General features: G+C 52.2%; 9 protein-coding genes and 1 long non-coding RNA gene across 37 annotated transcripts in view; 2 read left to right on the top strand and 8 right to left on the bottom strand.

Annotated features, from left to right (window-relative positions):
- LAT (linker for activation of T cells) overlaps positions 1-4,271 on the bottom strand; it is a 5,054-nt gene extending 783 nt beyond the window's left edge. The window contains exons 1-12 of one of the 7 annotated variants that reach the window (XM_041747211.1): positions 3,785-4,271; positions 3,580-3,607; positions 3,432-3,466; positions 3,066-3,153; positions 2,866-2,930; positions 2,743-2,772; positions 2,598-2,661; positions 2,423-2,517; positions 968-1,030; positions 766-828; positions 512-628; positions 1-389 (exon numbers count right to left, since the gene is read on the bottom strand). The exon at positions 1-389 is cut by the window's left edge and continues 783 nt beyond it. In XM_041747211.1, coding sequence (XP_041603145.1) covers positions 519-628; positions 766-828; positions 968-1,030; positions 2,423-2,517; positions 2,598-2,661; positions 2,743-2,772; positions 2,866-2,930; positions 3,066-3,153; positions 3,432-3,466; positions 3,580-3,607; positions 3,785-3,878 — 735 coding nt within the window. In that variant the 5' untranslated portion in view covers positions 3,879-4,271 and the 3' untranslated portion in view covers positions 1-389; positions 512-518. Of the gene's footprint in view, positions 390-511; positions 629-765; positions 1,031-2,422; positions 2,518-2,597; positions 2,773-2,865; positions 2,931-3,065; positions 3,154-3,431; positions 3,467-3,579; positions 3,608-3,784 lie in introns of all 7 variants that reach the window. The other 6 variants (XR_005986611.1, XM_041747209.1, XM_041747210.1 and 3 more) reach the window with 6 other exon arrangements.
- Positions 4,272-4,767: 496 nt separating this feature from the next.
- Positions 4,768-13,159, bottom strand: SPNS1 (sphingolipid transporter 1 (putative)). The gene is made up of 13 exons (XM_041750529.1): positions 12,857-13,159; positions 12,565-12,773; positions 12,399-12,464; positions 10,075-10,211; positions 8,787-8,938; positions 8,612-8,678; positions 7,655-7,800; positions 7,203-7,358; positions 6,725-6,914; positions 6,265-6,330; positions 5,902-6,000; positions 5,397-5,568; positions 4,768-5,120 (listed from the first exon to the last, which is right to left on the bottom strand). Exons 1-13 carry the CDS (start codon positions 12,985-12,987, stop codon positions 5,026-5,028), a joined length of 1,686 nt encoding a protein of 561 aa, XP_041606463.1. The 5' UTR covers positions 12,988-13,159; the 3' UTR covers positions 4,768-5,025.
- A 6,133-nt stretch (positions 13,160-19,292) lies between these two features.
- LOC121488238 (nuclear factor of activated T cells 2 interacting protein) lies at positions 19,293-30,030 on the bottom strand. Its single transcript, XM_041750665.1, has 8 exons — positions 29,594-30,030; positions 28,957-29,029; positions 26,250-26,367; positions 25,367-25,447; positions 25,089-25,275; positions 23,583-23,727; positions 23,345-23,454; positions 19,293-21,485 (listed from the first exon to the last, which is right to left on the bottom strand). The coding sequence occupies exons 1-8, from the start codon at positions 29,978-29,980 to the stop codon at positions 21,327-21,329; spliced, it is 1,260 nt and encodes a 419-aa protein (XP_041606599.1). The 5' UTR covers positions 29,981-30,030; the 3' UTR covers positions 19,293-21,326.
- A 9,254-nt stretch (positions 30,031-39,284) lies between these two features.
- On the bottom strand, positions 39,285-45,104 carry CD19 (CD19 molecule). 2 transcript variants are annotated; one of them, XM_041749313.1, is made up of 16 exons: positions 44,982-45,104; positions 44,492-44,746; positions 43,954-44,157; positions 43,530-43,823; positions 42,404-42,511; positions 42,099-42,147; positions 41,925-41,978; positions 41,741-41,829; positions 41,185-41,298; positions 40,947-41,051; positions 40,790-40,858; positions 40,626-40,685; positions 40,473-40,529; positions 39,846-39,938; positions 39,643-39,744; positions 39,285-39,488 (listed from the first exon to the last, which is right to left on the bottom strand). In XM_041749313.1, exons 1-15 carry the CDS (start codon positions 45,067-45,069, stop codon positions 39,653-39,655), a joined length of 1,731 nt encoding a protein of 576 aa, XP_041605247.1. In that variant the 5' UTR covers positions 45,070-45,104; the 3' UTR covers positions 39,285-39,488; positions 39,643-39,652. The 2 variants fall into 2 exon arrangements, with proteins under 2 accessions (XP_041605247.1, XP_041605248.1); XM_041749314.1 differs by lacking the exon at positions 41,925-41,978.
- A 4,930-nt stretch (positions 45,105-50,034) lies between these two features.
- RABEP2 (rabaptin, RAB GTPase binding effector protein 2) lies at positions 50,035-63,844 on the top strand. The gene is made up of 13 exons (XM_041747626.1): positions 50,035-50,690; positions 51,160-51,366; positions 56,502-56,659; positions 58,865-58,975; positions 59,062-59,409; positions 59,662-59,757; positions 59,843-59,941; positions 60,863-61,018; positions 61,770-61,947; positions 62,070-62,081; positions 62,179-62,234; positions 62,484-62,600; positions 63,212-63,844. Exons 1-13 carry the CDS (start codon positions 50,630-50,632, stop codon positions 63,311-63,313), a joined length of 1,701 nt encoding a protein of 566 aa, XP_041603560.1. The 5' UTR covers positions 50,035-50,629; the 3' UTR covers positions 63,314-63,844.
- ATP2A1 (ATPase sarcoplasmic/endoplasmic reticulum Ca2+ transporting 1) lies at positions 63,798-78,799 on the bottom strand. The gene is made up of 23 exons (XM_041747621.1): positions 78,491-78,799; positions 78,150-78,167; positions 77,650-77,732; positions 76,188-76,292; positions 75,399-75,537; positions 73,390-73,470; positions 72,452-72,537; positions 71,999-72,296; positions 71,664-71,830; positions 69,863-69,951; positions 69,488-69,590; positions 69,153-69,284; positions 67,925-68,047; positions 67,578-67,796; positions 66,529-66,864; positions 66,150-66,370; positions 65,834-66,036; positions 65,561-65,646; positions 65,335-65,468; positions 65,093-65,210; positions 64,814-64,931; positions 64,520-64,564; positions 63,798-64,089 (listed from the first exon to the last, which is right to left on the bottom strand). Exons 1-22 carry the CDS (start codon positions 78,606-78,608, stop codon positions 64,560-64,562), a joined length of 2,982 nt encoding a protein of 993 aa, XP_041603555.1. The 5' UTR covers positions 78,609-78,799; the 3' UTR covers positions 63,798-64,089; positions 64,520-64,559.
- Positions 78,800-83,354: 4,555 nt separating this feature from the next.
- SH2B1 (SH2B adaptor protein 1) lies at positions 83,355-91,738 on the bottom strand. Of its 4 annotated transcripts, none has more exons than XM_041747625.1 (10): positions 91,601-91,738; positions 88,498-89,525; positions 87,921-88,022; positions 87,583-87,674; positions 87,298-87,473; positions 84,942-85,154; positions 84,556-84,767; positions 84,261-84,432; positions 83,705-83,804; positions 83,355-83,522 (listed from the first exon to the last, which is right to left on the bottom strand). In XM_041747625.1, the coding sequence occupies exons 2-10, from the start codon at positions 89,434-89,436 to the stop codon at positions 83,504-83,506; spliced, it is 2,025 nt and encodes a 674-aa protein (XP_041603559.1). In that variant the 5' UTR covers positions 89,437-89,525; positions 91,601-91,738; the 3' UTR covers positions 83,355-83,503. The 4 variants fall into 4 exon arrangements, with proteins under 4 accessions (XP_041603559.1, XP_041603556.1, XP_041603558.1 ...); XM_041747622.1 differs by having other exon boundaries at positions 83,382-83,522; positions 84,205-84,432; XM_041747624.1 differs by lacking the exon at positions 91,601-91,738 and adding an exon at positions 89,891-91,594 and having other exon boundaries at positions 83,382-83,522; positions 84,205-84,432.
- A 7,950-nt stretch (positions 91,739-99,688) lies between these two features.
- Positions 99,689-102,200, bottom strand: LOC121487317. The gene is made up of 2 exons (XR_005986823.1): positions 101,982-102,200; positions 99,689-101,133 (listed from the first exon to the last, which is right to left on the bottom strand). It is a non-coding gene; the product is annotated as an uncharacterized LOC121487317 (long non-coding RNA).
- A 172-nt stretch (positions 102,201-102,372) lies between these two features.
- On the top strand, positions 102,373-106,029 carry TUFM (Tu translation elongation factor, mitochondrial). The gene is made up of 10 exons (XM_041748901.1): positions 102,373-102,572; positions 102,676-102,870; positions 103,326-103,492; positions 103,746-103,850; positions 103,940-104,104; positions 104,254-104,386; positions 104,468-104,572; positions 104,685-104,836; positions 104,944-105,063; positions 105,667-106,029. Exons 1-10 carry the CDS (start codon positions 102,530-102,532, stop codon positions 105,838-105,840), a joined length of 1,359 nt encoding a protein of 452 aa, XP_041604835.1. The 5' UTR covers positions 102,373-102,529; the 3' UTR covers positions 105,841-106,029.
- Positions 106,030-107,854: 1,825 nt separating this feature from the next.
- ATXN2L (ataxin 2 like) lies at positions 107,855-120,668 on the bottom strand. Of its 18 annotated transcripts, none has more exons than XR_005986821.1 (23): positions 119,957-120,514; positions 118,387-118,423; positions 118,149-118,205; positions 117,990-118,061; positions 117,492-117,642; positions 116,989-117,113; positions 116,048-116,139; positions 115,434-115,634; positions 114,543-114,718; positions 114,261-114,374; positions 112,973-113,188; positions 112,812-112,883; positions 112,095-112,165; positions 111,613-111,908; positions 111,465-111,534; positions 110,829-110,975; positions 110,637-110,709; positions 110,359-110,546; positions 109,917-110,046; positions 109,710-109,831; positions 109,347-109,559; positions 108,619-109,171; positions 107,855-108,373 (listed from the first exon to the last, which is right to left on the bottom strand). XR_005986821.1 is itself a non-coding variant. In XM_041748897.1 (23 exons), the coding sequence occupies exons 1-23, from the start codon at positions 120,256-120,258 to the stop codon at positions 108,624-108,626; spliced, it is 3,324 nt and encodes a 1,107-aa protein (XP_041604831.1). In that variant the 5' UTR covers positions 120,259-120,515; the 3' UTR covers positions 107,855-108,623. The 18 variants fall into 18 exon arrangements, 16 of the variants coding, with proteins under 16 accessions (XP_041604831.1, XP_041604820.1, XP_041604821.1 ...); XR_005986822.1 differs by having other exon boundaries at positions 107,855-108,350; XM_041748897.1 differs by having other exon boundaries at positions 107,855-108,778; positions 108,928-109,171; positions 119,957-120,515.
- Between the last annotated feature and the right edge of the window lie 14,966 nt (positions 120,669-135,634).

Here is a 135,634-nt window from a genome sequence, read left to right as displayed (position 1 = left end):
CAGGAGCACAGCAGCCCCACACACAGACACACACAGGCTCGTGCACACATACACTCCCACAGAGGTGCTCAGGCACAGCCCACCCTCATGTAGACTCCCACCCACCAGGCCCCCCAAAGGCAAGAGTGCTACAGACCACAGCAGCCTTTATTCTACTGCAGAACAGGGCTGAGGCCAGGGTAGTTCATTCTCAGGCTGCGTCAGAAGGTGCAGTGCTGGGGGCACACACACTGCACCCCAAAGTGACAATAAGTTAGGGGGGAGATTCTCAGACTGTTCTCTGGCTGGAGTCAGGGTGGGGTGCCAAGTGGGGGCCCCCCAGAGCCCTGCCAGTTGCCCAGCTGGGCGCTCCCAGGACAGGCTGGTTCCAGGACAGGCATGGCCTCATGCTGAAACAACAGGGCAGGGAGAGGAAAGGGATGTGACGTCAGGAGGTCAGTGGTCTCAGAGGGGTCCCCAAAGGAGTCGAGGATGGGCTGAGGGGCAGGGCGGGGCAGGCAGGACCTCTCACCGGACCCTCAGTTAAGCCCCTGCAGATTCTCATAATCTGGAGCTCCCTCTTCTTCTTCGTCGTCGTCATCGTCATCATCATCATCATTGTCCTCCACCTCCTGGGAGCTCAGGATGGCTGGGAGGGGAGGGAGGTCTTTGGCTCTCAAACCATCCCCCCTTCCCCAGATGGGCTCCCCAGGCTTGGAACCCAGGTTGGGGGTGGTTGCCCCAACCCCCACCCCCCACCCCACCCTACCCCTGGCCAGCACACACCAGGGTCGGTCCCAGCCAAGGACGGCAGCTCCTGAGACACATTCACATACTCCCGGCTCCCATCTGCAGGGGACGGATGAGAAAGGAGGCCAGCCACGTGGAGGGTGAGAGAGCAGGACACTCAGAGAGAGGGTCACAGCAGGGTGAGGGAGGGAAGGGGGATTCCAGGGAGCCCCCCCGCCCCCCCACCCCGGCCACTCACCCAGAGATGCATTTGCACTTTCCTTGCTCTCAGGGACGTTCACATAATCCTCCCCCGACTCCACTGTAGGAGAAGCAGGGCCCCCGGCACTGTCACCCAGAGGCCCAAGCACAGGCACCCACGGCATCCCCACTGGACTCCTGACATGACCAGCCCCAAACTCCCACCCACAGACCTCAGAGGTCACCCCATAGCCAGCCCTGGGGGGTCCCACAGAGGCCTAGGTGATGGAGAGAAGTAGGGTAACTTGGCCAGAACCGATGAGAAGGGGAGGAATTGTGGGAGAGAATGGACGGCAGACCCTGCCAGCATGTGCCCCAGGCTGGGGGCGAGGATGGAGAACGGCTCAGAGCTGAGGCACTGGTGCCGCCGGCCAGGCCAGCCTTGTACCCCCAATCTCGTCCTAGTACCCTCCAGGCCCTGTCGCGCTGGGCGCCATCTTGCCCTTTCCTGCTGACTTATTCCTCCATGAGGCCGTGGACAAGGCGGGCTCTGGAGCCAGAGCGCCCAGGTTCACGCCCGGCGCCAGCACTCACAGTCGTGCAACCTCACAAGAGGTCCCTAACCTCTCTGGGCCTCGCTGTTCTCCCCAGTGTAAGAGGGTGAGCAGCAGCACCCCCTCCCAGGGGTGTCGTGAGAACTAACGCAGAGAATATGGAAACAGGGCCTGTCCTACGGCAAGTGCCGCTGAGGGCCCGTTACATAAATAACCCCTCGTGTCGTACAGTCGGGACAACCGAGGCGCAGGATGGAGAGATGTGGGCTCAACAGCACCTGGGAACCATGAGGTTTAATAAGTTAGTGCACCAGACACTCTCAGGAGGCAGGGAGTAGGCCCCCAACAACACTAGGCCTCATCTTGACGCTGCCTCTTGAGCTGTTTGATCAGAGGCGCCCAGTAAATATGGTGAAGGAGGGAAGGACAGGTGATGAACAAACGAAGGAAAAGAAGCCCTAGCACAGATGGCGAGTTGGTGATTGAGTTGGCAAATGGTGCCGGATGGGCCAAACAGGTACGGAGAAGGAAGACAGGGCTGGAAAGCTGAAGCTCGCCAGACGCGGGAGGAAGCCTCCAACAGGCAGCGTGAGACCCACACGAAGGGAGAAAAGCAGCTCAAAGGACACCGAAACGATGCCGGAAGCAGAAGAAAACTTCCCAAAACCCCTGCCGAAGAAGACAACCTTTAAGATTTACAAGGTGATGTGGCCTCCATGAGAAAGGAACGGAGGCCAAGAGAGCCTCTGGGTGGGAGAGAGACCAAAGAACAGAGGTCAGAAGAAGAGTGAATAGAGAAAGGTAACAAACAATAAAAGAGAAAGACAATGAAGAAGGAAAGAGGATGGGAAGGTAAGGAAATCAGAGGGTCGGAGTGGAAGTGCACCGAGGGACAGGCGTCCTAGAGAGAGGAGAGACTGCGGAGGGGCGGCCACACGGACAGTCGCCCGGGAACTCACTGGAGAAGGCGCTGTCTCGGAGGCTGGGGTTGCTGGGCACCGGAGCCGGTGGGACCGCAGTGCCGGTGGCTGGCGTGCTGTCAGGAAGCACCTCCCTGAGGGGGAGTCGAGGGGCGGTGAGCGAGGACCCCCCTCCGGCCAGGGTCCCCACCAGCCCGCCCACCAGGCCACTCACAAGTAGCCCTCGTTGTGATACTCCTCCTCCTCGTCCTCATCATTGTCCTCGCAGGAGAGGTGCTCTGGGGTAACGACACAGCGATCAGGGCGCAGGCCAGGCCCCAGCCTCCCTGCAACCAGGGCCCCCGGGGCCCCAGACGCACCCTCGTTCTCGTAGCTCGCCACACTGTTGGCTTCGGAGAGAGAGCAAGAGGGAGACTGAGTCAGCTCAGAGGGGGTCTCGCTTCTGCCTAGCCCCAGCCCTCTGAGCCCCACTCCACACTTACCACCATCTGAGTCCTGCCGGGAAGACGGCATACGGTGGGAGCCCCCGGGGGGCTGTGGGGACCTCCTGGGAGTCAAAGGTCACAGGTTATACTGCGGTGGGGCTCTGGGACAAGCGGGATTGTCACAGGGAAGGGGACCCCCAATCTACAGAGGTGAGGCGGGTAAAGAGGGCGTTGTGAAGGGGGAGGATGCTACTTACGGGATGGGAAGCAGGTCCGGCTGGCTCAAGGGTAGGTAGGAGGTAACAGGCCCATAGGACGGGGCCGATGGCCAGGGCACAACTGTAGCTGAGGACACAGGACCAAGGACAAGGAGTGACTCCAGACATCTTGCCCCTACTCTCATTGAGGCCTCAAAGGATAGACTAGCCCCATGAAACCTCCTGTGCCCTGGACAGGCCGGAGGACACCCATCTCCCTCCCTAGTCCCACATCAGGTCAAAGCCATGTGGGCAGCCACGGCGGAGGGAAGGCAGGAGGGGGGACCTGAACAAAGGCACTCAGTCTCTCATGCGCCAGGGACCCTCTCTCCTACACCCAAGGGAGGGGACCCTCCAGGTACTCACGAGGCCTTTTGAGCACAATGCTACTTGGGGTCAAGCTGGCAAGAGAGACAGAGCTTGGTCAGGGGCAGGAGAGGCCCCAGCTCCCATCCCAGCCCCCAGGGTCACACAGGGTAGTGAGGGAGCCACACAGGGCCCATGGGCAACTCACCTATCAGAGGCGGTGCTGTCGTAAGAGCCTGGGGAAGAGAAGTCAGTGAGGCAGGAAGAGGGGTGGCGAGGGGAGAGGGTGGGAGCACAGGACTCTCAGGTCTCACACACGCAGGACAGAGGTAGGATAGAGCAAGGGGGTCAAGGAGGGCCGAAGATCCCCGAAGGTATGTCCTGAGCGGTGTTACCCGGCGGCCCGCACTCACCTGGCAGCTCTCGGCAGCGCACGCACAGCACTACGGCCAAGAGGGGCAGCAACAGGAGACCCAGCATATAGGGGATCAGGACGACGGCCTCCATCTGCAGGAGAGCTTGGACCAGGCCTGGCTGCCTGCCGCCCAGCACACTGAGCTGCGGCAGGGTGAGAGCTGGGCCAGCACGGGTGCGGGAACCCAGTGGGCACCAGCCTGGAAGCCTGACTGCGGGCCGGCTGTGCCCTCCTTGGGCACTCCTTGGACCCCCTGCCCCTTGCCGGGCCTCGCAGGGGTCGGCACTGCCTGGGGAAGACCCGTGATCCCAGGGCAGACCAGCCAGGGTCTGGGCCGGAGTCTGGGGCGCCAGTCACCCCTGCTCGGCCCCCGCGCCCCAGCCCTACCTGCCCCTCGGCTAGGCGCCTGCCTCTCAGAGCCTGCCCGCCTGTGGCAGGAAGCTGTGGTGAGCCCCGGGTGAGGGCAGGAAATCATCGGGCTCAGCCGGCTGCCCCCGCCCCCTTCCCACCCCCACCTAGCCAGCGGGGACGGGGAGGAAGAGGCCTTTGGAGCCACCCCTGAGTCCTCAGGAGGGGTCTGCTGGCCTCCGGGACAAAGAGCTATTCCTACCAGGGAAGGAGAGCAAGATAGTTACAGGCCACCTGACAGCCATGGCGTCCACAGCCAGGACTCAAGGGGGCGGCCAGGAGGGAGGCCCTGACGCTGGGAATCAAGGGGCACGGGGCAATGCCCACCCTACCTTACCCTGGCTGGCCTACCAAGAGGGGCGGGCTCGAGGGGAACCATAGGCGTGACTCACAGTCACACTGAGCTACTTCACTCCGCACTCTTTTTCACCCGGCCCAGGAGGGCAGGGATTTGCCCAAGGTCCCACACAAGTGACCCCATAGCCCCAGGAGTCCTGGGGCCAGAGTAGGGGCATCCCCTGCAGACAACCAGAGGTCAGTAACACCCACAGAGACTCAGGCAGGCACTCAGGGTCTGGCTACAAATTTTATTCAGTTACAAATAGCACCGAGCCCCTGGGACTGCTCCAGGGGAGGGGAGTCCCCCTCCCAGACCCCCCAGAACCTCCCCACCCTGCCCTTGGCTGCTGCCTATGTAGTGTGGGGGAGCTGGAACATGGCCCACAGCCGCTCCTAGAAGCCAGGCCAGGCCGAGGGTTTGCGCCTAGGCACCCTCTGGGGTGGGCCTGGGGCCAGCTGTGGTATGTATGCAGGTTGGTGTGCGATGGTCCCTCAGATAAGCACACTGGACACAGGGACCCGGGTGGAGCGGCCTCGCTGGGGTACCACAATTCGGTCATCTGCAGGTCCAGCCTCACGCAGCAGACCTGCCGAGGGAGGGGTCAGAGCCAGGGCTGGATAGACAAAAAGACACAAAAGCAGGGAGGGGACAGAAAGGCAGTGGAAAGTGGACGGGGCCAGCAGACCCACCAGAGCCATGAGCACAGTGGGATATCAGTTCGTTGGCCAGGCAGACCCAAAGCTGAATGAGGGAAGGGCTATGGGCTCAGGGAAGCCAGGGACACGGGCTGGGACAGATGGACAGGCAGTATCCTGAAGTCGGGCAAGGAGCCATGGCCGGACAAAGGGAAGGCCCCACTGACCCTGCACGTGCAGCTGGGCCCGCCGGCGGTCGCCCTCGATGAAGATGGCAGTGCCCAAGAAGGCCGCCCCACCCAGGGCCCCCACGAAGGCGCAGAGCATCAGCGAGAACTGCAGGGCCCGGAACTCGGACAAGAAGGAGGGGGGCCAGCTCCGGCGGAGGCGGTCGGAGATCTGCAGAGGGACGAGAAAAGGAGTGCCAGGAGAATGAGCCACAGAGAGGGAGCCCCTGGACTCTAGAAGGACAGAGGTGTCAGGAGCTGGCAATGAGGGGCAGTCTGGAGGACCAGGGAAGGTCTTGTGGCCCCACTATTCAAGGTGCAAACAAAACCCTGGATGCCCGGCTGAAGGTCCAAGGTGAGGGGTACCTAGCACACAACACAGAAACACCCAACTGGGGTCAGACCTTCTTTGTTGGCCCAAGCTCAGGCCGCTGCCTGCTGGCAGGTGCTAGGAATTCAGTGTCCCCGATCCCCACCCCAGGCCCAGCTGAGGGGCAGTGCTCACCAGGCCGATGAGGTAGGGGCTCCCAGCATCACCCAGCAGGTGGGACAGCACGATCTGGAAGGCCTCAGCAGTGGAACGTCGTGTGGGGATCACCACGTACTGGGGAGAGGAGGGGCAGGGGGCAGAGGGCAAAGACAGGGCCAAGGCTCAGCCCAGGCTGACACCAGAGGTGAACCCAGCTCAGAGGTATAAATGGGGCACACGCCCAAACTACAGGCCCATCTGGGGCTGACTGTGAAGTCAGTCTGGATTTGGGTTTTGGAAAAGGGGCACAGGCCACAGGGAAGGCAAGCGAGGCCTCCTGCCCCCACTCCTTACTTCCGTCAGCCTTTGGGCCAACCCCGCAGCGGCCCACCTACTCACCAGCAGAATGTCAGCCACAATGGCCCAGTTCATGGACAGCAGTGTCTCTCCAATAAAGATGAAAATCTGGGGGGTTGGAGATGGGGAGACCGAGGTGGTGAAGACGGTTGTCTCATCACAAGAAGAGCAAACACATGGAGGGTACACCGTGTACCAGGGCCATCTACTAACTCAATCAAATCCCCAGAATACCCCTGTGAGACAAAGCCATCATTCTTTTTTTTTTTTTTTTTAAAGCCATCATTCCTATTTTACAGATGACAAACTAAGCAGAGAGATTAACTCACTTGCCTAATGCAATGTCACACAGCTGGGAAGAGCCGTACCTGAGGTTGAAAACCAGGCATTCTGGTTCAAGTTGTCTCCAAACCACCACCTGGTTGACCCCAGGCCTGCCCCAGTATACCGTTCCTCCCCGCTAGACCCAGAACACCCCCTGTGACACCTGATGGCTACTCACATAGGTGGCCACGATGCTACCACGGGCACAGGCAAGGGACAGGAAGAGGAAGGGTGCAGAGCCCAAGAGGCCAGCAGCACAGACCAGAGGGTCAGCGCGGGGGTTGGATCGGCGGAGGCGGCGGCTGATCTCCACGCCCAGGCCCACACCCAGGACCCCGGTCAGGCAGGTGATGAGCCCAAAGATGAGGCTGGGAGCAGGGGGAGGGTCATGGAGGCCAGTCCATCTGCCTGCAAAGCCCCCTCACCTCACCCCCGTGGCCTGGAGAAGATGCTCTGTCCCAGCCACCCACACAACTCAGGTCTACCCGGGTCCCCCTGGGTCACACAGCTCCGAGAGGAAGGGATCAGCCCATCACCTATTTCCCACACCGGGAAACTGACACTGGGGGAGGAAGGAGCCTGAGTCTGAATCAAGACTCTCTCCACTCCATCCCCTGCCACCTGCAGGTCGCCTAGCCTAACCCCCATCTGGGTACCTGTCAGAGGATGAGCAGGAGTCTCCAGGAAGGCAGGGTGGGGTCTCCCCCAAGACCACACGAGAACGCAGCAAGAACGCCGGAGCCCAAAGAGCCAGGGAGCCCGTGACAAAGGCCACAGCAGTGAAGCCAAGCGAAGAGAGGATGAAACTAGGACTGTAGATAGTTGAGGGGGAGGAAGTCAGACTCCATGGAGGTGTCAGGGTAGGAGACCTCCTTTCCTGGCGTATTTTGGTAAGGCCGGGACACTGGGTGTGGAAGCAGTCTTGGATGGGCCTGGATCTAGGCCTATAATTCAAGCTGCTGCCACATGGGGGCAGTGATGACTGAACACCTGGCCTTGGGGGAGGGCCAGTGGGCAAAAAAGAGGACACTTGCGTAAATCTCAAACTAGACACCAAGGGCCTTGCCAGGAGGCCTCAAATGTTGGGTTAGAATGGAACTAAACTCACTTTCTTGCCAGAGCCCTCAGATCTGCCCACCACGAGGTGGGGTTGAGGGGCGGTGAGTCTGAGTGGCGCTCCACAGCTCCCCTTGGTGGCTCCCGCACTACCAGGAACAGCAGCAGAACAGCCACCACCCCTAGACCTGGTGTCACCTGGGGAAAGAGTGGGCTTCAGGACAGGCATGGACAGGGACACACCGTACCTCTGAGGCTGGAAAAAAGTGAGGGTATATAAAGATAACTCAGACTCCGAGGCCTGAAGCCCCAGGCAAGTGCCTGCCCATAGGCGCTGAGCCCACGTTCAGGAGTGGGGGGCAAGTGCCACTAGGAGCCCCTATTTCTGCAAGCCTAACTGCTTCCTCTTTGGTAACAGCACCCTAATTTCCTTCTAGGAAAGTACTCCCCCCACTTCTCTTAATCCATGTGGTTCAAACAGAGGGGGCTTGTAACCCAGACTTGGCTGACAAGAGTAGTGGTAACATCCCTGGCCTCTGTCATTGATTCAATAGCAGGTATGTGACACACGTTCATCTAATCAGACACCATCCAGGACTACTGCTCAAGGATCTGGGGTGCCAACGTCTCTAAACGGGAAGATAAACATGTGGAGCTTTCACTTGCTTGAGAATGAAATTAACATAGAGCAAAGTAGAGCTGAGAAAAAGAATGACTGAATTCTTGTGAGGAAGTGGGAGTCCTGGATCCAGCTCTACCTGAAGCTCACTCTGGGACTTTCCATTAGGAGAGCCACCAGAGTCCCATTTGGGGGCTTACAGTTTTACAGGGCACCTGTAACCCGCAACCAAGAGTTTTGCCTAGCACATGGCTTCGTGGTGAGGGCAGCCACACTTCCTACGGGCTTGGCGGCACAAGCACTGCCTTCAAAGGGGGTGTGTCTGGAGGCAGGAACGGGAAAATCCGTGAGAACGTTGCTGAGCCTCCCCCAGATAGTGTCCACACTCACCCGCAAAGCCCAGTGCCAGTCCCCAGCCACGTCCTTGACTTTGGAGCCTGCAATGTAACCCAGACCACTGGGGAAAGGGGATGGGAGAGGGGAGGGGCAGCCGGTCAGTCAGGCCCCACGCCAGGTCCTCTGCCACCCCCGCACGCCTCCCCAGGCCCACGGCCCCCTCAGGTACCTGCCCACAGGGATGGCAAAGTAGAACACACTGAGCATCCGACTCCGCTGGTCTGCCACGAAGAGGTCAGCGATGAGGGTGGGTGCGATGGTGGAGTAACTGGCCTCCCCGACCCCCACCAGGCCCCGGGTCAGAAGAAGCAGCCAGAATCGCTGGGAAACGAAACGTGGGGGAGGTGGCACCCCGCCCTGCAGCCAGCCTCCCGGCCTCCCTGACCAGCCAGCTCCGGTGGGCAGCAGGGATGGCAGGAGAGAGACCGGAGCCTAACAGACCAGAGCCTGAGTCCTGGCTCTACTACTTACTAGCTGTGACTTTGGGAAAGCAACTTAACCTCTCTGAGCCTCAGATTCCTCATCTGCAAAAGGGGGAGAATAATAACTTGCTCACATAACTATCGCCAGGATTGGATAACAGAAGTTCTACTCAATACTTTGCACCTAGCAGGTGCCAAATTAACCAATTTCTACCACCCAAGACACCCCAACAGTGAGTGGCGATCTTAGGTGGAGGTGTATTTGTCTACGGAAGACGTCTGAGGCTAAGGACAGGGCAGGCTCAGCCGAGGGGCGTATGTGGTGCCTGGGGCTGACGACAAGTTCCAGGGCAGAGAGTGCAAATGGACAGACAGAAGAGATTTCAAAGGAGCAGAGAAGCAACAGCCAGGGAGGCAGGAGGAAAACCAGAAGAATGGCATCACAGAAGTCAGAAGAGAGTTTCCGGAAGGAAGAAGTAGGTCAATAGAGCCGGAGGCTCCCAGGAGATCTAGCAAGAGCAGGATTAGGAAGTAAGAGCTACATTTAGCAACCAAAAAGTGGCTGTTGACTTTGGCAATGGAGTGGTGGGGGCAGGTTGGCCAGCAGTGTTCCAGGGGTGAGTGGGAGGAGAGAAGTGCAAGCAAAGTGAGAGCCTCTCTCCCTGGCTGCTCTTTCACCCAGACTGGCACCGGGTCAAGGGGGCCTCGTGGGAAGTCTGACGAGAAAGGAGAAGAGGGAGAATGAACAGTCCAGGTGAGGTCTTTTCTGTGGTATGGAAATGTGAGTGCTGAGGTGTGGAGTGGGAGGAGTCAACGGTTCGGGGGAAGTGGGCAATGGACAGAAGAATGTTCTAGAACAACAGGGGAAGCGGAGGGGTGGGCAGATTAACTCAGGCAAGCAGGGGATATAGGATGGCATGGACCAAGGGAAGTGCAGAAGTTCCCCAGGTCCAATCTGCAATGACTCCAAAGAGCAGCAACAAAGACTGATGGGTAGTAGGGGGACCAGAAGCAGGAACTAGCATGGGGCCTCACCTCTCTGGGGATGAAGGACGACCCCAGTGTCACCAGAGACCAGAAGGCAATGCCCCCGCACATGAGATACTTCCGATTGTACCTGTCACCCAGGTAGCCAAACACAGGTGCCAACACCATGTAACTGGAGATGAACACTGAGAGGAAGCAGAAAGTCACAGCCCAGCCCCAGTACCCCTCGCCCACCCTGAACCCAGCTCAGGAAGGGCAAGGGGGAGCGGTATTACCTCCTAATCCTGAAACTACCAGAGTTTCCTGCCAGAGAAGTCCAGCCCCATTTTCAGCATCCTCCAAACCTTCCTTCAGCCGGGCTGACCCATCACTTCCTCCCATCCAGCCAAGAGCAAAATCCAAACTCCACACCATGGCCCATGACGTACTATCTGATCTAGCGCCCCCCCCACACACACACACACCTCTTCAACCTTGCGCTCATCCTCTCTTCTTTGCATCCCAGTGGCCCAACTCCCAACCTCAGTATCATTAGGATTTCTGGCACCTACTGTCCTCTCCATTGGGAACATATGTCCTCTCACCTGAGCTTCACAGAACCTTCAGGTTCCAGCTTAGATACCTTCCCAGCCCCCACATACTCAATCTCTATCACAATTACTCTGTTTTCTTTCACCAAAATACTCCTACCAAAAATCATCTCATTTTCAGTTTTGGTTTTTAAGGACTGGTGCTCATTCCCAGTAGAATGGCAGTTCCGTGAAGACAGAGACCTTGCCTGTAGTGGCCACAGCTGTATGTCCACCACTGAACACATGGCATCACACAAAACATAAGCTCAGTAAACACGTGTTGAATGAAAAAATGAATGTGGTTGACAAAGTCCTGCTTCTTTTCTACCTCAACAACTTTTTTTTTTTAATTTACTTATTCATGAGACATCGGGGGAGGAGGGGTGCAGAGACACAGGCAGAGGGAGAAGCAGGCTCCCTCTAGGGAGCCTGACGTGGGACTCGATCCCGGGTCTCCAGGATCATGCCCCGGCCTGAAGGCAGCGCTAAACCGCTGCGCCACCCGGGCCGCCCTAATGCAACAACTTTTTAAAGCTTTGCAACTTTGACCTATGATCTCATTCTCCTTCCTCTAGTCTTTACCTTAATCACTCTAGGTCCTTACTGGTCTTGGGTGGAACAAAAAACTCTTCATTATCTTGTTTCAAACTCCTCCCCTCTCACTTGTGTGACTCTGGGCAAGCCTGAGCTCATCTCTAAGCCTCAGTTTCTCTATAAAAATGTAGACAAAAGGGGCAGCCCTGGTGGCTCAGCAGTTTAGCGCCACCTTCAGTCCAGGGCCTGATCCTGGAGACCCGGGATCGAGTCCCATGTCAGGCTCCCTGCGTGGAGCCCGCTTCTCCCTCTGCCTGTATCTCTGCCTCTCTCTCTCTGTGTGTCTCTCATGGATAGATAAATAAAATCTTTTTTAAAAAAATGTAGACAAGACTACCTGATTTCTCTATAAATTAAAAACACCACCAACTCTTTGGCTGGTGAAAAGATTAGAAGACAATGGGCGTAAAAGGTCTTGGCCAAGTTCCATGTATGTTATCACCTCTTCCTCCAGGGCCCGGCACAGAGTAAGTGCTCAGAAATGTTCAATAAAGGAGCGAAGGAAAAGAGGATTTGGCCTTGGCTTTGCCTCTCCCACAAATCCCAAAATTCTGAACAAGTAAAACTCAACTCTCCCCATTCCAGACACCCACTTCTGCCATTATTTATTGGGTGCTGATCATGCTCCTGACACCATACCATGCACTTCACAGGCTTTGGTTTGCACATAATCCTCACATCAGCCCCAGGAGGTGCTCTGGGTTACTACTAGGTCCATCTCACCGACCAGGAAAGTGAAGCTTACAGAGACTGAGGACCTTGCCTACCATTACAGTAAGTGGAAAGCTGAGATTTAAACCCAGGTCTGTCTTAACCATTACACTAAACTGCCTTTTAAATTGCGGTGTCCTAACTGAACAGGTCAGCCCAGAGCAGAATGAGGGCCATCTTCCCACCACCACCACTACTAAGTCTGGCCTCTCTCTCTCTCTCTCTTAAGATTTTATTTACTCATGAGAGACACAGAGAGAGGCAGAAACATAGGCAGAGGGAGAAGCAGGCTCCCCATGGGGAACCCTATGTGAGACTCAATCCCAGTACTCCAGGATCATGACCTGAGCTGAACACAGACACTCAACTGCTGAGCCACCCAGGCGTCTCATGGCCACTCTATCTTACTGAGGTCCCAGGCATGCCAGCATGTAATCCCATTTGGGGCAGAAATGAAAGAAAAAGCTGCTGTGCTGCGGAGGGGCCTCCACTCACCGGTCTGGATAAGGCCAGAGCTGCTGTCACCGATGTCAAAGAACTGCTCAATGTCTGGAAGGACGCCTGGGAAGAAAACTCGGGATGGGCTCGGCGAGGCAGCCCCACCTCCGGGACCCCCTCCCTTCCCCTAGTCTGACTCCCCACCCCCACCCCAAGTCAGTACCAGCCACGGTGAAGCGGTCCATGTAGTTGAGGAGGTTGATGTAGCACAGCACCGCCACTATGAGTGCCGAATGGCCCGGAGACAAGCCGGTGATGCGCTGCAGCCCCTCCCGGTCCGGGACCTCGGGATCCTCGGACTTCGAGTTCCCCAGGGCCCCGGGTAACCCCGGGGTGCCGGGCACCGGCCCGTCGTCCGTGTCATCCGCCTGGCTGAGGAAGGGTGCGGTGTCGGACCCGGACATGGTCCCCGGGGGCCTCGCCCGCCCGCGCTCCGGTCCTACCGACGATCCCACCTGCGAGGGGAGGTTGCTGGAGAAAGGAGGATGGGGGGAACCCAGGCGAGGGAGGGGAGTCCAGGCACCCGCAGGCGCTTGCCCGGAAGCACGGAGCACGGCTGGGATGGAACGCGGGCCCGGCCTGTCATGCCTCCCCGTCCCGGCAGACACAGCAACGCGGCGAGCGACGCCGGGGACAGGAGCGGGGTGGAGAGGGCCTGACCCCCTCGCCCAAGCCGAGGCCTCCCCTCACCCCCGACGGGAGCCCACTGCAATCACTGTCGCTCAGCCCCGGCGCTGCACCACGGCCGCCGCCATGTTGGCCTGGAGCCGGTCATGTGACGCTGGAGCCCAGGAGGCCGACGCCACCTCGCGCGTGCCCTCGACACGTGACTGCCGCGGCTCCCCCGTCACGTGACCGCCGGCCGGTCGCCAGGGTAACCAGAGGCCGTCGTAGACCCGCGCCTGCACCGCCGCTGGGAGTCGGGGGGAAGCGGTGCAGTCGCCCAGCGCTCCGAATCTCGGCTTCCCCGTCTGCACCTCCCACTGGGCACACTTCTGATCCAACGAGATCAAACGAGACAATGGAGTCGTGAAAGGTTCTGGAAGTACTTTACTTCCAGAAATGCCAGCGATCCGTTCTCGCTCTTGGCAATTACCCTTCCTCGATGTCCGGTGTGGGCTTCAGACACGCTCAGGAAGCGTTGAAGGAGTGAATGGTGAACAGCAGCCCCTAGCCCTGCCGCTCCAACGGGCCGGGTCCCTAGCATTCGGATGCCCTAAGCAGCTGCCCGTCAATTCCTGAGCTTCTCCCCCGGTTGACCCCCACACGCCACCCAGGATCTGATTTCCCTCACCTCCAACCGAGACTGAAGCCCTCGCGCCCCCTGGTGGTCTCATCTGGGATGCTCCTTTTTAAAAAAAAATTTTTTTTTTAATTTTTTATTTATTTATGATAGTCACAGAGAGAGAGAGAGAGGCAGAAACACAGGCGGAGGGAGAAGCAGGCTCCATGCACTGGGAGCCCGATGTGGGATTCGATCCCGGGTCTCCAGGATCGCGCCCCGGGCCAAAGGCAGGCGCCAAACCGCTGCGCCACCCAGGGATCCCTCATCTGGGATGCTCCTAGCTGCAGGACTGAGCTCCCACACCACAGTTCCCTGCAAATAAATGTACATTCAAGACCCCTCTTCCAAACTGACTTCTAAGCCCTTCTACTGAAATTCTGGAGTCTCATGGGGAGAGCATGGGGTCCCCAAGGTCTTACCAGAAACCATTTGAGTCATGAATATCGCTTGTTGGCGCCCCCCCCCCCTTCCAAAATATTTCATGTTTCATAGCCTTAAGCCTAGTCTCCCCTGAGGTCTAAGGGGAAGAGACAGAGAGGAACTTCAGATTGTAGTTCCTGAATTTCCTCAACAAAATATTACTGAGCATTACACATTACTATGTGTCTGGCATCATTCCAGGTGTCAAGCAAAGCCGATTTAGTCCCTACCCTCAGGAGGTCTATCTGGAGGAGACAGATAGCCATACCTATCCATACGTAAAATTGCACCTGCGAAAAAGCAAGCTACAGTTTGAAAGAAAATATTTGCAAAGCACGTGTCTGACAAAGGACTTACATCCAGATGTACTAAGAATTCTTAAAACTAAGCCAATAACACAATTTTTTAAGTGGGTAGTAAATTTGTACCGATATTTCACGAGAAAGATATATGCATGGCCAACAAGTATATGAAACCTTTGGTCATTAGGGAAAACACAGATTAATACCACAATATCACTATGCTAGGGGTCAGGGGGAAGAGGACATGCAAACAGGCACCAGGAACCATTTTCAGGATTGTGTACATCTACTGAGACACCTTGACCTGTACACTTCGACCAATAAAGTTTTTTTTAAAAAAAAAACTAAGGGATCCCTGGGTGGCGCAGCGGTTTGGCGCCTGCCTTTGGCCCAGGGCGCGATCCTGGAGACCCGGGATCGAATCCCACGTCAGGCTCCCGGTGCATGGAGCCTGCTTCTCCCTCTGCCTGTGTCTCTGCCTCTCTCTCTCTCTCTCTCTCTCTCTCTCTCTGTGACTATCATAAATAAAAAAAAAATTTAAAAAAAAACTAAAAGCCTGTAATCCAAATTCAATACACTGGAGATTAATGAAAATCAAATAATTTGGGATGCCTGAGTGGCTCAGCAGTTGAGCATCTGCCTTCGGCTCAGGGCGTGATCCTGGAGTCCCAGGATCGAGTCCCACATTGGGCTCCCTGCATGGAGCCTGCTTCTCCCTCTGCCTGTGTCTCTGCCTTTCTCTGTGTCTCTCATGAATAAATAAATAAAAATCTTTTTTAAAAAATCAGGGGTGCCTGGGTGGCTTAGGGGTTGAGCGTCTGCCTTCCGCATAAGTTGTGATCCCGGGGTCCTAGGATCAAGTCCCACATCGGGCTCCCTGCATGGAGCCTGCTTCTCCCTCTGTCTGTGTCTCTGCCTCTCTCCCTGTGTCTCTCATGAATAAATAAATAAAATCTTTTTAAAATATTTTTTAAAAATCAAATATTTTGTTTATAATGGCAAATATTTTGGGGCGCAGGGGCGGCTCAGTTGGTTGAGTGTCTGCCATCAGCTTGGGTCATGATCCCAGGGTCCTGGGATAGAGTCCTGCATGGGGCTCCCTGCTCAGTGGGGAATCTGCTTCTCCCTCTGCCCTTCCCCCCACTCATGCTTGCTCTCTCTCTCTCAAATAAAATCTTAAAAAAAAAAAAAAAAAAAAAAAAACAGGAGACACCACAGACCGGGGACCAGATTAGCTCGGAGGCAGTGAATAATAGCTTTTCAAGTCTGCAAAAAAATAAAATGGCCCCCAGGGGCACCTGGGTGGCTCAGTGGTTTAACACCTGCCTTCAGCCCAGGGCGTGATCCTGGGGTCCTGGGATCGAGTCCCACATCAGGTTCCCTGCATGAAGCCTGCTTCTCCCTCTGCCTGTGTCTCTGCCTCTCTGTGTGTGTCTCTCGTGGATAAATAAATAAAATCCTTTAAAAATGGCCTCCAATAAAAACACATTGCAAGAGATGGGAAAGAAACAGAATGGAAAGAGTAAAAAAAGTAGAAGAGGTAGAGCCTAAAGAATTTGTGATGGAAAAAGTACTGCACTGACGCGTAGTGAATGGGAAGATGGAGTGTTTCCTGAAGTGGAGGTGGATTTACAGATGCTGACAATACTTGGGAACCTGAAGAAAATTTAGATTTTCCAGACTTAATTGAACCAGTTTTTAACTCTCAAAAAGCTGCTAAAGAGAAAGACAATACAAGAAGAAAATCTTTATCTGACAGAGAATCCTGGGACTCCAGGACCACGCCCTGGGCTGAAGGCAGGCGCTAAGTCGCTGAGCCACCCAGGTGTCCTCAAATAAATAAATCTTTAAGAAAATAAAAATAAAAACCTATTTGCATTTGAGAAGATCCCTCTGGCTGCACTGTACTTGGATGGAAGGGGGCCAGAAGGGCAGCAGAAGTAACCTGTCAAGCAGCTGTGTCACTACACACGGCCGTAGGTAGCAGTGGCTTGCACCACGGCGGGATGGAGAGAAGGACGTGGACCATGTTTAGAGCCACCTGGGGCAGTTGAATGGAGTCAGGATGGGTGGATATGGGGGTTAAGAGGTGTCAAGACTGAAATGGGTTTCTGGCTTATGCAATGAGATGGAGGGTAGTATCTAGAGGAAGAATTTGTTCATCCAACAAACATTTGTCAGGTAACTACTAAGTATCAGACACAGAATTAGGGATTTTTTTTAAGGTTTTATTTATTTGGGCAGGGGCTGTTGGCTCAGGGGCTTGGTGCTGCTTTCGGCCTAGGGTGTGATCCTGGAGACCCAGGATCGAGTCTGGCATCGGGCTCTCTGCACGGAGCCTGTTTCTCCCTGTGTCTGTGCTTCTCTCTCTCTGTATCTCTCATGAATAAAATCTAAAAAAAAAAAAAAAAGAATTAAAAAAGTTTTTATTTATTTATCCATGAGAGACAAAGAGAGAGACAGAGGCATAGGCAGAGGGAAAACCAGACTCCCTGCAGGGAGCCCGATGTGGGACTCGATTCCAGGACCCTAGGATCATGGCCTGAGCTGAAGGCAGACACTCAACCACTGAGCCACCCAGGCATCCCAGAGCTAGGGATCTCAGAACAAGATACAGTATTTGGGGATGCCTGGGTTGCTCGGTGGTTGGGTGCCTGCCTTCGGCTCAGGTCATGATCCCAGGATCCAGGATCAAGTTCTGCATCAGGTTCCCTGAGAGAAGCCTGCTTCTCTCTCTCAGTCTGTGTCTCTTATGAATAAATAAATAAATCTTAAAAAAAAAAAAAAAGATACAGTATTTGTTTTCAAGGAGCTTGCAGTCTAGTAGGGAAGACAAAGACCAATGGGCAGAAGAGTGTGCTGAGCCAGACCCCTATCTCAGGCTAAAGTGCAACACACACGAGGACACGGCCAGTCCCATGCAAGGGGCGGGGGGGTGGGGATGTGCCTTACTGAAGGAATGGCAAGGATCAGGAGATGGGACACTGTGAGGCTATAGGAAAAAGGCAGACCACATCTTGTTCCTCCAAGTGTAGCTGGCACAATCACAACTCCTAAGAGCTCATTAGAAATGCAGCAGCATCTTGGGCCCCACAGCATAACACAGACCCCATGTGTGCATTGTCACAAGCTCCCCAGCTCACTTGTGTTCAGGTGTGAGAAGCACTGGTCTTATCATAGGTTAGGCACCCCGTCTTCCAGCCAGGTCTGCATTCAGTGGCAGTGAGGCCTGGGGCAGGTTCACTACTCTTCCATTTCTTTTCTGGAGAATGGGAATAATACCACCACCTACCTTGTAAGAGCTCTAAGGCTGAATGAGATCATGACAAGTACCAAGTTTGGCATGTGCCACTGAGTTAAGGGTTCTAGTTTTGTAGGTTTTTAATCAGGGGAGGGTTTTTTGGTTTGCTTTGTCTTGTTTTTTTTCAGGAGTTTAAAAAGACCACCAGATGAGGCATCTAGTTGACTCAATGAGTGGATCACTCACTGAGTGGCTCTTGATCTAGGGGTTGTGAGTTCAAGCCCCACATTGGGTGTACAGATGACTTAAAAATAAAATATTTGAATGGGCTCAGTCGATTGCCTTTGGTTCAGGTCATGATCTCTGGATCCTAGGATCGAAACCCCACACTGGGCTCCCTGCTCACCAGGGATCCTGCTTCTCCCTCTCCCTCTGCATGCTGCTCCCCCTGCTTGTGCTGTCAAATAAATAAACAAAATCTTTTTTAAAAAATGAAAATCTTGGGACACCTGGGTGGCTCAGTGGTTTAGCGTCTGCCTTCAGCCCAGGGAGTGGTCCTGGAGTCCTGGGATTGAGTCCCACGTCGGACTCCCTGCATGGAGCCTGCTTCTCTCTCTCTGCCTGTGTCTCTGCCTCTCCGTGTGTGTCTCTCATAAATAAATAAAATCTTTAAAAAAAAAAAATGAAAATCTTTGGGGAAATAAATTTTTTAAATCTTTAAAAAATAAAATAGGGACATCTGGCTCAGTCAGTGGAGTGTGCAACTCTTGATCTCAGGGTCATAAGTTTGACCCCCATGTTGGGTGTTGATATTGCATAAAAATAAAATCTTAAAAAAAACAAAATAAAAAGACCACCTGATGAGTGATCCTTCGATCAAAAGGATGAATTCTCTCTCTCATCATAGAAATGTGAATTATTTTAAAATGAGTAGTCTTTCCCATCTCCTCCCCAGATTAAGTGCTGGGGAAGAAGAAACTGGAATCTTCTAGCACTTGCTAATGGATTTATCAAGAGGTCCAGTCACTTTGGTCAGCAATCTGGCACTACTGAAGAGAGAGTGGACAGGAAAATGCATGGTCAGTGCCTCCATTCCTGGATATAAACCTAGGAAAATTTCAGCTGGGGTCCCTACAATACTGCTTGCAATTGATACATTCTGGGTTACCAGGGACAGAAACGCTCAAATAGCCAGTGATTTAAACAGGAAGTTCCCCTTCCCATGAAAGCCCAGAGGTCAGTAGCACAGGATTGGCAGGACCCAGTCTCCTTCTCTCCTTGTCCTGTCCTGTCCCATGTGGCTTCCTTCCCCAAGATCATCTTGTGTCAGCAGCACTGCTCCACTTCCAGTCGGCAGCAGGAAGAAAACTCAAGAGAAGGGCTCATGCTGCCTGCTTTTGAAAAGGTCCTGCAAGGTGCACCCCTCTCCCCCTTCCACCCATGAGCCTGAATGGGCACCTAGCTACAACAGAGGCTGGCAAGTGTCCTCTGTAGTCTCTGCGCTTTGCTAAAAACCAGCAGTTCCATGACCCTGGAAGGAGGCAGAATGGATGCAAGGGGACAACGAATGGTCTCAATTACAGGGGCTGCATAAGGGGGCCTGTGAGGGCCACAAAAACAGAAATCCACAAGGAGACGCAGGCTCAGTGTACTCTCATTTATTTTGTTGAGACTGAATACACAATTTTAATATGTCCAAACTTCTTAATGGACATAACATATCTGGAAAAAAAAAAAGAGAGTTATACCGTACATAGATTACTTAAATGTTACAGAGGCTTCTTTCTATTTTTCTCACATTGTAAGGTCAAAGGAATGGCACATTCCAACAAAACAAGATTTTAGAAGGTGACATATTTTTGCCAAGACTGTACCACATATCAGTGGAAAATTAATGGCTTTATTAGTAGACAGCATTGAGAAGACTGGCTCATTCTGGGGTGAAAATAAAACTTGGATCTCATATGCAAAGCTAAATTCAAATAGTTTACAAATAATATTCAATATTTACCAGCCAGTACAGCCCAGAATCAACCAAGGACAAATGTTTCATCACACAGAACAGATGCCAGCCAATGTGCATAGCGGGCTGTACTGGCTGGACTTCAGCCCTATTTAGTGTCCTAAATGTGAAAGGACAAACTGACAAGCTAACAGCAGAAAACGTAAACCATCTAAACTACTTTTAAATAAAAAACCAAATGCAATAAGTGATATGGTAAAACAGCTCATGCATCTACATTAAAATCGAAAAATTCACGTTCGGTGAGAATACGCACCCCTAAATCATCAAACACGAGTGCCATCCTGAGAGCTGTTTGCAACCATCAGGGCAGTACACAAAAAGGAATCCTAAAAGGCTGCTAGGTGTATGAAGAAATCCCCCCAATTACTGCTGATCAGATGAATGTACATTGAAACAGGCCACCACTTTTTACCCAAACAGACTGGCAAAAATTGGAAAGCAGGGCAGCAACAAGTCCTGGTGAGGATGAAGAGAAATGGGGACCCCCAACAGGGAGGCTCCATGACCATTCAGAAGAAAAATTTGATTCAACCATAGGAAATTAACCTGTCTGACCCGTCATCCCGTCCTGTGCCAGTACCTACGCCGGAAAACCTTCCACGCAAGCTCAGAAGGGGACACACAAAAGATGGCCTCATTTATGTGCTCAGGAGTGGTGGCACCAGGGTGTCCGCCACTAAGCAAATGTGTCGGGTGCAGCTGAAGCCTGCGGGGGAATACCACAGAGTGGTCTAAGCATCTCAGCATGTGGAGAATAAGCAACACATGTTGAGTGAGAAAAGAAAAGAGCCCAAGATCTATAGCACAGTGACACATGTGGCAAAAGTATATTCACATACACAACAGTGTATCTGACAAGGATCCGTTTATATTAAAAGATGTATAACTCACACATTCCAATGGGTGCTTGGGATAGCACAAAGAAACAGGAAAGAAAAAGCCATAAATAACTAGAGAAGCCTTTTGTGGGCTATCATCCTGAGATCCAAACAAAGAAGCTCGGATGTGTTCAATTATGCCTTAAATTGTGTGTGCACATTGGGAAGGTTGGCTCTAAAGGGTCCTGGGGTGAGGAAGACATGCAAGGCTGAGAATCCACTCTTTCAAAAGCATAACCCGCTGTCTGCCTGTGCTTAAGTGAGCGTGTGCATGAGCTGGCTCGTTCAGGTTCCGCAGGCTGGGGAACCACAGCCATGTATGTGCGTCAAGCAAACTTCATCTGCTGCCCACCCCACCTCCCCCAGGGCCACTACTGGTCTCAGACTCAGCAGAAATCCTAGGCCTGGAATCCACACCCACTCTTCATTTATTTCAACTCACTCTCTAAGTATAAGCAGTCTCACACAACAGACATTACCAGGAAGAAAAGGGTAGGGGTGAGGGATACCTTCTCTTTGGCTCAGCGAGGCTGCAAAGGCAGCCAGCTTACCACGTGGATAGAGCCACAGACCATCCAGGGCGGTGAAAACTCATTCAACTAACCAAGTAACTAATGGCTTGATAACAGGGTCAATGGTGGTGGGGGGGGGGGGGTGTGTGTCAAAGGTCACTACTCAATTTTGCTTCAGTTTGAGGATAAGCCCATGTAGGGCCAAAAGGGGCAGCTGTTCTCCCCAAGTCCAGACTGGGCCTCCAAGCAGGGAGTGGGATTTCAGCCCCAGACCTCAATGAGGTCCCCGGATTCCATGCCCAGATCAGTAGGCAGCTCCTTGCCTGAAAGCTTTGTCCCATCAAAGAAGAAAGAGAGCTGGTGGCCTGAGAGTCCCATGGCCTCCTCATAGCGGGACATGAGGGTCTTGAGAGGAGAATCCTGGGCAGAGAGGGGAAAAAAATGGATGTAAGAATTTGAAAGAGGCAAGGTGCCTCGCTGGCTCCATCAGAAGAGCATGTGACTCTTGATCTCGGGGTTTTGAGTTTGAGTCCCACCTTGGGAGCTTCCTCACTACAAATGCAGAGATCACTTAAAAATAAAATCCTACGGCAGCCCAGGTGGCTCAGCAGTTTAGCACTGCCCTGGGCCCAGGGCATGATCCTGGAGACCTGGGATCGAGTCCCACGTTGGGCTCCCTTTATGGAGTCTGCTTCTCCCTCTGCTTGTGTCTCTGCCTCTCTCTCTCTCTCATGTCTCTCATAAATAAATAAATAAAATCTTTAAAAACAAAAATAAATAAATAATAAAATCCTAAGGGGCACCTGGGCACCTCAGTCTGTTAAGCATTCAGCTCTTGGGTTTTGGCTCAGGTCATGATCTTAGGGTCACAGGACCAGGCCCTGTGTTGGGATCCATGCTTGGCATGGAGTCTGCTCATCCCTCTCCTTCTGGCCCTCCTGCCCCTCTCTTTCTCAAATAAATAAATAAAATCTTTTTGAAAATTTGAAAAAAAACAAATAAAACCTTATTAAAAAAAAAAAAAAAAAGAATTTGAAAGGGCTGAGAACTTGTAGGGAAGGACAGAGGACTCAGGCCAGAGAGGACAAGGGGACTAGTCAGAGCCCACAAGGCAAGTGGACAGAGAAGTCAGCACAGCCAGGCTCCTCCCTGGGGGACTGAGCCACAGAGCCCAGGGCTCAAGACATAGGTTTAGGGTCAGGCAGGTTCTGCAAGCCCCATGTCCTGATGGAGGCACCCAACATCATGATGCAGACAGCCCAGATCAGCCGTGCCTCCCACTCACCAGAGACAGCTGAAGGCCAGGCTCTCCCACTCAACTGAGGCACAACCTCAGGCAAGTATTATGGGTCCTGGGACACCTGAGTGGCTCAGTGGTTGAGCATCCGTCTTTGGCTCAGCGTGTGATCCCGGGGTTCAGGATCGAGTCCTGCTCCCTCTAAGGAGCCTGATTCTCCCTCTGCCTATGTCTCAGCCTCTCTCTCTCTCATAAATAAATAAGAAAAATATTTTTTAAAAAAATCTGTATTATGGGTCCTTTGTGGTCCTGAGTCCTGGTAAGTGCAAGCATGACCTTATTGTGAAATAGGGCCTTTGCAGATGTGATCGGGTTAAAAGCAGGGCACGCACTCGATGAGGGTAGGCCCCAGTGACTGGCGTCCTTGCGAGAAGACACACAGGGATGACACCACCTGAGCACAGAGGCCGAGACTGGGTGATGCAGCTGCAGGCCATGGACTTGTAGCCACCCCCAAGGAGCCAGGCAGGAGTCAGGAAGGATTCTACCCAGTGTCAGGGGGAACATGGCCCTGCTGGCCTCCAGGAGGGAATGCATTTGTTTCAAGCCACCCAGTTTGTGGTATTTTGTTACAGTAGCCCTAGGAAAGGAATACTGCAAACTGTCCCACTTCTCAAGACCGCATCCCTATTTGTTAAATGAGGGTCATGACAGTGGTTTCCATATAAATTGGCTGTGAAACTCGCCAAGCCTATGACTATGAATTCTCTTCAGCAGGGGTACTAATTGCTTAGAAGTGTGGGGCTGTAACTCTGATGGGTTTCATCAGTCACCACCCAAGGGTCTTTTCCATTTTAACGAGAAAGAGGAGTCAGGAGGCTGGAGCAGAGGTTCCCAGCACAAGGGGGATGGAAGTTGAGCAGTGCGCTTCTTCTACTCTAGGATGGGCAGGAACTCCAAACCACTCAGGCCTAAAGGGAATCCTTCCCCCACCCCCCAGTTAACTGATGGGAGCGAGGGGCCTGCCATGCCTCCCACTCACCGGAGACAGCGAGACTTCCAGCATCTGGTGTTTCTCCTTCCCCTGTACCCGCAGCTGGAGCAGTTGGGACATCTCCGCAGCCTCAGGTGAATTTGCTAGCACCACACAGTCTGTGGGAGGATCCGGAACCCAAGCCTAAGCGGGGCGTGGAAGCAGGGCCAACCTCCCAGCCTTTCCCTTTACCCCTTCCCTGTGGCAACAGCCTCCTTGAGGCCCCACCTCCCTGCCTTCCTCTCACCGATGATGTCAGCCACTCCAAGCTTTAGAGTCCGGGGAGTGGCAGTAGGGGATAGCTCTGTCTCTCCGAAAAGCAAGAGGATCCTGCTTGGGGACACCCCGAGATGGGTGGCCATGTGGTTCACCACACTCTGTAGGGGCTCCGACTAGGGAGGGGACAAGAAGCAAAGAAGGCCACCTCTGGACGCGCCCCACCCCACCCACCACCTCTGACTCATTTCTGGCTGAGCTCCTCAGCTGTGAGTTCCATAGACTGCCCTGGCGAAGTATAGAATAAAGTCATGTCAATATGGGGTTCAGGGAAGTACTGAAGCAGTCGTGGATCAGGAGGAAAAAGGGTAGTGGTGGGGACTGCAGCAAAGTAGACCTCATGTGCCCCATGCAACAGGCCAGCTGTCCCTGGCTCTTGCCAGTGGGCACCATTTGGGAACACGGGCCAGTGCAACCATGTCTTCCTGTGTAAGAGAGGCCAGGCAGCTGGTCCTTTGTATGAAATCACTCACTGCAAGGGTTGGCAATGAGCTCCTATGTGTTAAAAGCGTTCTACAAGGGGGTGCCTGGGTGGATAGTCTGCCTTCAATTCAGGTCATGATCCTGGGGTCCTAGGATCAAGCCCTGCCTTGGGCTGGGGGTGGGGGGGTGTGGTCCAGGCTCAGCGGGGAGTCTGTTTCTCCCTCTGCCTCCCCTTCCTGCTCATGCTTGCATGCGTGGGCTTTCTCTCTCTAATAAATGAGTAAAATCTTTACAAATAAATAAACAGTAAATAAAATAAATAAATAAATAAATGAATAAAGCATTCTACAAGGGCACCTGGGTGGCTTAGTCAGTTAGGAATCTGCTTTCGGCTCCAGTCATGATCCTGGGGGCCTGGGATCAGGCCCTGCATGGGGGCCTGTGCTTCTCTCTATGCCCCTCCCCAGGCACATATATGTGCTCTCTCTCTCTCACAAATACATAAATAAAATCTTTTTTAAAAATCAAGAAATAAAAGCATTCTACATCTACAGGCCAAAAGAAGGAAAAAAACACTTGATTGAGCTATGGGCTGTGTGTTTTCAATGTCTGGCTCAGCTGCTTTCCTGACACACAGTTACTGCTCAACAAATGGGCATTTCTGTTATCACTCTTGCTTTAGATTCGGGCTCATCTCTACAAGAACAGCCATTGCCACTCAGGAGGAGCTCAGAATGACTGAATGGCATGTGTGTGTCCTATGTAGTAAAAGCAAGCACTGCTGGGAAGCACAGGGTCCAAGGGAAGGAAAGGGGGAGGGGTACCCAGCCAGGCTTCTCAGGGCACGTCAGTGGAGGCCTGAAGGTTGGGTGGAAAGTCTGCCGGTGAAGGTAGTGTAAGGAAAAGACCACGGGGACAAAGGGAAGAGCAAACCCAAGGCATGGGGGCCCAAGGGAGCATTGGGAAGAGAGGCAAAGCGGGGCACTGCCCCTTCTGCCCAGACACCTCACTCGCTCCATGGGGCCCAACTTCCACGGGCCCTTCAGGCACCTACCATTCTGACAGGGAATCTGACCACATCAGCCCGGCACCGGATTTTTAGCGGGAAGAGTCGGGGACTCTCTGGAAGGATGGGACCCTCCACCAGGACCACCTCATCCTCTTGGTTCTGGTGATCCTGGCCCTGGTGCTGCTTGGGGCTCAAGCAGGAACGGAGATCCTGGAGGCGCTTGTTCACCTCCCTGGGGTGCAGAGAGGACTTTGCATCAAGGCAGGCTGGGGTACCCACCCTACTGCCCCTCCGTACCCCAGCGAGCCCCTGGCCCTCAGCACCTCAGCTTCTGGAGTGCCCTGGAATGCTTTCTGCTTTTGGTCCTTGGTGGAGGTGAAGGCAAAGGAGAGGTGTCCTGAACCCTGCAAAGAGAAGAGAGGGTTGGATTGGAGGAAGAGGGGGGATGAGGAGGGGACCCCAGCCCCACAGCTGTCCTCATAAGCTACGGACCCCTGGGGGCCCAGAGGGGGGTGCCGGATAATCAAGAGGGAGCACATTCCAGTAAGATCATCTTGTGGACAGGGGGAGGTAAGGTCAGAGAAAACCTGTCACCGCTGTTACATTGACATGACCCAAATATGAACAAGGAAAATGCCTAACTTTCAAGGTAAGTCACTTTCCAGGTGAATATCTGGTAACATCTAATGGACACCAAGTGCTTACCATAGGCCAAGTGTTAACCCTTAATTTTTTTTTTTTTTGAAGATTTTATTTACTTATTCATGAGAGGCACACAGAGACAGAGACAGAGACAGAGACAGAGACACAGGGAGAAGCAGGCTCCCTATGGGGAGCATGATGCGGGACTTGATCCCAGGACCCTGGGATCACAACCTGAGCCGAAGGCAGATGCTCAACCACTGAGCCACCCAGGGGAGCCCTAACTCTTAATCTAGGTGCCATCATTATCCCCATTTTCCAGAAAAGGGAGGCAAACCCCCGAGATAAAGGGACAGCTAGCTGGATACACACAGAGATAAAACATCCCACTCCCGGGGGTGGTCCTGAAGCATTTCATTCCTCACCTGAGCCTGGAGATTCCCTCCAGGCCCTCCATCTCTTCTCCTTACCATTTCAGGAGCCACCCTAGGATCATGCCCACCTTAGCCCACCCCTCCGGCTCCCTTTTTGCTCCTGGGGCCCCAGTGACTTGGCCTCACTCACAGAAACACCTCCTTCGACTTCTTTTCTGAATTCTTACTCCTCAGCTTCTTCTTCCAGGGAGAATCTGGAAACGAGGCATCCTCAGGGTGGGGACTGCTAGAATCTGCCATATCCGCCTCTGGGGACAGAGAAGGAAGAGTGGAAGGAGTCAGCTAGGGGAGGGCAGCAAAAGGCCAAGCAGAAGCATGTAAGGGTTTCACCAGGTCCCAAGAAAGGAGGAGACTGAGGAACCCCAAGACGCACACACAACCATGCAATAACACTGGGAAAGTGCTCACAGGGCAGGAGTCATAGGGAAATACCTAGTGCAGAGAAAAGAATGAGTTAGGGTCTGACACAATTGGAGTGTCTGAGCCTCATGCTAAGGCACAAGTTGGCGTGGCCAGTGTGGACAATCAGAAAGTGGCCCAGTCCAACTGAGTTATGATTAAGTTAATCTCTTCCCACTTTTTTTTTTAAAGATTTATTTATTTATTTATTCATGAGAAACACAGAGAGAGAGAGAGAGAGAGAGAGAGAGAGGCAGAGACACAGGCAGAGGGAGAAGCAGGCTCCATGCAAGGAGCCTGATGTGGGACTCGATCCCTGATCTCCAGGATCACACCCTGGGCTGCAGGCGGCGCTAAACAGCTGCGCCACAGGGGCTGCCCTTTTCCCACCTTTTTGATCACATGCACCCCACGAATAAAAAACACACACAACCTAGGAAATATGCATTTACTTAATACAATACTGCTTATTACACATGTACGTACTATTGTGTATGTGATAAAACATACTTCAAACCAGATGTTGGCAAAGGATTTTTTTTAAAAAGTTCCTGTTATTTTCTTCCTGTACTCAATTGGATGGACAGAGAGACACTATGGGAGTCAGGGGTAGGAGGTGGCATGGAAGTAAAGAGATGAAGACAGGCCCTCTGAGCCCATGTTTCTCAAATTTCATCCATGTGAGCATCATTATCACTTTTTGCCACATCTCTATATTTCACATCTTTCTTTAAAATCCCTCCTTGTGGGATCCCTGGGTGGCGCAGCGGTTTGGCGCCTGCCTTTGGCCCAGGGCGCGATCCTGGAGACCCGGGATCGAATCCCACATCGGGCTCCCGGTGCATGGAGCCTGCTTCTCCCTCTGCCTGTGTCTCTGCCCCTCTCTCTCTCTCTCTCTCTCTGTGCGACTATCATAAATAAATAAAAATTTAAAATAAAATAAAATAAAATCCCTCCTTGTAACTAAAATTTCTTCTAACACAAAACTAGAGATTTATTCTAGAATATAGAAGCCCCTTTCTATTGTTTGCCACCAATAAAGGATTATCGTTAACCATAAAAGTAAATACTGCAAAAACAAAGCAATGATAAATTCTAGATCAGCGGTTCTCAACCAGAGGCAATTTTGCCTCCCATGGGACATGCAGCAATGTCTCAAGACAAGTTTTGTTGTCACAATGAGGGGGAGAGAAGGTTGGAGTGTGTGATACCGGCGCACAGAGGTCAGAATGCTGCTAAACATCCCACAATGCACAGGACAGCTCCACACAAAGAACTACTCAGTCCAAATGTCAGTGGTGCCCAAGCTGAGAAACCCTGTCTTCAATGTGGCAGCTGCTAGACACCCGAGATTCTGACCTTCTGACAAGCTCCTGGGAGATGCCCAGCACTACTGGGCCTACATTTGGAGCAGCAAGTGCAGAGGTACCTTTGCACTTCTATGGTCCAGGTACTGTCCTAAACCCTGTATGTAGCCCAAGAGAGAGCTCTCTATATATTCTCTTTAATTAATTCTCACCAAAATCCTTCGACATAGGTCCACTGTTATCCCTATTTTCCCGATGGCAAAATTGAAGCATTAAGAGATGAACCTGCACAAGGTCACACAACTACTAACAGGTAGAGCTGAGATTCAAACCCAGTCCAGCTGGTTCCTAAATCAGCTCTTGTTCACCCTACCATACCTGCTTATGGTATAGAAATTTCTGTCCAAGGTCTGCATTTGCCCACTGGATCTCTGCCCTTTTTTTTTTTTTTTTTTTAAGATTTTGTTTATTTATTCATGAGAGACAGAGAGGGAGAGAGAGAGAGAGTCAGAGACACAGGCAGAGGGAGAAGCAGGCTCCAAGCAGGAAGGCTGACGGGGGACTTGATCCCGGGACTCCAGGATCACGCCCTGGGCTGAAGGCGGCGCTAAACCACTGGGCCACCAGGGCTGCCCCTGGATCGTTGCCTTATTAAACTTGAATCCCACTCACTGCCTTTGGGTGGTTTGCAAAAAATCACATCACTGGGGTAGGGAACAAGGCTGGCAGCCCTGATAAGATTCAAAGAACACTTGCTGCTGCCTCCAGAATGTTCCCAAGGAAGTCCTTGCAGATGTATCAAGATGTTGCAGATTCTCAACAGCTCCTCCTCCTAGGCCCCCAGGACTACAGAATCCGAATCTCTGGGGATGATTAGAAATCTGTAGATTAGCACACTCTTGTGCCAATCAGGTAGGAGGGAGGGTGGTTTGGCAGCACTTCCAATGCCTCCTGGTTAACACTCCATCTCAATTCAGGACTGGAGCTTTTTTCTGCCTAGGATGCAGGAGTCACCTCTCCCATGCCCTTCCCATGAGCCTCAGGGAAAAATGGACTACAGGGATGTAAACTCCAAGAAGCTTCCTCAGAGAGGCCAGCACTGGGCACCTCTCCCTGGAAGCCCGCCCGTACCTTCCTCAGCCTCTGGGGGACAGAGTTTCAGGAGAGACAGGTGATCTGGGATGAGATGAAGGCTGCTTTTCACCTGTAAAGACAGAAGTTAATCAGTCCCAAGTCCTCCCTCCACTGAAAGGGAAAGCAAGATGACTCTTGTCTTCCTCCAGCTCCCAAGTCCAAGTTCTCTCTGGGGAGTTAAGAGCCCAGGTTCCCCGAGATCCCCAACCCTCACTACTACACCCTCTTTAAGGCATTCTGAGGATGCAAGTTTAATTCTTCTTTTATTCTCTTACTAAGTAGCTTGCTATCTTGGAATCCTGGGAAATCCCAGCTCCCCAGCGCACTCGAAGTTCCCAAGTCATCTCTGAACTTCCATGACCCAGCTTCCTGGCCCCAACCTCAAAACCCAACAGTCCCAGGTCCCGCTAGCCCCCTCTCTGAAGCATCAGGCATCCCGGTCCCTTCGCCCCTCTCTCCTCCCGACACTCCAGTTCCCCGGCATCCCGACTCGGAACACACTCCAAACCTCTCCAGCCTCCAGAAGCCCTGCATCTCTCTCCCAACTCCTGGTGCCATTTGGTCCCCCACGACCAACCCCAGAAGCCTAACCTCGGCGGTCCCCCAACCAGCCCTCCCGGGCGCCGGGCAGCACCTTCCCGGAGTACACGGGCACAGCCGGTGCCTCCCCCGGATCCAGCAGCAGCCGCCGCCGCCGCCTGACCGTGGCCCGCGGGGCTCCGGCCGGCCGCGCGTCCGCCCCTTCGCTGTCACTGTCGCTGTCGCCCCGGGGGGCGGCCGGCACCGGGGGCTCCGGGAGAGGGACCTCGACCGAGTCCGCGGCGCCGCGCGCCGTTGCGACCTCCAGGATATCCTCATCGCTGTCGCTGACCAGATCCACAAACAGCGAGTCCGGGGAACGCCGGGCTGGAGACCGAGGGACGCGAGGACGCCGGCCCCGGCCGCCCCGGGCTCCGCGAGCCCCTCGGCTGACACCGCCTCCCCGAGGCCGGCGGCCGCGCTTCCTCACCGGTTCCGCCATAGCAAACGCCCGCCGACCACGCTCCCCCGCCTCTAGACGCCTCGCCCGACCGCCTCCGAGCAACTGCCGCCTGTCATTGGGTGACCCGTCCGCCAGTCAACACCTCGCCCCGCCCACACCGTCTGGAGCCTCCTCCCCGCCTGTTCATTGGTCCCTGCACCCGCCCATCAAGCATCCGCCACTGAAACCGAGGCGCCAAAGATTCCAACCAGTTTCGGCGCAATGGGCCTAGCTTTCGATTCGTTCCAGCTCACCCATTGGCCGGCTGCCTCCTTCCGGACCAGCCCACCCGAGGCTTCGGCGCTCGCGGTGGGTGGGGGAGCGGGGCATCCTGGGAATTGTAGTCCATAAGCCCTCCGAGTACCTGGACGGCTTCGGAATTGCTTTCATTTTATTTATTAATTAACTTTTTTTTTTTTTTTTAGATTTTATTTATTTATGAGACACACACACAGGCCACACACAGGCAGAGGGAGAAGTAGGCTCCATGCAGGGAGCCCGACGTGGGACTCGATCCCAGGTCTCCAGGATCACGCCCTGGACTGAAGGCAGCGCTAAACCGCTGAGCCACCCGGGCTGCCCTAATTAACTTATTTTTAAGTAATCTTTACACCCAACTTGGGTGAGATCAAGAGTCATGGGCTCAGAAGCGGTTGAGCATCTGCCTTTGGCTCAGGGCGTGATCAGGATCCCGGGAATGAGTAGCCCGTCCGACTCCCTGCAAGGAGCCTGCTTCTCCCTCTGCTGAAAAGAAGGGGTGTGGTTCCCCCCCCCCACCCCACCTTCCTGCTTTTGTTTCAGAATTTCTTTCTTGGTCCTTTTCATATGTATGTTTAAATAAGCCTCTTGGAAATCTCATAACTCAGGGACTCAGAGAGCTGGAAGTCATTTTTTTGAAATGCAAACATCTGGGGAGCTAGGTCCCCCACATTCTAGGGGAGAATAACAGTCTAATGTTGGGGGTGGGGGCTTCCTGCTACATATACTAAACTACTTCTGGCCATAAATAAGTGATAATCTTGGATTAAAGCCAATGACCATGATAAAGTTAGGATGAACTTTGCGGGACAAGAGGTGTTGCTAAATCCTCTTGAAGCCTAGCTATTGTTTATCTCAGAAACGAGAAAAAAAAAAAAAGAAAAGAAAAGAAAAGAAAAGAAAACAAAACAAAACAAAAACGAGATGTGGGTTTTGGAATTTTATCTTGAAAACAGGATAGGGGGTTGTACCTGCTTGGCTACTTGTAGAATTGCTTGTGGGAAGATGAAGAAAAAGAATCTTATTCAAAATGAAGTTTGGGGATACCTGGCTGGCCCAGTGGGTAGAGCATGCGACTTTTGATTTCAGGGTCCTGAGTTCAAGCCCCACCTTGAGTGTAAGCGCAGCCACAAGTGGGTGGTCAAGGAAGAATTCTTGAGTTGTCTTCAGTGCAAAAGGTGCTTTTATTGTAGTACGGGGACAAGACCCATGGGCAGAAAGAGCCGCACTTATGCTATATGAAGCTGGTAGTTGTATGCCTAGTGCTCAAGAGAGAGGGGACATGCAGAGACTATTAGATCATGAATATCTTCGGGGCACCTGGGTAGCTCAGCGGTTGAGTGTTGGCTTTCTGCTCGGGTAGTGATCACGGGGTACTGGGATAGAGTCCCGCATCAGGTTTCCCCGCAGGGGGAAAAAAGATTTTATTTATTTATTCATGAGAGACACAGAGAGAGAAAGAGAGGCAGAGACACAGGCAGAGGGAGAAGCAGGCTCCATGCAGGGAGCTGGCATGGGACTTGATCCCTGGTCTCCAGGATCACACCCTGGGCTGAAGGTGGCGCTGAACCACTGAGCCACCCCGGCTGCCCCAAATTAATAAAATCTTTTTAAAAATCATGAATACCTTTCTTTGAATTTCTTTTATTTTTAAAAAAGATTTTATTTAGTGGGGTGCCTGAATGGCTAAGTTGGTTGAGCATCTGCTTTTGCCTCAGGTCATGATCCCAGGGTCCCAGGATCCAGTCCTGCTTCAGGCTCCCTGCTCAGTGGGGAGTCTGCTTTTCCCTCTCCCTCTGCCTATTACTTTCCCTGCTTGTGCACGCACGCTCTCTCTCGCTCGCTCGCTCGCTCTCTCAATCTGTGTCAAATAAATAAATGAAATCTTTAAAAAAATAAAGATTTTATTTAGTTATTTTAGAGAGAGGGAGGGACCATATGTGGAGGGAGAGGGAGAGAATCTCAAGCAGACTCTTCGCTGGGCATAGAGCCCCACTGGGAGCCCCACTGGGAGCCCCACTGGGAACTTGATGCAGGGATCAAGCCCAGGACCCTGAGAATATGACCCAAGGGAAAATCAAGAATCAGATATTCAATTGACTAAGACACTCAGGTGCCCCTCTTCTTTGAATTTCTACTTGTAAAACTACCTTCACAAGATTTTTCTGGTGCTTATCAGTCAGTTCAATACTATTGGTGACATATATAGTCATGAGACTCTTTAAGAATGTAGCAGCCAGCATGTATTTGATCCTTGTTGGAACTATGCAGTCTTTAGGTCAGCCTTCTGAGCTAAAAATGAACATTTTTCTGCTTCTATCCCTCATCAGAGCTTACTTAAAAATAAAAATTAAAAGTTGGGAGATCAGAAGGGGGAGCTCTCAAGTCCTATCGCTCCTTGCACCCCTTTCCAGAACCAACAAGAAACTTAGAAAAAGAAAGATTTAGCTTGTACTTGCAAGAGGAAAAGCCTACCACAGCAGAAGGAACTTTTCCCTTCATCCAGCAACAGCCCAGCCAATGTGACACTCATCACCACTCAGCCAATGAGAAGCCACTATGTTCATAACTCCCAGTTCACTCCAATGGACTTTTTATTTATAACAGCCCCTCCCAACTCTTCTCTGTTCCACAATAAGAGAGCAGTTCCTCTCCAGCCTGTCCTATGATTTTGTCAGAGCTTGCATGTCCTGGATAGCATTTCTGTGCTATTCCTGGATAAACCTGTTTTTGCTGGAAAAACACCTGACAGTATTCTTTTTTTAGAGAGAGTGCATAAATGAGCGGGGAAGTGGGGCAGAGAGAGAAGGAGAGAGAATCTTAAGCAGGCTCCACATCCAGCACAGAACTCCATTCAGGGCCCTATCTCAGGCCCTGAGATCACCCCATGAACTGAAACCAAGAGGGGATGCCTGGGTGGCTCACCAGTTTAGTGCCTGCCTTTAGCCCAGGGTGTGTTCCTAGAGTCCCGTGATCAAGTCCCACATTGGGATCCCTGCATGGAGCCTGCTTCTCCCCCTGCCTGTATCTCTACCTCTGTCTCTGTGTCTCTCATGAATAAATAGGTAAAATACTTAAAAGAAAAAAGTCAGATGCTCAACTGAGGCACCCAGGTGCCCATGACAATATTATCCTTCAGGTTAATGCCTGTAACATTTTGGTTTAATGCTTTCCATAATAAAAACTGTTTTGTGTTGGGGTGCCTGGCTGGCTCAATGGTTGAGCATCTGAGCATCAAATGGTTGAGCATCAGGTCATGATCCTGGGGTCCTGGGATTGAGTCCTGCATTGGGCTCTCCACAGGGAGCCTGTTTCTCCCTCTGCCTATGTCTCTGCCTCTCTCTTTGTATCTCTCATGAATAAATAAATAAAATCTAAAAAAAAAAAAACGTTTTGTGGAGGTTTTCCTACTACCTTGGTAGAGTTGGAAGAAGATTTTGTTTTTTCATTACATTTCCCCAACACACCCACCAACCACATTGTGCACTTCAGAAGCTACATATCCTCCGCACATCTACCTTATTTGCAGCTCCTGCATATCATGTACCCCAACACAGCACAGACCTACCCCCTCAACACTTCACAACTCCCACATTACCTCCAACTGTATGACCCCGGACACCTCACCCCACACCTCCCACACCACACTTCACACACAATCAGCACGCAGCACACAAGCAGTACCATTGGCTCTCATACACATAATGTTCACATAACTTGGACTTCATACATCCATGTAGTGCAGTTCTTGATCACCACGCATATCCTATTTCATCCTCCTCCTCCGCCACACTGATACCCCCAACACATACACCCCAACTCCATCAGCACACACCTCACCCACCTCAAATCCTCTGTGCGGGCTGAGCTCAGGCTACTGAAGACGCACAGGTCCAGCAGGTGGTGCTGTTTACCAAGTGACAAAGGACCTAGGCTCTGGTAGAGGAAACCTTCAGCCACTTTTTTTTTTTTTTTTTTTTTTTTTTAAAGATTGATTTATTGATTTGAGAAAGAGAGCTGCAGTAGAGGGCAAGGAGAAGCAAGTTCCCTGCTGAACGGAGAGCTTGATTCAGGGCTTGATGCGGGGCTTGATGTGGGGCTCAATCCCAGGACACTGGGATCATAACCTAAGCCAAAGGCAGCTACCTAATCAGCTGAGCCATCCAGGCGCCCCACTTCAGCCACTCTTTGTAGTCAGGCTGACCCTAGGGATTGCACCAAAAACCCTTCTGCCAGCCTTGAGCCCCACCCAGAGGCTACTGCAAACTATGGAGGCAGGGGATAGTCCTGAGGACCTGGAACTTCCCTCAAGCCTCTTTCTTCTCAAACCATGCTCAAGAGCTGTAAGTGGTCCAGTCCCTGCCAAAAAAATCAGGTCATGTGGATGAGGAGAAGCTTTGGAGTGTGACTTCCTCCTGGGGAAGTCTCTGCCCTGGAAGGAGCCCCAATCCAAATGATCTTGGTGCCCTCTGGTTCCTGGCACACAGAGGCCCCCCAATAAATGCCAAATCAAAATAATGGCTACTGTTTTGAGTGCTTACTATGGCAGTGTCAGGAGCTTTACATCTAAGACTCATTAAGGTAGGTATGATTATTACCCTATTTTACAGATGTTTGTCTGCAGCACACAGAGCATGAGTCACACAGCTAGAGAGGGGGTGAGCTGGGATTCAAACCCAGATAGGCTGATTCTAGAGCAGTGGGCTGGAGCTGGCACACCTCTGTTTCTCAACTTCCCCTGAGACTTCTCTGGGTGGTGTGGCCCAGGAGGGCTCCATCCTCTGCAGTCCACCTCTCAGGGCTTTTCCGAGTCATTCCTTCCCTTCTCCTTCCCCACTCATTTCTGGAGCTCCTGATCTTTGCCACCACCTGGCTGGGCACCAGGGGCATAGAAAAGACTCTGACATAGATTCACCCCCAAGAAAGCAGGAAGCTTTCACCCAGAGTCACATGCTCAGATGCTTCAAGCACAGGCAGGAAAGTGAAATGGAATAAAGCAGGTGGATGAAAGTAATAGGGAATATGGCAAAATACCTTATTTTGGCTGAAGTAGGGTTTTGAATGCTGAGCTAGATCTGGATTTCTTATTAATTTTTCTTTGCCACAGGGACTGTGTCCAAAATGGAAGCCCAAGGCAATTCTAGAAGTTCATATCCCACCTCCCAAACTCCAAACATACACTATCCAAGATACAGTATTTCTTTTTTAAATATTTTATTTATTTATTTAATTTATTGACTTGAAACAGAGAGAGAGAATGTGCACAAGCATGGGCAGCAGCAGAGGAAGAGGGAGAAGCAGGCTCTCTGCTGAGCAGGGAGCCCGATGTGGGGCTCGATCCCAGGACCGTGGGATCATGACCTGAGCCAAAAGCAGATGCTTAACCGACTCAGCCATTGAGGCACATCAAGATTTTATTTTTTTAAAGATTTTATGTATTTATTTGAAAGAGAGAGAGAGAGAGGTGCACACAAGTGAGGCAGAGGGAGAGGGAGAAGCAGACTCCCTACTGAGCAGGGAGCACAATGTGGGGCTTGATCCCAGAACTCTGAGATCGTGACCTGAGCCAAAGGCAGACCCTTAACCAACTGAACCACCCAGGAGTTCATTTTTAAGTAATCTGTACACCCAACATGGGGCTCGAACTTACTACCCCGAGATTAAGAGTCACATGTTGGACCAACTGAGCCAGTCAGACACCCCTTCTTTTTCCTCTTTTTAAAATAGATATCTGAGCTCAAAAGCAAGACCAAATCTTCCTAGTGCCAGAAATAAAGAAGGAAACTAAAGCCACAACGGCAATAGTGGCTGAAGTTAAGCAGTCCACAGGGATGCTGGGATCCTGAGGATTAGGGTTTTAATACCAACGTGGGGACAGAGGTTAAGCTGAGGCCCCAGGAGCAGCAGAGAAGTGAAACTGAGTGCTCTGTACAAAGCTAAGAGCTGAGAAGAGGCTGTTTCTTCTGTGCACAGAAGACAGAGAAAAACAAAAAATCCATCCACAGTCCCTGGGTTGCAGCAAGCAAGCCATCCAACAGGTAGCAGTTGGGAAAGTCACCATGAGAAATCAGAACCCCAAGGCTCACCAAAGTATGGGCTTGCATTTTGACTAAACTTCTGGTAACAAACACCTGAGAAACACTCTGAGAAACTCACAAATGGTCAGAAATCTGTGTTGCCTGTAAGACTGGGGTAGAAGCCAAAGCAAGCTGGCCCCTAGGGATGGGCAGGGGGCCAGGGGACTCAGGGGACTCTGGCAGGTAGGAAAAACACAAAGAGGTCAAAGAAACCTCCCCTGGTGACACCACCATGGGAAAATTCAATCCACTATGCAGATAATAGTAACCATGCCATGCCCCCTCCCTAGTGCTCTTCTTTAATTGGGAAAACCGAGGGTCATTGAGCTTAAGCAAGTTACCAACAGTCAGTTAGCAATCAAACTATTTAAGCACTCTGTGACATAGTCTTCTCTCAGCTGTAAAATGAGAATAATTTTAGGCATCTGTCCCTCATAGGATTGCTCCAGAGATAAAATGAAATGCTACTGGTAGGGCAGTCCAGGTGGCTCGGCGGTTTAGCTCTGCCTTCGGCCCAAGGCATGATCTTGGAAACCCTGGATCAGGTCCCACGTCTGGCTCCCTGCATGGGGCCTGCTTCTCCCTCTGCCTGTGTCTCTGCCTCTCTCTGTGTGTCAAAAGAAAGAAAGAAAGAAAGAAAGAAGAAAGAAGAAAGAAAGAAAGAAAGAAAGAAAGAAAGAAAGAAAGAAAGAAAGAAAGAAAGAAAGAAAAAGAAAGAAAGAAAGTAAGTCTTAAAAAAAAAAAAAAGAAATGCTACTGGTATAGCACTTATTAGAATGATGCCCGGCACATAATAATAGTATTAAAACAGAGAAACTAAGTTTTAAAGGTTCAGAAATCAAAAAGGATTAGAGTCTCTGAAGGACAAGACATTATGAAGAAAGAACTGGTGCATTAAGGAAAGGAATTCTGGAGGGGCAGTGGACTTAGTCGGTGAAACGTCCAACTCTTGATTTGGACTCAGGTCATGATCTTAGGGTCATGAGATGGAGTCCCCTGTTGGGTTCCGAGCTCAGTAGGGAGTCAGGTTAAGGATTCTCTCCCCCTTTTCCTCTGCCCCTCCTGCTCATGCACTTTCTCTCTCAAAATAAAAATAAATAAATCTTTTTAAAAAAGGAATTCTGGTGGCGCCTGGGTAGCTCAGTCAGTTAAGCGTCTGTCTTCTGCTCAGGTCATGATCTCAGAGTCCTGGGATGGGACCCCATTTTGGGCTCCGCACTCAGCAGGGAGTCTGCTTCTCCCTCTGCTCCTCCCCCCACTCATACTCTCACTTTTTTTTTTTTTTAAAGATTTATGTATTTATTCATGAAAGACACAGAGAGAGAGGCAGAGACACAGGCAGAGGGAGAAGCAGGCTTCTCGCAGGAAGGCCGACGTGGGACTCGATCTTGGATCCTAGGATCATGACCTGAGCCGAAGGTAAACACCCAACCGCTGAACCACCCAGGCATCCCGTCTCTCGCTCTCTCAAATAAATCTTTTTATTTTATTTTATTTATTTATTCATGAGAGACACAGAGAGAGAGAGGCACAGACACAGGCAGAGGGAGAAGCAGGCTCCACACAGGGAGCCCGACGTGGGACTCGATCCTGGGTCTCCAGGATCACGCCCTGGGCTGAGGGCGGCGCTAAACTGCTGAGCCACCCGGGCTGCCCCAAATAAATCTTTTCTAAAATATAGGGGCACCTAGGTGGCTCAGTGGTTGAGCATCTGCCTTCAGCTCAGGTCGTGATCCTGGGATCCTGGGATCAAGTCCCATAGCAGGCTCCCCACAGGTACCTTACTTGTCCGTGTCTGCCTATGTCCCTGTCTCTTTCTGTGCATCTCTCATGAATAAACAAATAAAATCTTTCAAGAAATAAAAATTTAAAAAAGAAGTAAGTAGTTTATTAGATAGCAGGTGCAATGGATAGAGCTGCAGCCGGATTTTTGGATTCACATCTAGTACTGTGAGGCGCCAGTTATGTAACCCTTGACATGTCACTCTCTTACATTCAGTTTCCCATCTACAAAATTGCAACCAGAAAGGGAGCGAGTCAAGACTGAGCGTAGGCTCTGGAATTTCACTGTTAGAGTGAGTGCCGACCCCTGCCAGGCGAGCCTTGGGCAAATTACTTAGCTTCTCTGCCTCAGACTCATCTCTGAAATAGGGTTGTTTATGAAGATAAAATGAGCAAACATACATAAACATATATACATATGTATATATACCATATACATAAAATATACATAAAATACTTAAGTGCTGGGATGCCTGGGTTGCTCAGTGGTTCAGCATCTGCCTTTGGCTTAGGGTGTGATCCTGGAGACTTGGAATCGAGTCCCACATCAGGCTTCCTGCATGGAGTCTGCTTCTCCCTCTACCTATGTCTCTGCCTCTCTCTCTTGGTGTGTCTCTCATGAATAAATAAATAAAATCTTAAAAAAAAAAAAAAAAAGTGCTCAACGCACTTAAGTGGATTAATACCTAAGTTCTCAATGACCTTGGGAGGTTATTGCAAAGATTTTTTTTTTAATTTATGAGAGACACACAGAGAGAGAGAGAGGCAGAGACACAGGCAGAGGGAGAAGCAGGCTCCATGCAGGGAGCCCGATGAGGGACTCAATCCTGGGACTCCAGGATCACACCCTGGGCCAAAGGCTGAGCCACCCAGGCATCCCGCTTATTGTAAAGATCAAATGAGCTGATTGATGTTAGAATATATGAGATGTTCAGTAAATGCCAGTGATGACCACCCTTCCTGGACGGCTTCCTCTTCCTTGGGCACCCACCACCACTGGATAAGCAATCACCCAACAACTGGATGGTGGCAATGGCAGGCAAATGAGGGAGACGGGAGCAGGCCAAGCCACAGGAGGAAAAAGGCCCCTCTGTACCCAGGATGCAGCTCTTCCTCCTCTGCTGGATTCGAGTGGGGGATGGGAGTACTCACCTTCCCTTCCCCTCCCATACACGGCATTTACGTCATAGGATTGGAAAAAGTCATTGAGTTTATTGTTGGAATGCAAGGGGAGCCCAAGATTCATTGGTTTACACATATGCGCGCACACACATACACACACAGATACACACATCCAAGGCAATGCTGCTCCAGACATTGACGCTGTCTGCTTAGGGTCCCAGATTTCAGGATCAGGTACAGATCTCAGGAGGAGCCTAAGGAGGCCCAGGCTAGGTAGAAGACATGGTGATGGGGAGGTTCCAGAAGCCCGCCTCCTGAACACCAGGCTTGGGAACCCCTTCCCCCTTCCCTCCCTGAAAACCACTTCCACTCCTACCATCTTCCTCTTTCTCCCCCTTCCTTAGAGGACTGTTCCCAGCTCACCTGAAGGGAATCATCTCGTGCTCCAGGTGCTCATGCGACCCCCTCCTCCCCACGCTGGTTCTGGCCCATTGGGATTATCCATGTTCTCATAGGAGTCTGCATCTGGTTAGGACAAGGAAAGATAAGATGCATCTAGAGCCAGAAGTAGGCTGGGAGGGGGTGAGCCTCAGAGGACAACAGGGGACAGCAGCAGAGGCACCCACCTTCCTCGTGACTGGGACCAGGCTGTGCCCGAACAGAGCGGAGCTGTGGGGCTGCATACAGGATCCCTCTCATATCCTCGTAGGACTGGGAGCCTGCTTGGGCAGGAGAGGTGAAGGCCTAGAGCCACGCTGGGCTCGGAGAAGGGAAGTGCAGCCTAAGATACAGAGGGAATCTAAGGAGCAGAGGGAGGCGGAAGGCCTGGCCGTACTAGGAAGGGGTGATTAGGGTCAGCATCACATTCGGGACCCTTGTTAACAGTTTGGTCAGATGTGGGTTGGATTATGATCATTGTCAAGAACAGAACTGGCACAAGTCAAAGTCAGAGCCATGAAGAGGTTGTAGAGACAGCTAGAGTCAAAGCTGTGGTTTGCATGGGGGCTGGGGTGATGGGGCAAGTCAAAATCCAGGCGGGAATCCCACTAGGATCTGAGTAGATGTTCATAAGTTAGGGTTGGGGTAAACACTGGGATCAGGATTAGGGGTGAGGTTAGTGTTAGAATCCATCCAAAGCCAGAATTACACCTGGGGTTAGAGTCAAGGTCAAGGTTGAGGCTGAGCCTGGAGTCAGAGCTGAGGCCAGGTCAACCCAATCTGTGCAAGGCAGGACCGTTCCTAGCATTTCTCACCAAGAGAGGTTGCCTCCCTGCTGGGGTCCCAGGCTGACCCACGGAGGCTCAGGAAGTCTAGAGAAGGGAGAGGGAAGTTATTCCTCCTGGTCTCCAGGTCACACATATACTCTCCCACACACCCCACATTAAGGTGACGCTCTTCACACACACCTACTGTCCTGGTGACTGGCTGGGCCAGCTCTTCATCCTCATTCTCGTAAGACTCAGCAGCTGCAGAAAGAAGAGAACTCCAGAGATCACTCCTGCCCTGTAGGGGCTCCACAGCCAACTGGGTCCTCCCAAGCCTCTGAGGCCCCACAAGGACCCCAAATTACCGCTGGAGAAGGAGTCTTCATCCTCAGGACCCAATGCCTCATCCTCAGGATTCTCATAGCCGCTGCCATCTGGTAGTGGAGAAGGAGGGGGGGGTCCAGCGTGGGCTCACAGTCCATGGCTGAGAAGGTGGGGGAGCCGTGGGGGGCGCGGTCTTACCCTGGGAGAGTTGGTCTTGCCCACGGTTGGAGTCATTCTCGTAAAACTCGGAGCCCTCCTCACTGTCTGGCTCTTCATAGGCCTCCCCTTCTTCTTCCTCTGGGCCTGGGGTTTAGGGACGCGAATAGGAACTGAGTCACAGCCCCCCCACCCCCCACCTCCAGGCGCCGCCAGTCCAGCATTCCTGCCACAGAGCCTCAGGGGAGGACCCCCCGGCCCCCCCCCGCCCCCCAAGCACCTGCCGGCGGCGGGCTCCGAGACCCCGCGGCTCCAGCCTCCGGGACGTCGCTGCGCGGGCTTCCGTAGGACTGGACGGCGGCCCCGAAGCCTGCAGCCCACCTCAAGGCGCGTCCTGGAGGAAGGAGCGTGGTGGCGAGGGAGAAGGGATGCCGCGGGTCAAGGCTAAGGGTCTGCGAGGCTGTGCAGGGGACAGGAAGTTCCCCGGGCGGCGGGGGCGGGGCGGCTAGGTGCGCCTCCTGGCCCAGAGCCGAGGGGCGGGACCCACGCCGGGGGCGTGGCCTCAGTCTCAGGGGAGGTGTGGCTCTCGGAACTAGACTTCAGGTCCCGCGCCCTGGGGGCGGGGCCAGGAGCCAGGGGCGGGGCCACGGGCGTTGGGGGCGGGCCCTGGCGTTGGGGGCGGGGCTCGAGTCTGGGCGGGACTCCGCGCCCCGGGGTGCGCTCTTTTTTTCTGAAGGCGGAGCTCTGAGCTCGGGGAGGCTGGGCGCCCCGGGATTGGAGTGACGGAAAAGGGGTGGGGTTCAGCTCGGAGTCAGAGACCTGGCGGTGCCGCCTACCCGTGCCAGAGGTGGGCGTGGGAAGGGAGAGCACGTTCCCGTACTGATTCTGGGCCCCGCTTCCCGGGGGAGGCGTCACTTTGAAGAACCTGGAGGAGGACCGGGAGTTGCACTGTGAGGCCTGGCCCTCAGCGTCCAAGATGTAGTCACGTGTATTTTGCTCCTCTGTTCTGCCGCAGCTTACAGAGGGGTCTGGGATGACTCCAAGGAGGTCTTCACAGAGGAGGTAGCTTTGGAGCTTGGGCAGTGTTTCAGGGGTAGAGGTGGGGAATAACACGGTGAGCGGAGGGCACAGTAAGTGCAAAGCATTGAGCCAAAGTGCAGGGATGCGAGACTGCAGCGGCGCTCGTGTCCTTACCGTCTGGTGGGATCGGTCATTCGCTTTCTTTTCCTCCTGAGGATCAGGGCTGGTGAGAGTGAAGGGGCGTGATCAGAAGAGGCAGGGGGAGGTCACTTGGGTCAATGGAGGGGAGGGGACTTAAAAGTCCAAGGGGCCCCGTAAGTTTGGAGGGCGGTTAGAGGAGTGGGAAGCAGGACTGGAGATCTGTGAGGGAGGTATGGGAAGAGAAAAGGTGGCTATCGGACTGGCTGGTGTGAGCTGTCCTGGGCGGTCCTGGGGAAGATGGGGTATGTTGGGCAGACAGGCTGGGGGACATGACTCACCTCTTCGAAGATGAAGAAAGCTCACCAGGGAACCCAGGCAGAAGATCAGATAAAGTAATGGCACAGCAGGGACTTTCCAGCCACCAGTCTCCAGCAGCCAGTACCTTACTGTGAGGGAGAAGCAGCTATGAGAAGGGACCCCAGGCTGGCATGTTGCTCCCCAGCCTCAAGACCTCAAAGGGGCATAAGTCTGGGGACATGGACAAGACACAACCCCCAAATCACAAGCTACCAGGGGGGGCTCGCCTTCCTCCCTCTGAGGTCAGGGACCATGCCCCAGAGCCTGACCTGAGGCCTAGGGCAGTATCTACAGAAAAAAACCATTACTATAGTTAGACTATGTTGGGATTCAGGAGAGCATGAAGATCAGCTTCCTGCTGCAGTTAAGGACAGTCATGTTCAAAGTGAAGGACAGAGTCACATTCACAAAGTTAGAGGTAGGAAGCAGCAATGTACTGGGGTGAAGTGTAGAGTGAAAGTTGAGGTTGAGTTTGAGAACTGTGGTTACGGTAGCATGGGAGGACTATATCAAGGGAGTAAGAAGGGGCAGAGCACCAGTTTGATGGGTGGGTGAGGAAAAGGAAGGATACCCAGGTTCCTGGCTTTGGCCCATGGGCAGGTGGTAGTGTCCTTCACTGACACACAGACACCCACAAGACTTGGGGAAGATATTGAGTATGACTTTGTATATTTTGAACCTTCGGGGGCATCAAATGACAGGAAATGGCTGGGGGTGAGGTGTATGGAGCCTGGAATCAAGTCACTAAGGTGTGGAGGCCTAAGGAGTCATGGGAGTAAAGGAGGTCAAACAGGAAGAGTGTGTAAACAAGAATGAGAGAGCACTGATGGGACAGGATGAGGCCTTAGAGGTCCAACAGTGAGGGGGGGGAGGAGGAGAAGGAAGACCCTACCAAAGCAGTTGGGAAGAAGCAACCAGTGATAGGAGACCCAGAAAAGTAGTGATTTGGAAACAAGGGAGGACAGAGGTGGCGTCAGTGGTCAGGATAGAAGCTGGGGTTTGGGATGAGTCTGGTACTAGCTCCCAGGTTGGGGCGCCAAGGTTGACTGGCTCCCAGTTCTTTCCAGGAGCCCCACACAGATGCCCCACCATTGGGAGAAGCTCTACCTGACTGGGCAATGACCTTCAGCTGCATCTCGACAGTCCTGTTGCCATGGTAACAACGATAGGTACCAGCATCTTGAACTGTGGCCTGGGGCAGCAACAGAACAGCCCCTCCGCTGAGGGTGCCCAGGACCCACATCTCTCTGCCTGGGGCATCCTCCCTCAGGTCTAAGCTCAGCAAGGAGATGTTATGCTTCTTGGGGCGCACGTGGGTCCAGGAGATGGGGCCTCTGGCCACGAAGGCAGGGGGCACCTCACAGGGCAGCCAGAATGTGGAGCCAGGGGCCACGATGAGGTCTGGGGCAGGGAGAGCCAAGGCTAGGAAAGTGTAATCCTTGGGGTCTCCTCCCTGCAAACCCTCCAATTCCCAATCACCATCCCCTCATCCCTGAAACCCTCCCTTCCCGGCATCTCCGCAGCACCTTACCTTGGTTGAGGCTCTGGTTCAGAGTGCCCTGGGGCAGGGCACATTCAGGGTCTGTCTCCCAGATCTCAGGGTGGTCTTTTGCCCACACGTACAGCTGGGAGCTTGTGGGGTAACGAGAAGAGGGCTTGGGGCCCTCTGAGGGTCGGTTCCCCAGGCCACAGCCTGAGTCATTTAGGGCTGAAGCATTCCATCGGAAGAGCTCCCCTGGGAAGAGACCCAGAACCAGATACAGACACATCCAGGAAAGGCAGAGAGATACAGAGACCCAGAAAACCAAAGACAGATGGAGACAAAGACCCAGAGAGAGAGATAAGAACGACAACTCAGACAGAGGAGAGAGTGAAAGATGGAACAGCTCAGTGTTGAAGTCACAAAGCCACAGGAGTTTTGAGGAGCCACCTGGAACCAGCGGCAGGCATGCTCGATCCTCAGCCCCTCCAGCCCCTCCTCCCAAATCTGTTTTAGCTGCTGAAGGCCTCCATCCGAGCTGGGCCTCCCTCTTCTCATCCGCCCCTCCCTGCCCCAGCCCAGACCTCACCACTGCCTTCCACGCTGACTGTCCAGCCGGACTGCCAGGCCTGCTCGGAAGGGGGCCCCGGCTGGCACAAGTAGAAGCCCCCCATCTGGTCAGAGACGTTGAAGACGAACAGCTGGATGCCCAGAGACCCCTTCCGGATGCCCAGGCCTTGTGACCAGAGGCCCAGCTCTGACTGAGCCCCCTGAAACCAGGCCTGCTGCTCAAGGGGACCATCTGAGGGAACTTTGAGGCATGGCAGCTCAGCTTTGCCTCCCTCTGAGGAGAAAGAAAGAGGGAGAGGAACCCTTCGCCCCCTTCATTCCTCACACTGGATTATTACCCAGCACCCCCACCAGCTGGGAGTGTGTGAGCTCTCAGAGTCCCAACTCCTCCCTGAATTTTGCAAATAACAAAATGAAGGCCCAGAGAGGGTGGGTTCCTTGGCCGAGGGCACCCAGCAGAAGCCAAGTTTCCAGCCCCAACTCTTTCCATCTGTACCCTTTGGACATACCTTTAGCCTCCACCTGCAGTGTTTCCTGGGGCCTGACTCCCTCCGGTGTAAGGAAGAGGAGGAAGAAGAGGAGGAGAGGAGGTGGCATGGCGGCCAGACTCCCCGGGGCACCCAGCTTGGCCGCGCAGGGGATGCTGGGGCAGGCGGGGGCCTGGGGGGCACTGAACCATGAGCGTCTGTGGGGGCGGGTGAGCGGGCAGTCCCCCAGGGAGGAAGGGGTGGTCACACCTCCAGTCCCCTTCTCCATGCACCCCTCTAGACCCACAAAACTTGTCTTCTCCCTGCCACGCTTTTATTTTCATCCCGATACTTACCACCGTGTGAAATGATCTTGTTTGTGTGTCTGCTTGTTCACTTTCTGTTCCTCCCACTAGAATGTAAGCCCCTTGAGGCAGAGCCTTGGTCTTGATCAACACTGTATGCTCGGTGCTCTGGGACAGTGCTTGGGGCATAGCAGGGGGCCCAATAAATATTTGTTGAATTGAGTGGCTCCACTTTTGGGGGCTCTCTCCTTCTCCCCTTCCCTTCTTTAACCCCAGGCTTTAAACCATTTCTCTTCACACACACACATACACCCCATTCATTTTTTCAACTGACATTTCTTGGGCCTCCTTCCCACTCGGTAAAACCAGCCTGTCACACATCCTTTGAGATCTGGAAGACTTGACTGAATACTCTGTGCCTGGGCAGCCCGGGTGGCTCAGCGGTTTAGCGCTACCTTCAGCCCAGAGTGTGATCCTGGAAACCCAGGGTCGAGTCCCACGTCGGGCTCCCCGCATGGAGCCTGCTTTTCCCTCTGACTACATCTCTGCCTCTTTCTCTGTGTCTCTCATGAATAAATAAATAAAATCTTAAAAAAAAAAAAAAAAGAGCTAGTGGTGCACTAGAACTCCAGGGTCCCAACTCTGAAATCTGTGCTCTGCCACCCCCCGCCCAACGTCAGTCTCTTCATCTCCCTCCTCCTCTAGCTCTCTCTGCATGTCTTCCACTCTGCAGTCACTCGGAAAGGGGCCAGGCACCCAGGAGATCTGCTCTCTCAGTTGCTGGTTCCCAGGCCTGGGGCTTGCTGGGCTGCAGCTTCCTGTTTGCTTCAGGCAAACCCCAGGGGACCCTCCAGCTGGCAGGGCCCCCACTTCCTTTTGGTCGGGTTGGGGTGGCCCAGAGGGGGAGAGTGGGGCATTGGAGAATGAGAGGATGAGGTAGCAGGACCCCGTTTGCCTCCGTCCAACAAAATCTGTCCAGTTCTCTTCATTAGCTTTCCAGCCGCCTCATGGGCAGTTTCCTGATGAGCGCACATCAACCCCCTGCTCAGAACACGAGTGGCTGTTTCTCTGCCTAAAATACACACTCCAAGCCATGGCCTCCAAAGGCCTAAGGCTCCCCCAGCTGCAGTTCCCACCTCCATCCTCTGCTGCTCAGGGCAGCCATCACTCCAAACAAAGCCTTCGCACTTCCTTGCTGCTCTTCCTCCTGGATGTCCCCTCGGCTCTTCACTCTTCAGGGTCTCCGCTTCACTGGCTCCTTTTCATCCCTCAGGCCTCCATTCAAATGTTACTTCCTCACAGAGGTCTTCCCTGACACCCCCTCCCACCTACTTTTTGATTTCACACCCCAGTTTTATTTCCTTCCCATCATTTGCCCGGTTCCCAAATATGCTTGTCTCTTTATTCATCGCTCATTTGCTTCCTGCGGCAGAATGTTTGCTCTTTCACAACAGGGATCTTTCCTGTCTCGCTCTCCAGCATCTAGTAGGTGCTCAATTAAGTATCTGTTCTGCCAGAGCATGAGAGTCCCTCAAGGGAAACTAGGCCAGAGGGGGAGCTCTCAGGAGCTCCCCACCGCAATCATAGGAAGCCCAGTAAATTACAGACCCAACAGAAAAGCCCTCCAGGGAAACAGTCACCAGTTACAGGCCCCCCCAAGGAAAGATGTAGGTTGGGTCTCCTACAAGAAATCGACCACCCCTACAACTCAGCCAATAAGAAACTATCATCGCCCTGAACTCCTGCTTTTCTCCAGTGGACTTTCTTCCAAACAACCCCTCCTGACTTCCTTTTCCTTCCCTAAAATAACATTCCTCTCCTTTGTTTGTTGGGCTAGCCTATGGTTTTTGGTGTGCTTGCCTCTTCTGAGTTGAAAGTCTCTGCTCTTCCCAAATAAACTGAGTTTTCGCTGGCAGAGTACCTTTTATTTTTAACGTCCACAAAAGGAAGGAAATTAGGAAGAGCAAAAGAAAACTTTCTCTTCACTTCCCTCTCATGCACTCGGTTGCCAAGGCTAGCACAATTTTCATCCTAAATATTTCTAGGATCAACTTCCTCCTCTTATTGGACTCTTCCCTTCCAATCAGAAACACATCAACAGCCTCTTTTGTGGGCTGTCTTCTGCCTCTTTTGCTTTTACCTATACTCCACACAGAAAGAACTTCCTTGGTATTAGTCAAGTGTGTCTCCTGCTCAACACCCTTCAGAGGCTCCCAGGGTCTCTGGATAAACTCCAAGCCTAATAGTTGACTGGAGCTGTTATCATCTTCATTTCACCTTTTCAAGAAACTCTGCCTCACACACAGGGAATCTTAGGGCAGTCAGCCACTATGGGCAGTAAGCTGCTGGGGATTTATAAACTGGAGTTAACCTAGCTAGATTTCTTTTTAAGTTTACTTATTTTAGTAATCTCTACATCCAACATGAGGCTTGAACTCACAACCTGACCAGGAGATCAAGGGTCACTTGCTCCTCACACTGAGCCAGCCTGGCACCCCTAATCTGGCCAGATTTGCATTTTCTAAAACTCTCACTGGCTGGCTGCAATGTGGAGGGGGAGAGTAGAGAGAGGCCAGGGAGATCACTAAGCAAAGTGTTCGTTCTTCATTCATTTATTTATTCATCAAATGTTTATTTTATTTTCTTTAAAGATTTTATTAATTCATGAGAGACACAGAGAGAGAGAGCGAGCCAGAGAGACACAGGCAGAAGCAGGCCTCATGCAGGGAACCCGACGTGGGACTCAATCCCGGGGCATCTAGGATCACACCCTGGGCTGAAGGCAGCTGGCCACTGAGCCACCTGGCTGCCCCCCCAAATGTTTATTTACTATGTTTTGGTTGTTTGTTTTTAAAGATTTATTTATTTATTTATTTATTTATTTATTTATTTATTTATTCATGAGAAACACAGAGAGAGGCAGAGACACAGGCAGAGGGAAAAGTGGACTCCTGCAGGGATCCTCAATCCTGGAATTCCAGGATCACACCTTGAGCCAAATGCAGATGTTCTACAGCTAAGCCATCCAGGTGTGCCCCCCCCCCCCCCGCGCCCACCTTTTTTTGTAATCAGGCCCTATGCTAGGTGTGGGGAAATAGCAGGAGACAAGATACTTCATAGAGTTTTGATTCAAGTTTTGGGGACTTTGGAAGGGCAAAGAGTGACAGGTAATAAGCAAGTTAATCAGTAAACAATTTCTTTTTTTTTAAATTTTTATTTATTTATGATAGTCACACACACAGAGAGAGAGAGAGAGAGAGAGAGAGAGAAGCAGAGGGAGAAGCAGGCTCCATGCACGGGGAGCCCGACGTGGGATTCGATCCCGGGTCTCCAGGATTGCGCCCTGGGCCAAAGGCAGGCGCTAAACCGCTGCGCCACCCAGGGATCCCTAATGAGTAAACAGTTTCAAATGGTGAGAAGTTATCTAATGATGGATCAGTGATAGAGGTAGCTCCTTGAGACAGGATGGTCAGGGAAGGCCTCATGAAGAAGGTGACTTCTGAGGTGGGGAATAGTATTCAAATAAGGTCGTGTTTAGTTTTGTTAGGAACTGTTTTTTAGAAGTTTGCTTGTTTATTTTTTTTTAATTTTTATTTATGATAGTCACACAGAGAGAGAGAGAGAGAGAGAGAGAGAGAGGCAGAGGGAGAAGCAGGCTCCATGCACCGGGAGCCTGATGTGGGACTCGATCCTGGGTCTCCAGGATCGTGCCCTGGGCCAAAGGCAGGCGCCAAACCGCTGCGCCACCCAGGGATCCCTTGCTTGTTTATTTAAGTAATCTCTGCACCCAATGTGGGGCTCAAACTCGGTACCCCAAGATCAAGAGTCACATGCTTTTGATCAGTCAGGCACCTCCAGAATGGCTATACCATTTACATTTACCACCAGGAATATAAGAGAAATCCAGTTTTTCCACATACCCACCAGCATTTGGTATTATCACTCTTTTTTTAAATTTTTCCATCCTGGTAGGTGTGTAGTGATAACTCCTTGTGGGTTTTTTTTTTAATTTAAAAAAATTTTTTTTTTATTTACTTATGATAGTCATACAGAGAGAGAGAGAGGCAGAGACACAGGCAGAGGGAGAAGCAGGCTCCATGCACCGGGAGCCTGATGTGGGATTTGATCCCGGGTCTCCAGGATCGCGCCCTGGGCCAAAGGCAGGCGCCAAACCGCTGCGCCCCCCAGGGATCCCCACTCCGTGTGGTTTTAATCTGCATTTCCCTAATGGCTGATGACTGCGAACGTCTTTTCTTGCACATATTTGCCATCTGTGACATCAGTGAAAGGTCTATTCCTGTCCTTTACCCGTGCATTGAACTAGAAGATTTTAAGCTGACATATGATGTTTTTGCAAAGATCACTCTAAACGCTTTGAGAATTAACTAAAGGAGCCAAAAGGTGACACAGGGAAACAGGAGACGTTATGGAAGTCTAGGAGAGAGATGGCGTTAGTGCTGGAGAAGAAAAAGGAACACCTTCTGGAATATTCAGTCCTTTGGAGGTAGAGGTTTACAGGACTTGCAGGCTCCTGGAATGTACTTCAAAGAGGGAGAAACGGGCTTGGGAGAATGAGAATCAAGATCCTAGACCTAAGTTTGAGCTGCCTGTCACCGTCCAAAGGAAGATGTCAGGTCGCCTGTTGGAAAGTTCACAGATAATGAGACCTTGATTTAGGGCAGGGGCCCCGGGAGGAGAGGAGGGATTTGAGAGGCCCAGGAAAGGGCGGCGGGGCGGGGAGGGGGGATTAGCAGGAAGCCCTGACTGGTTGAGTATCAAGGTGGGGGCGGGGACGTGGAAGTTTCCGACTTCGCGAACGGACTACGCGGGACTCCGGCGCCCTGAAAAGTGAAGCCGACCGCAGCCCTGCCCCGAGGGACGCTCCACCAGGGCAGAGGTGCAGGCAGGCTCGGCCACAACTCGCTGTCATGCGAGCCGGGCCCCGGCGGAAGGGGGTCAGGGGACCATCGAGGAGCTGGCTGCGGGGCTCGGAAGAGACCGCGAAGCTTCACCCCCTTTAGGCTGAGGCGGGCGGGCGTCCCGGGGAAGGTGTAACTTGAGCAGACCCTCCAAGGTCACGCGGAAATGCCAGAAGGCCTTTGATGAAAGAACTTCTTCAGGGTTTGAAGGACAAGCGTCCTTCTGGAACAGCGCTGCCCAGGAAAGAAGGCGGGGCGGGGCGGGGCGTGGGCCCGCGGCTGGGCTCGGGCTGCGACTCGGAAATCTTCGGCCCGGGCTCGGCAATCGGGCCCCGACTCCCGCCTGGGCCTCGAGCCCGGGGCCTATCCGGAAACAGCCGAGCGGATCCGGAAACAGCCGAGGAGACCCGGAAGGGGTGAGCGCCGTCACCGGGGAGTGCTGGAACCCGCCGTTTGCGCGGAGGCGATGGCGGCGGCTGCGCCGGCGGCCGCGGGCGAGGATGGCTGGCCACGGCGGCCGGGGGCCGGTACGTGAGGGCGCGTCCATGCACGCGAGGGGCGGTGGAGCCGGAGGCGGGGCCGAGCTCGGAGCGGGCGGATGGGGGGCGGTGAGGGGAGACTGGAGAAAGGGGCGGGGCCACGCCGTCTGGAGGGAGGGGGCGGGGCCTGCGGCCCTCGAGGAGGGGGCGTGGCCCGGCCGTCGAGGGGGCCCTCGGCAGGTGAGAGGCGGCACCGTGGGGGAGGGGGCGGGGCCATTGGAAGGGAGGGGTCTCGTCCGGGAAAAGAGGTGGGTGGAGGGGGAAGGCGGGGCTCCAAGCAGCACGTGGCAGAGCGAGGTGAGAAGGAGGCGGGGCCAGGTGAGCGGGGCGGGGCCAGGTGGGGGTGGGAGGACCGTGGCAGCAAGCGCTAGGTTGCAGTACTTAAAGATTTGAGAGTCTGGGGGTACAGGGGAACCTGGAAGTGATGGGGAAAAAGGTTGATCCTTGTCCTCCACAGCGCTGGACCCCCAACCCCAAGACGGGGCGGAGGTTGAAACCGAGTCAGAGCTCAGCCGGCTGCGGGCTGAGCTGGCAGGCGCCCTGGCAGAAATGGAGACCATGAAGGCTGTGGCGGAGGTGAGCGAGAGCACGAAGGCGGAGGCCGTGGCTGCAGTGCAGCGGCAGTGCCAAGAGGAGGTGGCTTCGCTGCAGGCCATCCTGAAAGGTGAGGCAGCCCCATAAGAGGGGATCTCCCATAAGGGGCACAGATGTGCTGTGGGGTAGGTTAGCGGGGCTGCCTAGCATGGGGCAGGCCTCAGGGCCCAGAGGAAGGGGTGTCCTTTTCTGATTTGCATAGAGGTGTTACCCCTGCTAGAAGCATCTCTGTTGGGTTCCAACTAAGTTTAGTTCTGAGCTCCTACCTGTTCCCTTGCCCGGTGTCATTTCTGGTCCCTCACTGATGACTGATCAACCCTGAAAGATGGGCAAGTTTTCAGTTCCTGGAACCAGCCTCATGTAAGCTTCTGGGTTTCAGACTCAGCCCTGGGCCCCATCTCTGTGAGTCTAACCCTCTGGTTTCCTTCCTTCCACAAGCACTCCTACATTTGTACTGCCCCACACATATTCAGACTTTCTGTCCTCCCTTCCATTCTGTCCTTGAGCTACACCAGCTCCCGATACCCCAGATTCCCCCCCGCCAGCCAACGCTGTTATTTCCCCCTTCTACTCTAGTCTCTGAAATTGCTTCCAGCCCTTTCCCACTCCTCTGTTTCCGTGGCCCCTGCTGAAGTGAGGTTCTGGATAACTCCCCTGGAGCGTGTCCCCAGCCTTCTCACAGGTCTGGCCTTGACATTGGCTTCCACAGTAAACTTCCTAAAATTCCCATCTCATCATGTCATTTCCTTTTCTCACAACCACTGCTGGCTCCAGACTTCTCTGGGTCTGTATTTCCCACACCGCAGGCATCCAAATACCATCTGTGCACCATGGTTATCTCCTCATACAACTTACTCTGTTATCTACTTACTATTTATTCTTTAAATTAGACCCATTTTTTGGGAGTGCTGCGTGGCTCAGTTGGTTAAGCCTCTGGCTCTTGATTTCAGCTCAGGCCATGATCTCAGGGTGGCGATATCGAGTCCCATGTCAGGCTCTGTGCTGAGTACAGAGTCTGCTTAAGATTCTCTCTCTCGGGGGACCCCTGGGTGGCCCCAGCGGTTTGGTGCCTGCCTTTGGCCCAGGGCGCGATCCTGGAGACCCGGGATCGAGTCTCACGTCGGGCTCCGGGTGCATGGAGCCTGCTTCTCCCTCTGCCTGTGTCTCTGCCTCTCTCTCTCTCTCTCTCTGTGACTATCATAAATAAATAAAAATTAAAAAAAAAAAAAAAAAGATTCTCTCTCCCCGGGATTCCCGGGTGGCTCAGCGGTTTAGCCCCTGCCTTCGGCCCAGGGCATGATCCTGGAGACCCGGGATCGAGTCTCACGTCGGGCTCCGGGTGCATGGAGCCTGCTTCTCCCTCTGCCTGTGTCTCTGCCTCTCTCTCTCTCTCTCTCTCTCTGTGACTATCATAAATAAATAAAAATTAAAAAAAAAAAAAAAAAAGATTCTCTCTCCCCGGGATTCCCGGGTGGCTCAGCGGTTTAGCCCCTGCCTTCGGCCCAGGGCATGATCCTGGAGACCTGGGATCGAGTCCCACGCTGGGCTCCCTGCATGGAGCCTGCTCCTCCCCCTGCCTCTGTGTCTCTGCCTCTCTCTGTGTATCTCTCATGAATAGATAAATGAAATCTTAAAAAAAAAAAAAAAAAAAGATTCTCTCTCCCCTCTCCACCCCTCACATTTATTTAATTTTAATTTTTTTAAATTTTTATTTATTTATGATAGTCACAGAGAGAGAGAGAGAGAGAGAGAGGCAGAGACATAGGCAGAGGGAGAAGCAGGCTCCATGCACCAGGAGCCCAATGTGGGATCGATCCTGGGTCTCCAGGATCGCGCCCTGGGCCAAAGGAAGGTGCCAAACTACTGCGCCACCCAGGGATCCTTTTATTTTAATTTTTAAAAAGATTTTTAATTTATTTATTTATTCATAATAAATGAATTTCTCTCTTTCTCAAATAAATAAATAAAATCTAGAAAGAAAGAAAGAAGAAACAAAGAAAGAAGAAAGAAAGAAGAAAGAAAGAAAGAAAGAAAGAAAGAAAGAAAGAAAGAAAGAAAGAAAAGAGAAAAAGAAAAAGAAAAAGAAAAAGTTTGGGGCACCTAGCTGGCTCATTTGGTAGGAATATGCAGCTTTTGATCTCAGTGTTATGAGTTGAAGCCCCATGTTGGGTATAGAGATTACTTAAGGGATCCCTGGGTGGCGCAGCGGTTTGGCGCCTGCCTTTGGCCCAGGGCGCGATCCTGGAGACCCGGGATCGAATCCCACGTCGGGCTCCCGGTGCATGGAGCCTGCTTCTCCCTCTGCCTGTGTCTCTGCCTCTCTCTCTCTCTCTCTGTGTGTGACTATTATAAAAATAAATAAATAGGATTTATAAAAAATAAAAAAAAAAAGAGATTACTTAAATAAATAAACTTAAAAAAATAATGATGAAGAAAAGAAACTTCCTGTCCGTATGAGAGAAGCTGTGTCCTAAATGATAATAATGCAGGTTTCCCCCACTATCCAAAATTCAAGCATTCCTTTTTTTTTTTTTTTTAAATTCAAGCATTCCTATGAAAATTTTCTAAACCAGAATAGCGTGTAAAATGAAGGTGAAGGCACAATTACCACTAATTTATGTGGAAAATTTTTTGAGTATTCCCAGATCTAAAAAATAACCCCTGATACTTTACAATTTTTCTGATACTTTACCACCCTTTTCTGATACTTTAGGACCCATTTTGCTCATGAATGCATAAAATAAATCAAGATGCTCACACAGTTCAAGGCCATGATGCTGAGAGGCTGAGTGTAGTGCCCTGGCAAGGGGTGTGGCAGTGCCACTGTGGCTGCTCGGGGTACGCACTGCCTCTGAGGGCTCTCTGCAAAACAAGCACTAACCACCATTTTCACCTTTGCCATTTTTTTTTTTGCAAAAGTGAAAATCCTCTTTGGTTTCTTTTAGTTAGTAAAAAACAGGTACTAATATAGGATTTTTGTAAAAGTGAAGTGGTGTAATGTGAACTTTCGAAAAATGCAGCATACCTGTAGTCATAATAATAATAAAAGTCAACGTTTATTTGTTTTATTTTAAGATTTTATTTATTTATTTGAGAGAAAGTGAGACAAGAGAGAGCACAGAGGGAGAGGAAGATGCAGACGCCCCACTGAGCAGGAAGCCCCACTTGGGGCTTGATCTCACAACCCAGAGATCACGACCTCAGCTGATACCAAGAGTTGGATGCTCAACTGCCTGTGCTACCCAGGTACCCCAATAGTTAACATTTGTTGAGCACTTACTATGTGCCAGGCTCTGAGTTAAATACTCTATGACTCTCTATTTAAATTTTATTTATTTGGGGGTGTCTGAGTGGCAATCGGTTAAGCATCTACCTTCAGCTCAGGTTATGATCTCAGGGTCCTGGGATCAAGCCCCACATCAGGCTCCCTGCTCAGCGGGGAGCCTGCTTCTCCCTCTTCTCCCTGGTCATGTTCTCTCTCTCTATCTCTGTTGCTCTCAAATGAATAAATAAAATCTTTAAATAAATAAGTAAATAAATAAATAAATTTTATTTATTTGGGACGACTGGGTGGCTTAACGGTTGAGCATTTGCCTTTGGCTCAGGGTGTGATCCCAGGTCCAGGGATAGAGTTCCACATTGGGCTCCCAGTGAGGAGCCTGCTTCTCCCCCTGTCTATGTCTTGCCTCTCTCTCTCTGTGTCTCTCATGAATAAATAAGTAAAATCTTTAAAAATAAATAAATAAATTTTATTTACTTAAGTAATCTCTATATCCAACCTAGGACTCAAACTCACAACCCTGAGATCAAGAGTTGCATGATCTTCTGACTAAGGCAGCCAGGGACACCACTTTATGAGTATTTAATCTGCATAACAATCTCCATGAGGTAGGAATTAGTATCTGTTTCCATTTTGCAGGGGATGCTTTGAGGCCCAGAGAGGTTAAATAACTTGCACCAGGTCATACAACTAGAAAGCAGAAGATTGAACCCAGGTAGTCTGGAAAGAGAATCTTCACTTCAAATGTTAGTACATGTTAAAATAAATAACTATGCAGATAAAAAGTGGTGGGGCGCCTGGCTGGCTCAGTCGGTAGAGCATGGGACTCTTGATCTTGGGATTGTAAATTTGAGCCCCACATTGGTTGGAACGATGACTTAAAAAAAGAAACTTTAGGGGGCGCCTAGGTGGCTTAGTCAGTTAAGTGTCTGACCCTTGATTTCGTCTCAGGTCATGCTCTCACGGGCGTGAAGTCAAGTCTCGAGTTGAGCCCTATATCGGGCTCTGCACTAGGCTCTATGCTGGGAGTGGAGCTTGCTTAAGATTCTCTCTCTCCTTCTGCCCCTGCCACTCACACGTGCGTACTCTCTCTCAAAAAAATATCTTTAAAAAAAGTGGCCCCGTGCCACCCAGCATCACCTCCACCTCCCACTAACCTGTAGGACAAATTCCAAACTCCTTGGTGTGGCATTCAGGGCCTCGGGAGCCATCTACTACCACCCTGTCCTCCCTTTCTGGCATCTCTCTTCAGGCACCTTCACTCTAACTCTTGCAACATGCCCAGCCTGCCCCAGATACACCATCCACTTTCCCACTGAGCCTTTTCTCAGGCTGGTCCTGTGACTTAGTCTGTCTCTTGTCTCCTCCACTGCCTGCCGGTGTCCTTTCCTGGCCAGGCAAGCAGACTGGAGAGCTCCTCCTCTGAGACCCACAAGCCCGAAAATGGTCCTCTTGGAGCTGTATATCACGCTCCTCTGTAGCTGTTCCCACAGCTGCCTTCTCCATCAGAATGTGGGTTTCTGGTGTCAGCCGTTGTGTTTGATTCATTTCTCTGTTTCCGGAACCCAGCTCAGAGTCTGGCCCAGAGTAAAAATTCACTACTGTTATTGGAGGTTGCTCGTTACTGGTGCATAGCAATGAGAATAGAGATCATATCTTCCTCATTTATTGTGTACCAGGAGGAGGGCTGAACACCTTCCAGATGTCATCTCATTTGCCAACAAGCTGGTGGGGTACTCGTTAGTGTCCTCGTTTCGCAGCTGAGGATGCCGATGGCCCAGGGCCATCCCTTCACAAAGCCCATGGCCTCCGTCGCTCTGATAAACGGCCTCGCAGAGCGATGGGGGTAAAGAGCCCCCCCATCGTCACCCACAGGTAGAGCCAGGGCGCTGACCCTTTCTCCTCTGCCCTCCCCACCTCTCTAGACTCCATCAGCAGCTATGAAGCTCAGATCACTTCCCTGAAGCAGGAGCGGCAGCAACAGCAGCAGGACTGTGAGGAGAAGGATCGGGAGCTGGGGCGCCTGAAGCAGCTGCTGTCCCGGGCTCACCCCCTGGACTCCTTGGAGAAGCAGATGGAAAAGGTTAGGGTGACTCCCCGCCCCTACACACACACACTCCCCAGGATTTGGAAAGATGTTGAGGCAGCCAAGGTGACCACGGGGCAGAGGGATTGTTGGAGTCCCATTCCCAGATGGTGGGGAGCAGGGCACCCAGTAATAATTCCACGTGTGTCATGTACTGACTCTGTACTGGGCAAGGTCCTGGCTTTACTGCTTCCTGGCAGGATGGCTCGAGTTGTTTGCCTCCAAAATGAAGGAGATCACATAAGGGGGAGGGAGCTGACACTTAAGGACGGCACTTGTGCATCAGGCCCTGAGAACAGTGCTTGACAGATCTGTCTCCAAGCTTTCCTCATTGGCCCATTTCACAGATGAGTAAGGCAAGGTTCAGAGAAGGTCAGTAAATCTCCCGGGTTATACATATAAAATGCAGAGGAGGGATTTATTTTATTTTGTTTTATTATTTTTTTTTAAAGATTTTGTTTATTCATGAGAGACACAGAGAGAGGCAGAGACATAGCCAGAGGGAGAAGCAGGTTCCCTATGGGGAACCCATTGCAGAACTCGATCCCAGGACCCTGGAATCACTACCTGAGCCAAAGGCAAATGCTCAACCACTGAGCCACCCAGGTGGCCTGCAGAGTAGGAATTTAAAAATCTAGGCAGTCTGGTTCTAAAAATCTTGTTCTTAATCTCTGTGGCTTATCACTGCCTTTATCATCGGTGTCCCCTTGACGTGGTAGGGAACTGATTTCCCAGACTTCAGTCTTTCAAAACGAGTTCACATCATTACCTCATTTGATCCTCAAAGCAGCCCTGTGAGGTAGTATAGGTGCTTACCTCATTTCATGCAGGAGGAAGCAGAGGCTCGGGAAGATGGCCTGGATAGAAACACAAAGATCCAAATAGGAGCCTGAGAAAGGAGGCTTGCAACCCACAGCTTCCCAGCAGAGGCTGCTGCTTGCATTGCCAGTGATGCTAGGGAGCACTTCCACGGTGGGTGAGGGAGAGGGCCCTGCCGAGCAGTAGCCTAGTGCAGTGAGCAGAAGGACAGCAGGCGTAGGTTCGGGCAGTCAGTCCCCACCCACCTCCTGCATCGGCCATGTCCGCCCAGTGCACGGGCATCCGCAGAGCGTGTATTCCAGGACTTCGGACGGGACCAGAAGTGTTTTATTTGGGCCATTCAGGCCTACCCCGCTGTTGCAACTTTTCACAGAAGGGATTTGGAGGGTTAAACTGAGCTTCCTTGAGACAGGTGTTTGAGTGATTCAAGAGGTAGAAATGGCATGGATCAGAAGAGGTTGGGTGACTGGCAGATTTCAGCCTTGGACAGCTGGGCAGGTGACCTGATCCATAGGGGGACAAACAGCGTTGTAAGTGCTTGGCTGTACTTGAATAGAGGAGCCTGTGTGACATCCAGGTAGAGATGGCCAGAGGCCATTGGCTTTGCAAGTTCACCAGGATCCCAAACCTGAAAACAGACCAAAAAGAAATGGCCAGCAATGCGGGGGTGATGGGAGTAAAGGACATATCAGTTAGGATGAGATTTGAAAACCCAAATCAATGGTAGCTTAAATAAGATAGAAGTTTATTTTTCTTAAAATCCACAGATAGACATTCCAGGAATGCTGTTAGCTCAACAAGTCATCAGGAATACAGGTTCCTGTTATGTTACTGTATTGCCATGGGTAGCTTATTGCCTCACAGTCCAAGATGACCGCTGGAGTGCCAGCCATCATATCCACAGTCTAAGCATCAAAGAGGAGGAGGAGTAAAGAAAAGCACACCCTGTCCCTTGAAGGAGTTGTCCTGGAATTTTGCATTAACATTTCATTAGCTGGAAATGAGTCACGTGACCATGCTTAGTTACAGGGAAGCTGAAAAATTGTAGATGGTGGTGTAGAATTTAGGGCATGTGTTCAACTACAAATGTAAGTGCCTATGATAAAAAATACAAGTGAAAAAGGATGGTGGGGAAGGAAAGGATGATGAGTGAGTGGGCACCAGGCAGATGGTCATGACTTCAGCCCCTTTGCCTCCTGTGGGACCTGGGCAAGTCGTGTAAGTTCTCAGAGCCTCTGTGTTCTTATCTTTAAAATGGGGATGGACAGCACCTCCTTGGGAGGATTAGAAGGGTTGACATGCTTAGAAGGCCCAGCACAGACCTGAGGGGTCCAGTTGTCTAGAGATGGGGGGGCCTGCTACCACCTAACCCCCTTCTTCCAGGCCCATGAGGACTCGGAGAAGCTTCGGGAGATCGTGCTGCCTATGGAGCAAGAGATTGAGGAGCTGAAGGCAAAACTGCTCAGGGCAGAGGAACTGATTCAAGAGATCCAGGTGAGGGGGCGGCCAGGGGGTACAGCGGGAAGAGGGGGCACTGCAGGACCCTGGCCCCCCAGCCTCCTCCCTGATCCTTCCCCTAGAGACGTCCCCGGCACCCCCCTTCCTTGCACGGCTCCACGGAGTTGCTGACTCTGTCCCGGGACCCATCGCCCCCGCTGGAGCCTCTCGAGGAGCTGAGTGGAGACGGTGGTGCAGCGGCCGAAGCCTTCGCCCACAACTGTGATGACAGTGCCTCCATCTCTTCCTTTTCCCTCGGCGGTGGGGCCGGCAGCACCTCCCTGCCCCGCAGCCGCCAGGGCCTGAGCCCCGAGCAGGAGGAGACAGCCTCTCTGGTGTCCACGGGCACCCTGGTCCCCGAGGGCATCTACCTGCCCCCTCCTGGTTACCAGCTCGTGCCCGACACCCAGTGGGAGCAGCTGCAAACAGAGGTGAGTGGAGGGGGCGGGGCAGCTCACCCAGGGGCACACATCCTCCTCTTCCTCCCCCGGATGCTCACTGAGCACCTGCTGCGTCCACACCCAGAGCTAGAACCAGGGCTCAGGCCACAGAAGCAGGGGGGCCAGTTGGAAGCTGTGCCCCCACCCCCACCTAGCCCCTGTGATGCAGAAGCAGCCCCAAGGGGCGCAGTGAGGAGTGCAGGCCTCCGCTTGGAGGCTGAGACAGGCTGGCACCCGTGGCAGGGGCGGCAGCTGCAGAAGGACCTGGAGAGCATGAGCCAGGAGCGGGACGAACTGCAGGAGGGCCTGAGACGGAGCAACGAAGACTGCGCCAAGCAGGTGGGGCCCACTCTGCCGCCGTCCCAGCAGGGTCCCTGGCTGCTTGCCTCCTGGCCCCGACCTCACCCTTGCTTCCTACCCGCAGATGCAAGTACTCCTGGCCCAGGTCCAGAACTCAGAGCAGCTGCTGCGGACCCTGCAGGGGACTGTGAGCCAGGCTCAGGAGCGGGTTCAGCTACAGATGGTGAGGGGCCGGGGCATGAGGGACAGGAGTGTGTGACGGGAATTGGCTGAGAGGGGCCTGCAGGAAGGTCAAGGCACCTGTCCTGCCCCGCCCGCCTCCAGCCACTCCAGCTGCACCCTGGAGTTTGGTGCCCGGTGCATAAAATGTTTCCAAGCACCAGGCACTGTGGTTGGAGCAGGAGTTCTAGGGGGCCCACCACATACCAGCTCTGTGATCTTGAGCTGATCCCACGAGTTCAGAGCCTCTGCCTTGCCTCCTTGAAATAGAGATGGCGGGACCTTGCTTGCGCTTGCAGAGTCGTGAGTGAGGCTTGCAAAATCAAATGTGCCCCAAGCCCGGAGTCAGGCCAGGTGTAGACTGGAAGGAGCAGTGTGGAAGCTGGGAGGCCCGCAAAGGGCTCTGCTGTCCCTCGGCTCTGTGATGGGAGCCACGTGGGAATGTGAGCCCGATGCCAACACACTTTCTGATTTGTCAACAAAAGCCAGAAACCTGGGTACTTCTGTATTATCTCCCAGTTTTTAAAGTTGATAACTAATTTCATCTTAAAAAAAAAAAAACAACAAAAAACACATGGAACAAATAAAACACTCGAAGTGGCCTGCCACTTGTGACCTCCAGGCCACCGGGGAGCATGCATAAAGAACTTGTGGGTCAGGGGCGCCTGGCTGGCTAGTCGGTGGGGTATGCAACTCTTGATCTCAGTGTCATGAGTTCGAGCCACACATTGGCATGGAGTTTACTTAAAAAAAAGCTTGGTGGTCAAAGGTACTTAATAGAGTATGATCCTTCCTTTCTCAGCAGAGGAGGGCAAGGGCTTTCTGGCCCTCAGTGGTGTCGGGAGGAGGGTTCAGGGTTTGGCCTCACGGGGCACTGGTGATAGCTGGTCCCCATCATCCCATCCTACTGACTGTCCATCCCCAGGCAGAGCTGGCCACCTCACACAAGTGCCTGAGCCACAAGGTGAAGAAGCTGACTGAGGAAAACCAAGGGCTCCGGGCTGAGCAGCCGCCATCCTCAGCCCCCTGGGGTCTGGAGCAGGATGAGGGCCATGAGGACTCACTGCCCAGCTCAGTGCCGGTAAGCGAAGTGTGGGTGCTGAGGACCCAAGGGCCACTCCTCTGGCCCCTTCCCTCCACACACAGAAAGGCATTGGCCTGGGACCGTGGGACTCAGGGACTCACCCCGGGCTGCTGTGTATTAGCTGTGTCACCTTGACCAACTCACTCGACTTGTCTGAAAAATGGGACTGTACCCCCTTCCCAGCCTTGGTGTGAAGAGAAAATGAGTTAGCAGAATGTGTGACACGGAGAAGCAGTGATTTGGTTGGTTAGTTATTTTTAAGTGAGATCCACAAAATGGAGTTGATCGTTGTCTTGGTTTATAAGAAACTGTCATCCTTGACTGAGTTCATTAGAACCCTTGCCCACCCTGAGAACGACCACGTCTGCCTCCCGACATGCACCCCTGTGGTCCTTGGTTCTGTGTCTGCTGTCCTGACCTCTGCCATTGCCTTGCTCTTTCTTGGTGTTGTTTTCACACCTGCACAGCTGCCCAAACACAAACTGACCTTTGTGTTCTTTTTTTTTTTTTTTTTTGACCTTTGTGTCCTGAGCATGACAAAAGGGGCATCCTGCTCTAGGGAACTGGGCGGGACTGTCACTGGGCACCGGCACCCCGGCCTGGGCTCGTCCTCTAGGTGGCCATCTCTGGACGTCCCCACTTCCGTCCCCACTCCTTGTGCTGGGCACTTTGGTGGTTTCCCTTTTAAGTTTCCTCCCTCCCTCCCCTCCTCCTCCCCCCCACCCTTGGGATGGTGGCTCCCCTCCAGGACCTGCAGCAGCTGGTGCGCCACACGAGGCAGGAGGCACGGGCCCAGCAGCAGGCCCGGGAGCACGAGGCCGAGCGGCTCCGGATTGAGATCGTGACACTCCGGGAGGCGCTAGAGGAGGAGACGGCAGCCAGGGCCAGCCTGGAGGGGCAGCTGAGGGTGCAGCGGGAGGAGACAGGTAAGGGAGGAGGAACAGAGGCTGACCTCCCCCACAGGGGAGCACCTGGGCTTGCCAGGAGGGGAGAGGGAGGAGCCTGTGTGAGGAGGAGCTTTGACCTCTCTCTCTTTCTCTCCACACAGAGGTGTTAGAGGGTGAGTACTGCCAGAGCCCTGCTGGGTAGGGCAGGATGGGAGGGAGGGAGGGACAGAGGGCGTGAGCCTGACAGCTGGCTCCTGCCTGACTTCCCAGCCTCCCTGTGCAGCCTGAGGACAGAGATGGAGCGGGTCCAGCAGGAACAGAGCAAGGTGAGGCTGGGCTCTGGAGCCAGACTCCGTGACGGCGGGAGGGACTGCAGTGTGGGGACCCTCAGTGGGCCCTTCTGTCCTTTCTGTCTCCCGAAGGACAGGAGGAGGCTGGGTGGAGCTCTGGCCTCACAGAAGAGGTCAGAGCCAGGGATAGCGTGGAAGGGGCTCCCCCATCCAGACCTCCTGTGTCTCCGGCTGCAGCCCCTCCCATGTGGCACAAGGCCCCACCCCTGTGTCCTGTCCCCCCAGGCCCAGCTCACAGACCTGCTCTCAGAACAGAGGGCAAAGGTGCTGCGGCTGCAGGCGGAGCTGGAGACCAGTGAACAGGTGCAGAGGGATTTCGTCCGACTGTCTCAGGCCCTGCAGGTACGGTGTGTCCCCTTTCCATTGGGCTGGCATGGTCCAGGTGGCTGATCCTAGGTCCTACAACAGTCCCCCAATCAGGGGAATCCTCTTCCTCCTCCTGAGGCTGGCATCCTTTTATCCTCTGAGCTTTGTTCAAAACAAACTGTTGTGTGCAGGTCTCTGTTGGATGTGTAAAGCCCTGGGCCCACCCAAGGATGACACCTGGGTGGGAGTCCCAGCCCCTTCCGGGCACCAGAGGTGCAGGCTTCACCCTGTGGCTTTTGGCTGCCATGCTGCCTCCTGGGTCCCAGCCTTCTTGCTGCTGCCCCCCTCCCAGCTGGACTAACAGCCTGTTATGGTGCCGTGCCTTCCTGAGGCACAGCCAAGCTGGGACTGGTGGCTGGGAGCCTCTGGCTTGTGGCAGCAGTCCTTCCACACTCCCTATGTCAGCCCCACCTGCCCTGCCCACCCTTGGTCAGGCCACTTTCTTAGGACCCATTTCTTCCCTTGAATCCCAGTTTCACCGTGGCTTGGGGAAGGTGGGGACCCTTGCCCCATTAGAGGCCTGGCAGATGGGAGGGGGCTGCATTTACCCACCAAGGGCCCTCTTCCTCCCTCACTGAATCCTGTAGGTGCGCCTGGAACGGATCCGCCAGGCAGAAAGTTTGGAGCAAGTGCGCAGTATCATGGATGAGGCGCCCCTGAGGGACGTCAGGGACATCCAGGACACCTGAGGGAGACTGCCTTTCCCCACATCTGAACTGAGAGGCCTGGGCTTTGCAGGTCTCAGGATAGAGGCTTGATCCCCTCCAAGCCCGGGCTTGAGGTGATGGGGCCTCCACTGCCCTGTCTCTGCAGCACCTCCTCCCAGGGGTGGCTGGCTTTCTGCTCTCGAGGATGACACCTGGGTGGGAGTCCCAGCCCCTTCCGGGCACCAGAGGTGCAGGCTTCACCCTGTGGCTTTTGGCTGCCATGCTGCCTCCTGGGTCCCAACCTTGCCACTGGCCCCCTCCCAGCCGGACTAACAGCCTGTTATGGCACCATCCCTTCCGGAGGTACAGCCAAGCTGTAAGCGGTGGCTGGGCACCTCTGGCCTGTGGTAGCAGTCCCTCCATACGTGCACCTGGGACAGGCAGCTGCTTTCTGGACTGCATGACACTAAGATGCTTGTCCCCCCAGGGCCCCACCCAGGCCCCAAGATGCGCACGGAGGCAAGACCAGACTTTTCTGTCATTTATTTTCAATAAATAAGCAGCTCAGCTCAATCCGTCGCCTTGTCCCTGCAAGCCCCACGGGGTTGGGGAGGGGAGGTTTTACAAGAGCAGAAGGGAAGATGGGGTGTTGAGGGTGCAAAAGTGGAAGGGACCATCATGTTTATAAACAGAAAAATGTCAGGGAGTGGAGGGGAACATGGGAGTTTGTGCCACAGCTCTGGCTGAAGATGCATCACTATCAGGGTGGGGAAGAAGGGGCAAAAGGACTGGTTACTTCCTTCTTTCATCTTCTGGATCTGGAAGGAGAAAGGGGAGGATGAAGTGGAGTGAGGGGGGGGGCAGGAGGGGAGAGGTAACGTCCCTCTCAGGCTCTCTGTCCCCTCTCCCCTGGCACACTCACCTGGAGGGTTGCTGCAGCTCCGCCCCCACTCACCTGTGTCCCAGACCCCACTCCTCCCCAGCACTGCAGCCCAGGCAGCGGACAGCTCAGCGCCCAGCCAGCGCAGCGCAGCGCAGCCCAGCAGGCACCCTGCCGTCCGAGGCGGGGCGGCACTGACCGCACAGGGTGAGGGCAGCAGCCCACCCACTGGGAAGCGTGGCAGTGGCGGCAGCGGCTCCGGGTGGAGCAGCGAGCGCAAGTGACCTCGGATGCCACCGAGGGGGGGAGAGGAGGACGCGCGGGGGGGGGCACAGCAGCTGGGGGCGAGGGCGAGAAGGGGGCGATACCTGTGACACGGTTCAAAGAGATGGAGGAAGGGGAAACGGGTTATCCTATGGCCAGAGAGGACAGAGAGACAGAGTTACGGAGGGCAGAGGCGGGCGTGGAGGGCCAGAAAGGCTAAGGAGGCTGTGGGCACCTGCAAAAGTGCAGGGGCGTGGGGGCCCAGGGCAGGGACGCTGGTCCTCTCAGGGCCAGAGCACCCTGCTGAAAAGGAAGGGGGGCGGGCACCTTCGCAGCGCAGAGGGAGGGCCTGTGGGGGGCCAGGGGCGAACATGGCTCAGAGGAGGGCTGAGGCTTACCCTCCAGGTAGTTCCGAGCAATGAACTTGAGGAGCTCATCGAGCCCAATGACTGGAAATGAGATCTTGAGGACCATAAGCCACTGGGTGAAGTCCAGGGCCCGGAGCTTGAAGATCATCTGCAAGGGCAGGTGGAGGTGGTGAGGACTGGTGTTCCTCTCTGGGAGGGGGCCAGGGTTCCGGCACCGCCCCCCTCAACCCTTCCTCCCTCCGTCTGCGTCCCCACCCACAGAGGCTCCCTGTGGGGTGAACAGTGGTCCCTGGCCCAGAGAAGGCTCACCGGCAGAGGGTCAACGTAGAGGATGAGGAAGTGGAGGGACATGGAGAGGCAGATGGAGCCCAGCAGCCAGATGTTTACCCAGGGGGGCATCCGCAGGAGGGACTGGTTCTCAGACAGGCTGCAAAGGGCCGGGCAGAGGCCAGGGTGGGGGACAGCACAAGAAAGTGGTGGTGAGCAGAGCAAGGAAGGTGGAGGACACAGAGGCCCCTGGAAGGCGGCTGGGGTGGGTGGGCAGGCCTAACCTGTTGAGAGCGTTGCACATTTCGATGGTGACCAGCACGGACAAGGCCATGGTCATGGGCTCAGGGGCCTCAAAGATCTCACAGTCCACGCCCTCAAAATTAGGGTTTTCCTCATTGCACTGCATGAAGTGAGTCTGCAGGGGGAGGAGTGAGAAAGTGGCATCCCACAGAAGCCTCCATGCCTCTCTCCTGCTCCCCACCCTCCTCCTTCCTCTGTCCTCCCTACCAGCTGGCTGTAGGTGACATGAGGCCCGTCATCTGCATACATGAACCACCAGGCAGCAGCTCCCACAGTGGCTGCACCCACATAGCCTGTGGTAGAGAGAAGATGGAATTTGGGGTCCCAGCTGGGAAGACAGGAATTGTCAAGAGGGCTCATGGCCATCAACAGCTTGTTGAGGAAGAGGGCCCATGGGGTGTCTGTGCTAGGGGAACAGGTATCCCAGAAAGGGGGGTTAGTCCCAAGGGTTGGGAAGGGTGGGGCTCCCATCCTGCTCACCCCCAATTGCCATGTAGCGGAAGAAGAGCCAGCCACTGATGAGGGGCTCCTTGGGGCTCCGGGGGGGGCGGTCCATGATGTCTAGGTCTGGTGGGTTGAAGCCCAGGGCCGTGGCCGGGAGCCCGTCAGTCACCAAGTTCACCCACAGCAGCTGCACAGGGATCAGGGCCTCAGGCAGCCCCAGGGCGGCGGTCAGGAAGATGCTGCCAGAAGGAGGTGGTCACATGTCTGGCCTGGCCCTGGCCCTGTGGTCACCGGCCCCCCACCCCCACCCACCGGCCCTGGGTTCCTGCAGGGGCCTGCCCTGGCTGCTCACCAGACCACCTCGCCCACATTGGAGGAGATGAGGTAGCGGATGAACTGTTTCATGTTGTTGTAGATGGCACGGCCCTCCTCCACCGCAGCCACGATGGTGGAGAAGTTGTCATCGGCCAGCACCATCTCAGAAGCAGTCTTGGCCACGGCGGTGCCAGATCCCATGGCAATGCCGATCTCGGCCTTCTTCAGGGCAGGGGCGTCATTGACTCCATCACCTGTCTGAGGGCAGAATGAGAAGGTGGAGCATGGACTCTTGCACTTACCCCTCCTTGGGAGCTGATCCCCCTGCCCCCCTGCTCCTGAGACCCTCCCATCAAGGGGCTCTGGGCAGAAACTGCCCCTCACCCCACAGCCGCGCAGCCCCTCTGTCTGCTCACCATGGCTGTGATCTCATCGTAGGACTGCAGGTACTCCACAATCTTTGACTTGTGGGATGGCTCCACGCGGGCGAAGCAGCAGGCACGACGGCAGGCCTCCCGCTGCTCTGCCAGGGGCAGGTCGTCGAACTCCCGGCCTGTGTAGGCTCGGTCCGCCACCTCCTCATTCTCCCCGAAGATGCCGATCCGCCGGCAGATGGCAATGGCTGTGCCCTTGTTGTCGCCAGTGATCATGATGACGCGGATTCCGGCATCCCGGCAGAGCTGAATAGAGCCGGTGACTTCCTTTCGTGGTGGATCCAGCATGCCTACCACACCAACGAATGTCAGGTCCGTCTGAGGAGACAGCAGAGAGTGACGGGGTCAGGGAAGGACTTGGAAGTAAGCCAGGGAGGAAGCTCAGGGGGCTGGAGGTGGAGATGGGGAGAAAGCTGCCCCTGGCCTGGTGTGCACATCTCAGCTGGGTCCCATAGGACCAGGGGCAGGAGACACTCCGTGTTCACATGCGTGCCTGCAGATCTGGCGCTGCCAGGCCCAGAGTAGATAGCGACCGCCTGTATTTCAAGGAAAGAACTGGAGCTTGGAGTTAGAGCAGTGATTTCTGCCTTCAGTGGGGCCACTTCCTTGGCCTACAATCCTGAGCAAATCCAGGCTACCTGCCGGGCCACTGGGTCCCATCTAGAAAAGGAAGTGGTGGACTTTGGTGCTATTTGGAAAGCCTGTCCACCATAAGATAAGGTGCTGGCACCAGAACGCAGGTCTATGCCCCGCTTCTCGTCTCAAGGGTGTCTCACTACGGAAACTTGTAGCAGAACCAAGAATGGCCAGCTACCACCTGGGTCTCTGTTCTGGCTGCAAGTGCCTCACCTCATCCGGGACAAGTCCACGACCATAGGCAGAGCAGCCTTGGACTAGATGATTCCTGACACTCTTCCAGATTCTAAGTCCTTTCCTGGGACTCCAGGGCCCGTGACGCAATAGGAATGACATGGGTGGAGCAGGGGGGCGGCAGATGATTCTGAGGCAATGGGAGGCCCCTCGCTGCTCACCTCATATTCCATGAACCTGGCAGAGTCATCCAGAATCATCTCCTCTCGCTTCGGGGGGGTGTCCCGGGTGGCCAGGGCCAGGCAGCGCAGTGTGTCCCGGCCAGTGCCCCACTCCTTGATCACCGACAGGATCTTGTCCTTCACCGGCCCCGTCATCGGCACTCGAGTGGTGCCAACTCGCACATAGTTACAGCGGTCAATGACCCCCTCAGGGGCGCCCTAGGAGACCAAGAGAGCTTTCAGAGACTATGGTCTTTTTTCTGGGCCACAGTGACAGGGAGCAGGGATAGGAGAGGGCTCTGAGATTAGGAAGAAGAGGGGGACTGAGGCCCATTCTGATTTCTGACCTTAACAAACATCTTGTTGCCTACAGCAGCCCGGGATTTGGCTGGGGAGCAATAGACAGACATGGACTTTCTGTCCCGGGAGAACTCCAGGGTAAATTCCTTCTTCATTAGCTGGCGGATCACCTGGAAAAGAGGAGACAGAGAGGGAGAGGCCAGATGTGAAATTGGTAGGCTGAGAATGATGATGCTGTGCTAGAAGGGCAGAGTCCCAGACCCTGTAAAACACAGCCAAAGATGATCTAGGGGTCAGAGCAGACCCCAAGCCGAGTCTCAGACTGAAGCTTAGTCTGGTGCCGGTAGCACAAATAGAACTTTAAGACTGATGCTGCCACTTTCTTAGTGTCCAGCTTAAAGCGCAACAGAAACAGGATGGCACAATATGGCACCGTCTAGTGGAACTTTCAGGGTTGGCAGGAATGTTCTGTACTCTGAACTGCCCGGTAGGATGTAATTAAGCACGGTCATTCAAGATGGAAAATATGGCTAGTGCAGTTGAAGAAGTGAGTTTTTACTTTTATTTATTAATTTAAATTGGAAGAACTATATGAGAGCTCCTAGAGACGCATTATCAGACAATGCAGCCCAAGTGCCTGGCATGCAGTAATAAGCACTCCCCAAAAATGAATGAGATCCTTTTTTCATCAAATGTATCAGAGGTGTTTCAAAATAAAACACGAACAAAAATAACAATAAATAGAAGTTGACATTTATATTCTCATTTGTAAATTTCTTACACATATTCTCTACTGATATTTAGATCGTTTTCATTAATCTTGTCATATTAGGCAGCAATGAGCATCTTACATATGTAAAAAAAGAAAACAAAAGAATGAGCTATATGAAGAACATAATATACAAGAGGAGCTCAATATACACATTCAGTAAATATTAACAGTAGCATCCTAGAGAGGAGCAGAATGGGTTTGTTCATCTGGACAAGGGGAAGCACTGTGATGGGTGGCTTGTGATTTCTGTGCCCAGTGCCACCGCTTCCAGCTAGGGACACAACGGGAGAAGTGTCATCCAGGGAGGCTACAGCTAGGCGGCAGACGGCACATCCGTCCACGGGCAAGAGGTCCTGCCCCTGCCAGTGGCATCCCAGCTTGGGGCCTGAGGCCTTTCCTGGCTGGACTGGGGGCCTCTGTTCCCCTGAGGTTCTCTGGTCCTTGCCTGTGCAATGCGACACAGGGCAAAGAGGGACCCTGTGGAAAGGAGCGCCCACACTCACCGAGTTGCAGGCATTGGCCCTCTCCACCTTTGAGAGGCTTCTCACGTCAGTGTTGAATACATTCATCTTCTCCACCAGGGTGGTGAGTGCGGTCTCGGTGGCCTCACCCACCTTCTCATAAACACCTTTGGTCTGGGAGGACAGAGGGGGAAGGGGAAGTAAGTGCCCTGTGCTCCCGGCCCCTTGCTTCCACCTTCCCCCTAGAACAGGAAGGGGGCCAGCCACTCCTTCCCCCTTCCACCCAGAAGAGGACTCAGTACAAGGTGTCTCCCTCCCATGTGGCCTTGGCCAGCTGGAAGAGGACAGAGAGGCTGCATCAGGAGTGAAGAAGTTACCTCATTGAAGTCCAAGGAGGAGTCATTGCAGAGGGCACAAATGGTGGCCAGCTCCACCAGCCCATCATACTGCCCTGACCGGACTGGCTTATCATTCTTCAAGCTGGTAGCAGGGTAGGGAGGAAGGAAGGAAAAGAGACAGGTAGAGAATAGAGACCAAGATGCAGAGAGGACTTGGGGAAAGCGTGAGGGACAGTCAGGGACGTGGCAACTGGCATGGAGAATAATCAGGGTGGGGGGGAGAGAGAACAAGGTCGGTGAAGGAAGAGGAGAGAGGAAGGAAGATAAAACGAGAGGGAGGCCCTTGGGAAAGCGGGGTGTGCATGTGTCTAGTGGAGGCACAAGGAGCTGAGGGAAGGGCTTCAGGGCACTTACACCTCTCCTTCTGGAGCGTAAGTGGAACCAGTGATAGAGAACTCGTTCAGGACACAGAGGTTTCCGTCCACCTTGTCAATGATAAACATCTGCAGGGAGAAGGACACGAGCACACATGTCTGGTTGTCACCATCCCTGACAGTTGGTACAGAGGAGAGGCTGGCATCCCGTCCCTCTCCCAACCACCCTTGTAGACTAACCAAGGCTCCCCACCACCTGCCTCCCTTCTCCTGCCACCCCCTGGCTATCATTCTCCTTGTTCAGTGTGTTTTTTTTTTTTTAAGATTTTATTTATTTATTCATGAGAGACACAGAGAGAGAGGCAGAGACACAGGCAGAGGGAGAAGCAGTCTCCATGCAGGGAGCCCAACATGGGACTCGATCCTGGGTCTCCAGGATCACACCCCAGGCGCTGAAGGCGGCACTAAACCGCTGGCCACCAGAGCTGCCCTTCTTGTTCGGTATTAATGGCTTCAAAACAGAAGTCATTAGTTTCTGAAGGCCACACTGGAGGCTCCTTTAGATGAGTTGGTAAAAGCAGGTGTGAGCAATAAGGTACACAAGAGCATGTGGCCCAGCTATAGCTCTAGCCACTCATGGCCAGGATCTTCCAGTTTTGCAGGAAGAGCCAGAAATTCAGGTTATTTTCCTGTGAAATCTCTTGACTTTCAAATGAGGGCAATCAATTCATTTTTAGGAACTGGTTGCAGAAGCCTGAGGTCTGGCTTTGAAGCCTGTGCTTTGGAAGGTCCCAGAGAGAAGCAGCCCATCCCAAACTGTAGCCAGTGGGGGGGGGGGGGGGGGGGGGGGGGGGGCGGGTAGGGCTTAAGACAGGTTCCAAGAAGGACACCTGGGTGGCTCAGTGGTTGAGCATCTGCCTTTGGCTCAGGTTGTGATCCTGGGGTCCTGGGATCAAGGTCCTGGGATCAAGTCTCACATCGGGCTCCCTGCAGAGAGCCTGCTTCTCCCTCTGCCTATGTCTCTGCCTCTCTCTCTCTCTCTATCATAAATTATTAAAAATTAAAAAAAAAGAAAGAAAAGGAAGGAAGAAAGGAAGATGAAAGAAAGAAAGAAAGAAAGAAGAAAGAAAGAAAGAAAGAAAGAAAGAAAGAAAGAAAGAAAGAAAGAAAGAAAAGAAAGAAAGAAATTTCTTATTTTCTCTCTGACATGAGCATTTCCTTCCAATCATGAATGTAGGCAGTGGATCACATCGATATTAGCAAAACCCATAACTTTACCACCCATACGATCACAGATCCCTTCCTATCACACTGCACTGTTGCAAAGCCCTCAAAATTGCTCAGACCCACCGCTAGGTCTGCTACCGAATGCATTCGTGCAGAAGCATAAGTGTGACCACATCAGAAATTTGTTTTTAAAATATTTTGATAACTGTATCTCAATCACTGGTTTCCTCTGTAACCCAATGCATTTTTAAAAACAGAATCCTGTGTATTTTATTTTATACATTTAAACTATTATATTGAGAAGAGGTCCAGACTGCTTGAGTCTGAGGCTCAGGAAAGATTAAGAGCCCTGGTTTAGGAAATGCTATTAAAGATTACTGTGGCCAAACTCCCCAGATCCTGCCATGGAGGGCCATTCTGAGGGCAGGGGGTGGGGGACCCCAGTCATCTTTTTCACAGCTGGCAGGGTGGCAATCTATACCTGCCCTCTGTACATTTATTTCCCTGGCCAGAAGCAGAAGCTGCCAGTGATGAAGCGCTAACCCCATCTTTGGAGGGCTTATTTCCCCTCAAAGGCAGTTTTTGGAGTGGGAGTCTCCCACACATTCCCTGACCTTGCAGACAGACATCTGGTTGGTGGTGAGGGTGCCCGTCTTGTCAGAACAGATGACAGAAGTGCAGCCCAGAGTCTCTACAGAGGGCAAGCTCCTCACGATGGCATTTTTCTTTGCCATCCGCCGGGTGCCCAGGGCCAGACAGGTGGTAATGACTGCAGGAAGGCCTGTGGGGGAGGAAGGAGAAGGAGTGAGGGGTCAGTGATGGGGGAGGACCACAGCCCCCCAAGGAAATTGAGTCCTGATCCCTGGAACTTGAAAATGTTACCCTGCTTGCAAAAGGGGCCTTTGCAGGTCAGATTAGCCAGTGGGAGATGAAAGGGAGCTTGCTGTACCTTCTGGGATTGCGGCCACAGCCAAGGCCACAGCAATTTTAAAGTAGTAGATGGCCCCACGGATCCAGGAGCCCCCGTGGACGGGGTCATTGAAGTGGCCGATGTTGATGAGCCAGACAGCCACACAGATAAGGGAGATGACCTTGGAAAGTTGCTCCCCAAACTCATCGAGCTTCTGCTGCAGAGGGGTCTTATCCTGTTCTGTGGCTGCCATTTGGTCTCGGATCTTCCCGATCTCGGTGCTCACACCAGTGGTGGCCACGATGCCCAAGGCCTTGCCAGCAGCAATGTTGGTACCCTGAAAGGGCAAGCAAGAGGCAAGGACTCAGGCGAGAGGCAGCCCTCACTCGGCACCCTCCTGATGGCAGGGCTCATCTCTCCTCGCACTGCCACGTCTCTCCCACACCAGGGCCTCTGGCTCGAGCGCATGACAGCTGGCCCTGCATGGCTCACCGAGAAAAGCATGTTCTTCTTATCCTGGTTGACAGCTCGGGGGTCAGGGACGGGGTCTGTGTGTTTGATGACGGACACGGACTCGCCTGTGGGGAAGGAGCCAAGAGGTTTCCAGATGACATCATGTCCTCCTCCCATCCTTCCCACCCCTAACTCGCCCTGCTTGGCAGGACAGAGCCTGGTAAGGACCAAGCTGCAGTCCTGGAGGAAGGCTGAACACTGGAAAAGCCACTGGAGGCAGATAGGAAATCCATATTTTTACTTACAGTAAAAAGACCTTGACCTGAGCCTCAGCCTGACCACTTAAAAGCTGTGTAATTTGGGATCACTTAACCTCTGGTCTCTGTAAAATGGGGATGATACTATATAGTCTCCAGAACCAAGTCTTGGTGAAAGTCAAAGAAGCTGACATATGTGAAGAGGTGGGGTCAAGGGCAGAGCTGCCTCCTTCCCTACATTGGGCAGGGGCTCAGGCAGCTGCCCCACACCGGTCGAGCCTTGCCTTTTTGGACCACAGGGAATGCTCGCTGGCTCTTCACCCTCTCTCTCCCAGCAGATAACCAGAAGCAGCTGTGGTTTTAAGTGCATCCAGACCCTCCATCTTGTCCTAGAATCTATGGTTCCTCACTTGGGGGCTTTTGAAGCAACAGGACAGGTCTCTGGGTGTCTGAATGTCCATGGGGAAGGATGGGGTCGATGACCATGTGGAGAATGGGCACAAATGTCCCACCCTCTCCCATGACCCCTTTTGTTTCAGGCTTGCCATGATGAATGAAGCTGAGCCATGCTGACATCACTGTTGCTACAGAGCCAGGAGCGGGCCATGTGGCTGGCTATTCTTTTTTATCCACCTAGAGTTTCATCCTTGTGTGGCACTCAGCTCCCCACTTCATCCCCACACCCCCTTGAAGCATCCTCCCACCCCCGGCCCACCAGACCTGTCAGGATGGACTGGTCCACCCGGAGGGTGGTAGACTTGATGGACAGGATGCGGATATCTGCAGGGACTTTGTCCCCCACTGTGGAGAGAGTAAACGAGAGTCAAGTCAGTTGAGAAAGCAGTTTTCTTCCTTTCCAATTAAAGCCCAACCTCTGTCTGACAACCTCACCTCGTCCTCAGGTCACCAGGGTTGGCTGCCCGTCATGGGCTTGAGTCAGGCCCTTGGCATGGGCTCCTGTAGCTCCAGCAAGCATCCCCCTCTCAGCACTTATTCCAACTGCCCCCTCGTTGCTTTCTCTCCCCCTCCCTAAACCCTGGGGCAATGAGCCTGTGAGAGGGCCCTGCGCACTACCTGGCACACAGCATGTGCTCAATAAACGTACGCTGAATGGCTGAAGGGAAAATTAGGAACCATCCAGTTGTGTAATGAGACAGCAAAACCAAGAGGGAAACAAGAGAGAGAAAGATGGAGAGAGAAGAGCAAGAAAAGAACGAAAGGAGACTGAATTTGAAAGACACGCCTGGAGGGGGAGAGTAGGTCGTGGAATCACAGACGGGGGCGGGAGGGGGACAGGAAGACACAGGAAGAAACAGGAGAAGTTATGAGAATCGAGAAAAGCAGTGTCCAGTAGGACAGAAGGCAGAGCAAAGGAAAGGGTAAGAAGGGCAGAAGCAGGAGAGGGGAGGCACAGGGGCAGAGGGTGCAGGTCCAGCAGAGCCTGGTGAAAACCACCTGTCAGACCCCTGCCAGGCCCCGGTCTGTGCACCTGAAGGAAGGCAGGAAGCCACAGCGAGTGAGTGAGCCGGGGAGATGGGCAGGATGGAGAGAAGGGGAGGTCTGCAGGGAACAAGGAACGGCAGGGCAGGAGGGAGCCAAGCCAGAGTGGGGGCAGAGCACAGGAGATGCACGGGAGAGGGTCAATACAGGAGACCCCCCTGCAGAGGGGCTGACAAGGCGGATGATGCCCCCCTGGAACTTCAGGGCTTTCCACTGCTTCGGCCTAGTGCCCCCTGTTCCAATGGGGGATACTGGGGACAGGGCTGGTTGGGCTGCTTTCTTTTCCCTGTTTTTAAGGTTCCTCCTCCTATGTCAGAGGAAGCTGACAGAGGAGGGAGGAGGTCGGCAAAGGAGTTGGGCGGGACACCCTGTCACCCAAGCCCAAGCGATATTTATAGACATTCATGGCGCTGACTCCAAACTGTCACCGTGGCAGGACGGCCCTGTGATGGTGCCCCGGGGTCCTCAGCCTGCCCCCCCCTCCCTAGGCTTCCTGAGGTACAACTGGGGAGTCTAGTGGAGGGAAGCAGGCCTAGATCCTTTCCCCTCTGCCAGGGGCCTGAAGACGTGGGAAGGCCTGCACAAGGCAAATATAAAAACCGCTGAAGGGGGCAGAATCCCAGTAATCTTAGCCACCCGGCCCCCACCCCTCCCTGGTCAGGCATTAAGTGTCCCTCACTGGAGAGGCGGGGCCCCTCCTTGAGCTCCCCTCCTCCCAGGTCCCGTGTTCCCCTCTGGGGCCTGAGTTTCCCTTACATGGTTGGGGGCTTGAGCCTTCGGCCCCCCTCCTCCCTTCTACCCTCACTCCTTCCCCTTCAAGAGGCCTCAAGGGCACCAAGAGGTCAAGATTTAAAGCTGACCAAGCTTGTGGGTGGGTGGAAGGAGAGAGAAGCCAGGCCTCGGGAGGGGGGTGGAGATGGGGCCATTGGCAGTGACTAGGTTCCACCTGTTGCTTGCAAGTGCTGGGTGAGAGGAGGGGGAGCAGGGGGTCCGCCTGGAGCGTCAGGGACAGGACTGGCTGTTCCTGCTGAGACTCCGACAGGGAGGGGTGCTATAGCCACGGTGCCCTGGGGTGACCTCCTGAGGAGTCTGAGAAGTAGAAGCAAAGACTCCACCATCCCAGCTACCTCCTGGACAGCAGGATCAGGGGCCCCCACCCTCACCATATGCATCCTCTCGGCCTCAAAGTCAAGACTTCCCTTCCTGGACCACTCATTCCCATCACTCACCAGCCACCTCCACAATGTCCCCAGGGACAATGTCCCGAGCCTTGATCCTTTGCACTGACTTGCGGTCAGCCCGGTACACTTTTCCCATCTCAGGTTCATATTCCTTCAGAGCCTCGATGGCATTCTCTGCATTTCGCTCCTGGAGGGGCAGGGTGGAAGAGAGAAGGGTCATCGGAGGGAGGAAGGTTAGGGAATGGGAGGGGACTGGGTGGGGAGAGTTAGGAGGGGCAGGGGGCCAGAGTCCTGGGGAAAGAGAGACATTACAGAGGAAGAGGCAGGTCATGCAGTAGTGGCTCCTGGCATAGGAGTAGACAAAGTCTACGTGAGGGTAGGTGTCTATGTTGAGGAAATTGTCATTTATGGCTAAAGACAGGTAAGGAGGCTCAGGGGAGAGAGGAAAAGAGAATCAGAAAGCAAAGGACAGGAAAAGTAGAGGGTGGTAAGGGAAGAGAAGGAAAAGCAAGCTAGCATTTATTGACCTGCTACTATATGCCAGGTGCAGGGCTGGGCACGCCACATGCATCACTCTGTTCCATCTCAGCACAACTCAGGGACAGGATTATTAGCCCCATTTTATGGATGAGGACACTGAGGCTGAGAGAGGTGAAGGAACCTGCCTGGGTTATGAAGCCAGCAAGTGACAGTGGGAACACCAGTCTCCCATCTCTTTCCTGCACTCCATCCCCTTTCCAAACTGGGCATTAGAGACAGGGAACAAGGCAAGTCCAGAGGAAGTGACGGAGGAGGAGGAGACTGGGAGGAAGACAGTGAGGCGGGGTCATGGCTAACCTGCCAAACCCCTACAATGGCGTTGGCGATGAGGATCAAGAGGATGACAAAGGGTTCCACAAAGGCAGTGATGGTCTCTTCGCCTTCCTCGAACCAGGCCAGCACCTAGGGAGCAGGGAAATGGAGACTAACGGTAACAAAACCCCTCAAACATATAGTGAGGGTGAGTGTGCGTGCAGGAGCAAATGGGGCTGGGCATCTCGGGGATACTGCAGCCCCTCATCAGTCTGAGGTCCTACACACTCCACAGGAGCGCTGCCCCTGCTCTCAGGCAACAGGAACTGGCAGGTGTAGACATGCACAACTCCGGGTTTAACTGGGAATGCTTTCAGGTTTTCCTTGGCCGGGCTGTTGGCCTGTAAACAAAGCTCACGGGCCACCCAGACCAACGGTCCCCTACAGCCACATCCATCCCACGGGAGCCAAAACTCCGCAGGGAAAACCCTGTGGTCCTTGCAGACACCGCCTGCCCCCCCCCCCACAGCCCTCCCCAACAGCAAGGGAAGCTCCAATTTCATGAGGGAACAGGAGGGGGGATAGTGTTACGGGGCCTCCTGTACACACCCCACCCCAGCTGTTGCCACTGCCAAGCAACAGCCACAGGCAAATGTCAAGGAGCAAATCTGAGAAGGGAGAAGGGAGGCCCTGCCAGCTAGTACTCAGAGGCCCACAGGGCCTCCGTGAAGGAGACCAGGGGACAGGGAAACTTCTTTGCCCCCAGCCTTATCTTCTGGTGGGACTAAGATGTTAAGGAAGAAACTCCAGAAGGCAGGCGGTCTGCTGGGGTGGTGGGTGCTGGTGGGGGGTGGGTGGGGGTGGCCTCAGGGGCCAGAGAGGTGGCGGCCTTGCGGCTGCGAGGGATCCAGAGAGGGCTTGCAAGGTCAGGCCGGGTGGGTGAGGAGGGGGTCCCGGAGCCCTAGCGTTGACGGGCAGCAGACATCAAAGCCCGGGGCCAGCGGAGGGGTCCGGCCAGCCGGCCCTCGGGGGCACTCAGAGGCACCCTCACACCAGCAGCTCTTTCCCGCCTCTGGGAGGGAGTCTCTGCGGAAACCAATCAGCGTCAGGAGGGAGGGGCGGGGGCGCCAGGAGGCTCGGGGATTGGTGGAGCGGCTGCGCGCCTCGGGGCATGCCGGGAGTGCTGGTGCTTGAGCGCCACAGAGCCAGAGCCAGAGCCGGAGCCGGGGAGCCCGGCGCTTGGGGGGTAACCCGAGCCCTCGAAGCCCTTGAGGCTGCGGGGGTGGCTTAGCTTCAGTGTTTTGGCTGAGAACACCCTTAAAGCTTAAAATAAAACCTGCCTGTGGGGTGTGGAGGAGGACCGAGGCGTGCGCATCAGCGCCCCTCCCTGCCCCCTCAGTTCTGGTGTAGGGGAGAGGATGGTGAGGACTTGGACCCGAGGAGCCGAGGAACCGGAGCGCCCCCGACCCACACCTCAGCCCACCCCCAGATGCCTGCCCAAACTTACGAAGGAAATGCAGGCGGCCAGGAGAAGGATCCGCACCAGGAGGTCTTCAAACTGCTCTATCACCAACTCCCACAGGGTCTTCCCTGGGGGAACAGGCAGGGGAGGGCCCCCCCGGGGGTGGGGTTAAGGTCTGGAGGATGAATGGCTCGGACTCTAAGGGCAGGCTGGGATCCAGGGACCAACAGTGGCCTGACTTCCAGCCTGAGCAGGAAGGTTCTAGGGGGATGAGCAGGCCGCCTGGCACTGAGAGGAGGCTGAGGGGGCTCGCCGGGAGTCCCGAAACGGGCTCCACAAAGTGGTGGTGGGCAGTTAGTTGCTCAAGGACTGGAGGCCTCTGGGAGAAAGTGCCTGGAAACTCCTGCCCCCAGCCAGACTCTAACCTTTGGAGAGGGTATTTGCCCCGGGAGTCAGTAGGGAGAAGGTGGGGATAAAGGAGTGGGCACAGGGGCTGGGGGGCGGGGGCTGGTCATTAAGAGAGCTCAGGGATTCCAGTAACTTACCTTCCTCAGCAGGGAGCTCTACCCAGGAAAAAGAAGAAAAGGACATATTCATTTGGGGTTCAGTCTAATGCCCCCCACACCCAGGATTCTGGCTAAGGTAAGAGAATCAGGCTACCTAAAGGGCATCTGAGGTTCACCAAGGTCATCCCATGAAACCTCCCAAAACTCTCTCAGGCACTCTGTTTTGTCAGAATCCCCTGCAGTCACTGGACCATGGCCCAGCTCTTCCCTGAGGTACTCTGGAGGGAGAGACTCCAGTGTGTGTGAGTGTGTGTATGTGTCCGTCTGTGTTGTGAGGGAGCAAGAGGGCGTTACTAGCCTCTCCTCCAAGAGACACTTACCATTGGGGCCGTATTTCTCCAGATGCCGCTTCACTTGGTCCGGGCTAAGGCCTGTAGTCTCGCTCACCCCAAAATAGGCCAAACATTCTTCTGTGGTCTTGGAGTGTGCAGCCTCCATTGTGCTCCCTTCCTGGGGGCCAGGGGGCGGTGTGCTCCTTCTGGGGGGGGTCCTCACGCTTTGGGGGCCTTCCTCAGTGTCCACCTGCCTGTTTGCCTGGGTTTCTTGCTTTTCTCTCCTGCCCCCCCCCCCAGGTTTTTCTTCCTTCCACAAAGCTCTGACCCCCGTCCCACTTGCAGCAGCCGGCCACCTCCCCAACCCCCAGCTGGTCCTTATGAGGGAGTAGGGGGGGACCAGCCTCCCCCCACCCCCAGATCAGGGATTGGCTGGCTAAGACTCCGGCAGGAGGGGTCAGAAGAAAGATATTTCTGCTGACAGAGGGGGAACAGTGGGGCTGCAGCCTGAGATGTCACTCATGAGGGAAGCTAAGGTGGCCCCAGCCTCAGGGAAGGGGGGCAGGGAGAGACTTCACTTTCTGTCTTTTGCTGACCCCTCCCTCAATTGCCCAGACTTCCTCAGTTGTACCGAATTTCCTGGTCCAAACTCATCCCTGAAGTTCTCCACTTCTACTCTCAGGCCTCCACCTTTCTCCTTTCCTGATCCCCTCCCGTCCTACCCACTCTCAACCTGTTTCTATTGCCACAGTCTCCTTCCTCACTCAGTCTGCTGAAAGGGCAGCAGATACTCCAGCCTTCAGGGGACTGGAGAGGGGAACAACATCCTTTGGGGGCCAGAGGAAATGGCTCTAGAGGGACAAGGGGAAGTAGGGAGGGGAGAGGGTCAAGGCGACAGGGCAGAAGACGGTAACCCTACCCTCGGGAGGGGTTGCTGCAGCCATCAACAAGGGATTTAGTGTCCAAGCCCTGGTGAGCAAAGCCAGGACTGCCTGTCTCTCCCCCAAACACCCCCCCTCCCCATCGCTCTAACTCAGCCTCTGGAAATGTAGCCTTGGGGGGCCCCCTTCCCTGACAGGGAATCCCCCCCCCCAAGAAAATGGGATACCCAGGCAGCTAGGTAATCCAGGAGGCCACAAAATGTGCTGATGGTGAGGGGGAGGGATGAATGTTTCAGGATGGTGCCAAGAGTCCCTCCAAGTGTTGGAATGAGGGTCCCCTCAGCCTCTACTGTGCTCTTTAACTCAAGGGGTTCACATGGCAGATCCCAGATGGTGTGTAGTCCGCACTCCGCCCTGGCTCTGAAGTGTTTCCTTCAGGGGAGAGAGGATGGCAGCTGCATGCTCAGGTGCTGGGCCTATAACCTCCAGGAAGAGGCGCGAGGGAAGAAGTGTCAAGGACAGGGGGCTGAGAAGCTGCACAGAGCAGACAGACGCTCCAGACCAAAGGAGTGGGGAGGGGCAGACTTATGAGGACAGGTCTAGGGGAAATAAGGACAGAATCGGACTGGGGAAACCGAGACAGGGCTGCCAGGGTCAGAGGGAAGTCTGAGGAGCAGTGGGAAAAGGGACAGCAGGAAGCTGGCAGGCAGCAGCCAGGTGGGTGGGGGCCCAGGGCTGGGTGCAAAGCCACAAGTTGTTGCTGAGCGGCTGGCCTTGGTGTCAGCTTCCTTGTAGAAGCAGCTGCTCTGAGCCCCCCACCCCCACCCCCGCTTCTGGATGGGGGCGTCTTGGTTACTAATAGTGCAGCTGCTGGAGGAGCAGACAGAGGATAGCCTGCACCGGGGGCAGGGGAGGAAAGGAGGGCAGAGAGAGGAGAGCCTCTCAATGAGAGTTAGTGGTGGAAGGTCCAGGAGGGGACGAAGGAGCCTTGAGCCCTTCCTGTGGCCAGGCCTCTGGCTTCCTGAGATGGACAGTCAGAAGTGTGGGCCACTGAAAGGGTTCTCCAAGCAGCTCCCCCCTGCCTGCCCCCAGCACTCAGGTTCCTAAGCAGAGGATGGCAGGCAGACAGTGGGAAAAGGAAAGGCCAGCCCCACTTCTGGGGGAGCAGGCAGGCCAGGAGGGAGACATTTAAGGACTTAGCCTCCTGCACTTATCCCTTCCTCTGCGCACTTATCCCTTCCTCTGCGTGGACTTGGAGGGGAGGGGAGGGGAGCCTCCCGGGTGAGGTGAGGACACGGTACTCCTTCCCTGCCCCTTTTCATGGTTCCCATGAACCCCTCCCTTGAGCTGTGACCTGAGGAGGGGGGTCCTCAGACAAGGAGATCCCATCCCCAGGCACCTCCATCTGGCCCAGCACCCCCCTTATTAGGCCAGAGTCAGGCTCAGCATGGGCCAAGCCTTTTCGTGCTCTCTGGCTTCTCCCCGCCACCACCTGGAGGAGTGACAGGGGCACGGTCCGAAAGGAGCAGGAATGCCCAAACATGGAGAAGGGGGAGAAGACTGGAGGGATCCAGGCTTCAGGGGAGCTGAGAGCAGGAGGCTGAGGACAAGACACTGCTGCCAGTGGGGGGCCCTCTAAGGTGACCCCATCCCCCACCCCCAACTTCCAGAGGGGAAGCTGAAGCCAGAGAGGGAGAAACAAAAGGCTGGTGGCTGGGGAGGCTGGGGGTGTGGACTGCGGTGGAGGACCAGTGTCTTACTGGTTCTCTTGGATTCCTCCCCCCCCCCCCCCGGGGGGGGGGGGTCTCCAAGCCCACAGTGGGAGTGTTCCTCTCCTCCTAGGAGGGCTGAAGCTGGGAATGGGAGAGGCCTGGTTCTGAAGGACAGGGACACAGAGCCTGGCTGGTCTCTGGCTGGTCCCAAATTTCATCTCAACCCCATCCTTAAAGCAAAGCTGAGAGGGAAACAGTCTCTTAGGCTTCTCCAGCCAAGACATGCAAACTTTGGGGTGGGGGGTTGCTCCTTGGCCCCCTCCCCCACCCAACTTCAGAAGGCAAGTCCCTGAAGCTGGCAGGGTTTAGGGGGAGGGGGAGCCTTGCAGCACCAGTTGCTGCTAGATTAGGAGGGGATCAGTTCCTGCTTACCCTGGGGTGCCACAGCCTTCACTCACCACCTCCTTTTCCAGAACACAGCACCTAGATCCCCAAACCATCCCCTCCTTTGCAAGGCCAATTCTATCCCCAGTCTCCTGAGGTCAAGGTTTGGGGGAGCCCCAGGAATTAGACAAAATTGGGAGAGCCAGCCGGCTTCCCCCAGCTAGCCCCCAGCCTGGGTGGCCTGTGAGCCCAGCTGTCTCCTGTCCATCTCCCAACAGGACACAAGGCCCAGAATAGCAAGGTCATAAGCATGGCTAGGGCCTCTTGGAGGTGGGGACAGTGGCTGAGGGGCGTGAGAATATAGGCTCCATGCTGCCTGAGAAGGAAGGTGAGAGGCAGCCCTGGGTGGAGGTGAGGAGGGGAGAGGGCCAAGCAAAACAGGTTCTTTCAAATCTGGCCCCTCCTTGTGGGGACCTGCCACCCAGAGAGCTGGGAAACCCAAAGGTGCCCTCCGTTGGAGGAGGGCATGGCTGCAGATCCGTTAAAAGAGTAGAGCCTGGGTTTAATGAGGGGTGCCACAAGGAGGGAGAGATGTTGCAAACTCATGCCCACAGTGCTGAGAAGGTCACATGGGTGCAGTGGGCCAGTGGGGATGGAGCAGGTATGGAATGTGGAAGGTGGAGCATGGGAGGTTGGATCTTCAGATTTTCAGAAGCCGGTAATCTGAACTTCTATTGTGAAATCCCAATGGAGATGCTATCCAGGCCAAGCAAATCATGTCCACGGCACCAACCAGATAAAACCTCCCACTCTACAGATGGGGACACTGAGGCTGCAGAGCCTACCTCCTTGCCTAGGCCAAAGAGCAAAGGAGAGGAAAAGCCAGGAGTGAAAAAAAATGGGGCTCCATCCTCTATCCTCCAGCTTCCCAGCTCAGCCCCGAGAAGGGGGCAGCCAGCCTGTCCTCGGGCCCCTCTGCAGCCAGCCTGTGACTGCCACTTTAAATTTCTTCCGACACAGCCACCAACCAGGCCCTGGCCCCACTCACTCTCCCTAGGGTGAGAAGCCTTAACTGAAAAATTTAAAGTGTGTGTGTGTGGGGTCCTTAGAAGTTGTCAATCTTGTTGCTCCCTGTCCTGTCCTGTCCCATTACGAGAACTTGGCTGGAGACATTGGGAAGCACAGTGCTGGAGGGCAACAGGGACTTGACCTGACCCTCTGGCCTCTCAGCTCTGGAGTGGAAACACTGAGTAGGCTGCCTTCCTGACTCCCCTGTCCCAGCCCCCCACTGCAAACACTGGCCACAGCCATCGCGATGCAACTGAGATAAACCCTTTTATTTATTTATGCTTCTCCATTTTGTTTAAAACAACAACAACAACCACCTTAATATAACTGACAGCCCTTCCCCCTCACCCTTCCTCGGGCTAGGGGGTGGTTAGCAGGGAAATGGCCCCCAGGGGTGGGGCTGACCATAAGAGCCCCTCGGGGAGGTAATGGAGCCCAAATCCCCTGCCCAGGGGATGGGGCACCTGTAGTGTATGAACTGGGGAGTTAACAGGGCTCTTGAACCTCTTGTACCAACATATATGCCCTTGGCCATCAAGGGTCAGGAAGCACGTGGGGGAGGGGATTCCTACCGCTCCTCTACGACCGGCCCAGCCCCAATTTCACACACTAGGGGCTGGGGAGCAAGAAGAATGGAGAAAGGGCTGGGTAGGGTGTCTCACACGAAGGAGTACTGATTATTAATGGCTCTGGGATGGCCCCCTTCTTCTCCATCGCCCCCTAGTGGTAACTGCTGGAGCTGCACCATCGGGGTGGCTCCTGGGGCCCCACCGGATCCAGCGCCTCCCTGGGCCTCCTGGCCTGGTGCTACGGTCTCTTCCAATTCAACCACGGGGACCAGCTCAACCACGGGGACCAGCTCTTCCTGGACCCCTCCACTGCCCGCTTTCTCTTTCTCTTGCCTCTCTTTGGCTGCTGCGGCTGCTGCTGCCGCCACTTCTGGCGCCCCCGACGCCTCTTCTGCCCCAGGATGTGGGGGATCTGTCCATGAAGGGGGTTCAGGGGGCTGGGGTGGGTCATGGGAGGTGTTCGGTTCTGGATAGGAAGGGCAAGAAGACAGACTGTGGAGGGAGGCCAGCTCTCGCAGCAGCCTCCCCTCTGCACTCACCCCCCCAGAAGCCATGTGCTATCTCCCCCACAGCCCATCTCCTGAGCAGCACCCCCCCACTCCATGGAAGATGGATCATGGGCGGTGGTGAGAGGAGGACCACACTTACACACAGTCACTCGCTCCGAAGGGCATGAGGGTGGAGGAGGCATCGGGATAGCATCGATCTCCCTCGCACACCCCTGCATGGCTCCCGGCCTGCTCCCGGCCTGGGGGGGAGGGGCAACGTGGGGACAGATGGGACGTTGGGGTGGGGAAAAGGAGATATCAGACATCAGGGGAGGAGGGAGCAGGATCAGACCAAGCATCCCCAAGGAGGACAGGCCCAAGGCAAGACTGTGACAAAGGGCAAAGACAAGGCTGAGGAGGATGGATCCAGGAGACATACAGATGATGGAACGGGGGTCTGATGGAATGGGGATGCACCCACCCAACTTCCACTTCCTCCCAGCTCCAGCAAGGAGCCCTCTGCCTCCCTATGTCCTTAGCGTCCTGATTCCTCTTCAAAAGCCCAACACCCAGAAACTTTCTCTACCCTACTCTCCCTCACGAAGCTTCTCCTCCTCATAGCACCCGCCCCCCCCCGCCCCGTCTTTCTGGCACACACACCTCCTCACTTCTTGGGTGCACGGGCACCTCCTCCCCTGCAGACCTGCTCTGCTCACCCTGCTGTCGCTGGGAGGACACGACATAGCTGACAAGAACAACGTCACTGGAGCCTCCAGACTCCAGAGGGATGGGGTGCACCCGGAAATGCTCGAGCATATCGAAAATGGACTGGAACCACAAGTGCTGGACCCGGCACTGACCCTCCTCATTCAGCGACAGGCGCAGGTGCTAAGGGTGGGATGAGGGAGGTGAAACAGGAGCCCACACCCTGTGTGTCCCAGAAGCACCTCCCCTGGCCAGCCCCACTCCCGGCAGGCTCCCTCTGTGGCACATAGCCTCTTCCTCACTGACCTTGGCCTTGCCCTGGAAGTTGAAAGTGAGGACGTACTCGCCCCGCCTCGTCTCACTCTGCCGTACCAGGAAAACACCATGGGAGCCAGTGCCTCCGGCCAGCACCAGCTGCGCAGCCTTGAGTCGAGAGAGCATCCCGTGGAACCAAGGGTACCCTGAGAGGGGCTGGTCCCCTTCACCTCCCTCTGACTCCCCCTGGAACAGGAATGATCCTTCAGGAAGGAGAGAGGGAGGGAAACCGGGGCGTCAGGGAAGCCTCCCCCATCCTGGGAGAAGAGAAGCCTGGCTTCCCCTCCGCCTGTCACTTCCTTCCCCCGGGGTCCGATCCCTCAGGATCCCGAGACAAGGGTTTAGGCAGCTGGGCCTGGAACTGGACACACACTCACCTCTGGTACCTGTGGCTGTCTCTGGAGTGTCCAGGGGTGGGTAGGGGGCCGAGAGGGGATGAACTGTGCCCGCTGGGGGACCCTCTTCAATGGGGATGCGGGGGGGCAACTCTGGGGGGAGCAGTTCCATTGAGTCAAAGTGGGAGGCAGCGATGGAGGCAGAGCTGGGGGAGATGGATGCTGAAGGGCGGTCAGAAAGACCCCCATAGGCGCCTGGGAAGAGAGGGAGGAGGGCAAAGTTGAGAACCAGAGAAATCGCCCTGTGTGTGCTGGATGTGCTGTGCTCGGGCAGAGTCAGTGGGCTGAGATGCCCACCCCTTCATGAGGCAACCACCCTGATGGTTCTGCTGGCTGGCTCCTGACTGAGGCTCAGGCACTGCTAGGGGACCGGAGAGTTACTGCAAGGAGGTCCTGGAATCCAAAAGTGCCTCCATTTTTTATGAATCAACAGCTGAAATGACAGCGATTGTTGCCGGGATTGGGGGAAGAATCCTGCAAGTATTCTCACATTAAAAAGTGTCCTTTTTTTTTTTTTAAAGATTTCATTTATTTATTCATGAGAGACACAGAGAGACAGAGAGAGAGAGAGAGAGAGAGAGGCAGAGACACAGGCAGAGGGAGAAGCAGGCTCCATGCTGGGAGCCCGATGTGGGACTCGATCCCGGGTCTCCAGGATCACACCCTGGGCTGAAGGTGGCACTAAATCGCTGAGCCACCGGGACTGCCCAAAAGTATCCTTTTTTGGCCTACAGGACAAAGTCCCCAAGTCTCAGAGGCATCAAAGATCCTATTAATCAGCCCAACCTCCCCACCTTGATGTTCACATTGGCTTATATTCCTGGAGTCTCCACATGAGCTTGATCATCCCGCCCGATTTTCCCAAGCTCCCAGGCTCTCCCCACCTCAGGTCTGGCTCTGGCCATCTGCTTCCTCTAAGCCCTGTTCTCTCTCACCTTCCCTGTGTGATATCCTGTCTATCCCACCTTCCTCGATTCCCTTCTTCCTCTGAGCTCCCACAGCGCTTCCTGCTAGTGCTGCTCAGAGGACACTAGCACAGGTTCTCCATTCTGGAGTCCTGCTTTTCAGAGGGAGTGACAGCTTATCAATTCACCTGGTCTGGGAGCCCACGGAGGACAAGGAGCTCATCTCGAGCATCTCTGGGTTCCTGCATCCTGCCCCAGACCCTAGCACAGGCTCAGGTGTGGACTAGGGCATTCCTGAATGTCTGCTGGCTGGCAGGCCTGAGCCTGTGGGAATAGGCTGAGCACACAGTTAGTGCTCAGAAGACAGGTGTATGTGGGGTATGGAGAGCAGGGGGGCAGAGAGCAGACTTGCATAGCCCTGGTCTTTTTCAGGGGCTTTCGGGTAACCTCAGAAAAGCCATTTCCCAGGGATGTTTCGGTGGCTCAGTGGTTGAGCACCTGCCTTTGGCTCAGGGCATGATCCTGGAGTCCCCAGATCGAGTCCCACATTAGGATCCCTGCATGGAGCCTGCTTCTCCCTCTGCCTGTGTCTCTGCCTCTCTCTCTCTCTCTCTCTCTGTCTCTCATGAATAAATAAATAAAAATATTAGAAAGAAAGAAAGAAAGAAAGAAAGAAAGAAAGAAAGAAAGAAAGAAAGAAAGAAAAGAAAGAAAGAAAAGCCTTTGCTTCTCCCTGGTCTTAGCTGCCTGAGGGGAATAGAACCGATGACTTGTAAGGTCCATCTTAGCTCCAAGACTGTTCAATCTGTTTGTTTACTCAGTGAGCACAGCCAGGGTGCCAGGCACCACTGAACCTCCACTCGGAATAGAAGAGCAAGACAAAGGGAATAATAGAGTCTAAAAAGGTGAGAGCTGGGCCAGGCAGACACATGTCTCTGGGCATACCTGTATGCAAGTCAGGCTGTGTATGTTCAGTCAGGCCAAGAAATAAAGAGTCAAAAACATCTGGTTTTTGACTGAAAAACATCGACATACGTACAGAGATGCAGAGTAAAAGCAAAACAAAGACGTGTATGAAGTGTTCCAGGAGCTTGGGAAAGAGAGTCGTTATCTCCAGCCAGAGTGGAGGTCTGCACGAGCTTTATAGAAAAGGAGCAAAGGCTGGGTACGGAAGGCTGGGTACGGAAGGCTGGGTACGGAAGGCTGGAAGGGAGTTTGCTTGGGGCTCGTGCAAGGTGGTGATGGTGATTATTCTAAGTGGCCAACTGTGGCAGGGTACGTTCTGGGACAAAAGCCAGACATTCGGTGTGTAGGGGGTGCAGCTGAGGGGCAGGAATGGGGTGTGCAGTTGAGTTTGGAAGGAAGGCCTGGGCCTGGCACGGGGGGGCGGGGGCGGCTTCGAGGTTCCCAGCCCTGTGAGGTTCCACCCTTACCCTGCGACAGGCGATCATTGCTCTCACTGGGTCCCAGCAGCAGATCCTGGCTAGGCAGACTCTCTGAGTGATTGAGACAGGGCAGCTCCAGGCTATCTGTGTTCTCCCGTGTAAGGAATGAGGTCCCAGGGGCCAGGGGGAGGGTCATAGGGCGGGGACTGGTGGAAGGGCAGGGTCTGCAGAGACAGGGAGAATGGTGCTGTGAAGAAACTCAGCAGGTGAGAGGCACAAGGCTGCTCCCCATCCCCTCCTGATCCCCTCAATGACAGCAGTCAGGCTCCTCACCCTGGGCTCAGGCATTCTTGGATGTCAGACACCCAGGCCTTCACATGTAGAGCATCGGTTGTCTCCAGGATGTACTCCGAGGGGCCTTCCACCTACGAGGACAAGAGGAGGCCCGCAGGCCACTTCCAGGTCCAGAGGCTATAAGCCTCCCCTAATAAGAACAAAAACATCCTCCTCCTGTTCCCTCCTGCTAGAGAAGCTACAGCCCCAGGGACACACTCTCAAGGCACTTGACATACAGGTACCTCCTTCCACAAAGTCCCTTCCTTCAATGAGCTACGTGAACTTCTTCCCCAACACAAGTGCTCCAAAGGGGGGCAGGAGCTCGGAGCTCCTACCTTAACCACAAACGTGTTCTCCCGGTCAGGCATCTCCAGGGCTGTTGTTGTCCGCACATCCGTGATAGTAGAGCAGGGAATGCTGAGTCGAGGCCGAGACGCCTAAGTTGGGAAAGAGAACAGGATCCAAACTTTTGGTGTGCAGGGACCACCTTTCACTTCCTTCCAGAGACCCATCTTTCCTTCTATGCCCTAAGGGAGTTAGACAAAGGGTCATAATGTTATTTTTTCAGCCCTGCCCACAACTACTACCCCAGAGTCAGGAGCTGGCTTTAAAAACCAAAGTGAGGGGACGCCTGGGTGGCTCAGTTGGTTAAGCGTCTACCTTCGGCTCAGGTCATGATCCTGGGGTTCTGGGATTGAGCCCTGCATTGGGCTCCCTGCTCAGTGGGGAGTCTGCTTCTCCCTCTACCCCTCCCTCTGCCCATGCTCTCTCTTACATGCTCTCTCTCTCTCAAATAAATAAAAATCTTAAAAAAAAAAAAAATCAAAGTAAGCAAAACTATGCACATGGGCTGTTCCACTCTGGTGGCTCAACTGCCCCGCTCCCGGGTCCCCACCCTTGTCAGAGCCTCACCTTAGGTGGTACAAAGAACTCCAGACGACTTCCTCCTCCTCCTTCTCCTTCACTTCGGAGCAGTAAGCGACACTTCTGCCACTGAGGCTGCCCTCCTCCCCCTGAGGTAGGCCCGGCTGCCCCTCCTCCCCGGCCCATTCCTGCTGGGTCAGGGGCTGCCTCTTCGGCCCCCATGAAACTCAGCAGCTCTTCCCTCTGCACCATCCCTGCTCCGTCCTTCAAGGCGCCCCCTCCCCGACTGAGTCTCAGCCTCTCAAATCGGTGAGTCCATCTGTCTCCAGGGGATGTTCCGTCACTAACCAGTCCCCTGCCAATGGTCCCAGCCCCACCAGAGGAGTTGGAGTTGCTGTTTCCACCCAGGACTGGGGGGCCTGATGAGGTCTCGAGGGGCCCAGCAGGGGATGGGGGGTCAACAGTCCCCCGCCACTGTAGGATGCCACGGACTGAACCGCGGACCGAGCGACCCACTGAGCGGAGGGAGAAGCGCTTCTTTAGCTTCGGCTTCGAGGAGGTCGTAGAAGAGGAAGAGACTGAGGAAGGGAGGGGGCCGGCCAGGTCCTCAGATGATCGAGAAGGGCCCAGCACAGCCAGGGGCCCGCCCACCCTACAGCTCTCAAGGGACAGGTCATGTGGCGGAATCTCCACACCAGGACTCAGGGGAGCCAGGATGGGTGGCGAGAGGGAGCCGGAGGCCCGGGCCACCTCAGCTTCAAAGTGCTGCAGGAAGAGCTCAGCAAAACGGCGGGAGAAGGCAGCCTCAGCCCCAGGCCCTGCATACTGGGGGTGGGAGGCCAGGTAGAGGCGGAAACGGCGGGCAAAATCCAGGGCAGCAGCCCGGGCATGGGACTCGCAGAACTCCCGCCAACTAGGAGGAGGGGGTGGTGGCAAAGGGGGAGGAGAGGGGGAGGCCCCGTCCTCTGGGGAAGGGGCACCATTCATGATGGCCCCCAGGAGGTGGAGAGGGAGAGCCTGTGGGGAGGGGCAGCAAAGAGGGAAGCGGCCAGAAGACACGGGGTGAGCGGCAGCAGCTGCAGAAGGAAGAGAGGCACATACAGAGTCACTGCTGAGGTGGGACTGGGGGCTGAGCCCCACCCCCAGCCGGACTCCCTACTCTGGTCTGGACTCCTTGGAGAGCCATGGGGAACACCACACACTGCCGCCCTTCCCTCTCCCGATCCTCACACCCCACACACCCCAGCTGGCTGGCTCCCGGGGGTCCAGCCCGCACCTAATCTGCTGCCATCCCAACCCACTCCCCCTGGCTCTGGTTCTGGGAGTGACAGACAGCCGTGGAGCACCTTCCTCTAAAAAGGAATCTATCCCTCACGCCACCTCCCTTCTCTAAAACAGGTCCTTCAAGATTTATCACATGCTTCCCAGGTGCTGTTCTTACCTTTCCCTGTAACAGGCTTTAATAACCTTGACAACAGATGAGAAAACCAAAGCTCAGAACAGTTTCAGAACCCCCAGTCTACAGTTTTGCCCACTGCATAGTCCTCATCCGCAGGGACTGGCTGCCCCAGCCTCATGCACAGCCCCTCACTGCCCCAGCTCTCAGGGGAGGTAGGTCTGCAGCGCTTACAGACCCTGCCTCATATGTCCTGAGATCCAGCTCTGAGGAGGGTGGCTGCTCAGGAAGGAGGACAGATGAATGATGGATCGAAACCACACTTGTCCTGAAAGCAGACCCCGGGGCCCAGTTCCCTGGCACAGTGTGACGGAGGCTTAGAATGGCCACAGCCCGCTTCTTTGGTGCCCCTTCACCCTGGGGCCCAGAAGCAGCAGCACCAGGCAGGGAAAGACTGTGGGTTGGGTCAGAGCAAGTCTCTGCTGGCCACAAAGTAAATAAAACATAACAGGGAGCTGGGGCCCTAGGCTTTTTCACTTCCTCTTCTTTCACTAGGGAGTGTGCCCTAAAGGCTGGTTAGCCTGGTGGTTAAGGCTATCGGATCTGGAGTTAGACTTGGGATGAAATCCCAGCTCTGCCACCTATTAGCCGGGTGATCTGGAGACTTGGGATGAAATCCCAGCTCTGCCACCTATTAGCCGGGTGATCTGGAAGAGATTATATATCCTCTCTGAAGTGCAGATTTGTAGCTATAAAAGGGCTAATGCCAGAGAGCTTGGCTCTCTAACCCACAGAATCATCGGGAGAATTAAATGGAACAAGTCAGGGTTCGATACAAAGTAAGCACACAATAAACGACCGCCATTATTACTAACTTTATAGGTTCCAATTTTTCTAAAAGACCAACGAGAAAGGAAGAGGCTTCCCAAGATGTTACAACTAGCAAGTGGCAGAGCTGGGCATGGCATTTACAACCCATGGCTCTTTGGTTAGTGTTCCTCCCCCATATTATACTGGAAGATGACTGGCACCAGGACAGGGAGGGATGGGGGAGGGCAGTTCAGGGAAGTCTCCCCAAACCTCAGCCTTCTGCTCAGACCCACAATCCCACAATCAGCAACCCCTCCCCTGCCTCCTTGGCCTAGACCCTACACATTCAGATGGCTCCAGCCGCAGGGACAATTCCAAACCAACGAGAAGCAGCCAAGAGATGCAAGAGTCATGGAGCACAGGGGAACCGAGCCAAGAGGTGCAAACACAGCAGGGAGACCAATCTCCAGGCAGAGGCCACCTCAGCTCACACAGGGCCCACCCAAACCTCTGCACCACAAGCAGACCCAGCCCCCTTCAGGCCCGCTGACCCTGCGGCTCCTGAGCTGGTGACTCAGTTTCTCTTCTGCCAAGCAGGACTCAGACACATTTTCCCGGTGCACCTGCCTCTTGGCTCAGTTCTGAAATTTCCCGAAGGGCGGGTGGTGGAGGGTGCAGGCTCCGCTCCCGGCTCGGACCCTCTGGGCCCGGTGGTCAATGCACTCCGACCCGACCCTACTCCCTGGACACCCTCGACCCGCCCATTCCCCGGGGCCGCAGACGCCTCGGGACCAGCCCCGTCTGCTGCACTCTGCGGGGCCGAGCGCCCCTCCTGCCTCTGGCCCCCCTACGCCCGCCCCCACCCAGGGCTCCTCTCAGGCGCCGGGGCCGGGTCGCGGAGAGGGAAGAGGTACTTGAAGAGGGGGGTTCCGGTTCCGGTCCCACCTGCATCTCGGTCCCCGCGGTTTGCTCCGGCGGCGGCGGCGGCTCCCGCTCCCTGCCCCTCCCCCCGCACTCCGCGACTAGCTCCCAGGCCGCCTCTGCGCAGGCGCCGGGACCCCTTTTCCCGTCACCGAAGGAAGCGACCATAGAGAAGAGCGGCGAGAGGGAAGGGCGGCTATACACTCACTTCCGCCATCTTCCTGTTCCGCGCCGGCCCTTCGAGTGCTGCGAGGTTGCGACTCTCGGTGGGCTCAGGGCCTTCTCCGGTTGCCCCCGAAAGGGACCCTAAAAGCGGCCGTGGGAAGGGGTTCCCACCAGGAGCCCTCCCGGAGGAAACTCGGCACAAAGGAGAGGCGCCAGCCATAGGGAAGCTGGCCTAGGGGATCGAGTCCCGAGGCCCTGTTGTGGGCTAGAGCGGCCACCGGCTACCGGAAACCAGCGAGCTGAGGAGGCTCTTTGCCGGCCCGCCGCCGCCGCCTAGAGCGCCGGGCCCTGCGGCTGAGGGGTTCGCGGACACCGCCCCCAAGGAGCCAGGCGAGGGAAGACGCGGGTGACCTTGGGTGAGGCCCCGCGAAGAGGCGGCGCCTGAACTTACGACCTTGGCTTCTCGGAGCCGAGGGACTGGAGTAGACGTCTAGGAGATTCCATCTGAGGCGGGAAATAAAGACAGAGGGCGGAAATAAGGGGGATCCCTTCGGACGTGCGTGTGGGACGTCAGGGCGCCGGTGGACATTCGGTCTGGAGCTCATTAGAGTCAGCGAGGCCAGTTACAGACACTGGGAATCGTTAAGCGAGAGGGAGCCGTTGAAATCCTAAGCATGATGAAGATCAGTAAGGTCTGTCACTGACCCACCTCCAACTGGCCTAAGGAAGAGGGGAATCTTGGCGGAAACAATTGAAAAGAACAGATCGAGCTTCTTCGGCAACAGCCGAGTAAAAGAGACAAAATATGTGAGGAACCGTGGTTCACTTTCTCTGAGCTCTGCCTTCCCTGTGCATTTGGCTTCATTCGCAGGCAGGCCTATCCATGGCTCCAGACTGAATTCCTAATAGCTTAGCAACTCACGTGGAAGGAACGTGCCCCTTTCCAAGATTTGCCAAAAAAATTTCCAGAACTGACCTTAGCTGATTTGCTTCCATCAAATGCTCATCCTGTAACACAAGATGACGGGGGATGAATAAATGCCCTGACTCACACAAGGATGTTTAGTCAAGGCTGAGGCTGCCAGATGGAATTGGAAAACTTCCTTGCGGAGGGCAAGTTCTGGCCTATCCAGCCTTCGTCCCCCACCTCTCCCCAGTGTTCCAAGCAATCTAACATCAGCTCATAGGTGGCCTTTGCTAAGGTCCTCATCACCATCTTCGTCCATCCGTCTTCCCAGTTCAGAGGAAGATATCAATGGAAAAGACTCTAGTTCTGTGGTCACCTCCCTCGTCCCTGAAACCCTTCCACACCCTCTCTCTCTAGTTTCTGGTTTCTGTAGTCTCTAGTTTCTGCCCACTGTCTCCAGGAGAGGGACACAGTTGAGGAATACAGAAAAGCAAGGGTCTGGTGATGATGAGTTAGGTTTGGAAATGTGTCTAAGCTGTCCAATAAAACTTTCTGCCATGATGGATGTTCTGTATCAGCACTATCCAGTGTGATAGCCTGGATCTATTGAGTAGCTGTTGAGCACTTGAAATGTGGCTAGTGAGACTAGGGAACAATTTTAAGTTTTAATTAAAATAGCCACCTGTGGCTAATGACTATTAGTGTAGGGGTGTCTGCGGACAGCTAGGTGGAGCTGTCCAGCAGAGATGGAGCTACAGTTTGAGCTGCATAAAGCAGTTTGGTGATAATCAAGTGAGGAGCAGTTGAAACTATGGACATGAGTGCTTGTCCAGGCAATATCTATAGAGAATAGCACCCAGGACCTAGCTGTGGAAAACAAGCCACATTTATTAGGTAGGCAGTGAAAGAGTAGAAAGTACTCAGATGATCTCTTGGGTCAGGTTTCCCAGAAGCACACCTTGAGATGAGGATTTATGTGTGAGTGATTTAGTCAAACAATGCTACTAGAAGAAACCAGTAAGGAGAGAAGCAGGAGAGGGTAGGAGAGAAAAAACAAACATGATCTCAGGCAGAGAGTAGTTCAACTTGATCCTGCAGAGGAGCTTGATGAAAGTTATTTGTCAGATTTGTCCAGAGCGGGGCCTTTCATATACCAACATGCCTCAGCCGTTGACCAAGGAATACTCCTAGAGACATGAGTTCATCAAGACAACGCCTCCAGTGGCCTGGGGACATTGCTCCAAAAAAGAAAAAAATCTGGACATTCTAACTGTTGGAAGAGAAACCACACAACAAAGATCAGGGGGTGTGGGAATATAGAGTGTGTGTGTCCGTGTGTGTGTGTGTGTGTGTGTGTGTGTGTACAGTTGGTCAAATACATCACAAGCAAATGATTAGAAAGGTATCAATGGCACTGCCATTGTCTCCTATGGAAAACATTGATGACTAATGATGTGGGGCCATGGGTGAATGGTCGAGAAAGAATTATTGAGTTGTTTTTGGTGCAAAAAGGTGCTTTTATTATAGCATAGGGATAAGACCTGTGGGTAGAAAGAGCTGCATTTTGCCCTATGAAGCTGGTGGTTATATGCTTAGTGTTCAGGGGGAGGGGACATGTAGGGAGTATTAGATCATAAATGTTTTCTTCCAATTTCTACTCGTAACTACTTTCGCAAGATTTCTCTGGTGCTTATCACTCAGTTGGATATTAACTATCAGTGAAATGTACAGACAGTCACGAGACCCTTTAAGAATGTAGCAGCCAGCACGTAGTTGATCCTTGTCAGGGCTATGCAGGGGTTAGGTCAGCCTTCCGGGCTAAAGGTGAATATTTTTCTACTTCTATCCCTCATCACCTAAGACTGCATAGGGGCTTTGGTGACAGTAATTTTAGGTAAGTGGGAGAAGCAGAAGCCAAATGGTAGTGGATTGAGGAATTAATGGAAGTGAAGAAATGGGAGGAGGAATATTGAGAGCTGTCCCCAGGGAGACTTGATCATGTGGAAAGTCTAAAGAGAGGGATGCCTGGGTGGCTCAGTGGTTGAGCATCTGCCTTCAGCTCAGGGTGTGATCCCAGGGTGCTGGGATTGAGTCCTGCATCCGGCTCCCCATAGGGAGCCTGCTTCTCCCTCTGCCTGTGTCTCCGCCTCTCTTTGTGTGTCTCTCTTGAATAAACTTTTCAAAAACAGGGCAGCCCGGGTGGCTCAGTGATTTAGCGCCACCTTCAGTCCAGGGCCTGATCCTGGAGACCCGGGATCTCAGGTCCGGCTCCCTGAATGGAGCCTGCTTCTCCCTCTGCCTGTGTCTCTGCCTCTCTCCCTGTGTGTCTCTCATGAATAAATAAATACAATCTTAAAAAAAAAAAAAAAACTTTTCAAAAACAAAAAAAGTCTAAAGGGAAAGGAGCCAGTAGAAATGACAGTAATAGAAGAAGAAGAGTTTGGGGAAGGTGGAAACGGTAGGATGCAAGACCCATGTTAAGCCAAGGTATTGATACAAAAGGGAGAAACGCTTTTTCCTCAGGAACAGGGGATGTGATGGGATGCTTTTAGCTACCGGTAATGGAACCCTCCACCACACATACATACACACTCCCAAGTTAAAGTAATTTAAATATGAAACCAGAGGGAGCTTACTGGTTCACAGAATTGAAAAATCAGAGGTAGAATGACTTCAGGCATGGCTGAAGCCAGAGGCTCAAATAATGTCCATTTGAACTTGTTCTCTTAGCTCTGCTCCCCTCTGGACTATCTCAATTCTTAGGCAGATTGTCCCCTGGTAGGTAGCGAGATGGCTACCAGCAGCTCCAAACATACATCCTACTAGCTTAACAATTGTAGCGGGAAAAGATCAGAGCTTTCCCAATAGCCCTGGCAAATGCAACAGAACTGACTCTCATAAGCTCCACCTGGGTCACTGGGTATAATGAAGAATTTGGGTTTTGTCCTAGCTTCCTGGCACAGAGCTTTTAAAATACTTGGAATTTACCAAGTAGTACCAAGAAGTGCTCCTTAGATCACACCCGAGTTTTAGCTAATGAGATAACTAATGGTAAGTCCCTAGATAGCGTCAGGATGAGGGCTGGTCACCAAAAAGCCTATCCTGGTGATTAGAGGTTTGGGATTTCTTTTAAAGGTTTGTTTGTTTAATCTCTACATTTTTTTTTAAAAAAAAGATTTTATTGATTTATTCCCGAGAGACACAGAGAAGCAGAGACATAAGCAGAGGAAGAAGCAGGCTCCTGTGGGGAACCCAATGTGGGACTCCATCACAGATCCCGGGATCACGCCCTGAGCCAAAGGCAGACGCTCAACCGCTGAGCTACCCAGGCATCCCTTAATCTCTACACTTATCATGGGGTTTGAACTCACAATCCCTGAGATCAAAAGTCACATGTTCTCCTGAGTCAGCTAGGCGCCCCAGAAGCTTGGGATTTTGAGGCAGCTGGACCTCTGGGAAGGGGAGGAGGACCTAGAGATTCAGTCACATGGCAATGATTTAATCAAGCATGCCCAAGAAATGAAACGAGGTCTCCCAGAACTCACTCTATGCCTCTCTTCATTTGGCTGTTCCTGACTTGTATTCTCTACTATAAACCTGTAATCATAAGTATAGCATCTTCCTGCATTCTGTGAGTTGTTCTAGCAAATTATCACACCTGGGGGCGGGGGAGAACCCATGGGAAACTCCCAGATCTGTAGCAGGGTGGTCAGAAGCGAAGATGGCTGGGGAACCCCACCTGCAGCTCACATCTGAAAGGGGTCAGTCTGTGGAGTTCTGAGCCCTTTAACTTGTGGGGTCTGAGTTAACTTTGGGCAGTTAGTGCCAGAACTGAACTTCAGTGCACTAGTTGGGATTGAAACTAGAATACCAACCCTGAACCAGTATTTATGATCACAAGGGATAGATTACTGGATCACAGACCACTCATCTGAGATTGGGATGGGCTGAGCACGGCAGAAAGTGGCTCTTCAAAGGATAACTAGGGAGATGCCTGGGTGGCTCAGTGATTGAGCGTCTGCCTTCGGCTCAGGGTGTGATCCCGGAGTCAGGGGATCGAGTCTCGCATAGGGCTCCCTGTTTGGAGCCTGCTTCTCCTCCCTCTGCTTATGTCTCTGCCTCTCCTCTCATGAATAAATAAAATCTTAAAACAAAGAATAACTAGGGTCTCTGACAGGAGGGGAAGTGGTTGCTCATGGGATTCTTCTGGAGGTCATCTTGACCCTATCCCATTGCAAGAGATGGGGATTTCTCCTATTATGTCATCTTTTCTGGGATGTCAAATTCAGCTTTGGTGCTTTGGTCAGGACCTCCTGCCCCTCTAAATCATACTCTTCTCACTCAGGACATTTTGACAGCCTAAAATACTCCAGCTTCACTCCATACACCATTTCCCCTATTTGTGCCAATCTTCGTCCTTCTGTTTCAGGCTTCAAAGTGTGGCGTCTTCTTGGATGGCCAACCCACCTAGGCCACCTCTAAAGTGCCTTCTACTCCTTTGTTTTTGTGTGATATTCACAAAGTGTTTCCAATTGGAATGTCTTCAGTCACATCTGAGTGACCGGGGTAGTGGTGATCAGATTTATGTGTTTGGAAGGAAATCCAGGGCCAGTATGGGGGTGGGTGGGGACTGGAAGCAGAGGAGACTAGTGCTGTGGTCCAGAAGGGGATGGTGCTGACCTGGCCAGGGCAGTACAGTGGGGTTAGCAGCAAGGAGAATAACCAGTGAGATCTCTGAGGAAGCACTGCTGAGGCTGGCTGGTGGGGAAGAGTGAAGAATGCCTTTGAGTTTCCAATAAGTCTGCTGAGGACAAAGCTCTGGGCCCTAGTGCCCCATTTGCCAATAAGTTGTTGACCAACCTACTACTCATTCCATTACACCAGACCCCACCCTCCCTTTAGAGGTCAGAGCTGCAAGAAACCTTAGAGATCATAACATTTAACTTCATCATTCCCTCCCAATTTTATAAAGCAGAGGCTTCAAGAGTTACAGGGGCTCACGTTTATTTTTAACATGAATGTGATTACAAGACTTGCTTTCCATTGAAAACATCAGACACTTAATAAGCCCAGCATAAATGCTCAACTGAAATAATTCAACACATAGCTGCTTCAACAAATCCTTCACCTGAGTGTCAGGCACTGTTGGCAGAATTAAAAAAAAAAAAAAAAAAAAAAAAAAGCTCTGATTGTCATGATCTGGTGAGACAGGGAACAGCAACAACCCCAGAAACCAACCAACAAGCAAACTATTAAGACAGTTTTAGACATTTAGGTGCTATGAAGAAAATCACAGAGGACCATTGGTAAGAGGATGACTGGGAGCTACTTTGGACAGAAGAGGTGGTATCTGAGGTAGACCTGAATGGTGAAAGAAACAGCCCTGGGGAAAGCTACATTGAAGAACACAACAGGGACAGGGAAGGCTGAGGTAGAAACAGTGGTGGGATGTTTGCAGAACAGGATGGCCGGTGTGGCTGGGAGTGAGGAAAATCATACTAGATGGAGTCAAAGAGGTGGGCCACAGGGGGAGTTTGGATTTTTATACAACTTTATTGAGATACAGTTCATCTGCCATACAATTTTCCCATTTAAAGTAGGAATTGGGATTTTATTCTAAGTATAGTAAGGAGTCACAAGGGGAGGGTTAATTTCTGATCCACATTAATTAATTTATTTAAATTTGAAAGGCAATCTTTATTTTTATTTTATTTACTTATCTCTACATGGGCGGGTCTCGATCTCACATTCTCAAGATCAAGAGTCACATGCTGAGGGTGCCTGGATGGCTCAGTTGGTTAAGTATCTGCCTTTGGCTTAGGTCATGGGATCCCAGTCATGGGATTGAGTCCTGTAACAGGCTCCCTCCTTAGCACGGAGCCTGCTTCTCCCTCTCCTTCTGCTCCACCTCCCTGCCCCTGCTCTCTAATAAAAAATCTGAAAAAACAAAACAAACTTGCATGCTGTACCAACTGAGCCCCTTCTGATCCACATTTTAAAGGCTGATTTGAGGACTGGGTGGAGGATGGATTTGCCAGCTATTGAGAAGAACAGGAGCTGTAGAGGTTGTGAACTAACCTAGGTGACAGATGATCCCAGAATGAACCACAGGGTTGACAGTGGAGATAGACAGAAATGGTCACATCTGAGATAATTTTGGAGATGAAACCAGCAGGCCTGAGTAAATGGGTTAGACTTTGGGGTTGAGGGGAAGTTAGAAAGGTGGCACCATTTATTCAGATGTGTAAGCAGAGCTTGGGAGAGAATGAAGGGTTCTGTTTTAGACGTGATTGTTTGGTCTATACACACCACATGGTGGCACCCTTTAGTTTGGAAGGCTCATTAATAGTTCAAGCGCAATCAACCAGAGCCCTACAGTGGCCAAGCGGAGGATACAGACAGAAAGGAAATCCATTCCTTGCCCTACTCAGGCCATTCCGTCTCAGACAAGTGAAACCAAGAAACATGTCTCAGGGTATCAAGTGCAGTAAGACAGATCATCTGTTAGGAGGTATTTGAATGCAAACAGAAAACTGTGACACAGTCTGGCTTAAATAATGACATTCCTCTTCACAAGGAGTCCAGTCTTCTAAAATCCTGTTTTGCCCTCTTCTGGATTTCGGCTTCATCACTGACTGGAAATATGATGGGCAGAGCAGTTCCAGGTTTGGTCCAGTGTGCGTCCAGACCCACCCAGCAACACCCAGAATCAGAAGGCTGTCCATCTCTTTGGTGTCTCCTTCAGAGTGAGGGACCCTTTCCTGGAAGCCCCCCAAAGCAGATCTCCTCTTACCAATCACCGGCCCCAAGAAAGTCACACACCCAACCCTAAACAAAGCCCCTGGCAAAGAGAATGGGACCACCAGAAGTAGACGAGACCTGTCAGGATTTATTCTCAGAACTGGGAAAAGGGCCACCTTGAGCAAACTCGAGACCCTGTGTGTAGGAAGATGGAAAAATGGCCGTTAAGCAGGAGCTCAAACGCACAGACTCCTGGCCTTTGATTTGCCATTTGATTTCAAGAGTATCTTTTTTTTTTCAAGAGTATCTTTTTAAAGAGTTCAAGATTCTGCACAAAAAAAAAGTCTTTAACTATAATCACTCAAAAACTCAGGTCTGAAAGAGAAAAATGTTTCTCTAAGCAAATTCACAGCCTCCTAAAGTCCTGATTTTTTTCCCATTTCCTTTGCTGTTCATGCCCTCACTCCCCACTCTTCCTCTAACCCTAACCCTCTCCAACCCCCACATGCTATGTTTCTCCAGCAGTCAGCCTTCCTTCTTCACTTGGCACTGCTCACAAGCATTTTTCCAGGCGGTTGGCTCCCCTTGTCTCTGCAACTCTGAGCCCCCTCTATTACTATGTCATCTAGTGGCTATGCCAGATTCATGCTCCCACATCCACATGCAGGACATCTGGGTTCACTGGGCACGGCTGACACCTGGGGAAATTCCCTGCTAGCACTCTTGTTCTCCAGCATCAAAGTGAGGCCAGCTCTCTCAGACTCCTCTGACACAGACACAGGATGATCTAGACTTCTCCAATCAGACGCATTCAAAGGAGGTTTTGAATGTGCCTGACTTTGGGGGGCAGGAGGGTCGGAAGGGAAGGTCATTTTCTTGATGTAGATGTGGCTTCGGTGCCATGAGCAAGTAGGTGGCACAGATAAGTCAAAGTCCTGGCCTTTTGCGTTTGGTGGCAGTAGCGGGAGCAGCACTTCTCTTGCCAAGTCAGATTCAGTTCTGTGGCTTGGTAGTAATTTTTCTAGCCTGTCCCACAATTCTGTAAGCTAACTCAAACAGTTAAACACATCCTTCTTCTGTGTAAACCAGCCAATGTAAATTCTGTTACTCGTAAATCAAGGAACCCCAACTATTACAGAGGATGCCACAGTCAACAGCTCATCAACAACAAAAAGTCTTCTCCCTTTGGACTCCTTTCCAGCGGCTGCTATGTTTCTCAAATTTCAGTCATCCGTATACCATCTGCCCCCCAAATCTGCCATATAGTTATACTACCCATATCATCTACCACATAGTTTCTTAAATTGACTCATTTTTTAAAAAATTGACTCATTTTAAAAATGAGCTCAGTATTTGCCATCCCAGTTTTTTTCCTCCAAATTAACACACATTCAAATAAACACAGTACCACTAAAACAGAAAGCATTTGTTCAAGTGCCACTCCCTCCCCCCAAAATCTTACATTCTGATAGTGGCAGGTAGTGTTTTAGGAGAAATTCCTAGGAGTGGAGTGACAAAGGTACAGAATAAAGACAAAGAAAGCCTTTAGTTATGGCACCAGCCCTTCCGAAGCAGAGTTGACGGGTTGGAGGGCTAGGAGGACAGAAGTCTTAGCAAGTTCTTCATTTTATCTGAGCAGTAGATTGACAGCTCAATGACAGTACCAGGCAGTGGTTAAGTGCACACTTTTTTGGAGGTTAGCTGTATTGAGTTCCTAAATCACCCTGATGCTCAGTTTTCTCACCTGTAAAATGGGGGAAATAATGGCTCCAATCACACAGGGCAACATGGGTGCTTTGAATGTGAGCCTATACGAAGTATTTGCACAATGCCTGATGCACACACAAAGCTCTAGCTCTGAGTTTTGGAGCGTGGGAAACAGTGTGTGGTATAATAAATACAGTTTCCCTGTCTGTGCTCAGGCCCTCCTGAATTATAATCTTCAAGGGAGGAATTAGGGGATCTATTTGAAACAAAAACCATGGGTGGAGTCTTAGGATCTGATGAGTTTGGGAAACACCATTTGGGTTAAGCACTGCCATTCTCATCCCAGGGTGATGAGATGATGGAGGTGAAAGTTAAAGGTCATTTGCGAGGTTTGCACTCACTTGTTCAGTCAACAGAAGTTTCCTGAGCGCTCACTGGGTGCCCCACCCTATGTTTGGTGCTGGGGACACTGCAGGAACAAGAAAGACTCAGGCTGCGGGTATGGGCACCTGCGGCGGGTCCCTCACCTCGGTACCATCTGCGTTAACTGGGTAGGCGATCAAGGGAATTAGTCTCTGGCCTGCTGGGGGGCCCCAGGGGTGGAAGGCCAAGTTGTCTCTCCCCGCAGGTTGTGAGCCCGAGGGCGGGTATTTGAGGGTCAAGGACTGTGGGGCCCGTAGGCCCCTGGGCTCATTGCTGTCTCCTGTCCAGCTCATTTCCTCTCAGGGCCAGATGTCAGTATCTCCCCACGAAGTAGATACTACTGTTCCCGTTTTACAGATAAGAAAACAAAGGCTCAGCGGAGAGATGGGTTACATTTGCGCGCTACCCACGAAAGGCTTCCAGGCCCGTGTGTCTCAGCCTGGCCGCAGGGCCTGATCCTACCTCCAGCGGCGGCTCAACGTCCGCCAGATCTCTCGCCAGACCCGCGCGATGCGTCGGCCTCCCGGGGGCTCTAGGCCAGAACGCCCCCGAGCAGCCCGGGCCCGGGCCGCCGCCTCGGCCTCCTGGAGGCCGGCCCCCTCGCTCCCGACCCCGCCTAGCCCTATCTGACTCCCAGGCCCCGCGCTAACACAGCGCGCCGCCCCGGGAACTACAACGCCCGTGAGCCTCCGCGGCGCTGGGGAGAGACCGGACGCTCTACGTCGCCGCCAGAGACAACCGCTTTGCCCTCATCAGCACGCGAGACCCGAGGGCGCTGTGGAAACCTCCCTCCCTCCCCGCCCCCGAGACACCGGCACCTTCCCGGCCTTGTCTTGGGTCCTACGCCCGGAAGTCGTATGATGGCCATGAAGACTGGAGGCTAGAGAGACCCAGACTTGTCCTCTGGGCCTTCACTTCCGCCGGAAGTGACCTCCAGTCCCCCCGTGCCCTTCCCTTTCAGCACGCGCGGGCGCCCGGGACCCGGCACTCGGGGCTCGAGTACGACCACCATGGCGGCCACCACCCTGCTGCGCGCGACGCCCCTCTTGAGCGGTGAGGGGGCGGGGAAGGCCATGGCGGCGCGGGGCCACGTGGGGGTTGTCGCGAGCGGCCGGGATCGGACCCACGCCCTGACTCCCAGCCTCTGCCCCGGCAGGTCTCGGCACCAGCCCGACCTCCCTGCTGCAGGGCCTGTTGCGGCCGCTGAAGGCCCCAGCCCTGCCCCGCTTATGCCGTGGCCTGGCCGTGGAGGCCAAGAAGACCTATGTGCGCGACAAGCCCCATGTGAACGTGGGCACCATCGGCCATGTGGACCACGGCAAGACCACACTGACCGCGGCCATCACCAAGAGTAAGCGGGGATGGGTCGGGGGCGTCCGGAAGCGCCCGCCCTGCAGGAGAGACCTGGAGCTGGGGAGGTGCTGCTGGAGGTGTTATGGCCCCAGGAGCCAGAATCCTGGCAGGCGGTGGATTGCAAGATGCGGGAAACACATTTCTCCTGAACATGAAAGATTTTGTGATGCATAAGCTGAGGAGCCGGAATGGCCTCTCTCTTGTCGTGGCCAGCGCCCTGTAGGCAGAGGCTTTACCCTAGAGAAGTCGCAGGGCTGGACCATGAGGCCTTGTTACATTTCCCTCTGACCCGAGTTACACCCACTGCAGGAGCTGAGGGAGGGTGTCATGGACACATTATTCTGGCCGACTGTCCTTTTGTATAGTAGGTGGGAGGGACTCGGTGTGGCTTAAGCCTTGCCTCCTTACCTCTGGTACTTCATCTGAGAGGCTTATTCTTCTCCTTCCCCTTAGTTTTAGCCGAGGGAGGTGGAGCCAAGTTTAAGAAATATGAAGAGATTGACAATGCCCCTGAAGAACGAGCCCGAGGAATCACAATTAATGCGGCTCACGTCGAGTACAGCACTGCTGCCCGCCACTATGCCCACACAGATTGCCCAGGTCATGCAGATTACGTTAAGGTGAGAGTGTTGCTGGATACAGGGTCAGGGGCTGTCTCCCACCAGAAAAAATGTTGGACTTGTGGAGAGGTTAGGATATTCAGGGTGCATGGGTTGAGGTCCTGGATTTCTGGGCATAGCCACTCAAAGTGCGTGGTAAGGAGATAGCAGAAAAAGGTGGGCCTCCATTCCTAACTGCTGTGCTTGGTTAGACGGATTTGGAGCTGAGGTGAGGGGGTCTTTGAACTGGGCTGTTTCCTCTCCTCCTACTCAGAATATGATCACAGGCACCGCCCCCCTCGATGGCTGCATCCTGGTGGTGGCGGCCAATGACGGCCCTATGCCCCAGACCCGAGAGCATCTGCTTCTGGCCAGACAGGTACTCAAGAGCCTGGGGAGGGGTGGAAAGAGAAAGAGTGGGAAATTGGGTCCATTCAGGACACTATTTCTCTCTCTTTGCCATCCAAGATTGGAGTAGAGCATGTTGTGGTGTACGTAAACAAAGCAGATGCTGTCCAAGACCCTGAGATGGTGGAGCTGGTTGAGCTGGAGATCCGGGAACTGCTCACTGAGTTTGGCTACAAAGGAGAAGAGACCCCCGTCATCGTAGGCTCTGCCCTCTGTGCCCTTGAGGTGAGGGGGGATAGGGGGTCAGGCAAGGGCTGTTACTGGCATCGGATGGGGCTGGATGGGCGTCCAGAGCTTTGTTTTGAATCTGGGGAGCATCTCTTAGTAAGAGGAACAGAATGACAATTTCAGAATCCTGTCATCTCCCCCCATAGCAACGAGACCCCGAGCTAGGCGTGAAGTCTGTGCAGAAGCTGCTGGATGCTGTGGACACTTACATCCCAGTACCCACCCGAGACCTGGAGAAGCCTTTCCTGCTGCCTGTAGAGTCCATTTACTCTATTCCTGGTGAGGACCCTGTTCACTTGCATCCTTCTCTAGCTATAGCCTGACCCAGAATACCTGATGTCCTGTCCTATTTTTTTCCAGGCCGGGGCACGGTGGTGACAGGTACACTAGAGCGTGGCATTTTGAAGAAGGGAGATGAGTGTGAGTTCCTGGGACATAGCAAGAACATTCGCACTGTGGTAACAGGTATGGGAAAGATGCCTTGGGACCCAGGGGCTGGCTCCAGGATTTCCCTTGCAGATCCTTTGTGCCTTCCCTCTGCCCTAGACCCTCCTCCCTTGTCTCGCCTCCCTCCTAGGTATTGAAATGTTCCACAAGAGTCTGGAGAGGGCAGAGGCAGGCGACAACTTGGGGGCCCTGGTCCGAGGCTTGAAGCGGGAGGACCTGAGGCGTGGCCTGGTCATGGCTAAGCCAGGATCCATCCAGCCCCACCAGAAGGTGGAGGCACAGGTGAGGGAGGGCTCCCAATGATGATGGGCAGTGCTGAGCCAAACTGCCCCATGCAGAGGCAGTCTTTCCAACCAAGCATAGCTTCACCCTTGTACTCTCTCTTGCAGGTTTATATCCTCAGTAAAGAAGAGGGTGGCCGCCATAAGCCTTTTGTGTCCCACTTCATGCCTGTCATGTTCTCCCTGACTTGGGACATGGCCTGTCGGGTTGTCTTGCCACCAGGGAAGGTATGGTGGGTATAGGGAATGTGAAGAAGTAGAAAAGACACTCTTCGTATCAGCTCTACCTACTCACAGTTCTAATTATGTGACAACATGGGTGACTTTTCCTTGATTGGTATAAAGCCAGTAATGGAAAGGTGGCTGGGTGGGTTTAGAGTGAGAGTCTCCACCCAGTATTCCCTGGGCCAGTGAAAAACTTAGCATGGCCTATCATTTATTTATCTGTACAAAGATCTTCCAGAAGAGGATTCTCCCTGTTGAGAGTTCCACTACACATAATGGCTCAGAAAAGTCTTGTGACTAAGAAACCTGCATGATCCAAAGTTTTCTGGACTTTAAAGAAGGAACCGTAGGAACACTGGTCACCTTGTCCTTTTCTGTCACCATATATGCTGTTTGTATCTGCCTGGCAGCTGGGGTGAAGCTCTCCCCAGAAAGACACCCACCCCCCCACTCCCACTGCCCTGCTGCATTTCCTGGAACTTTTTAGAATTTTTAATTTAAAGTCAATTGAGTTAACATTTCTGTAACTTTTAACTCTAGTAGGCAGCAAATAGTTGGGAAGGTGTCTTGAGGGCCATGCATGAACCCTGTCTCTGACCCCACCAGGAGCTTGCTATGCCCGGGGAGGACTTGAAGCTCAGCCTAATCCTGAGGCAGCCCATGATCTTAGAGAAAGGCCAGCGTTTCACCCTGCGAGATGGCAACCGGACCATTGGCACAGGCCTGGTCACCGAGACACCAGCCATGACTGAAGAAGACAAGAACCTCAAGTGGAGTTGAGTCTGGCCTCTGCTCTGGCTCTGTTGTTGGAAGGCCGCACCGCCCAGCACTCTCTCCTAGCTCTGATGCTCCCTCCCCAGAGCGTGGGCTGCAGCCCAGCAGTGCAGCTAGACTGACCCTTCCCTGGTCAGGAGGGGCCCCAGGGCCTGCCAGGTGAGGTAGGTCAATAAACTGTTCTGTGAATAGTGAGGGACGTTGTGTCTTGTGTCCTTTGTTTCTCCCTCCCCCATCCTCTCCAACTTAAACATGGAGCTGGGGACATGTGAGCTTGTGAGATCCCTCAATTCATCTCTGGTAGTTTGGAAAAGCTCGTGTCTTAATGCTGTCACAACTGTTATGAGTGACTTGAGAAAAGGAGCAAAGTTGGTCTATTGAAGTTAGTTGTGGCTGCCTAGCAAAATACTGTGGTTGGATTGTTGGCTGTCCTATGGGAGACACTGGGGACTTATCCTTTGGAGCCAGCGCGTGTTCTGCTGAGGTGCCAAGCCCACCTCTCCTCTTGTAGTAGTTACTGAGGCCGTTAACATCTACCTACCCTTGTCTAAGCTTTAGGATAGTGGGAACTGTAGCTCACTGCTAGAACCAACACCTTGCATTTAAAAGGAGGAACCTGGTAAGTCTGTGTAGGTTATCCCCCCTACCATTTCAGACATGGAATTGAGAAATAAAGTGAAGGTTTCATTTTGAACATGTACTGAAATTTAAAATTAAAGGATGGGAATAAAATGCTGAGTATGTATTTAAAACTTGAAACGATTGGCCAGGATGCTGACCCCAAACAAAAACAAAAAAGCTTAACTTTCAGCAGGGATTAAAGGGCAGGGCACCCCTTTCAACCTTACTTCCTGACAAATGAGTATATTCAGCACTGACCAGCCACCCAGAAAGGAGAGGCTCTTAGGCCCAACCCAAGAGCTGTTTTGAGTCACAACTGAAATCTGTGACTTTACAGCACAGGCAGAGAGGTGGGCTAAACAAAGGACAAAAGCTTCACAAAAGACTATCCAGCAAAAAAAAAAAGACTATCCAGCAATAGGGCAGGTTTGCTTTACTCTCCTTCCTCAGCTTCTGAGGTGAGCCAAAGTTTTGTGGGACTTCTGACTGCATGAAGGCAGGGACCTACCCGTGAGCCTCAAGGCCACCCAAAAGCACTGCAGTCCCATCTGCACCTGAGCCATCCTGACCCCAGGTGACTTTCCTGCTGCCCCCTTGCCCCTAGTGCCAGCCCCTGAGCTCTTCCGCTGGGGACCCCAACCCTGCACATTTGTTTTCCCCTATCTCTATATATCCTCTCCCTCCCACATCACGGCCACCAATTATGTTTTCAGACTCACACTGGATCTCTTCCCCGTGATGTGATGCAACCTTTACTTTTCCTGCCCTGCTTTCAGCCCATCTTCTCTGGCTTTGGTCTCAGCTGAAACACCTCTACCTACCCATGAATACCAACCCTGTCCCCTTGATGCTCTAAGGGCAAAATGATGTTCACTTAAAAGAAGAAAACCAAGGCCAGGACACAGTAAAAATTGCAACCTGTTTCCTTGGGAATAACCAAACACTTCTGCAACCTATCACTTCCACATTCCCAAACCTAGCTCTTTTGTGCCATTTAGGCCCTGGTTTAGTTTCTTGCTCCCCTAAACCAGGCTCCTCAACCCAGGCATCTCCCCTCTTCTGCCAGTGGGCTCATCTTCACAACACCCACCAACACACCACACCTCCCAGCTATGCACCCTGTAGGCTGTTTCCAGCAGCCAAAACCACTTTTCAGTGCAGAGGTAGATGAAATTCGTAAGTACTCACACTAGCAATAAAAACTTGAAATCATACCTCAGAATGAGGCCAGCATCCGAGAATAAAGCCACTGGGAAGCTGGGTGACTTGTGGCAGTGACAGTACAAGCATCCTCAGACCGTACCTGCCACATTCTCCCCACTGCTGGGGGCCACCTCAGTCCTCCGAAGACTTCACAGCTACCATCTCACTCTGTTCTCCAGAGGAAACCACAGGCAGGTTAAGTTAGTTTAAAATTTTATTTTTTTTTACTTTTTTTTAATATTTTTTATGTAATAAAAAGTAAAAGTCCTTGTCCAACCATCCTTGTGGGGCATCTGTCTGTCTGTCTCTCACACAGGTCACTTCAAGTTAATGGGGAAGAAAGAAACAGGGGGCCCAAGTCTGAGGTTATAAATAATAGAAAATAAAAGATCTTCCGTCTCCAGCGGGGGATAGATGAGAGGATGGGAGGGCAAGATGGGGTGGGGACAGGCAGGGGCAGAGCAGGAACCCCCCCACCCCCGCTGGACCCTGGCCCTGCCCACTTGAGGCCCCTCCCCTTCAAGGTGCTTGGCAGGAATTCCCCAGCTCCCCCAGGGGAAAGGGGGGATTGGGGAGCTGGGACTGGTCCGAGCTGCTTGGGGGAAGAGACATAGATCACTCTTCCCTCCACTCATGGAGGTCTCAGGTCGCGGCCAGGACAATCTTCAGTTCCCCGGGGGGTGGAAGGGGAGCTGCTGGGAGGGATGAGATTGAACTGGTTGGAGGGGAAAGAGAAGAGAGCAGGAGCATTAGAACCCAAGCAGCTGTCCCTTCATCCAATGCCGTCCAGTGTGGGGTGTGGGGGGAGTGTTTGGGTAGGAGCGGCCTCCTCAAGGTGTCTCATGGGGCTGTCAGAAGCACAGATCAATCGCTGTTTCCCAGTGAGCCAGAGCCCTTACTCATGTGCCCAGCTCAGCCCCCCACACCCCAGCCTGGCCCTGTCTGCTGCGCTGACCTTACCTCGGCTAAGTCAGGAGACAGTCGGGGTCACTGAGAGCTGGGGAGGCAGTGGGGAGGGGGGCTGCTGGATCACAACTGAGCGAGGACGGAGGGAAGCAAAGGACAGAGCCAGGAGCAAGCCCCTGGCGGCGGCGACTGTGGCTTCTGCCCACCCTACATACTTCACAGACAGGTGCAGGTCGGCGGGCGCCCTGTGGGACAGCCCTGCCTCCAAGACCCCTCACTCCCCTCCCAGAACCCGTGCATCCTGCCCCACCTGCAGCCCATCAGCTCTTCCATGCCAAATTCCCCCAGCTAACGAGAACTCACGAATCCTGTCATCGGCTCCTCCTGGAAATCCAGGCGCCTGGCCAGGCTGCTCACCTTGGGGGTGTCCGATGTAGGGATAGGGTGAGGGTGTGGAAGCTGAGAGTGCAGGCACCCCACTCTGGGGCACCGCGCCTTGGGGGGGGCCCCCATGGCTCTGGGGTGGGTGCAGCAGCATCACCTGGGGCGGGTGGGGAGCCCCAGGGTGAGGGGGCGGGGCTGCTGTGATTCCAGTTTGGACATGGGCCTGTAGAGAATGAGAACAGCTGTGAGCAACCCAGAAGCTAGACATGGGCTCTGAGAATGCCGGTGTTAAGAGCACTCAGGAAAGGAACACCAAGGATTGAAGAACAGGACAGGCCTGGGTCCTGAGTCCTGACAGCAAAACAGAAGCATAGAAAGTAAGTTCCTTGGGTTCTTACCTGGGTAACATGGGCCATGTTGGTGAAGCCGTGGGGCAGCTGCTGGTGGGCATGGATGGCATACACAGCGGCTGGTTGGGGGAAGCTGCTCTGAGGGGACTGGGCAGAAGGTCCCGGTGGCAGAGAAGGCGGCGTGCCTGTCAGGGCCCCTGGGTGGTACAGATTCTGCTGTGGCTGTCCACTGCCCAGGTGTGGGGCCTGCCCCGCCTGGTGCTGTTAGGGGGAGGGGAAGGGTGAGTGCCACCCCGCTCCTCAGGTGCCAGGGCTACCACCCACTGACCCTGAACCTCCCCTGGGACTCCAACCCCCTCTTCCAGCTACCCCCTTCTGCCCCGACCACTCGGGATCTCCCAGGGCAGGCACCTGGACGGGACTGGGGGCCGCATGCTGGGACTGCGGCTGGCTCCCAGTAGGCGTGGTGGCCGGCTGCGGCTGGTGGGCATGGAGCTGCGTGGCATGGTGTGGATAGGACTGGTGAACAGTGGCTACAGCAGGAAAGAGGGAGAGAATCAGTGCTAAGCACACTGGAGGCAGCTAAGGAGCACAGTCCAAGAAGGACACAGAACTCACCATAGAGGGCTTGGGGGGTGGGCTGCTCTGCAGAAGGGTACTGAGGAGTGGAGGACGACACAATGGCCTGGGGATGGCTCCCCGAAGTCAGCATGCGTGGGTTGCTTTGAAGCATGGGGGCAAACACCGGCTAGAGGGGCAAGAGAGAAGTGATCAGCACATTCTGCCACCTGAGAACCCGGGTACAGCACAATTCTGGCCTTGTCATAACCACTCCTTTATAACATTCACAGTGACCCCAACAAGGAGATACTATTTTTTCTGTACTGCAAAGAACAGCAGCACCTTGCTACAGGTCCTACCAGAGTGAGGACTGAAGCCCAAGTCTGACACGCAGAACACTGCTGGCCTCTCTCAGCCAACTGAGTCTGGGTGATGGACAGATGTGATCCTTAGCTCTGTTCCCCACCCCACCCCCACATCCTCCCTGTGCCTCGGTCACCTGCGAAGGGTAGTGGGCCATGGGCTGCATCATGGCAGGCTGGCCTGGGAACTGCTGCGGGGTGTAAGGGATGTAGGAAGAGTAAGGTGTGGCAGCCACCAGAGGTGGGCCAGCAGCAGCGGCGGCCTGCATCATCGGAGGGGCTGAGGCTGGCTGGTGTTGGTCCGAGCGCTGGGGGGGCAGGGAGCCTGGGGTATGGGAAAGAGTGCCAAGCTCAAGCTCCATCTGGAGGCAATGAATGGGGCAGCCCCACCAACCAGCCTGCAAACTCTGCTCACCTTTTGCTCCCCGGTACTTGCCCTGCTGTCCAGGCACAGAGTTGGATACAGGATATGGATACATCTGAGGTGCCTAGGGACAAGAACACAGATGAAGCTGAATACCTTGCTCACAAATGCCCAGAACAGACCTCATCTGGTCCTCACCAGCCCAACTGAGCCTTACTCCAGACCTGGCTCAGTCTCTCTTACCTGAACAGCTGGTCCCATATGGATCTGAGGTATGTAAGAAATGTACTGGGGACTATAGAGCCCACTCTGGCCTGCTGTCAGCACCGGGATAGAGGGAGTTGAATGAGTTCGGGGCCCCGGAGAAGTTGGGGTACTGGTCGATTTATTCTGTAAGAGACAAGGGAAGACACGGAATTTTGCTTTTCGTATGCCCCTCCAGTGCCTAAACAGCAATACAGCACTCACAGTGCTGCATGCCAGATGCATTCCACCCTGTATCTTGGTTAAGCCTCACATTGGACACCAGAAGACAGGCATTTTCAAATTATAGGTGAGGAAACCAAAGCAAAAAAGTTAAATAGTTTTTCCATGATCACCAAGCTTTTTTTTTTTAAGTACAGGAGTTCGAACCAAATCAGGGGCCTGAATGAAATCCACACTTAACTACCCCAACTCACATTTTCCTTGAGCTGAACCCCCTAAACCTCAGGGAGAAACATATAAACACTCCTCAGAAATATCATGACCCTTCATTCCCAAGCGTGACACCTGTTTTCCCCAGAGTAGCCCAACTTTCACAGCCCCTCCCCCATGTTCTATCACCCCAACTCTCAAGCCTCTCAGGAAACCAGTCCTCATTTCCCCATCCCATCTCACCACAGACAGCAGAGGCTTTGTGGGATTGAACTCCTTGGCGTTGGGGTTCAGTGTTGATTTCTTCACTTGTCTGTGAGGAAAGAGGAAAGTCAATCTTCACGGCTTGCTCCTCTCCCTTAATGCCCACCCAGCTCCCCATCCTACTCACTCAGCAACTGGGCCCTCATCCTTGTCTTCTCCCTTGATGAGGCCCACTGGGGGGCTGCCAGTTTGGCTTGGGCAAGGTGGCGGGGGCTGCTCTGGCCCCTCAGTGCCTCCTGCTGGTGGCAGGGGCGGCTTGTCCTCTTTATCCGATACAGACTCCGTCTTGGAGGAGACCGGGGACCCCACTGGCTCTGAAGTCAATAGACCATCAACCTCCTTCTCTTTCCCTTTGGCCTCCTCCTTTAAGATCCGGGGAGGAAAAGGATCCAGGCTGGTCTCAGGGGAGCTACTGGACTGCAGCTGGAAGGAAAGCAGCACACATAGAGTACCCAGACAGCCGGTTTGGACCCCAGGCTTGGCCTCCCTTCTTGCATACTTACTTGCTCTCATCTATCCCCCCTGGTCCTAGTCCTGTGCCTCGCCTCTTCTATAAGCCCCCTTACCACCTTCATCCTAACAACCCTGGCTCTTTCTCACACTCCTCACCTTAAATTGGGCCCCAAACTTTCTCAGCTCTTCCAGTTGAAAGCGTTTCTGTTCATTCTGAAGGCCAGGGACTAGGACAGACAGGGAAAAAGGAAAAAATATACATTTCTCTTCTAAAAGGTGGTAACAATGCCAGTACCCCAAAGGACAAAGAAAACAAGAAAAAAAAACTCATGAGTTCTATAAAGCAAATCAGGATCACACAACCAACCACACGCTGTTTCTGAACCCCCACAACTCTCGTTACCTTTTTTAAAAGATTTTATTCATTTTCTTAGAGAGAGAAAGAAGAGAGAGCGAGAAAGAAAGAGAGGAGAGGGATCCCTGGGTGGCGCAGCAGTTTGGCGCCTGCCTTTGGCCCAGGGCGCGATCCTGGAGACCCGGGATCGAATCCCACATCAGGCTCCCGGTGCATGGAGCCTGCTTCGCCCTCTGCCTATGTCTCTGCCTCTCTTTCTCTCTGTGACTATCATAAAAAAAAAAAAAAAAAAAAAAAAAAGAAAGAGAGGAGAGAGAGAGAGCACACGCGCACGTGCGCAAAAGCAGGGAGAAGGAGCAGAGGGAGAGGGAGCAGCAGACCCTGCCGATCAGGGAGCCCAATGCGGGGGCTCAATCCCAAAACCCTGGGATCATGACTGAGCCGAAGGCAGACACTTAACTATCTGAAGTGCTCTCCTAATCAAAGGGACATTACACCTCAGAAAACAAAATCCTCACCTTTCCCAGCTATCCGGGACAGCTCCTGGGACTCCAGAGTTCTCCCAGGTTCCTTGGCTGGAAGTTCTTTTACTGAGCAAGACAAGACACATGCCTGAAGGTCCTTCTGTCCAGAACCACACTTCACACTGTCCACAAGCCCTCATCCAGTTGGCTCTTACCATCTGTGGGGGCCAATGAGATCTTTGGAGAAGCTGGGGAAATGGAGCCTACCCCAGGATCCACAACCGAAGACGTCACAGGGATGGAAGCTGAAGAGGTCGGTACTGCTGAGCCGACGATGGGGGGCTCAGGACAGGAAGCTGAGATTGGGGCAGGGGCAGCCGACTTGGGAGAGCGCGGGGGGTACATCCGGCCCACTGCAAGAAAAGGGAAAGCTGTACGATGGTTACTGCTGGTCAATAAGTAAGGGGCATAGGAAACCCATCAGAAACACAAGGAAAGTTTATCCACTTTTTTTTTATATGCAAGGACACAAACCTAAATGCCCAAGAGAACAGACAGGTGACAAATGCAGGTAAGATGGACTCTTGGGCACTGTAAGAGATCGGAATGTTTATTTTTTATTTTTATTTTTAATTTTTTAATTTATTTATGATAGTCACAGAGAGAGAGACAGAGAGAGAGAGAGAGGCAGAGACACAGGCAGAGGGCTCCATGCACCGGGAGCCTGATGTGGGATTTGATCTCGGGTCTCCAGGATCGCGCCCTGGGCCAAAGGCAGGCGCCAAACCGCTGCTCCACCCAGGGATCCCGATCGGAATGTTTATAAAGGCAGTCACAACTCAGCAGCACCAACTAACTAGGATCATGCTGTCAGGATACGTTCAGTGTTTGCAGAACTTTTTTTAAAAAGAACTTTCTGTATTTCCAAAGAAACCAGAAATTTTGTCTCCTGTTTGAAACCTGTTTTAAAATGTTGATAGCTAAGTTTGACTTTTTTTTTTTTTTTTTTAAAGGAGACTTGGCCCAATGTGGGGCTTGAACTCACAACCTTAAGATCAAGAATCACATGTTCCACGACTGAGCCAGCCAGGCATCCTGACAACTAACAAAAAACATCTGCCAGCCAAACGCAAGCCGTGGATTGCTGTGCTGGCATTTCTACATGAGGGAAATAAACTATTTCCTAAAAAAGCATAAATCCAAGCCCCTATAAAACATCTCATATTGGGGCAGTCCCAGTGGCCCAGCGCTTTAGCGCCGCCTTTGGCCCAGGGCGTGATCCTGGAGACCTGGGATCGAGTCCCACGTCGGGGTCCCTGCATGGAGCCTGTTTCTCCCTCTGCCTCTCTCTCTCTCGCTCTGTCTTTCATGATTAAAATAAATAAAATCTTAAAAAAAAAAAAATCTCATATCTTGAAACTGTCTCCCATTTCAGTATTCCCACAACTGATACTTATAGCCCCCTACCAATTTGTTTCTTCATATATAACACTAAAATTTTACCTGCAGGAGGAGGTGGAACAGAAGCTTCTCCAGAAGGCCTACTGCTAGGTGAAGACAGAGTCTTGGCACCACCTCTCAGAGGCCGCTGTGCCTTAGGGGACATGCGGGAAGGGCCTATTTTTTTTTTAAGATGGGAAAAAAGAGGCAGAGTATCTGCTATTACATTAAAACCAACACATCACCCTTCCAGCCCCATCATGTACCCTTTCAATGATCCTTCCCACCTCCTTCCCTTCCTCTTTTCTACCTCCCTAACAAAAGCCTGCTTGCTTGGTAACTCACCTCCATTGATACCACGTGTCTCAGAACCTGGGCCAGGACTGCTACTGTCAAGGTGATGAGGGCCACGAGGCGGCAGAGAGCTAAGGCCAGGCCGGCCACCCCGGGAACTACTGCATCGAACTCCTCCCCGAGGACCTTCCCGAACTCGTTGGGGTAGAGGGATGTATTTTCCCTCCCTAGGGGAGAGAGTTCAAGTATGGTCAATTAGTCATAAATTCCACACATTTTGGAAGATGAAACCTTTCCTTCTAAAAGTGCACACGCACACATGCATGCGTGCACACATGCATACAAAAGAGCCTAGTTCCAGCTTTTTGCACTACCCCGCTTGAAGATCTGTTCTGGTTAAATGTTTTGTAGCTATAAGCTTATGACCTTAGGTTGCCTCAATGCTGACCTGACCAACCTCCACAGTTCTACCACTCCTCACCTATGAGAAAGATAGAGTCACAGCGTAGTTCAAAGTACGGCTTTTACAAGTTATTGAACATCATGTACGCTTTGATTTCATTTACTTTAAAGAAGATGTACACATATGAATGAATGTGCAGAGAAAAAAAAAAAAGACTATCAAAACTCAATACTTTTCCCTTAATCTGTAAGTTTTAGTTTTGTTACTTTGGGAAAATTACTCATCTGCTCTAGGCCTCCATTTTTTTCCCCCCAAGGCCCAGCGGGAAGGGCCGGCATGGGGCTGAGCGTGGACACGGAGCGTCCTCCGCTGGTCATTCCCTTGGAGGCCTCCATTCTTAAACCTGCAAATTGGGAGTAACTATGTACTAACCTACATCTCACATGGCCATGAAGCTTAAATAGGAGCATACAAAGCTCTTGGCCCAATCCCTGGAGCATCCAGAACCCCAAACACACCAAGCTGTCCCCAGCAATCACCTAGATGCCAGGCTGGGGCTCTCTCGTCCTGAACCCTGCCGCTGGACTGCACTATGCTTCTCCTCTTCAGTGCGTCCATCATCGTTCTCCATGGCGATCCGCAGGCGGTACTGGGGGCTTGATTCAATCTCTCGAGCCAATTGGGCTGCACGCAGCTCCCGCTGACGAAACTCTTCCGAGTTGTCCTTCTCCAAGGGTACCCTGAGAGGATCACCATAGGCCAGCACCACCCCAGTGTCAGGGGACAAGAGAAGAGAAAGGAAAAACATTTGCCAGTCCTATCAGCAGCTCAAGTATACAGATGTTTAAGCCCTCCAGCAACTCAGCACATATATAATGGGCACCTACTAGGTCCCAGGAGGGGCAACAAGGCCTCTCTCTGAACTAGAAGAGTATTATCTAAGCATGTGTTAAGTTCTAGAGAAAAAGTATGGATGAATGGACAAGCAGCAGCTAATTCTACCCATGAGATGGCCTGATATTTTGAGAGGACAATTACACATAAAGCAGACCAGGAGTGTGGCAAAGGCAACCTAGACACCCAGAAAAGCATGAACAAATGCTATGACCCCATGCCTCAAACTACACCATGTGGGAAGTACCAAGACACTCACGTGTAAGAAGAAAGACTGCTATCATAGGTGGTCTTCACACCATAGTTCTCCTCGTTGAACTTGAACATTTCATTGGGGTCCCATCCGTTGGACTGAGGAGGGATGCAGGAGAATGTTTTTAAAACTCAGCAAGGAAAACAACAATGACCTGTCATTCTCCAACACCAGGTTGAAAAACACACAAATCTGACCACACCAAGAATAGAAAAATAGGAAGGAACAAGGCTGGTAGGAATATCAACAGTACTACCAATTTGTAGCACAGATTGGCAACAAGTAAAACCAAAGTTTTAAGACCTAACAAATCCATTTCCGGGTTTATGTGCTAGAAAAATTTGGCATAGGTGTACATGGGGACACACATTCTTAAGTTCAGTAAGGCACTATTTTTAACACCAAAATAATGGCAACAAGTACCAATCAGTAAACAAAAAGATAAACACGTTTTGTTGTATATACATATATGTGTACACATATAAGCACAAGTAGATGGAAGTTAAAAGCAATAACTAGATCTATACACCAACATGAAAAACAATTCAAAAACAAGCAGGGAAAACAAATTCTTGTGCAAATGAAATAAAGTGTAACAATGCATTAACTCATAAGAATTTTTAAATGATGCAAAGTATTTGTTTTTAGAAGGTATATGGGTCTACATGGTCCACAATCTTGCCTATGCTTTGTTAAATTGAAGAAAAAAAAATCTTCAAGCAAATGCTAATAGCTGTCAATCACAGATAGTGGTAGAATACAAATTTTTGCTATTATTTTTTGTAGCTTTTTGCTTGGAAACTGACAGCCATCAATGGGCAACAATAAAAGACTTTTCTCTCCCTCCCCAGAAGCACTCTTGGTTCAAGAGTGACATCATGGTCAACAACCCACACTCGAGCAGCAGAGTGCCCTGCTCTCAGGTTCTCAGGGAAAGGGGGCTGTACCATGTCAGACTCGAGGTCATAGTCATCGCTGTTGCTGTCGCCCCCTTCCCAGCGCTGAAGCACCTTCTCTTTGTGCTCCCCATTCACCTTTGAGTTCATGGCAATAGCTGAATCAGTGAACTTGTCTGTGGGGGTAGAGTCAAAGATCAGGAGTCAGGGGATTCTTTCACAGCCTTCTTCCAACACTCCCACCCCCAGTAAGTAGTTGGGGAGCAGAGAAAAGTGTGTCAGGGTTGGGGGAGGGGAGAATGTGGCGGGTGCAGCACAAGACTCATCTTAAGAGTTCAAGAGGAAGGAGTTGAAAACAAAGCAAGGAAAACATGAAGAATCGCAACACAGGCCAGAAATTCATCCCACTGTAACTTAGACATCAAGACATATTTTCAAGAAGAAAAATCTAGCCCATCTCCTCAGACAAAAAGATGGTAAAGGGGAAAGGAAAAAAAAAAAAAGTCATTATGTAATTGCTCTCTGCTCTCTAGTCTGACATAAAAACCCAATACCTTTAGTAGCATAATTGAAGTCAACATTCCGGAAGTGGACAAGCATGACATCGCTTGGCTTAAACACCATTGTGTCCACAATGTCTTCCCGACGAGGGCCACCTGCTGGCTCAGATGCTTTCCGGTGTACAGCGTCTACTGCTAGTTCAAACTATAAAAGTCCCATTCCCGAATAGTAAAGGGTCAATATCAAGAAATGTGATGGTAAAAATATGACTATTTTTCTTTTACTCTTTCCAACCTTGTCCCAACACCACACTGTCTCGCACAAACAGCCTTCTCAACATCAGCCCAGCACTAAGTTTTTAACATTAAAGTACCCAGTCCTCAAATTTCCAACCCACATTTCTTATTGCTTCCAGCACCACTCTGGCACAGAGCTACAGAAATGAGTAACACAATGCTGTCCAATGCCATTCAACTCACATCTCCAGTGAGCTTATTTCATCCTCCTCCTCCCATGAAATTCCAAAAATAAACTATTTTGAGTACACTAACCTTTGAGCTCAGAGTCTTGAAGATACCTTCATATATGGTACCATTCTTCACCTTTACATCACAAGTGGAGCCCTGGAAGAGTGGGGAAAGAGAAAAGTGTCTCCAGCAAACTGACGCTTTACTTGTCTCAAACAACCTAGGGTTTAGCTACCAACTTACCACAACAGCTGTAAGAAAATGCAGCATTCTGGAATTGTTGTAGACACCCTCGAACACCTATCAACAACATAAAAGAGCTAGTCAGCACTTCACCTTCCTTCTTAATACCCACACTCCACTCACACTCACTTTGTATGTGCTGGGCGCCAGCTCTTCTGAGCCCAACTATTTGTGCACATGATCTGTCCTATATCCCCACACGTTCCTCTGTACTTTGGGGGTGAGGGGTGGCACTCACCGGTGACGGTGGGGGTCCCTTTCCTGTGCTTTGTCCCCTGTGAGAAAGGAAACGAGAAACTAGTTACTTAACCACATTCAATCCCTCTTATAGAATTAATTTCAAAGAACTCGGTTTCCTAGAACCACATATCCTGAGAAAATAATTTAGACTACCAACCAATTAATCAACAAGATTTTCAAGTTCTCACGTTTCAGAGGAAGAAAGGCATAGACAGTAAAAGTCAGGAAACACGTTTCCACCAAATGCCACTAAAAATAAGACCTTGATCAACAACGGTTGTCAATTCACAACCTTCTCACTTTCTCCAAGAGACCAGGGCCTCATGCTTCCAAGAAAGCAATGCTACAGTAGTCGTTAACCAACAATCCACCCTAGACATAGAGGTGAAAGCTCAGGGAATGCAGATTCAGAACCACCTAGCTCAGGTACGTTACCTCTCAAACGGAAAAGACAATCATTTTCACCAGCCTTACGCCCCAAAGTCTGGGAGGAGGGTACTCCCTTTACAACCTACCCTTCTCGACCCCTTTTACTCAATACCACCCACTCTAGGAGGGGTCACCGATCGCCTGGTTACCCTGCTCCTCGCTGGCTGATGTAACCGGCGGTTGAGGAGGGCGATGAGGGGGCCGTTGGCGGGGCTGGGGGACAGCGCAGCCGCAAAAGCCATCCACGGGGAGGCCTCGCCCGGTTCGCGCCTGCGCAGTAAAGCCCACGGGCCTCCAAAATCCCCCCTCCCGCGACCAGAACCCACTGCGCCTGCGTGTACCGCCACTCTCAATTCCATTAACCCACACACAGAAGGAACCGAGTGCGGTGTCCACGACTCATCCACAAACACCAGGCGAACCCGTCCACGCACACTTCCAAACCCTGCTCTACAGGTTACCCTCGGCTCACGAATGCCCGGGTCATGAGACAGAGCATCCGCGCGCACGTACGGGGAGAGCGCGCGCGCGCGCTGGAGGTTCCCAGCCCGCAGTCCTCCCAGTCGTCCCTCCTTCCGTCCCCCCGCCCACCCCGCTCCCCTCCTACTGGCCAGACCGGGAACCGGGAGGTAGCAACCCGCTCCCAAGTCCCTCCCTCCCCATTGGCCAAACTGTGGGCCGCGCGCCCCCCTCCATTGGCTACGGCCGGGGACCCCTTCCCGCAGCTGACTCCCTATTGGCTGAAGCCGGGGACCGCGAGACCCTTCGTGGTAATGGAGCCGGGGACCCCGATCACCTCTTCGCCCCCATAATGCCTCGTTTTGACGGCGCTGGGGGGATGCGCCCCGCCTGCCCTTAGGGCTCGAGCCCCGAGGCCCAACGCGGCTCTGAGAGCTGAGCACGGCCCCCAAATGTCCCGGTGGCCGCGCGGGGACCCTTTCCCTCCGACCTGTTAGGACCGGAGGGGGCCCGCCCCTAGCCTCGCGGGAGTTCCCCACTCCCCCCGGCGCCCCGCCAAGGTGGCCGGACTGGGTACCCGCCTCGCGCAGGGTCCTCGGGTCCCGGCCGCTGGGCCGGAGCCGCCGCCGCCGCCGCCCCGCAGCCTCGGCACCAGCGCCCGGAAGCCCACCCCTCCTCACCTGGCGCTGCCGATAGCCGCTGCCCCTGGCCTCTCCTGATGTTGCTGCTGCGGCGGCGGCGGCTGCGGCGCCAAGATGCCCTCGGCTCCCCGGCGGAGCCCGCTCCCGGCGGCGGCTGCAGGCCCCAGGCAGGGAGAAGCGGCCGCGGGAGGCCCTGGGGGAGCCGAGGCGGAGGCCAAGGGCCCCGGGAGGCCGCCGTTGGGAGGGCTGGTACCCCCGGGAGGCCGGCGGGCCACGGCCTGTTGCGTGGGGGGCGGCTGCTGGGGCTGGGAGGTCTGTTGTGGCGGCTGAGGCTTCAACATGATGGCAGCGTCCGGAAGGGGAATTAGGGGGAAGGGAGGGAGAGAGGAGGCCGGGGCTAGGCCCCCGCCGGAGAGCGCGGGAAGCAAGGGGGCTCGGGAAGCCGGGGACCCGCCGTTGGCGGGCGCGGGGGGAGCCCCGCGATGTCGGGGGTGGATAGAGAAGACCGCGGCGCGAGGAAGCGCCGCGAGGCGGAAGGGGAGGGGGGTCTCGCGGGCCGGAGGAAAGCGAGAGGGCGCGAGCCGGCCTGGCGCGCGTGCGCGTCGCCGGGGAAAGGGGAGGAGGAGGAGCGCGCGGGCGGGAGCTCCCGACGGGGGAGGGGCGGGGAGGAGGGAGCGGCGGCGCCAGAGGTCCGCGCGCGCCGGGGCGGTTGGCTCCGGGCCGGAGGGGGGAATAAAAAGGCGAGTCTCGCGCGCGCTCCCGGCCCTTGGGGTGCGGAAGGAGCGGCGCGGGCGCTCACGCGCGCCAAGGGGTTAGGGTCTCTAGGTCTCAAACAGCCCTAGAGGTTGGCGGCCGCTGTCGCTTCACAATGAGCGTGTGAAGCGCTGGGGGAGGAGCCGAAGTAGCCGTGAGGAAGGAAGAGCCGGCCGCCCCGCCTCCGCCGGCGGCGTAGCGTCGGGATGCCTCCGCCGCAGTGTGAGCTGTCACGGCGGGGCGTGCGGTTCTTCCGCCGTTTGGGGGCCCGTGGGCGGAGTCTAGTGCAAAGAAATCCCGAGTCTAAACACGCGTCCGCCCCTCTTAGGCCGGTCGGAGGTGTCGTGAGCGGTTACTCTTGACCTTGTCTGCTTTAAGTAGAAGACTGGCGGACCTTAAGAGTTACCGGCTTGAAACGCCGCATGTTACAGATAGATCTGCGCTAAATCCGAAATCATTTTAAGTGTCGACGGTTTAATACCTAAATGGTTTCTCCGTGCCCTAGAACGAACCCTTACACCGTAGTAACAGAGACAGAAGCCCAGAGTACCTATAGGTGTAATTCAAAAATCCTCATTCAACTCTTCAATGAAACCAGGCTTCATGGCCTCAAAATTAGTTGGGCGTTAGAACACGGGGCTGAATGCGTTGGATACAACCGTCATTTAAGCACGTCCTGTCCTCCCCGAGGTAAAGCTAGTGGTAGACAGAGGACATCTACTAGGTGAAGCATAGGGCACCATGAGAGCAGGGAGGAGTGACACTGAATCCGGCGTTGGGTGATGGATTTCTAGGCAGGGGAATGTGGCAAGTTAAGAAAAAGCGTGGCAGAAGTATAAAATTAAAGAGATTAAAAAAAAAAAATGAGGCTGGAGAGGTAAGGAACCTGGGACTAGATTTTAAGGAGACTGGGACATTGTCTTCAAAGGAGCAGGGAGCCTTTCACAGAAAACCCGGAGGTCAGATTTGCATTTCTAGAGGATTACTCCTGGCAGTGTGGAGAGTGGAGTAGAGCAGTGATGAGTCTGTGGTCTAATCCCAATGAAACTTTGGATATCTCAGTCTCCCTATATCTCAATCTCCCTTCGCTCCAGACATTAGCATTGGAACCCTTCCCAAGCCCTCTACCACCAACAGGCACATACCTAGCTAAAAGTCAGCCTTACTTTTGGGAGAAGTATTCCTTCTCTCCCATCTACCTCCAGGCTTCAAGTGTGTTACGTTCTCCTCCTGTGCTTGGCTGGCAGATTTCCCCGTTTCATTCTAAGAACTCCTTTAATTCTTTTTGTTTCTGTCCACTCCCTATTGGACCTTACTGATACCGTTCCTGCAGTATCTAGCACAATGCAGGTAGTTGATTAAATACTTGTGAAGTGAATGGATCTGAGTGGTGTCTTTAAGACTCTGTCTCCTGGATGCTTAAATAACACAGCCCAGTGTTCTCCTGGTATTCCTGGCATCGAGTGCCGTGCCTCACTCCAGCCTCTCTACACCACTTCTGTCTCCCCCCAGGTACATCCTGCTCCTACCCTCAAATTCTAAGTCTTAGCCTCATGAAACTCCCATTTCCATGGCACACTTTGCCCTTTTTCTTTTTATTTTTTTAGATTTTATTTATTTATTTATTCATTCATTCATGAGAGACAGAGAGAGGCAGAGACATAGGCAGAGGGAGAAGCAGGCTCCCTGAATGGAGCCTGATGTGGGACTCAATCCCAGATCCTGGGATCAGGCCCTGAGCCAAAGGGCCTCAAACCGCTGAAGCCACCCAGGCATCCCTCACCTTGCCCTTTTTCTTTTTTTAATTTTAATTTAATTTTATTTTATTACTTATGATAGGCACACAGTGAGAGAGAGAGAGGCAGAGACACAGGCAGAGGGAGAAGCAGGCTCCATGCACCGGGAGCCCGAGGTGGGATTCGATCCCGGGTCTCCAGGATCGCACCCTGGGCCAAAGGCAGGCGCTAAACCGCTGCGCCACCCAGGGATCCCCTGCCCTTTTTCAACTCTTCCTTTACAAGTGCTGTTTTTTCACTCACCATCTCATTCTTCAACCTCAGGCACCGGTCTTTTTTTTTTTTTTTTAAGATTTTATTTATTCATGAGAGACACAGAGAGGCAGAGACAGGCAGAGAGAGAAGCAGGCTCCCTGCAGGGAGCCTAATGGCGTGACTCAATCTCAGCACCCCAAGATAATGACCTGAGCCAAAGGTAGATGCTCAACCACTGAGCCACCCAGGCATCTCTAGTCTTTTTTTTTTTTTTTCATGAGAGAGAGAGAGGCAGAGACACAGGCAGAGGGAGAAGCAGGCTCCATGCAGGGAGCCCGACGTGGGGCTCAATCCCCGGTCTCCAGGATCATGCCCTGGGCCAAAGGCAGGCGCTTAAACCGCTGAGCCACCCAGGCTGCCCTCCCTAGTCCTTTTGAACATCCTGTTACTGACCTGCTCCTCTGGGCTCCCAGAGCACTGGGATGTTTTGGTTACATGCAGTTGAGGTTATAAAGGGCAGGGACTATATTTACTCATTTTCCTATCCTTCATGTTTAGATCAGTGACTGGCACGCAGTCACTCAAATTGTTTGGTAAATGAATGGAATGTTATCTTACTGAATGCAATTTAGAAATTATATATTGCTGTGATTTGATATGGACTGATTTCCATGATATATTATTATCTGAAGAGAGCAAAGTTTATAGTCTAAACCATGCTACCTCTTGTTTAAGGAAGAGGGGAAGAAAAGAAAACAAATGTATCTGCAAGTTTTTGCAAAAAAAAAAAAGGGTGCCTGGGTGGCTCAGTTGGCTAAGCGGCTCCCTTCTGCTCAGGTTGTGATCCCAGGGTGTTGGGATCAGGCCCCACATCAGGCTCCCTGCTCCATGGGGGGCTCCCCACTCAGAGGGAGCCTGCTTCTTCCTCTCCTTCTAACCCCCCCTCCCCCAACCCTGCTTGTGGTCTCTCTCTCTCTAATAAATAAAGAAAATCTTAAAAAAAAAAAAAAAAAGAAAAGAAAAGGAGAAACAGGAGACATGTAAACCCCAATAAAATTGGTTACCTATGACGGTTCGAGGTAAATGAGGGTTGCTTAGTTGTTCACATTCTTATGGAAGGAAACAATGGAATACAGACATTTATAAATGAACACAGATGAATAAAAGTAATCCACTGAAAGGGGAAATATAGAACTAATTCAAGTAACTTTCAGGCACCCTCTGCCTAAAGAAAAAACTGGAAACCTTGAGTTCTTAGTAGGTTTGCAATAGTGATAGTGGCATGGCAATTCGAAATTATTTTGGGTATGGGGATTGAACATGCAAGTAAACATATAGACATTGCTAGGAACCAGGGTTCTCACTGGAGAAGTAAGGAAGAGCAATAATGGAATGAAAGAAGTGAGCAAAAACTTTGTAGGGCTGAGCTGGAACAGGACATATCAGTGTAAAATTTATGGGAAAAAAAAAGATGATAGTTTGATTTACACATACCTAGTTCTCAGTTCTTGGTTTCTAAATATCCCACAAAAAAAGCCCAGGGCCCAGGGCCTCTTGAGGGCTCCTTCCTAAGTCCAGCTTGGGCAAGAACAAGGAAGATACCAGGGGAGTTTGGAATATTTTGTTGTGCCAGGAAATAAGTACTAAAAAAAGTATTAGGGCATAGGAGCTAGCTTGAAGAGGCCAAATCTGATACAATTTGAGTACCACAGTATGCAAGTATAACAATAGATTATAATCCATTGAATAAAAGAAGAATCCATACTGTTAATAGGTATAAATACACATGCATACACACATAAAAAGAAAAACATATAGGAGAAATAACAAGATCATATTCTTCAAAACTGCCCCATGGCATAAAAGACAAAAGGTTGAGGGGCAGCCTGGGTGGCTCAGCGGTTTAGCGCCGCCTTCGGTCCAGGGCCTGATCCTGGGAGACTCAGGATTGAGTCCCGCGTTGGGCTCCATGCATGAGGCCTGCTTCTCCCTCTGCCTGTGTCTCTGCCTCTCTCTGTCTCTCATGAATAAATAAAGAAAACCTTTAAAAAAAAAAAAAAGACAAAAGGTTGAGGAACTGTTCCAGGTTAAAGAAGGCTAAAGTGACTAACAAAAAACGAACTTGATCCTGGCCTAGATCAAGAAAAAAAAATGCTATAAAAGACATAATGGGATGCACCTGGGTGGCTCAGTTGGCTGACTGACTCTTGTTTTCAGCTCAGGTCATAATTTCAGGGTCATGCTATGGGGCCCCATGTGGGATTCCATGCTCAGTGGGAAGTCTGGTTCCCCTCTCTGGCTCTCTCCTCTCCGCCCCTCCCCCTGCTTGCACACTCTGTCTCTCTAAAATAAATACATATCTTTAAAAAAAAAAGAGGCATGGGGGGGGAAATCAATGAATTTGTAACATAGACTATAATACAACCATGATAATTTCCTGAATGTGATAACTACTTTAGATATGTAAAAGTATATTCTTAATAAATATACACTGATAATAGCCAACCTACTCTCAAATAGTTCAAATTATACGTATTTTCTTTTTTAAAAAGATTTTATTTATCCATTCATGAGAAACACAGAGAGAGATAGAGACAGACGTAGGTAGAGGGAGAAACAGGCTCTCTGCAGGTAGCCCGATGCAGGACTCGATCCCAGGACCCTGTAACCATGACCTGAGCCGAAGGCACTCAACCACTGAGCCACCCAGGTGCCCCTATATGTATTTTCTTTATGTACACACAAAGAAAATGATAGATATGGCAAAATGTTAACTAGTGAAAAGTTTACTAGGGTAAACTTTATTTTTTTTAAATTTTTAAATATCTCTGCACCCAACATGGGGCTCGAACTCACAACCCAGAGATCAATTGACTGAGCCAGAAAGGCACCCCATTCTGGGTAAACATACTAAGTTCTTTGTTAGGAGCCTTTCAATTTCTCTGTTTGAAATGATTTTCATTTTTTTAAATTTTTTTTAAATTTTTATTTATTTATGATAGTCACAGAGAGAGAGAGAGGCAGAGACACAGGCGGAGGGAGAAGCAGGTTCCATGCACCGGGAGCCTGATATGGGATTTGATCCCGGGTCTCCAGGATCGCGCCCTGGGCCAAAGGCAGGCGCCAAACCGCTGCGCCACCCAGGGATCCCCTGAAATGATTTTCAAAATAAGGAATTTACATATAAGTAAGAATCATTTGGTACCCCTAAAGTAAGGGAAAGGAGAAGAGTAAACCACCTAATTTTATATACTGAACACTCACAAACTCATTGATAAATTAGGTGAGCAGTTTTTAGCTCCAGAGTACCCTTAGGCAGTATTCCAGTGTTCACTGTGTTTTATCCAAGTGTATCTGAGTAATCCCAGTTTGAGGCTCAAATGATAGTAGAACCCTATTCATACAAAACAATAAAGCCGTATTCCTCACTCAAGACATGTCAGAGAGTGGCTGGGGCAATAAGATGAGACATTCCTGAGGAAGAAGTTTAACCCAATTACATCTCCCCAACACCCATCCTCTAAGGACAATTTTCCTTCATAAATGCCAAAACAGATTTCAAGAAGAGGCAGCACCTGGTAGCAGAAAGAAAAGAGGATATGTCCCAGGAGACAAGAATTCTAGCTCTCCCTTTGTCTCTTACTAGTGCTACCAACTAGAGCAAGCAATTGGATCTCTGGGGCCCAAGTCTCAATCTAAAAGGAGAGGCCAGAATAGAGGAGGGTTCCCTAACTCAAATACCTACATGAAAAGGACTGGTAATCAAAAGGAGTGAAGCAAGGAGGCACCCATGACAGCTGGAGAGCATGTACTCTGTCTAAAAGAGGTTTCTGCTTTTCAGTTCCAATCAACTTCTGCCAGGTAGGGTTGTGTCCCAGGATTGCCAGAGATCTTGACACAGAACATTCTCCAGAATAGATCACATTGTTAGGCCACAAAACAAGTCTCAACAAATTCAAAAAGATGAAAGTCATACCATGCATATTTTCTGACCATAGCGCAATGAAACTAGAAATCAACCACAAGAAAAAATCTGGAAAGAGCACAAATACATGGAGGTTAAATAACATGCTACTAAACAGTGAATGGGTCAACCAAGAAATCGAAGAAGAAATTTAAAAAATTACATGGAAACAAATAAAAATGAAAACACAATGGTCCAAAATCTTTGGGATGCAGCAAAAGCGATTTTAAGAGAGAAGTTTATGGCGATACAGGCCTACCTCAAGAAGCAAGAAAAATCTCCAATAAACAACCTAATCTTACACCTAAAGGAGTGAGAACACCACCAACAACGAAACCCAAACCTAGCAGAAGGAAGAAAAAAAGATTAGAACACAAATAAGTGATATAAGAACTAAAAAAATAGATAAATGATCTGTTCAGGTCTTTGAAAAGAACAAAATAAATGTCTAGCTAGACTCCTAAGAGAGAGCAAGGACTCAAACAAAATCACAAAAGAAAGAGAAGAAATAACCACCAACACCACGGAAATACAATGATAAGAAAATACTATGAAAAATTATATGCCAACAAACTGTCACCTAGAAGAAATGGATAAATTCCTAGAAACATAAAAACTACCAAGGGGTGCATGAGTGGCTCAGTTGGTTACATGAAGTGTCTACCTTCGGTTGAGTCGGTGATTCCAAGGTCCTGGGATCAACCCCTTGGTGGGCTCCCTGCTCAGCAGAAAGTCTGCTTCTCCCTCTCCCTCTGCTCCTCCCCTGTTTGTGCTCTCTCGCTCTCTCTCAAATAAATAAAATCTTAGAAAGAAAGATATAAACTACCAAAACTGAAGCAGGAAGAAATGGAAAATTTGAACAGATGGATTACCAATGATGAAATTGAATCAGCAATCAATAAATTCCCAACAAAAAAAAAGTCCAGGACTAGATGGCTTCGTGGGTGAATTCTTTTTTTTTTTTAATTTAGATTTTATTCATTTATTCATGAGAGACACAGAGAGAGAGAGAGGCAGAGTAAGAAGCAGCTCCATGCAGGGAGCCCGATGTGGAACTCTATCCCAGGACTCCAAGATCATGTCCTGGACTGAAGGCAGGTGCCAAACCGCTAAGCCACCCAGGGATCCCCTTCTATCAAATATTTTTATTTTATTTTTTTTAAATTTATTTATTTTATTTTATTTTATTTATTTATTCATGAGAGACAGAGAGAGAGAGAGAGACAGAGACACAGGCAGAGGGAGAAGCAGAAGGAGAAGCAGGCTCCATGCAGGGAGCCGGATGTGGGACTTGATCCCGGGTCTCCAGGATCTGACCCTGGGCTGAAGGCGGCACTAAACCGCTGAGCCACCCGGGCTGCCCAATATTTTTAAAGAAGAGTTAATACCTATTCTCGGGGCACCTGGGTGGCTCAGCGGTTGAGCATCTGCCTTTGGCTCAGGGCGTGATCCCGGGGTCCTGGGATCCTAGTTCCACATAGGGCTGCCCGCAGGGAGCCTGCTTCTCCCTCTGCACCTCTCTCTGTGTCTCTCATGAGTAAATAAATAAAATCTTTTTAAAATACCTATTTTTCTCATACTATTCCAAAAAATAGAAAAGGAAGGAAAACTTCCAAATTCAATCTGAGTCCAGTATTACCATGATACCAAAACCAGACAAAGACACCACAGAAAGAGAATGCTGCAGGCCAATATCTTTGATGAACTTGGATGCAAAAATCCTCAACAAAATACTAGAAAACTGAATCCAACAATACATTAAAAAAATTATACACCACAATTGGGTAGGATTTATTCCCAAGATGCAAGAGTGGTTCAATATTCACAAATCAAAAAAAAATCACAAATCAATTAATGTGATACATCACATCAGTAAGAGAAAGAATAAAAACAATGTGATTATTTCAATAAATGCAGAAAAAGCATTTGACAAAGTACAACATTCATTCATGATAAAAACCCTCAACTACGTAGATCTAGAGGGAACATACCTCAACATAATAAAGGCCATATATAAAAAAATAATAATAATAAAAAAAAAAATAAAGGCCATATATGAAAAACCTACAGTGAACATCAAACCCAGGTCAGGAATAAGACAAGGATGTCCACTCTCATCACTTTTATTCTGCATGGTACTGGAAGTCCTAGTGACAGCAATCAGACAACAAAAGAAATAAAGTACATCCAGGGACGCCTGTTGAGCATCTGCCTTCGGCTCAGGGTATGATCCTGGAGTACCAGTCCTGCTTCTCCCTCTGCCTGTGTTTCTGCCTCTCTCTGTGTGTCTCTCATGAATAAATAAAATACTTAAAACTTAAAAAAAAAAGTACATCCAAATTTATAAGAAAGAAGTAAAACTCTCATTATTTGAAGATGATATGATGCTATATGTATAAAACCCTAAAGATTCCACCAAAAAATTACTAGAACTGGTAAATGAATTCAGTAAAGTCACAGGATACAAAACTCATGTACAGGAATCTGTTGCATTTCTACACACTAATAATGAAACAGTATAAGGAGAAATTAAGAAAACGACATTTACAATTGCACCAAAAGTAATAAAATACCCAGGAACAAGTTTAACCAAAGAAGTGAAAGACTTGTATTCTGAAAACTGTAAAACACCGATGAAAGAATTTGAAGATGACACAAATGGAAAGATATTCCATGTTCATGGATTATAAGAACAAATATTATTAAAATGTCTATACTCCCCCAAGCAATCTACAGATTTAATGCAATCCTATCAAAATACCAACAGCATTTTTCACAGAACTAGAATAAACAATCCTAAAATTTGTGCGAAACCACAAAAGACCCTGAATAGCCCAAGCAATCTTGAAGAAGAAAAACAAAACTCGAAGTATCACAATTTCAGACTTCAACTTATATTACAAAGTTGTATAAATCAAAACAGTATGGTACTGGCACCAAAATAAACACAGATCAATGAAATAGAATAGAGAGCCCAGAAATAAATCCACAATTATATGGTCAATTAATCTTTGACAAAGCAGGAAAGAATATTCAATAGGAAAAAAAATCTCTTCAACAAATGGTTTTGGGAAAGCTGGACACTAATACATAAAAAAATGAAACGATCACTTTCACCACACACAAAAATAAACTCAAAATGGATTAAAGACGGGATCCCTGGGTGGCTCAGCGATTTAGCGCCTGCCTTTGGCCCAGGGCGCGATCCTGGAGACCCGGAATCGAATCCCACGTCGGGCTCCCGGTGCATGGAGCCTGCTTCTCCCTCTGCCTGTGTCTCTGCCTCTCTCTCTCTCTCTCTCTCTCTGTGACTATCATAAATAAATAAAAATTTAAAAAATGGATTAAAGACTTAAGTGTGAGAACTAAAATCATAAAAATCCTGGAAGAGAGCATAGGCAGTAATTTGTCTGATGTTGCTATAGTAACATTTTCCTAGATAAGTCCCTTGAGATAAGGGAAATAAAAGTAAAAATATACTGTCAGGGGATGCCCAGGTGGCTCGGTGGTTGGGCGCCTGCCTTTGGCTCAGGGTGTGATCCTGAAGTCCTGGGATTGAGTCCCACATCAGGCTCCCTGTAGGGGGCCTGCTTCTCCCTCTGCCTATGTCTCTGCCTCTCTCTTTCTCTGTGTCTCTCATGAATAAATAAATGAAATTTAAAAAATAAACTTAAAAAAAATAAACTGTTGGGATATCAGGTTAAAGTTTCTGCACAGTGAAGGAAACAATCAACAAAACAAAAAGACAGCCTACTGAATGAGAGAAGATATCTGCAAATATCTCTGATAAAGGTTAACATCTAAAATATATAAACAACTGATAGAACTCAACACCCAGAAAACAACCCAATTAAAAAATGAGCAGAAGACATGAACAGATATTTCTCCAAAGAAGACATATGGATGACCAACAGATATATGAAAAGATGCTCAGCCCTCATCATCAGGGAAATGCAAATCAAAACCACAATGAGATATCACCTCACACATGTCAGAAAGGCTAAAATAAAAAACACAAGAAACAAGTGTTGTCAAAAAAAAAAAAAAACAAGTGTTGTCAAGGATGTGGGGGAAACGGAACCCTCGTTGCCTGGAAATGCAAACTGGTGCAGCCACTGTTCCGCAGAACAGGGGGGTCCAGCATCCCTGTCTCCTGGAAGCTCCAGCCTATATCTTAATAGAGACTATGCTTCCAAGTTTCCCTCAAGGCCAGGAACTCAGTTTTCTGTGGCACTTCTTTCCTGTCTTCTCCATCTGCTTCTCCATCTTCTCTTCTCTCTGTACATCTACGTGTCTCCTTCTTGGTCGCACAGAAGGAAGCCCGCTCTCCTTCAACGTCAGCACAGCAGTTTGTGGAGACTGGCCATCGTGCGAGTTTCTGTATTTAGTGCATGTTCGGAAAGGATCCGCTTTTCTTTGACTTTGTATGACAGTTGATCAAGAATAGGTACTATTCCCCCCACCACCACCTTTTTTTTTTCATGTTAAACTTGAAACTGTGAATAAGGTAAGAAAACTATTTTGAATAAATAATTTTTTTCCAGAAATGGCCATTTTAATGCAGAAAACCATGATAATTTACAAATGAATCACTTTTTGGGCCAGAGCCAGGAGGCTGTGAGGGCAGAAAGGAGGTGGAGGCCATTGAGTCTGGGGCCGCGAGCTCAGCACCTTCACAACCAATCCTACCCAGGCTCTCATAGGCTGGGCAAGCCCCAGAGGACCCTAGTCCCTGCCCCTGGACTCCCACTACGCATTTCCTAGTGGGAAGTTCTTGGGTCAGCTTCAGGACAGAAGGTGGAGAGGGAGAGACAAATCCTTGGAATGAGGGACTGGAGGGCACAGGAGGGAACAAGGCAGGAAGCTGCTGGTAGCTGTTGGCCACCTCACTCTTGGCTACATCGCCCTCTGGCCAAGCATGAAGCAGAGCTGAGCTCCGGAGGCCCAGAACATCACCATTCCCTTGCCTTCCCTCCCAGCAAGTGGCAGAAAGACTGAACACAAGCACAGAGCAAAAAGGGCATGGATGGGAGGGGAGACTGGGAATGCACAAGGCAGCCAGAGTAGAGAAGTATTTCCTTCAAAAGAAACAACTGCCTAATTTCCTCCTTTCTATGTCCCAAATCCTAGAATTTCCACATTGACCTAGAAGGCAGCAAGGTTCTTGCCTTTCTCAAGCTGTCCTGTCCCCAGTCCATGTCACCATGTACCCATCTTTCAAATCTTTCTTGATCTGGGCCCCTCATTCACCTTGCTCCTTCTCCACCCTGGATACATCTATGCTTCTTTAGATGTAGAAAATAGCATGGCCAGGGAAGTGATGCTCATCCAAATAGCCAAGATGATTCATCATCACTCTGAAAACCCTGCCATCACTGCCAGTCTCTTGACCATAGAGGAAAGAAGAAATGGGAATCAGTTTCCTAAAACCTCTGGAGCCAGCTCTTCTTGAGACTTTCCCCTTTATACCAAGAAGAAAGGTCTTTCCATAACTCAATATTCAAATCCTTTAGAAATGATCCCCCCACCACCCAAGCATTCCCCAAATCCCTGAATTTCCAGCCTTTTCTTGATGTGGGGAAGGTGAGTCCATATTCAGGAACTTTCTTTGTCCAATTCCACATAAACCTCAGACTTCGCTCTACAAACTCTCTTCTCCCTCTTAGACCTGTACTCATTTCCCCCGTGCCCCTCCCATTTCTCATGTCTAAAATGCCACTCACTGACTTAGAGCTCACCTTTTCATTCATTTTTCCAGGTGCCTTCTGTCCTCTTTTTTTCTGTCTGATTCCTCTTTCTGGTTCCCTCCCAAATTCTACCTTCTCCTCTCCTTCAACCTATCCAATTCTCTTTCAGCTGGACTCATTTTGTACCCATGTTCTATCTGTTAATTTCTGTTTCCCAGAACTATATCATATTTCCAGCAGTTACCTTCTAATCCATCCCATTCTCTAAACTCAGGGTTGAAATTCAGTCTCTTGGGATGCCTGGGTGGCTCAGTGGTTGGCGTCTGCCTTTGACTCAGGGCGTGATCCCAGAGTCCTAGGATCGAGTCCCGCATTGGGCTCCCCGCAGGAAGACTGCTTCTCCCTCTGCCTCTCTCTCTCTCTGTGTCTCTCATGAATAAATGAATAAAAAATCTTAAAAATAACAAAGAAATTCAGTCACTCATTCATTCACCTATCAGCATCCATTATGTACTAGACACAAGCAGAGCAATGAGAGTGAATTTGGAGCTGAGAGGCAATACATTGACAATTGTCATAGTATCTTTGGCTGCTCAGCTTTCAATGATGTACCCTTCTTTATCCATTAGAACAGCCATACCACAATGAAACAAATATGTTTCCATCAAATAAGACATAGCTATCCTTCATACAAGTGAAGTTCTTATTTTTCCCTAAAATGAGGGAACTACCATTGTATAAATCGCTAGTTATGTTAATTACTACTCAAATTCAGTCACAATCCTGAATATTCTACTACCTAAAGGTGAATTTTAATGTTAACTTGCAACAATGTGTATAAAAAATTTAAAAGGAGGGGCACCTGGGTGGCTCAGTGGGTTGACCTTCTGACTCTTGATTTTGGCTCAGGTCATGATCTCAGGGCCCAAGCCCCACAATGGGCTCTTTGCTCAGCATGTAGTCTGCTTGAGATTCTCTCCCTCACCTTCTCCCTCTTCCTCCCCTGATCATGTGTGCGTGCTATAAATCAATCTTTTAAAAATTAAAAAAAAATGGCCATCATATACAAATAAATACACGAAAGATTAAGCAAAGAGAAACTATACCAAGCTTCTATGATGATTCTCGTTTCTATAATTGGTCATAGTTAATAACTATGGTTCCTTCTTCAAGAATCCAAGCCATATTTCCTCTGCACTCAGTCAGAATCTCAGTTTTTACCCAGTGGAGTGATACAAAGCTTCATCTCTGAAGGGTCCTCAATTGTCCTGCCTTCTTGTAGCTGCTCTAGCTTTCTTTTTTTAAAGATTATTTATTTATTTATTCATGAGAGACACATACAGAGAGAGGCAGAGACACAGGCAGAGGAAGAAGCAGGCTCCATGCAGGGAGCCCGACATGGAACTCGATCCTGGGTTCCCAGGATCATACCCTGGGCTGAAGGCGGCACTAAACTGCTGAGCCACCCAGGCTGCCCTGCTTTAGCTTTCTGTTAACATTTATTATTGGGCATGGAAGCAGTAAGAGGCACCCCAGAAAACCCCTAGGTTCCAAACACCCATTCTCCTCCCATTGTGTAGCAGCAGCCCAGTTTCCCTGCTCATAGGATCAATCACAGCAGCCAGAGAAGTCATCCCTTTTTCTGCCAGGTGTTTCATTGGCATAAAAAGTCCAATACAGCCCAGTGGCAGTCTCATCTTCCAATTCAATGGAACCATCCTGGTGTCACCTCGTTGAAGAATTCCCCTCTTAAAGATTAGGACCTCCAAATTAGCAGAGTTCAAAGTTGCCATGATAGGAAGCAAAAATTCTACAAGTAGTTTACTAAGTGTGATACTGAAATAAAGCAAGATTCATTTCTATCCCTTGATTCTCAAACCCATGTATTCTGGCTGTAGGGGAGACAGCACCACATAACAGTCTCTGATTAAGTATATACTGCATTCTATAAAACAGAACCTCATATTTCTAGGGTATGGTCTCCCAAGTGATACCATGATTGAGTCTTTAGTAAGCCATTCCACCACATAGAGGCTGTGTTGATTTGCTCTAAAAAGGATACTACATCTGAGACAGCAGCTACAATTGGAGTCCCCGACTAATAAAGTTTATGATAGTCCACAGTCACCCCCCAAGATCCATCTGATTTCTGCACAGGTCAAACTCCTGTTCATTTAAGTCTTCAAGGTTGGCATTAATCTCTGCAGTTCCCTGAGGGATGTGATATTTCTTTTGGTTAACTATCTTAATAGGATATAGAAGTTCCAGGGGCTTTTACCTAGCCCTACTTGTCATAATATTCTCACTCCAAGGGTCAGAGAGCCAATGAGGGAATCCTGGTAGTTGCCACAGATGTCTATGCTAATTATACTCTCAGGAATTTGGAAATAACCACAGGACACCTGACTGGCTCAGTAGTTGAGCGTCTGCCTTTGCCTCAGGGTGTGATCCTAGAGTTCCAGGATAGAGTCCCCCATTGGGCTCCCTGCATGGGGCCTGCTTCTCCCTCTGCCTATGTCTCTGTCTCTCCCTCTCTGTGTCTCTAATGAATAAATAAATAAATCTTAAAAAAAAAAAAAAGGTAAATAACCACAGGTTGGGACTGTGAATCAGCTGAGACCCTCTGTGAGTTGGACTTGAGAAAAGAATCTATTACGTGGCCACCCTAAGCCCTCACCTTGATTGGTGGACCATAATGCAATTGGATCCTCCAGGAATTAGCATCAATTCAGAGCCAGTATCTAGTAATTCTCAAAAGATCTGGGTATTTTCTTTTCCCTAATGCATGTTCTAGTAAATAATCCACAGTTCTTTTCTCAAGGAGACCCAATCTCCTTTAAAAGGGGGGGGGGGAGGTAAAAAAAAAGGGATGTGTGTGTAGTTTGTTTGTTTGTTTGTTTATTTATTTGAGAAAGACAGCCCAAGAGCAGGGTGAGGGGCAGCAGGAGAGAGAGAAGCAGACTTCCCACTGAGCCCACGACCCTGAGATCATGACCTGAACAGAAATCAAGAATCAGATGCTTACCTGACTAAGCCACTCAGACGGCTCCAATCTCTCTCTCTTTTAAAAAAAGATTTATGAGAGAGAGAGAGAGAGAGAGAGAGAGAAAATGCGGTGGACAGGGACCGAGGGAGGGGAGAATCTCAAGCCGACTCCATGATGAGCACAGAGCCCAAGGCAGGGCTCATTCCCAAGACCCTGTGATCACACCCTGAACTGAAACTAAAAGTTGGCACCCAGCCGGCTATGCCACCCGGGCGCCCCCAACCCCATCTTCCTTTTAATCAAGGTGCTCTGAATCTGTACTGACTTAGGTCTAGA

Source organism: Vulpes lagopus, chromosome 3, assembly GCF_018345385.1.
Source record: "Vulpes lagopus strain Blue_001 chromosome 3, ASM1834538v1, whole genome shotgun sequence".
NCBI lineage: Eukaryota > Metazoa > Chordata > Mammalia > Carnivora > Canidae > Vulpes > Vulpes lagopus.
This window is presented reverse-complemented; position numbering and strand designations above follow the sequence as displayed.

Bases quoted from the DNA above. Each gene is read 5' to 3' on its own strand.
- RABEP2 (XM_041747626.1), top strand. From the start codon at position 50,630: ATGGCGGCGGCTGCGCCGGCGGCCGCGGGCGAGGATGGCTGGCCACGG. The intron at 51,367-56,501 runs GTGAGGCAGCCC...CCACCTCTCTAG, and splicing joins GCTGCAGGCCATCCTGAAAG to ACTCCATCAGCAGCTATGAA. The intron at 62,235-62,483 runs GTGAGGCTGGGC...CTGTCCCCCCAG, and splicing joins TCCAGCAGGAACAGAGCAAG to GCCCAGCTCACAGACCTGCT.
- CD19 (XM_041749313.1), bottom strand. From the start codon at position 45,069: ATGCCACCTCCTCTCCTCCTCTTCTTCCTCCTCTTCCTTACACCGGAG. The intron at 44,158-44,491 runs GTGAGGTCTGGG...GTCTCTTCCCAG, and splicing joins AGTCAGCGTGGAAGGCAGTG to GGGAGCTCTTCCGATGGAAT. The intron at 41,979-42,098 runs GTAAGGACACGA...ACACTGCCCAAG, and splicing joins ATGACCGATCCCACCAGACG to CTCCAAAGCTACCTCCTCTG.
- SH2B1 (XM_041747622.1), bottom strand. From the start codon at position 89,436: ATGAATGGTGCCCCTTCCCCAGAGGACGGGGCCTCCCCCTCTCCTCCC. The intron at 88,023-88,497 runs GTGAGGCTCTGA...TTCCCAACTTAG, and splicing joins AGTTCTTTGTACCACCTAAG to GCGTCTCGGCCTCGACTCAG. The intron at 87,474-87,582 runs GTGAGGAGCCTG...CTGTCTCTGCAG, and splicing joins CAAGAATGCCTGAGCCCAGG to ACCCTGCCCTTCCACCAGTC.
- SPNS1 (XM_041750529.1), bottom strand. From the start codon at position 12,987: ATGACAGGCCGGGCCCGCGTTCCATCCCAGCCGTGCTCCGTGCTTCCG. The intron at 12,774-12,856 runs GTGGGATCGTCG...ACCCTTCCTCAG, and splicing joins CCAGCAACCTCCCCTCGCAG to CCAGGCGGATGACACGGACG. The intron at 6,001-6,264 runs GTGAGTAGGTGG...TCCTCTCCCCAG, and splicing joins TTGTGGCTGACATTCTGCTG to TACGTGGTGATCCCCACACG.
- ATP2A1 (XM_041747621.1), bottom strand. From the start codon at position 78,608: ATGGAGGCTGCACACTCCAAGACCACAGAAGAATGTTTGGCCTATTTT. The intron at 69,285-69,487 runs GTAACTTCTTCA...CTGTCCTCCCAG, and splicing joins CCTCCTTGGACTTCAATGAG to ACCAAAGGTGTTTATGAGAA. The intron at 66,037-66,149 runs GTGAGCAGCCAG...TCCTTCTGGCAG, and splicing joins AATGTGGGCGAGGTGGTCTG to CATCTTCCTGACCGCCGCCC.
- LOC121488238 (XM_041750665.1), bottom strand. From the start codon at position 29,980: ATGGCGGAACCGGTGAGGAAGCGCGGCCGCCGGCCTCGGGGAGGCGGT. The intron at 25,276-25,366 runs GTGCTGAGGGCC...TCTGCACCCCAG, and splicing joins AGGGCACTCCAGAAGCTGAG to GGAGGTGAACAAGCGCCTCC. The intron at 23,728-25,088 runs GTAGGTGCCTGA...TCCCCTCCCTAG, and splicing joins TCAGATTCCCTGTCAGAATG to TCGGAGCCCCTACAGAGTGT.
- ATXN2L (XM_041748897.1), bottom strand. From the start codon at position 120,258: ATGTTGAAGCCTCAGCCGCCACAACAGACCTCCCAGCCCCAGCAGCCG. The intron at 110,710-110,828 runs GTAAGAGAGACT...TCTTGTCCCTAG, and splicing joins ATATGGGACCAGCTGTTCAG to GCACCTCAGATGTATCCATA. The intron at 110,547-110,636 runs GTGAGCAGAGTT...CCCATACCCCAG, and splicing joins CAAGTACCGGGGAGCAAAAG to GCTCCCTGCCCCCCCAGCGC.
- TUFM (XM_041748901.1), top strand. From the start codon at position 102,530: ATGGCGGCCACCACCCTGCTGCGCGCGACGCCCCTCTTGAGCG. The intron at 102,871-103,325 runs GTAAGCGGGGAT...CCTTCCCCTTAG, and splicing joins GACCGCGGCCATCACCAAGA to TTTTAGCCGAGGGAGGTGGA. The intron at 104,837-104,943 runs GTGAGGGAGGGC...TCTCTCTTGCAG, and splicing joins ACCAGAAGGTGGAGGCACAG to GTTTATATCCTCAGTAAAGA.